At 37.2% G+C, this 144,179-nt stretch overlaps 1 protein-coding gene across 1 annotated transcript; it reads left to right on the top strand.

Moving 5' to 3' along the window:
• Positions 1-31,895: 31,895 nt before the first annotated feature.
• Positions 31,896-93,567, top strand: HFM1 (helicase for meiosis 1; the record flags this gene model as incomplete). The annotated part of the gene is made up of 38 exons (XM_084242955.1): positions 31,896-31,966; positions 36,942-37,054; positions 38,231-38,540; positions 42,232-42,488; positions 42,754-42,801; positions 46,410-46,480; positions 46,933-47,065; positions 47,742-47,893; positions 48,449-48,526; positions 48,742-48,900; positions 49,983-50,183; positions 50,268-50,356; positions 51,542-51,585; positions 51,695-51,796; positions 52,195-52,340; positions 53,531-53,625; positions 56,796-56,929; positions 57,966-58,013; positions 59,530-59,610; positions 62,963-63,054; positions 64,442-64,548; positions 64,640-64,687; positions 65,989-66,086; positions 66,168-66,299; positions 69,070-69,155; positions 69,511-69,594; positions 69,720-69,877; positions 71,289-71,392; positions 71,824-71,970; positions 79,419-79,499; positions 80,019-80,134; positions 82,368-82,447; positions 83,448-83,554; positions 86,715-86,825; positions 87,770-87,860; positions 92,140-92,251; positions 92,342-92,496; positions 93,498-93,567. The coding sequence occupies 38 exons, from the start codon at positions 31,896-31,898 to the stop codon at positions 93,565-93,567; spliced, it is 4,311 nt and encodes a 1,436-aa protein (XP_084099081.1).
• Positions 93,568-144,179: the final 50,612 nt, after the last annotated feature.

Here is a 144,179-nt window from a genome sequence, read left to right as displayed (position 1 = left end):
AAGCCTCACAATGCCTGTCCTACACAGGGAACTGCCCCAGTTCTTCCCTGTGTGAGCTGCAGTGATTCTAGCAGGTGCTTTCTGTGAGCCAAACTCGAGGTCTAGCCAGGGTAGATGAGACTGGGTAGACTCTGAATGTGCCAGAGTCAACTGTATTTGGGCTAAGTCATTTCTGAGATGACTTGTAATAAACCTGCCCCAAAGGCACGTTTCATATGGTACTTAGTCCTCTATAGGGGGAGGATAAGAGTGTTAGAGGAACAAAGATATTTGTATTCAGCTTGCTATTATAAGAAATAGCACATTCTTCACATTTACTGGCATAGGAGGAATACCAGATCCTCCTATGGATGGTTGGTAAAGCAACTCCCTATGCTATGCCAGATTCCAGCCTTTTTGCAAATAATCACTATTACTAAAGGAAGTTTGTGCATGTCTTATACTAAATCAAGCAGTTTTGTATTTTTTTTAACAAATGTTTCATAGGCTTTAGGCATCTTCCCAAGACCTTAGAGACATTTCAAATGGAAAGCACATGGGTATCTCCAGGCAGGATCAATTGGCTACCTTTCAAGAGGCCCCACAGGATGGATTATCTTGGTGAATTTACCACAGCCCATGATTTGGCTCCCAGCCCTGTAGACTCAGAAACTGGATTTTATCAACACTTACAACACAGATCTATTTGTCATTAGTGGTTCACATTAATCAGCCTGCAAAGACTGATAGAAAAAGCCAGAACCTCTCTATATTAGTAATTGGCCCAGGACTGGAATACTTGCTTGGAATATGAATTCTGAGCAAAGATTAGAGTAAGAAGAACTCCATGTGTCTTCTATCTGTGAGGGGGAAATGGATGGAGTTGGTGTTAGTGCCAGTAACTTCACATAACCTGCAGCTGATATTATCACTAGGGCAGCAGACAGTGAATGACCATCTGTCGAGGGAGGGTGCTTGTCACTGATGGGATGGGCCTCCTTCAGTTCAGTGCTTGGTAACAGATGATCTGTAAGGGAAACCAATCTGTCCCAGGGACTAGGATGCTTACATCTGTGTCCCAGTGCACTCTCTCTACTGAAAGATGACAATGGTAAATCATTTCTAAGAAGTTGATGGATTAACTGGATGTGACTAGTACTTATCCCGAGGGATAAGTACTAGTCAAGGATATCCCAGGTGTCTGATTTGAGTAACTGGATGAAAAATGGAACCACCTACTCAAATAAGGAATGCCAGATTATGAGTTCATACTGAATGATTTGGGGATGCCTATGAGACATCCAAATTGAACTATATGTGTTCCACATTCTGATGTATTATTCAGAAGCATGATCAGTACCAGAGACATAAATTTAGGATTTTTCAGTATGTATAGGAATGAAGTCATGGGAATTGATGTTTTCTCCTGGAAAAGTAAAGAGCAAAGAGGAGAGGGCCTAGGACAGAAATCTGAAAACAACATTAAATTGTTGGGTAGAGCGTGAGACCAAGAAAGAATAGCCCAAAAATGTAGACAGAAAATTAGCAGTATGTTAGCATGGAAACCCAAAGCAGAAACTGTTTAAAATAAAGACACGTAGGTGCTTCCTGAATGGTGATTTAAGTTGCAAGTATAAAATGACTTGGCATTGCACAGAATTAAGTGTCTCAGATTTAGCAAGCTTTCACCTGGTGCAAACACAGTCATTGGCAGCAGTGTGTCCTGTTAGGGGCTTGGAGTGGTCTTGGAAGACCCTCAGCATCATGCTGCATCTACCCTGCCATAGAGGGGTCTTCTTTTGGACTCAATTTCTGTACACTCTGCTACATAAATAAAGGGATGAGGAACTTTATTGGATTAAAGAATAGCAGCAACTACAACAGCAAAATTAATAGAGATCTTGGCATTAGGCAACATAGAGGGGTTTTTTTTGGGTTGAATTTTTTTGGGTGAAGTTTCAGCATAGCCATGGGTTTGGGATAAGGAGTGTGGGCTGATAACTTGAAGCTTGCTGGGGGTGTGGGTGGGGAGAGAAGATGAAAGACAAATAAGTTACTTAACATGAGGGGAAGAACTGGATCAGAGTCCTGCAAAATACCTTCAAAAAAGTGACTGTATGCTCAGCTTTAGAATTTTCACTTCAGCCTGTTAGTTTAGTCTTTCTTTTCAGGAACCATCTGTGATGGCTTTAAAACTTTAAGTCGGGAAATCTGGGCTGTTTCTGGGAATATTTGATGCCCAAGGGTATGTTGAAACACAAACACCAGAGGAATGCTGGTGTTGCTGCTTAAAATCGAGTAGCTGCACATGGCCTGTACAGATTACATGAAAGTCAAAGTTGAAAACAGAGAAATACTAAACACGCACTTAAGATGACATCTAGCAACCTCAGTCTGCAGGATAAAACTGTAATAAAATTAAGGGACCACGTGCTACCCTCAGACACATGCCCAACTCCCACTGCTAACTAGAAGCATCATTCTTGGCTTAAACCAGAAAACAGGCCTATAAAAGCATAGCATTCCTTTGCACTCCCGTTGGGAGCAAATTAACTTTGAAAAATTCCCAGAGATGTCTGATTCACGCAGAACCAGATAAAGAGGAAAATCCAGATGCCTCCATGAGCAGAAAGGTAGTAGATATTTTCTCCTCTTGAGGTGAAGAGGGCCAGGAAGGGTCCCTTTATTTCTCCCTCAACAGTCATCCCCACATCCTCAAAAGTAGCTCTCTAGTCTTTCACATTTTCCTTCACCTAAACCTCATAATTAAGCACAGCTGTTTTTATTCTGGGTAGTATTTATATTTAATTCTTTTGGACTGGTTTTTTCTATGAGATGGGAGCCATGGTTGCTGTCAGCTTATGAACCCAGACAGAATAGGTTGTTTCTCCTTAATTCTGATTTTTTAAATCAGGGAAAAGGATATTAATTGGTGCAGTGGAAGTCACCTGCTCACTGGGAGCGGAAGACATGCTCACTGGCAACCTAATTAAAGCTTTTTTTGATGAAGAGTAGGGTAAGCAGTTTCCCCAAAGAAGAGGGGGCTCTTCCTAGCAAAAGAGGGGAGGGCTGGACAGAAAAGTCCAGATGGCTCTCAACATCGTGTATAGGCCTTTGTTTTCTCACCTGTGAAAGAGGGAGTGTCTGAGTTCATCTCTGAGACTGTTCAGCCCAATATTTGATTCCTTTTGGTCCTGGTTCTGTTTCTGGTACTGGTTCTATTTCCTCCTGCTAAATTCTGTTCTAGCACTGTAGTTGCTAAGTGGAAAAACATACAATTGGGGACAGACTCTGTCAAGGAAGGATTAATGGGGGAGAGCTTTACACCGAGGAGTTCTATACGGAGATAGGAGGGAAGAGATTTTAAGGGTTGTAATCTGGTGGGGACATGACGTTAAGTATCAGTGTTTAAAGGCTTTTCTTTCTTAAAGCACATGCCATTGTAAGAGCTACCATGTTATGTTAACTCATCGATATTTTCCCTGAATTAACTTTTTGAGAACAGCAAGCTGGTCATCCACAAGGACCTGAGGAAATAAGAAATCGGACAGGTAAGTTGTGATGATCAAAATGGGTCCTTAGCACATGCCTCTCCAGGTTGTATGAATTAGGCAGATGACTCTGGGGTCTATGCTTTTCATATGTGCTGGATGGAGGAGTTTTGCTCCAATAGCGGGAGAGTAACTCAGGGATACAGGAAAGGAAATGTCCACATTTCATGGCACTCAAATGGCATGGGGTTCTTACACACTATTGACCCTAAACCCTCCGTATGAATCAATAAGTACAATAACTTCTCAGCACCTGTCTGTTCCCCTTGCAATTCTTCTGGCACCCCCCCCCCTTGTGGCTTTCTGCAAGGATATTACTGAAGCTCATTTTAATTGTCTTCAGACCCCTTTCTATATAGCGAACAGTGAGGTTTGACCTCATTCTTCAAGGATGGGCCTCATTCTGAAAATAGAGCCGTCTGTCCTAAAGGCCATCTGCCGGGCACCGCCATGGGGGAGCCCTGGGCGCGCCTAAAAGGAATCACCTCTGTGAGTCCACACTGATGGCTCTGTCAGGTTGAAGGTCACCAATGTGGACGAGGGTCTTGTCTTGAGAAGGAGTCACAGGGTTTGCTAGAAATGAAGACAATTCCTTATTCACTTTTCAGCTTCAGAAACAGCAAGAGAAGTCCCACTGTAAAGTAGGTGTGAAACTGGCTCCTGCAGAGAGACACTCTGAGGCATGCAAAGCAAGAGGGAGACCTGGCTCAATAGATGGACTGACTCCCCTACTCTGTGGGCAGGATACGAGCTGCCCCAACTCTGCTTCCCAACTGCACTTCTTCTCATTTCTTTGGGTAATACTGCCAACACTGTTGTTTTTAACTAACTTTGCAAAGGACAAGTGTTCAGTGTACCAGGATGCAGTAGCTACTGCAGCAGATTCACTTGTTTATTGAGCATCTAGTAATGTGCCAGACATTGTGTTAAATTCATCATCCATCTCCATAATCCAGCATCAGCAATGACAACAACAATAATAATAGTAATAGAAATAATAACCCTGCAAGGCAATTGCTATTATATCCGTTGTATGTATTTGTGGCTGAAAATATTTCATTGAGTCTGAACTTTATTTTGTGAGAACAGCCAGGGTTGCCATAGATTTCAGTATTGTTTTTATAAAGTAATGCAAGTACATGAATATATGATAGAATGGAAATTTATAGAAACATGTCCGTTGCTTGTATACATGAGGTGCCACTTTTCTGGGCTCACAAAATGGAATGATTATGGAGAGCAACAAAGGTCAGGCAGTTCTAACAATGCTAACAAATACAAAAGGAGGGAAATTCCAAGAACCTGGAAAGAGCGCTTATATTTCTGCTTTTTAAAGCAAGACTTGTCTCATCTTTGCAATGCCTGTGGGGCTTGGTACAGAAAGCAGTATCTGACATATCTCATCTTTAATTCTTTTCTATTTCCTCTCTAAATAAAGGACATGAGTTATAGCAGCACCAATTTATATTCCAGGAGTATATTTCAAAAAGAACAGAGCTTTTGTTTTCTTTGTCCACCCTGTGGCCTAGGTACTAATGAGCTGGGAAATAACCTAAAGGCAAAATGCACTTAAGAGGGGGACAGGGATTTGAGGGCTACAAATCTGCTACAAAATGAATGCTCAGGCCCCAAATAATTGCAAGTTCTCTGACTATAAAGGGAAAGAAAATTATATCTAAAGTATTTATGAAAGAACTTTAATGCTTTATGAATTCCAGAGGATTTTTCTGGAAGTAAATTGGTCTTTTCTTTTTAAGCCATGATGCTTACTTTTTCTTTTCTAATGAAACTCTTCAAAGACATTGACTATCTTTCTGATGATGAAACTATAATTATGTGGTTTGGAAAGATGCGTAATAATGGGAATTAGACAGATTATTTCTAATCATTACCATCCATAGCAAGAGATGCTGAGCCTTTAAAAAAGGCAATAAGAAAAAAATAGCACATACCACATGGGAAAGAGATAAGATGGAGAGACATTAATTAAAATACATTAGAAGTAGGAATAATCTTTTTTTGAATACCAAGAAAAGTCAATTAAAGTCTTTTTATTACAATGAAAATATTTCAGTCCTGACAATGAATTTAGTTCCTTTTACTTACAGGAAAATTAATGCCAGGATCTCCAATATGAAATTTGTCTTATTCATTTCTTGAGAGGATCAGGCCATCTAGTGGTAAGTAAACTTGTTTATCTCATAAGGCTGTATAAATTCATTATGGATTACCTTTGATGCTAAAGGAAGTTGGGGGTTATTTTGAATGGGTCACTTATATTTTTCATAAAAGGAATTGTCACACGATATCACATTAGCCCCAGATAATATTTAATAAAAGCATATTATTTATTCCAGTGTAGAAAAAGGGAGAAATTTGTCACAAATACTGAAGAGCAACACAAAAGAAATATTCAATTTGACAGTAAGAAAAAATTTTTAAATAATTACTTTTATATTCAAGAATCAGTTTCATATGGTTAAGTTTCTTTGATCAAACTAAATGTTGGAGATCTAGGCTACTTCCTAATGGCTAAGATTTAGTTCAGATAGATATTTATTTGAATCGCTTACTCATATTATCTAAAAATTACAATTCAAAATGATCAAGATGTATTCATTGATTACTTTAGTAAATAGTTCTTATGTGCTGGGGACTCTGCTGGGGTTTGAAATGCAATCTCTTTAGCAGTTTGAACTTTCATTGGGGAAACAAACATGAAGTGTTTTATTTTCCAATCACTACTCTCTCAACAGAAACATAGGCAAATGTACAACTTTTCTCGTACCTTCAGTTACTACACAATCAACCTGGTGAGTTTAAAACTCTAATCTCCTTTCTTTCCCTGCAGCCCCAGCTTGGTTGTGGTTTAAGGGAAAAAGACAGGGGGACGAGAGCTGCTTTTTCACTGTACTTCCTTCACTCACCCTTTTCCAGGTCACTTTGGCTTGAAGGAGACATAGTAGGGGGGAGCGATAAAGGGAAAGGAAACTAGTTCTTTTTATTTAGTGGAGCCCATGACTAAAATTACTTTGTATCACTGCTTTTTTTGGTTAGTGTTAACTGAACACTTATGCCCTCTCTGTGTGGCAAGTGTCTAACTGCTGGTTCTGGGCAATAGTGGGAGTCTTCAAAAGACCCACTTCCTTGGCACCCTCAAGTATGGTGTACCTCGCTGCCTTTGTTGTTGGGATCACTTCAATAAGTAGGATTCCCATATGGCTTGGGCACCAGCAAGATGGCTAAAGTCCTCCTACTCTCTTGATATTTGAACCATGGAGAACTCACACATTTTTGCCATGATTATTCCCAACAATCCTTTCTCGCCACCCCCTACCAATTGCCCTTTCCCTGTATATGGGAATATCAAAAAGAGCACTAGTAGGAAGGTGTTCACCTGGACAATAAGATTCCAAGCTCCCTTTATCATGAGTAACTCATTCTTTCTAAGTTATAGAATTAAGTTAACAATTCTATCAGGTTTTTGTTTTTGTTTTAGTGCTTCATTCATGCCTTGGTGGTAGGGTATGCTCTGAGAAAGTGTCCAGGTCACAGCCTAGGAAGGGTAAACCCAGATGGAATCTGGAAGGATCTTTGAGTTGAGGAGATAGAGCTCTGGAAGACCAAGGCAGGTAGAGGTCATAGGAAAGGCTATCAGAAGAGGTACAGAGAAAGAATTCTAAACATCAGCAGAGTATCCTCTCAAGTATCCAGCTGAGTACAACTAAGTACAACTATGAAAGAATCTTACCTTTGGCCAGGAAATTTGTATCTTTAACTGAGAAAGAGCTATTCTTCAAAGAGATTAGAAGTAAAGGGGGTGGAATAATACCCATTTTCCACCAGTGAGACAGGAAAGCCTCATCATTTTAGGGTTACTATGGAGAGTATCTAATAGATACTTGCCTCAATAGTAGGGAATATTCGGCTCTAGACTGAGCTCCATTTCTGTCTAATAATCCTACAAGCAAGAAACAAAAGTATTAAATCATTTCTAAGTAACTTAACTGCATCCCAGAAAAATGCCCAATAATGTTTATAGAAAGACAAAAATATTTAGGACTTGATAAATTAAAATATACAGTTCACTAAAATTAAAGCTAAACAGAAAATCAGGAAAATATGACCTATGATGTGGTGAAAATTAATCAATTAAAACTCACCCAAAACTGAACCAGAGTTAAAACAGGCAAGGACATTAAAACAAGTTATAATTGTATTCCATATCATCAAAAAGTGAGATAGAAACATCGACGATATTATAAAAGATCCAAATTTAACGTCTAGAAATGTGAGATAAAACATGTGAGATAAAAATATAACAGATAGAATTAACAGAAGATTAAGTATACATAAGGAAACAAAATCAGTGAACTAAAAGATATTAATAACAATCTAAAATGAAACAAGTTGAGAATTTTTAAAAATAGAGAGACAGTCAAGCAGTCTAATACACATGTAACTGGAATCCCTGGGGGATAGGGAAAAGATGAATATTTGAAGAAATAATAGGAAATGTTTTCCAAATTTGCTGAAAAGTAGAAACCCACTGAAACAAAGAGCTCTACAAAGTCACAGCAAAAGAAACAATAGAAAAAGAAAAATATTTGAACCATAGCAAAAGAAAAAGCAGCAAAGAAATATCCATCCTTCATAATAACCTCAAAAGAAAGTAATTAAAATAAGTTTATTGTGTACCTACTATGTATAGACCTTGGGAAACACTACTGCAAGTAACAGCTTTTCTACAATACAACTTGGCTGCTTAACTTAAATTTGTAAGAAGCCAAAATCTATGAACTTTTCAGTCACAAAGATTATGGATTTTAAAAGATCTTCTTTTGTACTGTGTAGGTTAAAAGTAAGCTATAATAAGGTTTCTGCTTGTTTTTCATTCACTTCCAATAAGAAAAAAAAAGGTTGAGGATTTATAAGAAAATTATTTTAAACCCCAAGATAGAACAAAGAAGCACATTCAGAGAAAATCTTGCTTTACCCCTAAATCCAACAGCTTGTCAGAAGTGTACAGAAATCTCAGCAGGCAAATGTGAAATGTTTTTGCCATACCCAACAGACCATACACTGAAATCCTGAGAAATAAAGCAACTCATCAAAGCAGGAATCATCTAGAGAGAGGAAAATAACCAGTACATCACTTAAGGCATTGGATTTAAAATATTAAAGATGAGGCAATACTTTAGAAAGGATTCTGTGTCTATTGTTAAAGTAGAATTTGCTCAGGGACTGTGGTTTAGTGTTCCAAAGTAACTAGGTCCCTGAAGCTGTTTTAGTCTATTCCTACTCTTCTCCTGTTCTAGAAATGCTATGATTAAAGAACTACAGAATCACAGAAAACTTTGGACCCTATTTATTTCTTCTACCCTTGAAGTTCTATTTCCACTGAGCATCATAGTATACTGTGATCAGGCAAAGAAAAATAACAGAAGAGCTTTTTCAGTATTAATGATGCCAGTATTGGTGGTTTTTAATTTTAAATTGCATAAACTGAATAAGTGGTATCATAATTTTCGGTCTTGCAAAATAATGGTAGTGATCTACCAATACATTGCTTTGAAACATGTGCTTGATTTGTGAAATCAAACAAACTTTTTTTCTATCATATTTGGCATGGAAATTGTGTTTATCCTTTTTTCCTAATGACAATCAGATTTCATATTATGGGATTATAAAAATGACAAAGATAAAATGCACTTTTCTTTTTTTTTTTGAGAAAATGCACTTTTCATTCTTTATTTCCTATTCTTTAGTAGTTCACACTGAAGAGGTCCTTGTTCCACCAGGAATTAATAAACACATTTTTAGATAGTATTGTGTACTTGCCTCCATTATTAATAACAAGTGTTCTTGTAGTTCTGAGTCTTGTCAGAAGTAGCAGGCTGTTCAGAACAAAGTGTTCAGTTTCATCTTTAAGATCATCCCAGAGACAAAGCTTAAGACAGTAGTGATAGCTGATTGTGAGTGGCTGAAAATGTGGAGTGACTGAGAATATAGGGTCCTAAGAATAGTCAATCACTTTTTAAAAGTGAGAAAAGAGAGAGATATCTTGCAAAAAATGTTGAAAGTTAAGATGTCCTGTATTTTGGTCCTCTTTTTAAAAGCAGGACTAAAAAGTTTAAGCACATTTTTATTCAGAACCTAACCAAATACTGTTACAATTGAACAATGCTTCCCAATAGGGGTGGGAGTGAGGAGAGATTCATTATCTGCATCAGGAATTCTACCTATCATGGCTGTTAATTCACCTATCATGGGAAAAGCTACCTAATTTAACTTGATATTTACCAAAATGAAGGTACTATACATATTGGCTGCAAGAGATGACCATTTCCTTCCATTAGGAAACAAATATTTGCTATCCTGTCAAATAGATATGAAGAGCATCACTAACCAAAGCAGCAAGCTGTTAACAATATAAATGTGACATTTAAATGAGTCTTCTTGGAACCTATAAAACTCAAAAGAATCCTTATTTCTGAATAAACCACACGAGCATGGGAAGGGAGATTCTGAGAAATCCAAGGGCCTGGGTGGCTGGAGTCCTGGGCTTGCAATTACTTCTGCCTTAGCTCTTAGGTAAAGCCACTCTGCCTCCTGCTTGATTCACACTTTGGGCTTTTATACAAGATTTTTTTCAAAGCAGATTAGTATCATTAAAAAAATAAAGCTTGGCAGCTATTGATCTTAAAAGTTCATCACTATATGATATTAAAAACCTTCCACCGTGTGCTGAAGAAGGACAAAATGGGAGAAATCTGGTCCTTTGCCCTGATTCCCTTTCAGGAGTGAAGTTTATTTGAAGTTGCAATTGCAACTCATGCCTTATTCAGTCTCCCTGCCTCCCATTCTAAATCTACACCATATTCCATCTTCTTTCTAACATATCAATAATACATATTGTTTTTGAAATCATTATATACTAATTTCTTTTCAAAAATTTTCAATAACATTTCTACCAATGCTTAGAGTCCTTAGGATGCTCTCTCACTGTTGTCTCAAATAGAATTTTTGAACTTAGCTTATTTTTAGAAATAATACATTTGTATTATGTATTAAGTGTTGTGTTGGGTATTAAGTGTTGTGTTGTATTAAGTGTTGTGTTGTATTAAGTGTTGTGTTGGGTCCTGTCATTGCCCACTTTACCCACCTGTTAGCAGTATAAGATTGTTCAATTCATTTTTTTGATGCTTTCCTCATACTTCTTTTATGCATTCTTATTGATAAAAGAAAATATGGGTATTATTTGAAGTATTAAACAGGTCATATTAATTTTCCAGTCTTTTATCAACTCAAGATATTGTTTGCTTCTTGTTCAAAACAAATTCAGCATTCTATCTGTGATAAGATTGTTTTGATTTCTTCTGGCTTTTTTTGCTAAAATTTTGAATATTATTTGCTATTTTGTCAATTTTTACCAGTTTCAGGATTCTGCATGAATCCTCACAAGGCATATCACCTATAAAAAATATTGAAATTTAAATTGTTGCATTTCACCTGTGATGTGATTGCTTTGGCTACATTTGAGTTCCTTTGCATCCTTTGCATATCATGTTTACTTTTCTAGCCTTAGGGTGTTTTACTATTCTTCTAACTCATTGATATACTGTTCTGTGTTAGGTTATAGGTTCAGCACCTAGACTGAGACCAAACAACAATCACTTAGTCAAGGTGGGCATTTATTTCATTTCTTCTTGTGAAACAATCTACTGGTGGGGGGTTCGGGGCAAGAAGGGTAATTTTGCTGCAAGAAAAGAATCCAGGTTTCTATCTTGTTGTCATAAGGTCTTGTCATGCATATATTGCCTAAAATTATTCAGCATGAGTTCTGCATTCCAGTTAGTGCAAGAGGGGAAAACATCAGTGGAAGTCATGCCCTTCCCTTTTAAGATTGACCAAGAAATGCATCCCTCACTTCTCTCAAATTTCCATGGGTCAGAAGTAAAAAATGTAACTATCCTTATTTGCAAGGCAGGTAAGGAAATGTAGCTTTTATTCTGGCTAGCTAAAATTCAGAGTTTTCATTATTAAATGAAGAAGGGAGAATTGTAGATAACAAATGGCAGCTTCATCACATAGCCTTAATTTTGTGTTTCTAGAAATTAGTAACCAAAATATTTCCACTTCCTATCAATGATGTTATTCTGAGTACTTTCTAAGCAACTCATGCTTGTGGTGACTGTACATCTAATTTGGAGCTCTCAGCTGTGTTTAGGGAAAAAGGGAAAAGAATTTGGCTATTGTCCATCTTTCAGCCATAGCCAGATTTCTAAGAGGCATGAAATCTGGGCATGGTGATAGCACTAAGGAAATTCAAGGGGCCATTGGAGCATACCCAGACATTCTGCTGTTGCCATCTGCTCAAATCTTGATGAGATTAGGGAAATGTTTTAATAAGAAACCAATTGTTTTCTAGATTCCCCTAAGGGGCTTTTCCTTCTCTTTCCCCTCTTCCTCCCATTCCTCTCTTTTTTCTTTTTCCTCTTCTTTTGGTTTTCACTAGAGATATTGTGTTATTGTGCCCCAAAGATCTTTTTTTTTAAGATTTATTTATTTATGCATACAAGAACTGGGGTACAGGCCAGAGGTGTTGGGGTGAGAGGACTTACCAGAGAAAGAGTGGGGAGCAGAACAGATGGACTGACTGAAATACACTGCTGAGGGGAGCAGTGGGCGAGCCAGGAGAGGTCTCCTGCACCATATGGATATCTCCCTGGCCAGCAGGGGATCAAACTTGTGCTGCAAAGGCTGCAGATGGCTTCACAGTGCTGTGCTTAACCCCTTGCACCACCAGGGAGTCCCCCTGAGGATCTTAAACAAAGGCTCAACAGCACTGATTAAGTTGACTTACACATAGTTGATTTAGTACAGATATGAACAGGGCCAGTATCAAATTTAAATGAAAGACTTTCTATCTAAAGCTGTAGAGATGGTGGTGGCAGGGGAAGTTTAGTACATATGACAGTTAGATGTTCAGCTAATGAGAACAAGGTCTGTTTCTTTAGAAAGATAAGCTGCTCTCAAAGATTTAAGGGTCAAATTTTCTTCTTAAAATTAAAGCAGGGTCAGGAGGTCAGATGTTTTAATAGTGAAAGACTATTTAAATGAATTTGCATTTGAATATGTCTTATGTAACTCTCTTAACCTATGATCATGTTTGGGAAGGAAAAGTGCTTTTCCATAAGAAACTTTGGAAAGTTGCCATATTAACAATAACTATAACTTCTGAAACATATATATACATATCATTACCCAAAATACAAAAGTGTATGTTCAACAGAATTAGATTTTATTCTCTAGAAATTTAATTATCAAAGTTGATATTATTGACAGCAAACATAGGAAGTATAACTGACACTTAATAGGAAAAAACATAAAATAAAGTTTGCATAAGTCTGAGTCTCTGTGGTCTGGAAATAAGCCATTATTTTCTGACTCCCAATCTGAAGTTAAGGATTCTAGAGTATTCTTTCACAAAGAATTAGCTAGCATTTTAAAGATTGTAATGTTTTAAAAGTTCTTAAAAGTTTAGCTATATTTACCTCTAGGCTTTCAGTGTGTTTTACACGAGAAAGCGGTAGCAAGCAGAACATCTCCCTTTTTCCTAATGAATTCCTGAAAAGAACCCATTAAAAAGTGGAAAAAGACATAGTTTTTGGGAGCTGACCTTGATTTTAAAAAATACAAGTCTATTATTTATGAAAAATATGAACAATTTGTGAACATATTTCTAATATGAGAATAGATAAAAGGCAAGTATCTTTATAAAAGACACAATCATAATCACACTGATTAAATTTATAAATCAAGGTGATTAAGTAAGCTATATAATTCTAATCAAATTTTGTTGAAATGAAAGAGAAGACAGTGTTCTAAATGAAAAGAAATTGAAACACACGTACTCACTTAGTAACAACCATGCAGACTTTCAATTAATTGAAGTTTGGGGCTTTCGTTCTTAAGCTTAAATGATTCTTAACTGTAGAAATGGAAAGCATGGTTCTTACTTGAAACTAAAAAAGTAATGGAATTAAAAATATTGGCTGAAATCTTACAAATAATTTGGCTCTGCTACAAGATGTCTAAAATACATTTTAGAATAAAGCAGATTTGTTTCAATTCAACTGTGGTCAGAAACTGTTTTGTGAAGTCCAAGCCTGTTTTGAAAAGAATGGTCAAAGCATGCTTATTTGTTCTCCTTTCCTTGTATCTCTTCCATCTCCCCTCCTTTTTCCACAAGCTTCCTTTCCTGTTTTTTCTTTTACAAACTCTTGCTGGGTGTTTTTGCAAGGCCAGCAGAGCCTGATCAGTAGAAATCACTTGAACCAGGGTCTAACAGGTCATTGAGTTCTGTGCTAGGGCACAAATGAAACCCCCGGAGAAGCAACAGGGTGTAACCTCATGAAATCTAACCCTCCAAATCTCCAGGGAGCACACACTAAGCCTCCCTCCAACCCTAAATAAACACGTGACCCATGAAGGGGCATGAAGGGCCACTATACTTACACACTGGGTACTTCTCTCCTCCCTTCTGCTTGACTAATCCAGACACTTCTGTGCCTCCCACTCACCCTTTAATATCTCTAGCTCTGGGAGGGGCAGGGAGACAGATTTGAGCCAGCACCTGTCTCCATACCTGACTGTCACATAATAAAGCTTTTTCCTGGGCCTCCCTGATGGTGCAAGGAGTTAAGCACCGCACTATGAAGCAATCCGCAGCCTCTGCAGCACGAGTTCAATCCCCAGCTGGCCAGGGAGAAACCCATATGGTGAGGCAGACCTCTCCTGACTGACCCGCTGCTCCCCTCAGCAGTGTATTTCAGTCCATCTGCCTGTTCTGTTCCCCACTCTGTCTCTGGTGGATCCTCTCACCCCCTGCATCTCCAGCCTGTACCCCAGCCCTTGTATGCATAAATAAATAAATCTTAAAAAAAAAAAAAAGCTTTTGCCTGCCCTGAAACCATTGTCACAGAGTTTGAGCATTGAGCAACCCACCTCGGTTAGGTCCACTTACACTGTCAAAAAGGAATGTGCTTGCATGAATATCAAAAGTGGTAAGTACACCCTAGAAAACTTTAGATTTATTAACTAATGATTTGAAAATAGCTTTCTTTTATAAAAATTCTAAATAATATTAATTTCTGTTTCTGTGAAATTGTAGTAAATAATTGATCAATACACCACTGATTATTTACTCCTCTCTATGTTGGAGATTGTACCATATGTGCCGGAACTGTACTGTAAACAGGACACAAAGCTTTCAAAAGAACAAATGTGTAAGTAAAGGATAACAGTGCAAACTAGGGAGACTATAAGCTAGGGTGGAAGTAATGTGAAAAGAAAGGGAAGACACTCCCCCTGAACACACACACACGTACCACCCCAACTCAGAGAGGTGGAATGGAGGAAAGGAAGTTTTCACAGGAACAGTGAAGAGTATTTGGGAGAACAAAATATTGAGGAGAAATTATTTACCAATAAAAAAATGGGGAGAAAAGGGCAACTTGCCAGAGGATTCAATAAATGAAAGTGCTTTAGACCTTAGGTCTCATGGCAAATATGAAGAATAACAAATGATTGGTTGGCTGGGGCTGAGTGGTCAGGTCCCTGTTCTTTCATATCTACATTTATTAAGAGGTCCTCTTGTTTATGCCTGAAAATATCTCTGCAATATGGGTAACATCTCTAATTCTATATCCACTATGCCAGCTCAATCCAAGTTATCATCATTTCTAACCTGGACTATTCAATAGCTTCCATAGCACGAAGCACTTCTGCTGCCACTTTTATTCCCACTACGAATAATCTTTTTCAAAACTTCACATGAGATGACTGCTCACTATGACTCTGTTAAATGTGACTTCCATCTGTCCACTCTTCACATTCTTCTTAGCATTTACCTTAACCTATTAATTCATTTATCTGTTAACTTTTTATTTTCAGTTATCTTCACTAACTTTCTAAGGAAAAACTGTGTTTGTTTATATGCCCAGTATTGAGCACAGACTAGAAATAAAAAATATGGGAAAGAAGAAAAAATGGAAAAGAGATAAAAAGAAAAAAATATGATGACTAAATGTAATGTGGTATCTGAAATAAGAGCCTCAGACAGAGAACAGGTAAAAACTAAGAAAGTCTGACTAAAGAATGGATTTCAGTTAATAGTAATGTACTGGTTGCTAATAACCAATCTACCATTCTGATGTAAATGTTACTGGTAAGAGCAAAGCATATAAGCTGAGTATATGAGAACCCTCTATACTCTCTGAAAGTTTTCTTTAAATCTTAAGATATACTAAAGTTAATAGTTTATTCTAAAAAAGAAGGGAATAGGGAAAAAATGCAATGTAGGCAACATGCAGTTGGGGAGATAAGTGGGGGCCCTTAAGAATTTCCTTGTATGTGTGCTATTAAGTTTGAATGTTTTCTGAAATAGGGAACTGAAGTGATTAGATTTGTATTTCCTGTTTTTTTTAAGGGTAGAATTAATATTTTGTTGCTTATAAAAAATGGCAGCTAGGTATAGTCATCATACTTGATCTTTTGTTTTACTAAAAAAATAAATTACAATTTTAAACAGCTGATGAGTGGTTATGTTTCCAGCAAATATAATTAGATCATTTCCTTAGTGGTAGCTTCAAGTTTTTCATGATTAGCACCAGAAAATTCACCTACCTTTTGTCCATTTGAAAGGGACAAAAACCTGTCCTGGAAGGTTGGCATGCACATGTCACACCCTGAAGCAACATCCTGACGGTTTTCCATGTCTAGTTGAAGGAACAACACCTTGGAATGCTTGTCAGAGAGGAAATGAAAAAAAAAACCTTTATCATTTTGCAAGCCCATGCCACATGACTAAGAAATCTACTACTACAAGTTTCTCTCCTGCACAGTTTGAGGTTTCATGAAAAGCACATTTGCTCTCCATCTTTCCCTTCATTATTTGGCTTCTGGAGTCTGACAAGTGACCATAAGAACCAATGGACGTAGATCCAAAAGTGCCAGAATGAGCTTTAGATTTGTATCTTAGAAAAGATGACTCTAAAGCAAGGGTTGGCAAACTTTGTCTTGAAGACTCAGAGAGTCAATATTTTAGAATTAGATACTGTATTAATTTCCTGAATACTGTAAAAAAAATTATCACACCTCAATATGGTAAAATATGGTTAAAATGGCAGAAATTTATCCTCTCATAATTCTGGAGAGCTGCAGTTCAAAATCAAGATGCTGGTGGGGGTGTGCTCACTCCAGGGGCTCTAAGAAAGGATTCTGCTCCATGCCTCTTCCAGCTTCTGGTGGCTCCCGGCATTCCCTGCTTTCCTTGGCTTATGGCTCCATTGTTTTGTCTTTGCCTTTAGTCTCATGTCACCTTCTCCATGTGTGTATTCTCTGTGTGTCTCTGTTAAGGGCATTTATTATTGAATTTAGGGCTTAGCTGGGTAATTCAGGATGAGCTCATCTCAAGAGCCTCAATTTCATGACATCTCAAAGTTCCTTTTCCAAATAAGGTAACATGCACATGTTCCAAAGATTTGGAGGTGACATATCTTTTTGGGGTCCAGCCTTCAACCTACTTATACAGGCCATTATGGTCTCTGTTGAAACTACTCAGTACTGAAGTTGTAGCACCACAGAAGCCATTGACAGCATGTAAATGAATGAGAGTGAGCTGACTTTGACCCATGAGACATAATTTACTGATCCCGGACAACAATGTGGAGGAGAAGTTGGAAGGCAGCCTATGAAAGCAGTTAAACAAGTCAGGAGGGGATTAAATGATCAACATTAAGGATAAGAAAGATTTGAGTAAGATAAAACCAGCAGAGGTGGAGGGAGAGAAGGAACTGAGAGTTGGTCAATAGGTTTGGTGACAGACTGCAGGGAAGAAATCATTTACTTCATTACAGAGGCAGATATCATAATTTCACCTAATAGGTTAATATTTCTATGTATTAAAAAGAACAATTTGAGGGCCTCCCTGGTGGCGCAAGGGGTTAAGCACAGCACTGTAAAGTTATGCGCAGCCTCTGTAGCAGAATTTGATCCCTGGCTAGCCAGAGAGCAACCCACATGGTGCAGCAGATCTCTCCTGTCTCTCCCGCTGCTCCCCTTAGCAGTGTATTTCAGTAGATCTGCCTGTTCTGCTCACCACTCCGTCTCTGGTGAATTCTCTCATTACCCCACACCTCTAGCCGGAACCCCAGTTCTTCTATGCATAAATAAATAAATCTTTTAAAAAAAATCAAAAGAACAATTTGAGACCTTTTTACTAGTATCACTTGAAAACTATTCTGCCAACTAAGGGAAGTTTGTGTAACCCATGTAGACAAGTAATAAAAAATGCAAAGATTTAAAAGTGTCAGATTTTACTTTCCATCAGAACTACAGTGTATGGGGCATTTTGATGTCAGCGAAAACAATTTTTAGAAGGAATAAAATAGTACTAAGGAGCATTTCTTTTCCCATTAAATACCAACACTTGTAAATAGTCCCATCTATTTCAAAAAGAATGAGGTGATTGAGGTTATCAATTTTAATTAATGTTTATACATCCATTTACAGTTTACAAAGTTCTGGCCTGATGTAACATGCCATTTAATCCTCACATTACTGACGGGAGGGCAGATATTATTATATCTAGAGAAAAGAAAAATTAAGCAGTGTCTTCAAGATCACAAAAACAGCAAATTCTGATTTTCTGGTTCCAAATTTTCTAAATCCTGGGCTATTTCTTTTTCACCATCTCTGAAGTTGGACTGGAGAGCTGTGATAGTGTGTGGCCACTATAGTCAGGGTGGTCAGCATGACCAGAAAGATAAAGATGAGATTAATGAGGTTTTTGACTAGGCAGCTAGGGTGGCCTTCCAGCTGGCCTTGGAGGGCAGATGACCAGAGAGAAAAATGCAGCCTTGAGAGCAAAAACCACACACAACATGATCAGGGATGAGGAGAGAAGCTGGCCATGGAGCAATGTTACACATTTATGGAGTGCAAAGAGATAAAGCAGCAATGTCAGAAATATGATCCAAGGGAATGGGAGCCAAATTCACCAGTGTAACAGTTATTACAAAGTTTGTTTGCAATGTAGCTTCCAGAGTTCCAATTTAAGAGTTTTCTGATTCAGCTAGTCAGGGGTAGGGGCCATGAACAACCCTCTCCCTTGGGAAATCTTGTAATGAATCCACCAGATAATCTGTAGGATAAAAGCAGCAGAAAACATCTGTAGAGATTTTTGATGTTAGGGTAGCAAAGCATAACTTCTATTTTTAAAAGACAGCAGAGGGAATGTAGGCCTCTTTTAGAAAATACTTTAATAGTGTTTTGAAGTTAGCCTTGTACATTTTACTAGATCAGGCACTAGAGATGGAGAAGTGAATAAGAAATTAAGATAGAACTTGGTCCTTGTCCTTATGAATCTTATATTCTAAATGGAAAACTGACATCAAATAATTATATAGTACTGTATAATGCCTATTAATTTTACATAATAGTATCAAAGTGTGTGCTAATAAAAAGGACAGGGTGTCACAAGAGAGGACAAAAAACAAGAGAGCTTTGCCCAGTCTGGGAGATCAGACAGTATTCCCCTGGGAAATGGTGTGTGATTTCATATCTGTAAGATAGCTTGCACTGACCAAAAAAAGGGGAAGAAGAGAACAAAAAGGTATCTCAGTAGAACATTAATTAATATATTCAAAAAAGATTTGTTGACAACCTAAAATTTGCCAGGTATTCTTCTAATTTCTGGGATGCAACAACAACCAGAATGGGTAAGGTTCCTGTTCTCATGAAACTTACATTCCAGTTTATAAGACTAAGAAAAAAAATTTTTTAATTACTAAGAAATTGCCTGATAATAACAATTTGGTAACATTTCAATTCTCACCATGTCAATTTATTGATTCAATTCAATACCAATCAAACTCCCAGAAAGACTTTTTGGTAAAACCTGTCAAACTAACTTATATTGCCAAATATCAAGAGTTAATCTAAAATGATAATTAAGTCTTCCCAGGTTGCTGGCAAAGATGGCGGAGGGGCAGGTCTTAGAGCTCGATGACCAAGGCTATCTTGTAGACTACTTGGCCGTCATTGTAGTCAAGCAAGTGCTTTGGGGCAAGAAGGTGGTGGTCTAGCACTGTGAGGGCATCAACATTTCTAGCAATTTCTACAGAAACAAGTTGTAGTGCCTGGTCTTCCTCTGTAGACTGAGGAATATCAACCAATCCTATGGTCCCTGTCACTTCTGGGCTCCCCCATTTTGGGCCCCCACCACCTCCCTTGGTTTACCATGGGATGCATTTTGCCCCGCAACAAGAAGCAAGGCTAGGCCACCCTGTACCACCACGAAGTGTTTAATGGGAACCAGAGCTATGTAACAAGGAAAAGCGGGTGGTGTGTCCTGCTGCCCTCAAGGTTGTGCATCTGAGGCCTAAAGGAAAGCTTGCTTATCTGTAATGCTTGGCTCATGATATTGGCTAAAAGTAGGAGGCAATAATAGCCACCCTGGAAAAGAGGAAGTTGGAAGCCTAAATCCATTACCAAAGGGAAAAAGCTCTTGAAGCTGTGGAACCAGGCCAAAAAGAATGTGGAGAAGAAAATTAACAAGTTTACAGAGATTGTGAAGACTCATGAACCTCTGGTCTGAGCCCATAAAATTGACTGTTAATTCCTCATGGCTTGACCTGTTCTGCCCTTCCTCCATAGTTTCCTTGGGATGTGGGGGATCTCCAGGACAGGCAGCCTGGGCCGTAGAAGGCTGGGAACACAGAAATGACTTTAGTCATTGTTGTTAAAGAAAGGCCTTTGAGAAGTTTAAACAGCTCTTGAAATGGTGCAGTCATGCTTTGCCTATCACCTACTTGTTGATGAGAGTTTTAGGAAACCAACAGTTGAAACAACCAGTTCAGTTGCAGTGTTTGCAAAATGAGCTTGAAGGCACAACATAGCTGCAAAATGCATTGCTTACACTTTCCAAACGGTCAGAGGCTATAACTCTGCTACTGTTAAAATGAGGGAAGGCTTGTAGGCATGGTTTATCAATTCCTGGACTAGCACGTAAAACGCAGGAACCACAGGCATTGCCCTCTCACCTTCTGAATATGAGTAAATTATACCAAAAAATGAAAGAAAAAAGATGACTAAGACTGCACAGTATAATTGCAGGATGGACAAATGGAGCAGTGCAACAGAACAGAGTTTAGAGGTAAACTCACACTTGGTATATTGCAGAGGTGTAAATGTCATGCAGTGTGGGAAAAGGAAACTTTTTTTAATAAATAAAAACAATTGAATATCCATATAGGAAATTCATAGCAAAAAAATATAATAAAATAAGTCAGTTCTTGTGCCAACCAAAGGAATAACATTCCTGGATTTAACATAGAAAAATATAATTTGTGAACTGAAGTAGATCAAGATTTCTTAAACAAGGTACTAATCAAAAGGGGAAACATTAATAACATCAGTAAAATTCTGTTTATCCAGAGATGCCAATAAGAGACACTTGCCTTTTGGAAAGGCAAGTCAGAGAATGGGAGAAAATACATGCAATATATGTATCTGAGAGGAGACTCATTTGTGGAATATATGAAGAATGCCTACAAATCAGTATGAAAGGGGAGTAAAAAACTGGGATAAGCATTTCACATGTGTACAAACACACACACATTATCTAAGTGGCCAATAAATGTTTCAAAAGGTGCTCAATTTCCTTAGTAATGAGAGAAATACAAATCAAGAACATAGCAGGATGATAATAGTTCACATCTATCAGAATGGTTGACATTAAAATTTTTAACAATACCAAGAATTAACTAGGATAAGGAGCAATTAGCAGAGGTGTAAATTGGTACAAATTTATTTTTTTTTAAGATTTATGATTACAAGAACTGGGGTACAGGGCAGAGATGTGAGGATTCACCAGAGACAGAGTGGGGAACAGAACAGGCAAATAGACTAAACTACACTGTTGAGGGGAGCAGCGGGCAAGTCAGGAGAGGTCTGCTGCGCCATGTGGGTAGCTCCCTGGCTGGGTATCGAACTCACAATGCAGAGACTGCAGGCAGCTTCACAGTGCTGAGCTCAACCCCTTGCGCCACTAAGGAGGCCCCAAATTGGTACAACTTTAAAGGGCATGGTAGTTACTGCTAAAACTGAATATGTGCATATTGATGACCCAGAGATTCAACACCTAGTTTTATGCCTAACAGAGATATATTGATAAGGGCACCAAGAGAACATGTATATAAATGAGAAAAAATGTGAACTATCCTGATCTCTTTCTTTCCTTAGTGAGAAGATATTAGTGGTTATAACAGGAACAGGAAACTATTAAGAAAAACTAGTAGTAGAAATTATTAAAGTTAAGTGTCTCATAAAAAGTGTTAAAGTTTATCTTTTGTGTGATAATTTATTTTAACACAATTAGTATGATTTTAAAATCACAATTAAGAATATTCAGGCATAACTGAGGAAAAATTACTTGGTGTGTTACGATAGGCTAAATTTTGATCCAGTAACAAGGTTTCTCCCTTCTGTCCCTACCTCCCCAATCTCTAGATTGCCCAATTGCGTAGCATAAAACAACAAATGTATATTTCTTGCTCTCATCTGTCCAATTAGATGTTTGGCAGGTGGCCTGCTCCATGACATTTTCTGACAATGGAACCGAGGTTTCTTTTGTCTACTGGCTCTGCTTTCCTGTAGGATCTTGAGTTTTTCCTGGACTCTCCCCATCTGGCCAGTCAAATAGCACAAAGTGAAGTATGTGGAGAAGGCTTACTTTCTTTTAACTGCCTTAGCTCCAACTGCCTTAGCTCCAAGGTGACCCCTCCCTTCTAATCACATAATGAGAATGAATCACCTAGAGAATACAATAGGGCTTGAAAATGCAGGAAGCTCTGTGCTAAGGAAACGCATTTAGCTAAGTGCAATCATCTCAGACACATCTGGAGCCCAGCTAGACACTGTCCTAAAGTCCCTGGAAGTGCTCAGAAAGGAGCTGCTGGGGAAAGGGACTGCACAGAAGAACTACAAATGGCATCTCAATCAGGAATCCATTTGCATACAAAGATAAAACTGAAATTGGAAAAGGAGAGATCCTTTCAGGATGTGAGAGAAAGTGACAATTGCAAGGGAGAGATTAATCAGGAGAAAAATTGAAATGGAGACATTATTGCCTTGGAGGAAGGCATGTATCTTGGTTGCCGACTAAGGGAAGCCAGTCAATTCATGAGAGATTGTGCAGCTAGGGGGACTTTAACGAAAGACAGACAAAACAAGGATACAAAGCAGGCAAGACTAAGGAATTATTTTGCATTCTTTTGCTCTCAAGATTAAGGAAAGCCAAGAACATGGCATAAATTTAATCAAGAAGAGTTACCTTCTCATATGAAAACAGAACTTACAACAACATCCTAATACCCCTGGTATTAATGGTAATAGCATTATAATAGTGAAAAGCACTTGTAGGAAACAGTAATTAGACTCTGATGGGAGTGGTTTCTTTAGGAGTTGTTCAAAACGGTGTTCCATTAGGGCCTCCCTGGTGGTACAGGTGTTAAAGACACAGCACTATCAAGTTGTGGGCAGCCACTGCAGTACAAGCTCAATCCCCTGCCAGGAAGCTAACTCACATGGCACAGCTGACCTCTCCTGTCTCACCTGCTGCTCCCCTCAGGAGTGTTTTTCAGTAGACCTGCCTGTTCTGCTCCCCATTCCATCTCTGTGAATCCTCTCAATCCCCCACCCCCACACCTCTGGCTTACACCCCAGTTCTTGTATGCATAAATAAATAAATCTTTAAAACAAAAATTGGCATTCTGTTAGCTTCACTTGAGCAAAATCTGGGATGAAGTTGGGTAGGTTTTTGCCAGAGACAGAAAAATGAGGTCAGGAAGGGAAGATTGAGTTATTTTAAGAACATTAATTTTAGATCTCTCACTGAAGAAAGTTTCTGGGAATGAAGCTTATCTATTTTTTCTTATGTTGACTTTGGTTAAGTTACTGTAGATAATAACTTCTATCTGTATTGTTCCACTGAACAATCTATTGACGCAGTCCCAGGAAGGAGTCCTATACTTGGAATGACTGATGCTTTTTCTTCTCATGCGCATGTGGGGAAGAACAACTGTAGAATCTGCTGCTTGGATTATTTTCCCTGCCTGTTCTATCACCTAGAAGAGTTGAGAGCAAACCCAGGATGGATTATTGTAAGGCTAACCTGCTGAAACAGATACCTAATATCAATTCAGTATCTTAAAGTAGGTAAAATTTTATTCTTCTGGGCCTTCCTGGTGGCCTAGGAGTTGAGGCTCACCTCTATCACCTCCAAGTCCCACCAAGAGGGCTGGGTTCAATCCCCGGCCAGGGAGCTAACCCACATGGTGCAGCAGACCTCTCCTGCCTCACCTGCTGCTCCCCTCAGCAGTGTATTTCAGTAAATCTGCCTTTTCTGCTCCCCACTGTCTCTGGTGAATCCTCTCACCCCTCCTCCCACCCCCCACACCTCTAGCCTACACCCCAGTTCTTCTACGCAAAAATATTTTTTTTTGAAGTTAATTCTTCTGCCATGTAGGAGTCCACTGTGAATGTTGGCAGACAGCTCTTCTTGTGCTCAAATAGGGACCAGTTTCCATTCACTGGGTTGCTCTGTCATTCTGGGGCATCATTGCCACTTACATGGTAAAAACTACAGGCTCTGGCTAGTGGGAAAGACAGTGCATCTCAAGGGCTGAGTCAGAAGTGATACACTTCACCTGCATCACATTCATTTCATTTATTTGCAGTAACTCAGTTATGTGGCTACATTTTACTCCAAGAGGGAGTCACAAATGTTGTTTCTAGCTAGCTAGACCTGTTATAACTTTATATAGAAGAGAGGAAAAATGGATTTTGGTGGACATTTAGCATATCCACCCAGGGAGAATAGAAGGAGTAAAACAGAACAATAAAATTATTATTATAATATATATATAAACATCTCTAAAATTGTAGTGCACTTTGGTAGTTTAAAAAAAAACTGAATTTAGAATTTGAGAATATTTTACACCAAACGGTATACATAACTCTCATATGAACAAACTTCACCTGTATCTTGTTTTAATTTTATATATATATATATATTATATATATATATAATTGGTGTAAAATATTCTGAAATACACTGCTGAGCGGAGCAGCAGAAGAGATAGGAGAGGTCTGCTGCTCCATATGCGGGTGAGCTCCTTGGCTGGGGATTTGAACTCATGCCCATGCCACAAGTGACTGAGCAATAGCTTGATAGCTTGATAGCGGTGAGACTGTAATCCCTGTGCCACCAGGGAAGCCCCTCTTCATGGTCTTTCTTATTTGTTATTCTGTCCATATCACAATCTGTCCAGTTTCTTAACTGGTTACTAGTTTCACTGCAAATCTTTTATTAACTACAAAGTTATATAAGCTCTAGAAACTATCTTATTTCTATTCAACAAATATAAATAATATTAATTAATCTATCATAGTACTTAAAGATTATGCCAACAATGGCTGTTTTTAGAGAAAAACAAAATAAAGAGTACTTGTTCTTAAAATCTCTTTCATACTCTCCTTACATTTACATATTTTTCAAATGTTTGTCAGTGATTTTTTTTTTAAAGATTCATTTATTTATTTTTATACAAGAACCGGGGTACAGGCCAGATGTGCGGGAGGGTGAGAGGATTCACCAGAGACAGAGTGGGGCACAGAACAGGCAGACTGACAAAATACACTGCTGAGGGAGCAGTGGGCATGACAGAAGAGGTCTGCTGCACCATGTGGGACCCTCCCGGCTGGCTGGGATGGAACCGGCACTGCAGAGGCTGCAGACAGCTTCACAGTGCAGCACTCAACCGCCTGTGCCACCAGGGGAGGTCCTGTCAGTGACTTTAAAAGTTTCTTCTAATTCTTTTTGTAGACATAATGTATCCTATGTTTCTCTAAGATGACATTATATAAGATAGATTATTTAATATTCTGGATGCCAGAATCTTGATTACAATAGACAGGTAAAGTCTACCATATGTGGATAGTAACCATTTGAAAGAATGTGTTAATAATACCAATATACCCAGAGACTTTATAATAATGGTAGAAGAACTTGTTAAGAATGATTAAACAATACAATCATCAAGAAAGTTTATGCACACTTTATTACACAAATCTAAATACAACTGATCATAGTTGTATTTAAATACAACTATACAAATCTAAATACAACTAATCATGGTTGGTTACCAGACTCTACTTTCTTCTCCTGAAGGAAACTGGTGTTAATTAGGAAATAATTCTCTTCAGTGAGGAATACTGCTCTTTGTCCTAAAGTTTTTGTGCAGGGACGTTTGCTTCATACTTCAGGGCTTGTGTTACCATGTTTTAGACTCAACTTATACAATCACACAAAGAACAACCATTGAATGCAGAATCTTTTATAAACTTTTATGGAAGTCTTATATTCCTTGCACTAATACTCTGGGAATTGGAGCACCCTCTCTGGCAGTCCCACTACAATCTACACCATGGCTTTGAAGATCATAAGACGTTAAAATTTTTTCGTTGTTGTTGAAGGTGTCAATTTTTGCCTGAAGAAAAAAGCAGAAAAACACATCCCAAAATACGGGTACTAGGGTCTGGTGCCTCACCACCAAACACTCTCCTTAATAGTTGGGATTGGAGGAACTACTTTCTAATCAATACATGCCTATTTTCTTGGTCACATAGAGACTTAACAAATCTTTCTCTAAAGAACAATAAACTTTGATTTGATTGCTTTCTAAGCACCTATGAAATACATAAATAGCACTGAAGTTTTCCACACAGTTGTGCATTACTCTCTAAGTTTTTCTTTCCTTCTAAGAGCCCTATTATATCAGATTACCTTTCTTTCTCTTTTTTTTCTTTCTTGTCTCAGCCATTAATTCTTCAATTTTCAGATTCTTCTAAGAAATCTCTTTACTTTTTCTTTTCCAAATCTGACAATAGCACTTTTCTGAGTGATTATTTCACTCAAATAATCCTGAAACTTCAATGTTTCTTAGCTTCTATTTCTCTATAGACACCAACACTAATTTTTTTTTATATCAATTCTGTCATGGTATCATTACTAAGGTTAAAAACTAAGCCCCTACTCCTTACCCAGCAGGCAACCTGGAAGTCTTGAATGAATAAGGTAAATGGATGGGACTTCCATGGGAACTCTGCCATCACGTTCATAAACCTGTTTATGAGTCAGGACACGAGCAGATGTCCTAGCCAAACACTAATGCCTGGAGTAAAAAGAGCCGTGGGACCCTCTCTCAGTCCAGACCATCTCTCCCACCTCCTTTGCTGCTCCTCTCAGCAGTATATTTCAGTACATTCCCCTTTTCTTTTATCCACTCTGTCTCTGCTGAATTCTTTCCCCCCTGCATCTCTGGTCTACACCCTGATTCTTCCCCACAATAAATTCCTCTTAATCAGAGTTTAAAAAGAGTGGTGGTTATGAAGTAGAGAAAATTTTGGGTATATTGAATTTATGAGCCAGAACCCATATATTTTTCAAGTTCTTCTGATTTTTCTAGAAATTATATCTAACCCTCCTCTTATCTGAAAAAGGACCCCTTCATAATCTCTAGTCCTTACGGATAAATTTTATTAATCCATTATAAACCAAAAATCGATCAAAGACCTAACCTTCAAAGCTAAATCTATAAAACTCTTAGAATAAAACACTGGAGAAGAACATGGTATCAAATTTAGATAGAAAACTAAAAGCACTAGACAGCAAAAGAAAAAAAAAAGATAAATTGGACTGCAAAAGAACTTTTGTGTATCAAAGGCTACTATCAAGAAAACAGACTACCTAGTAAATGGAAAAATATATTTTTATGCAAACATGTCAGAAATCACATGCCTGATAAGAGATTCATGTCCAGAATATACTTTTTTAAATTCAATATATTTTTTTAAAACTCCTACAAGCCAATAATGAAAAGATAACACAAAAATCTGGCAAAGGACATGAACGGACATTTCTCCAAAGACGATTCAAATGATCATTAAATACGTGAAAAGTCATTAGGAAAATGCTAGTCATAACCATTACTAGAATGACTCTAACATTAAAAAAAAAGGCAATTGTTGGTGAGCATGTAGAGAAATTGGACCCTCCTACATTATTAGTGCGGGTTCAAAATGGTACCACAGATGTGGCATCTGGTGATCTTTTTTTAAAGACTAAACTTAAGAGTTAGCACACGACCCAGAAATTCCACTCCTAAGTATATATCTAAAGAATTGAAAACATGAACTCCAACAGAAGATATGAGTATTACACACACAACATTCAAAAGGTGGAAACAAAACAAATCTTCATTCATGGATGAATGGATAAACAAAATGTCGACTATTGATTAAATGGAATATTCACCCGTAAAAAAGAATACTATTTGATTTCATGCTGCAACATACATGAACTTTGAAAACAATTCACTACATGACGTAAACCAGCCACATAAAGACAAAATAGTGTCCTTCTACTTAGATGAGACACCCAGAACAGGCAAATTCACAGAAAGGGAAGGTAGAACAGAGGTCACCAGGAGCTGGGGGAAGGATAAAGAGTTTTATTTAATGAAAAGAGCCCAGAGTCTCTTGCGAAATATTCAAACCTAATTACAAAATGTTCGTGGAAAAACAGGAGAGGCGGGAAGGGAGAGCTCGGGGACCCTGCCGATCCATTGCTTGGAGCTCGGCTTAGCCGGCTGGGGGCGCGGCGGGGCGAGCGAATAGGCGCTCGGCTGGGTGGGCGTGAGTCGCGGGAAGGTGAGAAGTGGGAGGTGCGACGACGCCCTGCGGGCCGGTGGGGACCAGGGCTGTGGCCTCCCAAGGGAAGTTGGGGACGCGACCCCCCGGACCCCTTATGGAAGTCGGAGCCGTGGTCGACGTTTCGAGCCCGGTCCAGGGGGACAGCGACGGGCCGGGGGCGGCATGGGGCGGCGCTCCTCGCGGCCTTTCCTGTTAGAAATGGGGCGAGGCCTGCGGCCCGCCGGGAGCCGGCGTGTGGGGTCGGCGGCGCCCCACTGAGCCAACGGAACTGTGTTTTGTTTGGGGCGCTCCAGGATCCCCTAGTGTGTTTTCAGTGGGGTTTGGCCTCCCTGAGGGGGCGCTGCTGGGGCCCGTGCATGTGCTGCAGCCACCTGGTTCCACAGTGGGGAGTAAGATTCCAGGATCGAGTCTTGGGTCATTCCTGGCGCTGAAGGCTTCGGCCTTGCGGCTGCGACTCAGTGGGCGCTGTTAGACGTGGGTTGTTTACTAGGAGGCCCGCCTGGATTTTTTTTTTTTTTTTTAAAGCCAGAGCTGTGGGGGTGGTGAGAGGACTCACCAGAGACAGAGTGGGGAGCAGAACAGGCAGACTGAGGAAATACACTGCTGAGGGGAGCAGCGGGCGAGATAGGAGAGGTCTGCCGCGCCGTGTGGGTATCTCGCCTGCCGGTTGGGATCAAACCCGCGCTGCAAAGGCTGTGGACAGCTTCAAAGTGCTGCGCTCAACTGCCTGTGCCACCAGGGAGGCCCCCTGGAGACTTTTTTTTTTTTTTAAAGATTTATTTTTATTTATTTCTGCATACCAGAGCTGAGGTACAGGCCAGAGGTGTGGGGGGGGGGGGGTGAGAAGATTCATCAGAGACAGAGTGGGGAACAGAACAGGCAGACTGACTGAAATACACTGCTGAGGGGAGCAGCAGGCGAGTCAGGAGAGGTCTGCTTTGCCATGTGGGTAGCTCCCTGGCCGGCTGGGCATCGAACTTGTGCTGCAGGGGCTGTTGATTGCTTCATAGTACGGTGCTTAACCCCCTTGTGCCACCAGGGAGGACCCCACCTGGATAGTTTTGCTTCAGACCCTAATTTGTTTTCTTCCTGGAACCTTCAGGCCCAGCTGGCACTCCGGGGAAGGTGTGCTCTGGAGCCCAGACTGTGGCTTGCTGACCACGCTTCCTGGCCGGGACTGGGAGACTCCTGGTCCTTCGTTTCCATGTTCATTTTCTTACCTTGTCACATTTCCTGCAGTCACTTGTGATAGTTGGCTATTCCAGTGACTGTTGGTTTTGGCTTCTTCACGACTACTGATTCTGACAAAATCATTTATATCAGTTTCTTCTTCACTTTGGAAATAAGGAATGTTTCTGAGAGTAAAATTTGTGAGGATCACTAGTGGATCTGAGATTTTTAACAATAAATAAGGATTATAGAAGGTAACAAAAATACTTGTCGCTCAGATAAATAGATAGTGACATTTCAACAGACAGTAAATTCTGTAGCCACAGAAATAGTTTAAGTGTTTTAATAGTTAAAGCAGAAGAAAACAGTTGAAAAATAAGTTTTTGCAGTGTTATTGTTCACTAATGCTGAAACTAAGACTTGTAATAAGTAATCTAACCTGAAAACTTACTCAGAAAAATCTAAATTTAAAACTAATTCAAATCTGTCATCTGTACTCGCAAACTCACTGAAAACATAGCAAAATCCATTTTAGAGTCTGTATTTAAAAAAAAATTACAAAAGTGACAAATTCAGGGTCTTACAGAACTTTTATGATTTGATTACATGTGTCTGAACTAGAAAAAAATGCATTTATAAATTGGTTCAAAATTGTTTTTAAAAAATTTAAAGGCTTGAAGGGTAAAATTTTAAGTTTCTGAGTTAACAGAAAATTATTTTTATAATCTGATAAATGCTAATGTATTTCTACAATGAATTCTTATGGACTTGGAGTCCATTAGTGAGAGAAAAGTACCTGCTCGCTCTAGAGAGAGATAATAAACAAGTAAACATATAATATACTGCCAGTTGTCTAATTAGTGCTGTGAAGAAAAAAAATGCAGAATAAAGGGACAGAGAATTATAGATAAGGGGTGTTTTTTTTTTTCAGGTGGGCGCACCAGTACTAAAATACATACACAATATTTTTATTTTGAACTGAACAAGTTATATTCTCTCTTATGCCAGAACTAAAAATCAAATAAACAGTTCATTTGAAAGTATTTGCTATTTATATAGGAGTTTTGTGATTAGTTTATGAAATAATTTTTTGAAACAAATATTTAAAATTTATATTTATGTGGCTTTGTTTGTGGTTTCTTTTAGAATAAAGAATTCAAGTACGTGCAGGTTAACCTCAAAGTTTTCTACTTAAATTGTGAGGTAGCAGAACCATGGAAAAGTGGCCTGATGAGATTTAATTTTGAAGACTTTTATTTTCCAAATACTAGAACAGGGACATTTTAATTGCTACTTTTTGGATAATGTAGAAACATGATTAATATTTTTTATTTATACTTTATAAGGTAATTGTTTTCAAGATTTGAAATTGCTGATTGACTCATTTCTGCCTCCTGCCCCAACATCATCGGTTCCTGTTGTTCATATGAATCAAATTATTTTAGACATTTATAAAACCATGCAGATTTGTTTCATTTTTGTTGTTTCTTCGGGTGATTTGTTCTTATTATTTCATTTGAGAAAAATGAAGAGGGCAATGCAATTAGATGGAAATGGGGGGAAAATGCAATAACTAAAACATTGAAAGACTCCACAACATTTTGGATAAGTAAGGACAACCCCAAAGTACTACACAAATTTAGCTGTCTTAGCTAGCACACACACACTTTCCCATTTATACTTATTCCCACTTTATGGAGGACTCGAAATTCAAGAGACCAGATCTCACTTGGTAATACAGATTTCTCCACGAGATGGCACTCATCCAGTTTCAGTTTCTATCATAAGATTTGCAGTATATTGGCAATCACAAAATAAATAGAAATGTGATTTATATTTTATTATTGTGCATCTTATTTCATGTTTTGTCATACAGAATTTCCTATTGTGTTTCTCTACTTAGGGAAAAAATAGGATGTAGTGTTGATGTACAGGGGATGAACTGCAGTGTGAATTGTGTCTGTAGAAATGGTTCCGCTCTCCCTATCAGATTTATTCTGCCCTAGATTTTTCATTATAATCTAGGTTGTCATTGCTCAGTGTTTTCACTCTTTACATTAGGTAACATCTCTGAATGTAAAAATTATCTTTTTAAAAAGGAATGTAAACATTTATGATATGTTCTATAATGTGAATGAAAATATATGCATGAGGGAGTAAACAACAAAGAATAATGTATTTGAATATTGAAGTACTTTGAAGGAAGTTGCAGAAGCTGCAACTCTAAAGGTAGCCTCTGGTTATTCTGGAAAGTTAGTGATTATAATTTATATATTCAGGAATATTTTCTACATCTTTGCAAATACAATATGAACTACTTTGTCTATACAGATTTGACAACTCCAGTTTTTAACAATGCTGAAATCAAATGACTCCTTGTTTTCTTTGGATAATTTGTTTTCTGAACAACCAACTGAAGCTGAAAAGTAAGTCTGCCTTAAAGAATATTAACTGTATTTTTTAGTATTTTTTATTTTTAAGGAGCTTTAATTTTCTCTCTGGTAAATAGACAAATGAAAAAAAATGAAAGTCGGGCCTCCCATGGTGGAGCAGCGGTTGAGCCCTGGGCTGCGAGGCTGCCCGCAGCCTCTGCAGAGCAGGTTAGTTCCCTGGCCGCCGGCGAGGGTCCCACAAAAAAAAAAAAAAAAAAAAAAAGAGGATAGTAGAATGACATTTTAGTTATATATTTGGTAAATATGGGATTCAGATATAAGGGAGTTATGAAGTTTAACATATTAAGTCTTCCAATTTTAAAAATGGAATAGATTCTTGCCTATTTGGCTTCTATTTAAATCTCAAAGGTAACAGCTGGCAGTATGGTCAAAGAGAAATGGTTGTCTTTTGGAAAAGAATGGGCAATGTGCCAATAGCCAGGAGTGATAGGCAAATTTAGTGTAGGAATGAAGTAAGGGTAGAAATAAAGATATGGTAAAAAAAAAAAAAAGATATGGCAAACGGAAATAAGCATAAAGAATAGGTAATATATTAAATACTGGCTTTTAAACATTTTCATATGAATCTTTCTCAATTCTAAGTTTTTTAATGTATTTGTTCTATTTGTATTATCCTATTTTAATGAGGCATTGAGTGAATTATATTTATTGCTTCATTCCTTCATTCATTCTGTGTTAGTTCAAAGAGATTCCTCCCCTCCTTCTGTTATCTATTATAGACATACCAACAGACACACACAAGGGGGACTGTGATATTTATTATAGGTTCAAGTGATATATATTATAGGTTCAAGTACAAATTGGAAGGGAGAAAATCTCAGGGAATCCGGGGGAATTTCATAAGATACAATTTGAATTGAATTTTGAATGAACACAAGCTAGTACCTAAAACAGTGCCTGGCACATAGTACTGAATCATTGTTTTATTAGTGGATTAATGAATGAATAAAAACAGTAGCATTTCTTTAGGTGTACATGGGGGTAGGGAGGGTTTTAGGGCTGAGTAAAGGAAATAGTTTTGAACAAAAAGAAGGGACAGATTGTATTATCTACTTGTTATACAGCAAATATTTCACTTTGGCCCATGCTGTAAGGTGAGTGTAGGATAGTTCAAACTATAAGGAGGTCTAAAGTCACTAAGAAATTTGGCCTTAATTGGAAGCCACCAAAGTATCTTTGAGCAGAGTAATATAATGGAAAACAACTCCAAATTAATGTGATAGGAGCGTGTAAAATATCTTAGAGAAATTCTGAAGGCATTGAGGCCAATAAAGAGTCTTGGTTAGCATAGTAATAGTGGAAATATAAAGGAAATTAACAAATTCATGAAACATTATAAGGCAGATTCAATTAAGACCTGGTATATATCCAGATATAGTGGGTTAAAAAGATTATTCTAAGATTTGGATCTTGGATAAAATGGACAATGATGATAGCTGGAGGCTGGGGGTGGCGGTGCAAAATAGAGAAGCCACAAGGAAGATTTGATTTCTGGGTTGCCTAAAGAGTAGAGCTAGATGTATACTTTTTATATCTTATTAGCATATTTCTTGGATGTTCTGGAATAGTCCCTGTGCATAAAAGAGTTAACATAATAATCCTAAATGGCTGTCCCTGAAAAGGACTGCTTGCAATGTTGGCTTTGGCTAGAGTCTGAGAACCTAGATTTTAGGAAGGTTGCTACCATTAACAGATAATAGTGCCTCACTGAATAAACTATATTGTAATTTATGCTCAACACTTATTTTCTTTCATGCATCTGCATTTTAGGTGTGTGCCAGTCAGGGAATGCCTATGTGATTTAGCCACCAATAAAAATCCTGGGCATCAAGTCTCGAATATTTCTTCATTGGCAATGTTTTGTGTAGTCACAACTCACTGCCAGGGGAATTAAGTATGTCCACTGGGAGAGGACCTTTCGGAGCTTGTGCTTGGTTCTTCCCGGTCTTCACCCCATAGTCATGAATAGAACTATATGCTCAGTCCTGTGAGTCATCTTTTTTTTTTTTTTTATAAATTTTATTGTTATATTCCCCATACAATTGCAGCCCCCCATTCTGACCCCAATCCCTCCCCTCCCGCCCCCGCCCCCCTAAAAGTGTCTCTGGTTCATAGTTTTTTGTTGATTTTGATTTTCACTTTCTTATAGTTATTCATTTTCCTGGTCCCTTATTTAAGTTTTCTAGATTCCTGCTATGAGTGAGACCATCCGGTATTTTTCTTTTTCTTTTTGGCTTATTTCGCTGAGCATGATCCCTTCCAGCGCCATCCATGTTGCAGCAAATTGCATGTGTTTATCTTTTTTGAATGCTGAGTAATATTCCATGGTATATATGTACCACATCTTCTTGATCCAGTCATCTATTTTTGGGCATTTGGGTTGTTTCCAAAGCTTAGCTATTGTAAACAGTGCTGCTATAAACATAGGGGTGCAGGTGTTCTTTGGAATTGATGTTTCTGTGTCCTTTGGGTAAATACCTAGGAGTGGAATTGCTGGGTCATATGGAAGCTCTATGTTTAGTAGGTCCAGAAATCTCCACACAGCTTTCCACAGTGGTTGGACCAGTTTGCACTCCCACCAACAGTGCAGAAGAGTTCCTTTTTCTCCACACCCTCGCCAACATTTGTTGTTGCTAGTTTTTTTAATATGTGCCATTCTCACTGGTGTAAGATGGTATCTCATGGTAGTTTTGATTTGCATTTCCCTGATGACAAGTGATGTTGAACATTTTTTCATATGCCTGTTGGCCATTTGCATTTCCTCTTCAGAGAAGTTTCTTTTTAGCTCTTCTGCCCATTTTTTGACTGGATTATTTTCTTTGTTGTTGTTGAGTCTCATCAGCTCTTTGCAGATTTTTGTGATCAGTCCTTTATCATTAGTGTTGGGTGCAAAAATGTTCTCCCAGTTGGTGGGGTTTCTCTTTGTTTTTGTTATTGTCTCTTTTGCTGTGCAAAAGCTCTTTAATTTGATATAGTCCCAGCTGTTTATCTTTGCCTTCACTATCACTGCTTTGGGTGATGTGTCTGTAAAGATGTCTTTGATGTGCAAATCACGTAGTGTTTTGCCTATATTTCCTTCTATATATTTTATGGTTTCAGGTCTTATGTCTAGTTCTTTAATCCATTTTGAGTTGATTTTTGTGTATGGTGTGAGGTGGTGGTCAAGCTTCATTCTTTTGCATGTAGCGACCCAGTTTTCCCAGCACCATTTATTGAACAAACTTTCTTTGCTCCAATGCATAGTCTTTGCTCCTTTGTCAAAGATTAGTTGACCATAAATCTGTGGGTTTATTTCTGGATTTTCTATTCGATTCCATTGGTCTGTATGTCTGTTCTTGTTCCAATACCATGCAGTTTTGATGATTATGGCTTTGTAGTATAGTTTGAAGTCTGGGAGTCTGATGCCTCCATTCCCTTCTTTTTTTTTCAGGAGAGCTTTGGCTATTCGGGGTTTTTTGTGATTCCATATGAATTTCATCAATAATTGTTCTATTTCTTTGAAGAATGACATTGAAATTTTGATTGGAATAGCATTGAATCTGTATATTGCTTTTGGAAGGATGGCCATTTTAATAATGTTTATTCTTCCAATCCATGAGCAGGGGATGTCTCTCCATTTCTTTGTGTCTTCTTCTATTTCTTTTAACAGTGTTTTATAGTTTTCTTTGTATAGGTCCTTTACCTCTTTTGTTAGATTTATTCCCAAATATTTGATTTTTTTTGTTTCAATAACAAAAGGGATGGTCTTTTTGATTTCTTCTTCTTCAAATTTATTGTTTGTGTATAGGAAGGCTACTGACTTTTGCGTGTTGATTTTGTATCCTGCCACTTTACTGAACTGATTGATGAGTTGAATTAGCTTTTCTGTGGAGTTTTTGGGGTTCTCTATGTATAATATCATATCGTCTGCAAATAGTGATAGTTTGACTTCTTCTTTTCCTATTTGGATTCCTTGGATGTCTTTCTCTTGTCTTATTGCCCTGGCTAAGTCCTGTGAGTCATCTTAAGGAATCATTGACCCAGGGGTTGATAACTGGGAATCTTCAGACAAATACTAAATTTTAAGTACTTTGACCCATTGTCAGTCTGTCAGATATCATTAGATAGGTACTCTGTTGTAGATTTTTATTTGGAAAATGTAGCCATAGTGGCTATATATTAGATGTTATGAGAGGCAGAAGTAAAAGACCAGTTCTCACTTCCATGAGCTTCAGAACTAATTCATAAAATCCTTGGGACTTGGCATCAGTGGTGCTCTTGTCAACTTTATTTCTTGTCCTGTAGCACCTATCATTTTGTTCTAATGAAGAGCAAGTCAGCATTGATAGGAAAGGAAACATTAAAGCAGGATCAGAGCTAAAAAATGAGAGGTAGTTAATAATGCTAAGAGGATGGCAAAAATTTCATAATTAGTTTAGGTTTACAAAATGATTGTCAGTTTAAACTGGTTTGTTGATTTTCTGCACTTTGTAGATGGTTATGGAATAATATCTGAGTTAGGATATTAATATATAATGATGCTCTGAGTGTGCTCTAGAGTACCAGAATTGGTGTCATTTACACACTGAGAGCCCATCACTAGTTGCAAGATATGTCATAACTAGTTTTTTGTGATAGCTAAGATGCTAAATTTTGAGAATAATTTATTCCTTTTTTATTTTATACAAGAGAAAATTTAAGATTCATGTCACGAGCATTTGAATTAGAGAGAGGAGATGAAGTTATAGCCTTTATTTGGGTAGCACATATCACATGACAGCATCATTAATCCTATGACATACAAGGAAAAAAAAGATTGAGAACACTGTTGTATAGGGATAAATAAAAGTGGTGACAGAATGTTAATTTATACATTAAGAGTCTATTTGAATAATGTTTAATTTATAAATACATAGTTTTTGATGTTGTATCTTTATTAACATATCCACATTTTTGCATATTTATATAGCTATCCAGAAAATGAAAAATCACTGGATTTGTTTCTCCAGCCTGCTCCATTGATTTCAGAAATTCCAGACACTCAGGCATTAGAAGAAGAAATAGAAAGTTGTAAACTTTTAGGTAAATTATCACATATTTGTTGTGAAGCTAAACCCTTGTAGTTCATATTCATGTAAAAAAACTAAACACAATCAAATATTAATTATTTTAATGGATTATATGAAAGCCAGGACTATTCGAAATATGCTCACTAAATTTACAAACATTTTTCTTTCCATGCAAACACATACATACATGTGCATACATATGCATACTTATATGCACACAACACAAAGCCACCTGTTCTATTCTGTAAATTTTTTCCCCTCTTATCTTTAAAACTATCACTTTTATTTAGTTTTTTCCTTTGTCTTGGTAGAATCCCTTGGCTTTGGAAACCAGATCCTGAAATAGATTTAGCAAAAAAAACAGGATTCAGATTATAAATTGATACTATTTTTATAAAGCTAAAAAAAGTATATTCAATTAATATATATGATCTAATGTGATATTGTTGGTAAAATTTTGAGTTTTATATAGATGGCAGATTCATATATGTACATTTTATTAAGTTTCATAACATTTTACACATAATATATATTATTATACTTTCATGTGTATCAAATAACATATAGCACATATGAGATAGATACATGTATCATATTATGTCTAAATAGTAAAACAAACTAAGCCCAAATAAGGCTTCCAAACTTATTCCAAACCTCTCACAATTGCTGGTAAAGTCTTTGTAAGGAAACCTTTAAAATTCTGCCACCCTCATGTAAACATTCCTTTACTTTGATATTAGAAGCAAGACTACAAAATTAAAAGCACTGTACCATATATTTTAGTACTGAATCATATCAATAACATTTTATATGATTAATCATATTTCTGTATATAAATTAAATTTTCATAATTATATAATTATATTTCTTGTAGATAAAATAATTATTGCAATTATGGTTATTTCTGTGGGTCATGAATTAAATCTTTTATAATGTGGGGTTTTTTTATTTATAGGCTTAATTTCAGTAATTCTTAATTTTTGTATGCCCTTCACTGATATAATATAGCCTAAGAATAACAACCATATATGGCAGTACAGATTTTCTTCTTATTGTACTAATACTTTTCTTTTGACTTCAATACTTAACTAGTAAACTCTTTTGAAAATTTTAAAATTTAAAAATTTTCCACAATCATTTTGAAAACTTGTTTTTATGGTGAATATGTACTAATATTCCATTTTTGTAGCTCAGAAAAGGAGACCAAAAATGTTAACATCAAATTTGAAGATAACTCATGAAGACACAAATTCTGTTTCACCAATACAAAAGTTCCAGTTTGCCTCTCCTTCTAGAAAATATAAGGAAGATGATCTAAATTTAGGAGGAGAAGCTAATAATGATTTACCACATGTTCCTCTGAAGCTGACATATGGTTCTTCCCAGAACAGAAATAACATTGGCACTGGGATAGCACCTGAGAAAAATATTTCTGATGATGTAAAATTAGTTAATTTTATAGAGGATGAAGGAGCAAGCACATCAACCTTTCGAAAAAGGTAATTAATTAAATGAAATAAATAACACTGTGAATAAAGTTGAATATGTGTATGTCAAAAACATGAAGTATGGTAGAATTGTAATAAGAAAGGCTTCAACAACAAATAGAGGTCTACTACGTACCAGACACTGTTAATTCTGAGATTCTAACCACAAGTTGTTATTAAGCGTCTACAATGTAAAGAGAGAAAAAAAGAAAGTAAATCTCTAGAAATAATTGATTAAATATAATTTTATATAACAATTATTTTGGTAAGTATATGGTTAGAGCAGAAATTCTTAAATATTTTGTTCCTAAACACTTTTACACTTAAAATGTTTTGAGGAGTCCCAAAAAGATTTTTTATTTATGGGGATTATATCTATTAATAATTAACCATATTAGAAATTAAAACCGAAAAATTAATATTTACTAATTTATTTAAATATTACTTTCAGTTGTTAACGTAAACAATGTATTTTTGTTGAAACAACTTTTCTGGGGCCTCCCTGGTGGCCAGTGTGTTAGGTCTCAGTACTATGAAACTATCTGCAGCCACTACAGCATGAGTTTGATCCCTGGCCAGGGGGGTAACCCAAATGGCACAGTAGACCTCTCCTGTCTCGCCTGCTGCTCCCCTCAGCAGCATAGTTCAGTGGATTTGCTTGTTCTCTCCCCACCTGTGGCCTGTACCCCAGCTCTTGTATGCATAAATAAATCAATCTTTAAAAAAAAAAAACACATAACTTTGCTAAAAAAAAAATTTAGTGAGAAGAGTGGTATTGTTTTACATTTTCATAAATGTCTTTAATGTGTAGCTGAAGAGAAAATGGTGGGATTCTCATATTTGCTTTTGCATTCAGTTCATTATGATATTACATGACTTGGAGCATCTAGAAAACTCTATGTGGTCTGGTGAGAGAATAAGAGCTAAGGTAAACAATTCTCTAATTGTATTATGAAAATAGTTTTGATTTTAGGAACTCCCTGAGAGAGTCTCAACCATCCTTGAGAACTACTATTAAGACATGTAACATGGGGACCTAATATGTTATGGAGAGTCAGGGAAAACTTCTCTGAAGTTTTCTGAAAACTTTCTGAGATTCTGAAAAGTGGTTAAACTCAATGCAAGTAAGAATGAGAGTGTTCCAGACAGGAGAAATAGTATGTATGAGACACCTAAAAATGCATAGCTTGACCTATTCTTAGAAAAGTTTCTTTAGTTTAGTAAGAGAGAATGCTGAGACGGTGAAGGGTCTAGTCATTTAGAATTTTGTAGACTTGGTAAATATTTTATACTTAAATTATGGACCTACTGCATCACACTCACCTGGAGAGGTTATTAAAAATTTGGATTTCTGGATCCTACTGTGGACCTATTGAATTGCAGTTTACATAAAAGTGGGGTTGAGATCCAAGAATTCATTTTTAACAAATTTCCTAAATGATTTTTATGCACATTAATGTTTGAGAACCATTGTCTTAAGGTCTTGGGTTTTAATCAGAGAAGTAAAATTAAATTTTCTTTTTAAAACTCCATTTTGACCCCCAATATGATGAATTAGCAGGGAGTTACAATACACTGTGAAAACCCACTTCAAAAGTTTATTAGTCTAAAAAAAAAAAAGTTTATTAGTCTAGATGACAGATTGGTAACCTTATCTACAACCTTGGTAACAAAAATGGAAACAGGTCATAATTATTTATGAGCTAGATCCCATAATACTTAGGTGATTATTGGATATGAGCTCTAACTGAGTTTTCTGGCTTGAGGCAAAATGATGAATAGTAGAATGCCTTTCAGGGTACAGAAAGCTATAAAAGAAGAACAGGCTTTGGGGAAGGTGATGAACACAGATAGGAACATGTTAATTTTATGTACTTATGACTTGTTCAAGTAGATAATTGGATATGTGGGTATAGGATTCAGAAGAGAACTAGTGCTAGTTTTTATTTATTTTCTTTATGAATTGAGACGAGGTCATCAATGGAGTTCGAGGAGGAATGTAGGAATATTGAGCAAGTATGTAAAGAGTGGAAAGAAATTATAGGGAATGAGAAAGCTATCTAATTAGACTAATGGTAGTATTGTTGGACACTGTAAAAGGGCCAGTTAAGGTTGATATCTGAATTTTTTTAAATATTTATTTATTTATACAAGCACTGGGTACAGTCAGAAGCACGGGAGGGTGAGAGAGAATTCACCAGAGCCAGAGCAGGGAGCAGAGCAGGCAGAAGGACCGAAGTACACTGCTGAGGGGAGCAGCGGGCAGCAGGAGAGGTCTGCGCCGTTGGGACCCTCCTCTGGTGGCCGGGGAGCAGCCGGGGATCAAACCGGTGCTGCAGAGGCTGAGGGCAGCTTCACAACCCAGTGCTCAACCGCTGCGCCACCGGGGAGGCCCTGAATTTTTTTTTTTAACATTTTAAAAGGACATGTTTATTAGGACGAGGAGAAAAAGAGAGAGGTACCTGTATAGTCACAGGCAGTCAGGAGAGCTGCCTCTCATGTCTGAATTTTTTATAGCAGTTTGTAGTAGTATAATTCATACACTATAAAATTCATATACTATAAAATTCACTTTTTTGAAGTGTACAATTCACTGGTTTTTAGAATATTTACAGAATTGTGCAGCCATCACTACTATATAATTTTAAAACATTTTCATTACTCCCAAAGAAACTCTATATACATTAACAGTCACTGCCTTTTCCTCCCTCTCTCATAGTCCCTGGCAACCTCTAATTTACCTTCTGTTTCTATGGATTTTCCTTTCTGGACATTTCATATAAGTAGACTCATACAATATTTAGCCTTTGGTGTCTGGTTTCTTTCACTTAGCACAATGTTTTCAAGGTTTATCTGTGTTATGTCATATATTAGTACTTTATTCTTTTTTTATAGCCAAATAGTATTTCATTGAGTGGATATACTACATTTTGTTTGTCCATGTCCAGTTGATGAACATCTGAGTTGATTCTATTTTTATAAATAATGTTATGAATATTTGTGCACAAGTTTTTACCATCCTCATTACTTGCCTTTTGTGAGTGTTACATTAGAAACCTTAATGTTCACTTCACTTCACCCCTGAGGGCTCTTATGAAAAAATTATTTTGATTGTCTTTTTAACAGTCATATATAGTTACATTGCAATCATAAAGATGGTCTTTCTGGGTTTTCCAGAACTTTGCAAAGAATTATTTCTTATAGTAATATGATTTTTGGACAGTGTTGTGGGAAATATTTGTTGACAGGACACCTCATTACATGGGCCTCTTTCTAGAATTCCTTGAGTTTTCTCATGATATGAAGCCTAACTCCCTTTAGAGTGAGTGATCCAAGAGACCATGTAGGAACCACAGTGTCTTATGATGGAGCCATGAAAGTCACATTCATACTTCTGCAGCATTCACTAGTCACATATACTAGTCCTGATTTGTAGGAGACTACAAAAGGATGTGAATACTAGAAGGAGAGCTCTGGGGCCATCTTATAGGCTGGCTACCAGAGATAAATATATCTGAATTTTAGGAAAGTGTAAAGATAAAATTCAGTGGTAAATTTGAGTCATGTTTTAGGAGAATGATCAACTTTTGTGTTTGAATAAACCATAATCTATGGGTATTTTTAAAGAAGTGAGTTATTTGCTAGTTTTTCACGTTGTAAGCAGTTGTTACAAGTGCAAACCATGGTTTCTTTTGTTTTTCAGATTATTTAAAACATCTGACAGTACATATGGGAGTGCTTTTTCTAATGACAGTGCAAACTTGGACTCTCATATTGGCTCAGTGAAAACTGTCCAAACAGAAATGAACAAAGGGAGCTCATGGAAATATAGCAATAGCAAGCAGAAACCTCAGTATCCAAGCATTAACATGTTTACAGCAAGTGATGCTTTTTCTACTTCTGAACTCGGAGGAAGCATATTCAAAGCACCATCTTTTCCAGCTGTATCCCCACCTCAAGGTAATTTCTTGCTTTTTCAGTTGGTTTTATACAAGTACAAATGTACTCCTTAGCATAGGGAAAATTAAAAAACTAAAGTAAATTTGAGGTTATCTCTGTGCAGCTAATACATTTCTATATTATGTTGCATGTTGCATCTTTTAAAATTATGCTCTCATATTTCTTAACTGTGCTCTTAATAAAAGGTTATACAAGTTTAATTGAAGCATTTTGTTATGGAAAAGGTTCAAAAATACCCATTTAAGTATGTACAATTTTTTTTCAGGGGTAACAGAAAATTGTTCAGGTTCCTTGAAGGCTATCACAGAAATCCGTATCCTTTAAATTATTTTCTTAACTGTTTTATATTTGAAATCATAATTCTTTTAATTTTTATAGCATTTTTTAAAAAATCATTGCATTCCTGTTTATTTTGATTGACAGAGGGAAAATTGAATCTTTTGAGTCATGTAAACATGTAGTTTGTGGTGGTTAGGACTACTCAATACTCAAAGTGTGATCTGCAAACTGATGCCAGTTTATGAACTACTTGTTATTACTTTCTGTCAAGATAATTACACAAGTGACATTTGCATTGTTCACTGAACTCTGAGTATATTTACTCATAAATTCATATAGATAATTTTTTTACATTTTGGGTAAGGACAGCTGTATTGGGATAAATATGGGTGGGGTGGATGAATGAGAATTAGACATTCTCTTTTTTTTTTTTAAAGATTTTATTTATTTATACAAGAACTGGGTTACAGGTCAGAGGTGTGGAAGGGTGAGAGAATTCACCAGAGACAGAGCGGGGAGCAGAACAGGCAGATTGACTGAAATACACTGCTGAGGGGAGCAGCAGGCGAGGCAGGAGAGGTCTGCTGCTCCATGTGGGTTTCTCCCTGGCCAGCCGGGAATCCGTGCTGCAGAGGCTGTGGACAGCTTCACAGTGCAGCGCTCAAGCCGCTGCCTGAGAATTAGACATTGTCTGGATTGGGGAGATTTTTACAAATCTAATGTTTTTTGAAAAACTCTAATTTGCAGTTTATAAATATTATCCACTTTATATGTCTTTGCATTTCTTGTGTAAGTATTTTGAGGACGTATATGTGTTCTAGAGATAACATCTTTTCTTCTACTTTGGTGCGCTTTGTATTTATAGCAGTGTACTTACTCAATTTTATTATAATCCATCAGCTGTTTTTGTGACTATTTTCCTATGACCTATAAACTCCTTGAAGGCAAGGACCATGCCTTATTAATCTTACTTCCAAATGCATTGAAAGGCAGATGAAGTAAGAAGTTGTTCTGGCAAGAGTAACCATGAGCAGGAGTGAGGGTAAAAAATGTGCAAAATAAGTTTTCCAGTTTGGTTAATAGAAAAGACATGATTAAAGGAGTAGCAGGAAATAATATTAGGTAGCTGTTCTGGAATTTGATTATTTAATGCCATTAATACCAAATTCTAGAATTTTTGTTTTTACTTCTAATATGTATCATAAGCAATGAGGAAAAATTACCTAATATTTTTGAGCAAGTCAAGTTACATCATGAAAACTGTGCTTTAGGAATATGAAATTGGTGACTGAAAAGCTGGGAAAGACTCTCGAATTCCAGATATTGGGCAGTTGAGCTAGAGAAATTTAGGGGACAAAGATTCTCAGCCTAGATACTTTGCAGGCTATTCTGATAATTCTGAAGCGTGGTTAGAAAATACTTGTCTGACTACTCATGAAAAATTGCCTCCCATGCAGAGTGATGGAGAAGATAGTAAGAGAGTTAATCACAATAATGTAACTACTTCAGACATAGCCAGCCTTTTGTGCTTCTGTTGAGCATTGTGTCTCAATCCTGCTGCACTTCCTTCTCAAAATAAGCTGGGAATATAGGAAATAGGGGAGTATTTAAGTTGGTTTCATTATCAATATGATGGGAAATTATTCTTATCTCCTACTGAAACTTGCTATAATATAGCACAATCTTTTAAGAGTTGTAAAGATTTTCATGCTGTTATCACAGCTGAGGTAATTGTTTAGGTTTCTTTGTTGAGTGCATTGATACATTGTCCAAAAAGTTCAGTTGCTGTCAAACTCAATTTTAACTGCTGCCTTTCATTATTTACAAGTATATAATTAAAGTAGAGGACTGAATGCTATTCAAGTGATTATTTGAGAGTTTGGAGATTACTTGGACACACTTATTTTCTGATTCTTTTCCAATGTTCTAGTATTTGAATCCTCAGGATAATAGAGGTTTGGTCAAATTTATCCTACCATAGTGTTCTTGTCATTTTCAGCTCTGCAGACACTTCCCTCCCCGTTAGGACATATATTGCACTGACACTGCTGAGATCTTGTTGAATGAAAGGAAAAACTTAGTATCAAGTGTTTTTAGTGATAAATGTTAGTAGTTGAGTTTCCTCAATTACTAAATCAGAGATTCCTTCTTATAAATGTAAATTGATACAGAACTACCTAATGAGAGAAAAACCAGCATGATGGACCATTTGTGGACTTGTTACAAATAAATATTTTATTGGAAAAGACATATTTTGAAGGAAAAATGAGAATCCTTCAGAAATTGATGGAGTGCTAGACTCAAAATTACATTTTTGTTTTGCACAAATATTATGACAGTCTTCACAAGTAAAAAGAAAATGAAGATTTATAAATTATCTGCCTGTTTAATAAATGCAGGGCTGTATTAGTTGAATACTTACTGTGTTCTGGGCACTGTTTTGGGTTTTGGTATGTCAGTCAAGAAAACAACCTTTGCTCTGGAGAAGTTAACATTTTTGGAATGGGACATGGGAAGTGAATAATCGAACAATTATAACAGTGTATCAAGGAGCCCTATAGTATTTTAGAAGGCGATGAGTACTGTGCAAAATAAGAAAGTGGAACAGAATAAAGGAGATGAAATTGGGAATACTGTGCTTGGGGATCCAGATTAGAAATAAGTAAAAGGAGATTAAATAAGGGGAAAGAAGAGTCTAAGCATTCTGATTATAAATATGAGCATCACTGCTTTCTTTTGATTTCCATTTGCCTGGAATACCTTTCTCCATCCCTTCACCGTGAGCCTATTTGTGTCCTTAGATGAAATTTTTCTCTTGTAAAGAGCAAATAGTTGAGATGTGTTTTTTTACTCCATTCAGTCACTTTATAGCTCTTGATTGGAGAATTTAGCTCATTTGCATATGAAAATTATTGATTGATATAAACTATTGACATTTTATTGTTTTCTGACTTTATATTTCCTTTGCTCCTTTCTTCTTCTATTGTTCTTTTTCTTTTGTGATGTGATGATTTTCTGTAGTGATATGGTTTGATTCCTCTTTTGTTTATCTATTGTAGGGTTTTGCTTTGTACTTATGTGGAGCTTGTTTGCAAACATAACTGTCTTTTACTGATAACTTTGGATGAAAAAGCAAGCTCTACAATTTTACACTCCCTGCTCCATGTTTTATTTTTTGATGTCACAATTTTTATATGTCTATCCATCAACTAATTGTTATATACCTATTTTTAAGACTTTGGCCTTTTAACTTTTATACTAACTAGAGATATAACTAATTAACCAACACCACTATAGTATTAGGGTATCCTGAATTTATGTATTTGTCTGTTTGCCTGTTACTAATTAGCATCCTTTCATTTCAGCTTGAAGAGCTCCAGTTAGCATTTCTTATAAGGCCTGTCTAGTTATAAGTAACTCCTTCAGTTTTTGTTTGTGTAGAAAATTCTTTATCTTGTCTTCAATTCTGAAGGGAAACTTTACCAGGAAGAGTATCTTATGATGTTTGATGTTAAAATACAAAGTATAAAAGTCTGATCATTAAGTGTTGTCAAAGTAAATATTAATTTAACTTAAATTTTAAGTTAATTTTAAACCTATTTTTAAATTATGAAATATTTGACTCCTTAATGTTATTCTAAGCAACAAAATTTAGAAGTATTTTCAAAGAATTCCCATATTTCAACTATATACAGTCCAAAGCCTTTGATGATGTAAGTATTTTATTATAATTATTTATCTGCTTCTTCTTACTATTATAGATTGTCTGCTCTCTAAGGACAGGGACAGGATCAGATTCATCTTTATGTCCCCAGTATCATACTGGTACATAGCTGTAGGGACTAAAAAAATGTTTGTTAAATTAATGAATGTGATTTTTTTCATGGGTGGTTGATTTGTATTTGTTAGATTTATAAACATTTTTCTGGAAGAAATTAAATTATTTTCTTCTAGGTCTAGCATATCACTGACAAACAGAATTGGCAAATTATTAATAGTGTTATTTTTTGAGTGTAGAGAATCTAGAATAAGGTTATAATTTTAGAGGTAAAAGTGTCTGAACTTGTGGTATTCCACAGATTCTCCCTAAGACATTCTTTCTAACAAATTGAGAATGTGTGTGAGAAACTATATATTCCATAGTTAATTAAATGTTATTTTTTAGCTTCTTTACACAGATAAGAATTTTGTGATTTGTGCTCCAACTGGTTCTGGGAAAACGGTACTGTTTGAATTAGCTATAACAAGATTGTTAATGGAAGTACCATTGCCATGGTCAAATATTAAAATTGTTTACAGTAAGTATTTATATATTGTGTGATAATTATAATAAGTAAAAATCATTGAGGTGAATGTAAAAAAATAAAGTTTAAGCCATTGGAATTATTACCTGATTTTCCACATTTTTTTAAAATAAAGATAAATCACTTTTGATCTCATCTGTTACATTAAATTCAGAACACACTTTACCAGAGTTATAAAGTAATAATTGAATGAGAATTTTGTCTTTACATTTTTATTTTTTAAAGGACAGGCAAGATGAACAAATAAAATCAAACATTTATTAAACATTATTATTATTAAAAATCAAACATTATAGGAACCTCTCCTTTCTTAGGTGTGTATTTTTTAAAAAAAATTTTAATGAAATTATTTATGCATGTGTCTTTTAAAAAATCACTTTGTAAGTGATTACAAAAAACTTACAATGAAAAACATTAATTTTCTTGCCTTGCTTCTCTTCATTATTAGTTGCAATTCCTGAGTAATCACTTTTCCTCCCTAACTTTAAGTCTATTTGGTGATTATCATCTCCACATCTCTAAGTAAAATGTTTATGCTGTTAATTTTAATTTTTATTAGCATTAGATAGCATTTGGAGATGTATAATTATCCTAACTTTATTAACTGGTATTTGTGGAAAAAATTTTAAATTGTACTGACATTGACAATAAATACCTCATATTGTTATAGTGGCACCAATAAAAGCCCTGTGTAGTCAGCGTTTTGATGACTGGAAAGGAAAATTTGGACCAATAGGATTGAATTGCAAAGAACTCACTGGAGATACAGTAATGGATGATCTATTTGAGATTCAGCATGCCCATATTATTATGACAACTCCAGTAGGTGTTATTTATACTTTATTATTTCCTTGGTTTACTAGAAAATATCTGTTTCTCTTCACCAAGAAAAAAGTTAAAATACAAAGTAGAAGTGTATATTTGCAAGGTAAGTGAACAAACAGAAATAAGAGTACTAGTATTTAGGGTATATAAAAAATACTTACAAATAAAGACAAACAACAGGAAAACAGACAAAAGATTTAAATAGGTAAATTGTTATTGTGGATAATTTGCACATACTTATTGCTTGTACTCTTTTACCCAAGAATTATATATTAAAGAGGGGGACCTGGAAGAACTTTAAAAGAACTGATTAGACTATAATTTTAAATACTTTTGGCATAACTTAAAACAGATTGAGGATCCATTTTTTAAACACTGTAAAACTGTCAAAATCTTTTAAATCTTTTTCATCTTTAAATATTTTTCAGGATACTCTTCAAATACTTCTAAACTATTGCTAATCTATAATTTGTCTTGTTAAAATTTTATTGACATCTTAATAATATTTTATAATTCATTATAATGTTAAACCACTTGTACTTTTTTCTGTAGGAAAAATGGGATAGCATGACTAGGAAATGGAGAGACAATTCCTTGGTCCAGTTGGTTCGACTGTTTCTCATTGATGAGGTACTAAGTACATTTTTCATTTCAGAGATAAACATAAAAAGATGATTAGAATGGATAGAAAGAAACAAGCGTTTTCAACATTATTTTCTTTTATTCCTTCAAAGGTAACATGTTCATGTTCTCAAGGAAGTGTTAATATTATTACACATTTTAATTGGTGAAATAGCTTTTTATTTTTATAGCTAATGATTCTTTCTTGATTTTTTTTTCCTTAGGTACATATTATAAAAGATGAAAATCGTGGCCCAACTCTAGAAGTTGTAGTCAGCAGAATGAAAACTGTACAGTCTTTATCTCATACTTTAGAAAATACCAGCATTATTATTCCAATGAGATTTGTAGCTGTATCTGCAACAATTCCAAATGCAGAGGATGTGAGTTAGAATTTTAGCTTATCATATTTTTTTGTAACTAGTGAAATGTATAGTTATTTTAATCTTAGGGAAAAGTGATGTTTTTTAATCATTTAACCAATTTAATATGAAAATATGTATCGAGAGTTATGGTTTAGATATCACAGATATGGCAGTGTGAAGGCCATAAAATTAGGTTAATCTGGTTTAATATAATATTTTGGTTCATGTCTATTGTTTGCTGGTATCTAAAAGTATTAGTTCTGTGGGTTTTAGCCACTTCATAATAACCTGAGTAATATATAATATATTATGATTGTTGTAACCCACTGATTCTAGTTCTATAGCAAAGTAGGGTGGATAATAAAAATAATTGCTTAGATGATTATCACCTGCCTCCTCCAACTCTGTGTGCCTGGCACTGTGTCAAGCACTAATGGTAGATGCAAAATAAAAACTCACATTCCTGCTTTTGAGGAGGATCATGAGATACATGTGGTACAAAACATATAAAGAAATAATTTTAGGTAGTATCATGCTTTATGTAATAAATAAATGTCCTTTTCCCACAAACTTCTTAAAAATAGTAAAATTTCATTATACTTTCTCATTCCTATTTACTTCCCATCCTACTATAATGTGACTTTTCCCCAACTACTATTAGAAATTCTTTTCACAAATAAATGCTATATTTCTATTCCAGAGGGAAATTTTATTTTTATTTTTAATGTGGCACAATTAAATCATTTTCTTGAGCTGAAAAAAACTTGTTGAAAAGTAGCAAAGATGTTGCAGTGAGGGTAAGAAATTCAATTTTTCTGCCAAAATCAATTTTAATTTTACTTTGGATGATGAAAGGAAAATAAAACAAAATAACAATAAAAAATTAGAAACTTACTGTGGTGAAAAATGGGTATGTTCTTGAAATGCTGCTGTAAATAGTATCAATGTATTAATAAAATCATGTTTGTGGGCTATGTAATGTTAAAAAAAATACTACTTAATTAAAAATTTTTATACCTTGATTAAAGTGCTTTATACTTCGTCTATTATTAGCCATAAAGCTTTACTAGAAAAATTTTTAATGTTTCTTTTATTTAAAGATTGCAGAGTGGCTTTCAGATGGTGAAAGACCTGCTGTATGTTTGAAAATGGATGAAAGCCATAGACCTGTGAAACTTCGGAAAGTGGTCCTTGGATTTCCCTGCAGTAGTAACCACACTGAATTTAAGTTTGATTTAACCCTGAACTACAAAATCGCCAGTATTATACAAACATATTCTGATCAGAAACCCACACTTGTGGTATGGATTGTTGGTTGCTTATTTTTTTAGTGTAATGTTCCATTTTTAATGTGATTAATATACAAATTATTCACTCATTTTCAGTTTTGTGCAACAAGAAAAGGTGTGCAACAGGCTTCTTTAGTTCTTGTGAAAGATGCTAAATTTATTATGACTGTGGAACAAAAGCAAAGGTATTTTTTAAATTTTTTCTTGAAGGTCGAAAGACTTTTAGGGATCATTTAGATGTGATGAGAAATTGGATTTATTCCTTAATCCTTTCAAGTTCTTTCACCTTCAAGTGTCACTTTTGTCATTTGTAAAATAAGCATTAACAGTAATTGGAGGAGTGAGTAAGATAATGAATCTTAGTGCAATTGTGATCTATCTTCTTTATTTCATAACCTAATTTCTTGAAGGAATGTTATTATTATTGTCTTTATTCTTTACCCACCTTGAATCCCAAATTTGTTGTTAATCTTTCAGGAAGCCTGAGCTTGATAATTGATTTCTCAGCGCCTCTAAAATATTTGACCACTCCTACCTTCTTTAAAGCTCTGGATGCTGTGCTTCCATGATCATTCTCTACCAAGTTTCTTCCAACTTCACTGCTTGCTCTTTCTCAGTCCCCTTTTCACTCTTCTACCCAACTCTTAAATGTTAAGATCCTAGGGGCTTTATCCAAGGTTTATTTCTGTGCCCCTGGGTGTTTACATATATCATATGGGTTCAAAGAATATATGTACACATATTTATATATGTTTGTGAATACCCAAATTTATTGCTCCAAACCACACTTCTGTGCACCAGATCTGTAGTACATCTGCCTAATTGACATCTCCAACATCTCTTAGTTGCTCTTGGCAGAAACCTATTATTAACATTTCCGTCAACAGTCCTCCCTATAGGCAATCAATTACAAATCCTGTTTATTTTCACTTCTAAGTGTATCTCAAATATATCATTTTGTCCTCATCACCACTGCTAGGACTCTAATTCCAGTCACCATTAATCTCTTGCTTTTTATCTGATCCCTACACACACTCTTATCCCACTTTATTACCTACATAGCAGAGTGATTATTTAAAATTGGGGATCTAAATATGTCAGGTTTTAGCCTAAAATTCTTTAATAGTTTCTTATTGTCAATATGATAACATCCTGTGTCCTTAATATGGCCTATAATAATCTATATAAAATGATATTTAATTGTCCATACTCATAATGAAAATTATAGATATTCTATATGGCCTAAAGATGGTTTTCAAATAGTGATATTATGAAAAATAATTTATTTTAATAGCCCCAAGGTAATGAGCTATTAAGAGATTTTGATATTAAGGGAAGTAACTCAATAATTTTGTGGTACTTTTGAACAGATTACAAAAGTGTGCAAATTCCATAAGAGATACAAAACTGAGAGGTAGGTTTACAGTTAATTTTTGAATCACATATTGAATGAAATTTTGGTATAGACATAGTTATTGATGAAATTTTAATAATACATAACAGAGGATGTATTTCTGTTATAGATATCTTAATACATGGTGTTGCTTTTCATCATGCTGGTATGGAGTTATCAGATAGAAAACTAGTTGAAGAAGCTTTTACTGTTGGAGATCTACCAGTTCTTTGTAAGTAAAACATATTCTTGTGTATTAAAGATATTTTGGAAAACAATCTTTTTAGAAAAAGAAAAAGCTCATTTCCTGACTTATTTTTGCTTTTCTTGCAAAAATCTAAAAAATTATGTAATTACCAGTACATATATGTGGTACAGTAATTCTGGCAGTTTTAGTTCTTTATCATGTTACTGAATGTAGTGTAATTAGAAAAGTAAGAATTTAATAGAATTTTGATTTTAGGATGTTTTGTTTTATATTCTGACATTCTTTTTTCTTCCTTTAAAAAAAATGCCTATATGGGAGTTATTATTTCATTTATTAAAATATAGCTTTTATAAGAAAATGTTGATGGTGACTTGAAAGTAAAGTTGTATGACTTGAAAGTAATATTTCTTAATCTGGTGCAGTTACTACCAGTACTTTGGCTATGGGAGTAAATTTGCCTGCTCATCTAGTAGTTATAAAATCTACAATGCATTATGCTGGAGGAATGTTTGAAGAGTACAGTGAAACAGATATTCTGCAGATGATTGGTAGAGCTGGTCGACCTCAAGTAAGTGATATTTTACTTTTTGTAATTTTACTTTCTATAATTTTATTTTTTTAAGATTTATTTTATTTATTTATGCATACAAGAGCTGGGGTATAGGTCAGAGGTACAGAAGCTGAAAGGATTCACCAGAGACAGATTGGGGAGCAGAAAAGGTGGATCTTCTGAAATACACTGCTGAGGGGAACAGCAGGCAAGACAAGAGAGGTCTGCTGTGCCATGTGGATCAGCTCCCTGAACAGGAATCGAACTCTGCAGTGGCTGCCGATAGCTTCATAGTGCTGAGATTTAACCCCTTGCACCACCAGAGAGGCCCAGCTTTCTATAATTTTAAAGACATGGTAAAAACCAGGAAACCCTTTGTGTGTATATTTTGATCCCTTTATTAACATTAGTATTTTATTAATTATTATTTGATATTTAGATTAGGTTTAAAAATGAATGTAACTGAGAAAAATCTATTTTAATGGAGGAATAAAACAAGTCTTACAAAAAAGATAGACTCCCCTACCCCTCTAGGTTGATGAATGGTAGGGTTTTTGAAGGTGTATTATATTAAAGGTTTTTCTCGTTTTAAGCTTTTTATTTTTGTTTTGTTTTTTATTCTGAATTGGGATGCTGTTAGCATTTTGTATGGGACAGTGTTTCATTGTATTGGATTGTCATGCAATGCAGAACTTGTAGTATTCCTGAGTTCTAGCACAAAATGCCAATAGGGGTCTATAGGTATTGTGACAATTAAACATCACTTAACATGTTAACAAAGCATGCCCTACTCTGACAAATACTTGAAAGCAAGTCATTCATTAGTACTAAGGGAAACTTTAGGAGGACATCATTTCAAAAAATGTCAGAATACTGTTATACAAATCTATATTTTTATTTGGTAAATTAGATTATATGTAAACTACACTAAATCTTACATTTTTTTATCCGATTAAGTTTTGACTTTGCCACTGCCAAAATTATGTTACACTGAAACCAAATATTGATGTGTGTACTCGCGAAAGATTTTTAAATTAAATTTTCAGTTAGCATTTCATTTCAGAAGCATTAAACTGCATTTTTGACCTGTTACTTAAGACAAGGGAACTGTTTAATATAAAATATAAGTCTTGAGTTAGTGAAGAGGACTGGTATCAACAGGTATTCTTCTGTACTAAATATCTCTGTATCCATGTGTGTATTTCCAGTTTGACACTACAGCTACTGCAGTTATTATGACTCGATTAAGTACAAGAGAGAAGTACATTCAGATGTTAGCTTGCAGTGACACTGTAGAAAGCAGGTAATTACATATTATAAAATGATAATGTTAATATAGCCTATATATTTCCTTTTGATATATTAAAAGGTACATGGCTAGGGACTGTCTGAGACCATTTTCTTGAAATTTTCAATAATTTAACTAGAAAGTTTGTGTCCTTTTAAGAAATTTAAGAGTTAAAAAAAGATAGCATAGTCATTTTATTCTGCAGTGTTTCTTAGCATGTATTCGTATTCTAAAAAGTCATATTAGTAAAGAGGTATATGATTTTCACATCTCTTTACATTTAAAAATTTGTTTGGTAACAGTTAGGCAATCTGGGATCTTTTAGTGAAGTATTTGATTATATTACTCTTAGAAAAATAGGATATAATTCACTGCCTACCCTTTTTTTGTTTCATTTATGTATATATATTTGTATGCATATATGCATATACAGATAAATATTTATTTTTATTTGTTTCCCCCACCTCATTTATTTGTATCTGCTCGTTTTTATAGGTATTTTGCTTTGTTGAATCATTTGTTATGTAAATAGCCAGTATCTGTCTTTTTCATTCTGACCTGCTTTACTACACATAATCACCTGAACTCATTCCATTTTGTTGTGACAACATTTCATCTATGGCTAGATATTTTCCATTGTGTGGATATTCCAGATCTTCTTGATCCACTCCTCTCTCATTGAGCACTTAAGATTATTTCTGTGTCCTAACTATAGTAAATAATGCTGCAGGAAACATTTAGAGCATATGATTTTTTTTAGTTGTTGGTTTTGTGTTCTTTGGGTAGGTACCCAAGAATGGGATTACTGGGTCATACGGTATTTCCATTTTTAAGATTTTAAGGTAAATTCATATCATTTTACAAAATGGCTACACCAGTTTACATTCACACCAACAGTGTAATAGAATTCTTTGTTCATATCCTCTCTACTTTTTGTTGGTTGGGTATCTTTTAAATCTGTGCCACTCTCATGGGTGTGTGATATGTCATCGTGGTTTTGAATTTCCAAGGAAAAATGTTCATCATCATTTTTAATAAGGGAGATGTGGGTCAAAATAATAATGAGGTATCATTTTTATCTTCCTTATTAAAAGCAATGATGAATTTTTTCCCCATGTGTCTACTGGTCTGGTTATCCTCTCTGGTGAATTGTTTCCTCAGATCTGCTATTTATTTATTAACAGGCTTATTTTTTTAATGTTAAATTGGCTACCTTTTTTAGATATCTTGTATATTAACCCCTTGTATAATGTGTAAATATGTTCTCCCATTTAGTAGGATGTCTTTTTAATCTATTTATATTTTCTTTTCCTCTGTTAAAATTTTTTAATTTGAGGTAATCCAGAAAAATTGTTTACTTTTGCTTTTATTTCCCTCGACATAATGGTCAAATCTCCAAAAACATCTTTGTCATTTATGTCATGAAATATATTGCCAATATTTTTCCCATATATTTGTTGTTGTAGGTCTTGTATCTGTCTTTAATCATTTAGAATTTATTTTTGTGCATGGATTTATAGTCATCCAACTTCACTCTTTAACATGAGGCTGCTCTGTTTTCCCGGCAGCATTTGTTAGAGACTCTCCTTTCCCATGGTGTGGTCATGGCTCCTTTATCATAAATTATTGATATAGATATAGATTTATTTCTGGACTTTCCATTCTGTTCCCTTGTGTGTCTATTTTATGCCAATACCATATTGTTTTAATTACTATAACTTTATAGTATAAAAGCAGTTAATATGATGTTTCTGTGCCTCTGCTTTTTTCTCAGTATTGATTTTGGTATTTGAGGTCTTTTATGGTTCCATATAAACTTTAATATTTTTTGTTTAATTTCTATGAGGAATACAGTTAGTATTTTGATAGGGGTTACATTTAATATATATATACATATCACTTTTGGTGGAACCATCATTTTCAATATATTGATTCTCCCCATCTATGATAATGGAATATCTTTCAACCTCCTTACTTGATGATCTAAGTCCGTTAATAAAGTTTTGTAGTTTATATTGTATGAGTCCTTCACCTTCTTGGTTAAGCTAATTCTTAAATATTTTATTCTTTTATGAGGCAATTATATATGAAATTATTTTCTTAATTTCTTATTCATTGTTTATAAAAATGCAATAGATTTTTGTGGGTTGATTTTGCCTCTTTGCTGTATTCACTTACCATTTTTAATAGTTTTATTGGTGGAATCTTTCTGGTTTTCTCCATACAGTTTTATATCATCTGTGAGTAAGCATAGTTTCACTTATTTTTTCAAGCTGGATTCCTTTTATTTACTGTTATTGTCTGATTGCACCATAAAACTTTTAATACTAAATTAAACAGAAGTGGTGGCAGTGGACATTTTTATTTTGTCCCTGGCACCTTAAAGGGAAAGCCTTCAATTTTTCACTATTATTATGTTGGCTGTACATTTGTACTTTATAGCCTTTGTTATATTTAGTAGGTTCCATCTGTTTCTGAAGCTAACACATATCTAGTCCCATGTTGTTTAGAGATTTTTGTCATAAGTGGGTGCTGAGTTTTATCTAGTGCTTTCTCTGCATCTGTTGCTATTACATGACTTTTATCTTTACTCTTGTTGATACATGTTGCATTAATTGACTTATATATATATTAAACCATCCATTCTTCCCTGGGATAAATCCTACTTGATCATGTTGTATAATCCCTGTAATGTGTCCATGATTTAACAACAGCAGAGGATCTCTGTACCGCATCCTTCTGGTGGTTTGCACTGCCCTACAAACAGTTTAGTTATTCCTACCTTCTTTTGCTGCACCATTGTTCTGGATGTATGTCATCCATTTATCTCTCAGGTGTTATTGACTTTGTTTTGCTGTAATTTCGTTGTGCACTTGTGGAAGAGGTGAATTTGGAATCTTTACTCTGCTGCTATTTTGCTGAACTCTCTCACTTCCTACCCACTTTTAAAATAATAGTCTGTCTTCTGGAGCTATGAAGTAGAGAGAAATCTGTAATCTTTTAAAAGCTGAACTGATTGCCTAGGGTTTTGTCTTATGTATTTGAAAATTAAGTTATATTTCTTGAATTATTAAAGTAGCAATGAATATATTATTTCATTATTGAATTATTTAATATATTATTGAAGCTAAAAAAACTTACAGCATTGAAATACATATAACTAATGCAAAGATTTTTTTCATTAGTTTGCACAGACATCTTATTGAACATTTAAATGCAGAGATAGTGTTGCACACCATCACAGATGTGAATGTTGCTTTGGAATGGATACGGTCAACCTTGCTTTATATCAGAGCCTTGAAAAATCCATCTCATTATGGTAAAAGTAATTTTTTCAAGCCTGTTGGATCTATATACTCATAAATCAAAGAACAGATTATAGAAACTAATAGGTTACAAGCAAAAAGTAATAATAGTTCACAAATACATTTAGAGGCAAGAATAGATAAATGTGAGCAATTTTTATTTTACTACTAGTTTCTCAATAAGGTTTGAAATCAACACTATTAAAAGTAGATATTTTAGAAAAATTTTAACTCAAAAAATAACAAAACTGCCAAAATTATTTAAAATAAGTTAAAGTTTTTAAAAAGTATTGAATTTTATCTAATCTGGCATTCAAATCAAAGTATATATTCTATTATTGCTGCTGGAATTTTTATACTGTTTCTGAAGCTAACATGTATCTGGCCATGTTGCTTCTATAGGGGTCTTTTATGTGATATAGGTTATAAAATAAAAACACTTGGAATTATTGACTATCAAATTGAAACCTAACTCATTCAGTATCATTCTAATGCATATAGATTCAAAGAGTTTAAATCTCCAAAAGGAAAATAATACATCTTTTCCTGGTCACTGTTGTTACGCAATAAAATAAGCAAAAGACAGTCATTTGATATTGTAACTTTATTTTCTATAGATTATTTTTGCTATTAAGATATACTTTTATTATAATTATCATGCATTATACTTGTCAAATACTTCAAACAGAGATAGTATTAGTAGCCTAGAACACAAACTTCCTGTTCCTTTACTTATGACAGTTTTTTTTTAATTTAAATATTTTATTTTCTATAATTCTTACATCTTTTTTCATCTTTGCACAATGGATGCATTTTCATTTTGGTTATATTCCCCATACAATTGCACCTCCCCTATGTTTAAGCCTCCCTCTAGCTCACCAATCTATTGTTTTTCCCACCTTAGATTTAGTAAAATTTTTCACAATTAAAATTTAAACTTTTTCTAGTTACCAGATATAAACTGTTATACCTCGAAGTATGAACTGAGCCTATAAAGATGAATTCAGTCCATTCAATTCAATTTTTCTTATAAATTTTTATAACATACAGGTTTTGTATCTGGATTGAACAAAGATGGAATTGAAGCCAAATTACAAGGTTAGATGTATTCCTTTATAAAAAAAAATGTATTCCATAAATTTTAATGAAAAATATTAATGTGAAAGTAAGAAGACTTGTAAATTTTCTTAAATATCTTTGTGATTTAAAGGAAAAAATATGAACTCTTTTTCACGTGCAAATAAAGCTTAGTACATGTACTTTTTCCTTAATACATTTATTCTATCAGAATATCTTCCTTTGTATAATGTGTTATTTTGGTTTGTTTTTATTTTTAAAATGACACTGGTCTTTAAAAATGTTTATTTTTCTTTTCTCTCTTAATTTTAATTAAAATATAATTTTTCCCTGATTATGGACTTTGTCAGTATGCAAAGGAAATCATCTCTTAACCCTCTGGGTTCTCTTTGGTTGACAAGTAATCAAAACAGCATCATTTGGGATAGCAAAGGAAAATTAGTTCAATAATATATGGAGAATTTACATGACTGTAAATATTAAAGAATAATGGAGTGAACCAGAGATATTTATCCAGCATTTTGGGACCTGGGATGTCAAGGAGAGAACTGGGAGGCTTAGCAAATGATAGATACCAAGTTGGGTTACCACTTCCTTGCTCTGAGAGAAAAATAGGATTCTTAGATAGAGGGAGGACATGGTCACTGATAAATTTATTACTGAATAAGATGCCTCAACTACATTCTTCTAGCTCATAAAGGGGGGGGAGGGGCAGTAACTACTTCTCTGATTAGGAAAAAGGACAGAACTTAGGATAAGAAGATCTCTTCTTTGATCAGGAAGAGCTAAGGATTTAGGCAAAAAAAGAAGCCTCTTCTAACCTTCAGGGCCCTCATTGCTCTTAGCTCATTCTTTTAAGTAATAGCCTTCCTAGGCTCACAGGGCCTCAGTTGATCTCTTGTTCCCCATATCAAGGTGACAATTACTAGAAGAAACCTACCATGGGCATGTTGAGAAAGGCTATCTGGCCCTTTTAGGAAGACTAAGTCCACAGCTTCTTATCCTAATCTGTGCTAATGATGTAGCCCTATAATACCGCAGCTTTATTTTTCAGTTAATCACTCAATATTTCATTACCAGTCTTTAAAAGTATTAAATGTTGTTAAGCATTTGTTTTAATTAGAGCTATTTCTTCATTGTATTGAGACAGTTACAGTAAAAGAAAAAGGTTTGTTAACCATATATGTGTATGTAATAAATTTTGAGTGTTCCCAGAGCCAACAAATAACCTACCAAATCATACCCAACAGGAACACTCTACTTTCAGAAAGTAAGGAAAACCTATTTAAATAGTTGCATACACACACATCATTTTAAAGCTCCAAATAATACATGTATTTTACCACTGATTTAATGTTAATTATTTGTATTATTTTTACTATTAGAAAATCCTTTTTTGCCATCTTACTTTGCCTCTTAAGTAGGGACAATAGTTCTCAGAACAATTATATAATAATACAACTGGAGCATATTTAATTAGCTCCATTTGGTGTTATTTTCCTTATTTTACTAAAATATGTTTTCTATAATTGAACAGAATTATGTTTGAAGAATCTGAATGATTTATCATCTCTTGATTTAATAAAGATGGATGAAGATGTTAATTTCAAACCAACCGGTAATTTTTTTTATCATTATTAGTAAAGGAAGAATTGCTTACTTAAGACTAAATAAGAAAATATGTTCTGCAAAAATTTAGAAGTGGAAAAATTAAATTGTGAGCTCGGTTCTTAACAAGGTACCATCATTATTAGAATGATAAATTTAGAGCATGATATAGTCCTGTTTATATAGAACTGATGTATATAGAATGAGGTAGAACTTTTTGATAGGCACAGAATTTGTCTTCACTGAGCAATCCTTGGGTTGTTTCAAAACTGTCATAACTCTTGTAGCTAGTCTTTTGCCAGTTTTTAATTATTCAAGCATTGGTTATCTGGATGGTTCCTTGATATTTCATTAATTCATATTCATTCTCTCTCTCTCCCCCTCACCTCCTTCCCCTCTATCTTCTCCCTCCCTCTTCTTCCCCCTATTATATTCTGAATATATGTAAGAGAGAAAAAATATTCTGTAGTTTTTAACACTCATGATTAGAAGTTTTTTGGAGGAAAATATTGATTGATCCTTTTAAGGAAACTTTATAATAGTGAGGAAGTATAGAAAAGTTTTGAAAAATCAGAATCTGACTATTATCATTTGACATTTATATTTTTCAGTTTTTAATGTGTTGTTCTATTTTATACTTATAAACACAATAAAGAAATGTTTGATTTTATATCATGTTTTCAATTTTTTTAAATAAGATTACATTTAAAAAAATAAGTTACTGCACTCTTAACCATAGATACAACATTTTTTTCCTATTCCCCTGGTCCTTATTCTGATAAACCTAATTTTGTTTGTAAGAATTTTCTTCTGTGTATTCTAGGGTGTCTCACTAGAGAGGGAATGAGAATCATTAATGTAATTACCTTTATCCTTAGATACTTCCACTCTGAAGAGTCTTACTCCCACTGTCATTCCTTCCGTTCTTGAATTAATTGATACCATTCTTTTGCCTTTAAACACACTAATATATGATTTATATGGTATTTTCTCTTCTTTGTCCATTTTCAGTGGATAATTTAATTTTCCATTCCTCAATGCTCTACTCCGTTGGTTCTCTAGGCTGCTTTAATCAGTCTCTCTTTTCTGACCTTTTTTCTTTTTCTATGGGCTACTTAAAGTTACAGACCTTGGATCTTTATTCCCAGTTTATGATTATTTCTTTGAAAACATAATTTACCTTCATAGCTTCAGCTGTAGCCAATATGTAAATTAACTCAAAGTTTATTTTTTTATTCTGTTCTCTTATCTTTGCTACAAAATTTGATCCTCAGTTTTCTGTTGAGATTTTATTTACACATGATATAAAACTTGACATCCAGAAACAAGTAACAGTTCATTTGACCTGGAATACTTTGAGGCAAATAGAGTTTGGGTTCCAAAAACCTGGATTTCAGTCACGGTTGTAGCACTTGGTAGCTGTGACCTTATGTTCACTGAGCCTTAGTTTAGTCATCTGTACCTCCTACTTGCCTTATAGGCTATTGCAGCATTCAGTAGGATAATGAATATATAATTGTTTTGTTATTAGTATCAGTTTTTGTATTCTAATGCCCAAGACTAGGAAAATATATCTGCACTTGGTTATTATTCTCAATAGCATAACCATTCTGCCACACCTAATATCATAAAATATTTTGTCTTATGATTTCTCTTTCATTCCATAGTCATTCCATATACAGATAGCATCCAACACCAAAAGATTAACCCATGTTAGACCTGAAAATATTCCTTATCATTTCCTAGGTTAATGTGTCTACTTCCTGTCAAAATCAACAGAGGATGCTCATATGTTAAACATACAACTTTTAGGAGTAAAACCTGGGAATTGGTAATTTTAAGACTGTTCCGAGGTGTTTCTTTTGTAATTTAAAATTGAGAACCAAAAAAAAAAAATTTGAGAACTGCTGCCTTGGGATTGATGTTTCAATAAGTGAAAATCAATTTAGACCTTCATGCCATGGTCCAGCTTATCTCAATGAATGTCCTGAGGGGAGAAAAGATTCCAGAGTAAAATAGTTTAGAGTAAAACTGCATTTTCTATCTTCTGTAAGAGATTCATGGAATACAATAGTATATTAAAGGTACTAGAAAAAAGGTATTAAGAAGAGTCTAAATTGACTAAGGATTTTTACATTCTGGTTTTTATTTATTTATTTATTTTTAATTTTTAAAGATTTATTTATTCAAGCACTGGGTACAGTCAGAAACAAGGAAGGGTGAGAGAATTCACCAGAGCCAGAGCAGGGGGCAGAACAGGCAGACTGACAAAATACACTGCTGAGGGGAGCAGTGGGCATGGCAGGAGAGGTCTGCGTGCCATGTGGGACCCTCGCCAGCAGCCGGGGATCAAACTGGCGCTGCAGAGGCTGCGGGCAGCTTCGTAGCCCAGGGCTCAACCGCTGTGCCACCAGAGGAGGCCCTCTTTTTGTTTTTTACATTCATTAATGGAACATTCGTTAATGTTACAAAGAACACTAATGTTGTAGAACATGATTTGGGAAACATTGTTATATACAAAAATAAATAGTAAATAGATTTAGTATCTAAATATTTTTAAATAAAGCTATTTTAAAATGAAAGAAAATAGAGCTTATTATCTTAATCTCTAGCTGGGAAAGGACTTTCTTAGCAACTTAAAAGTTCTTACAGCATTTCTTTCTTTTAAAAAAATTTACATTGACTAAAACTCACTTTTTTTAGTTTGTACACTACAAAGTGATCCATAGGTCAAATAGTAAATTTCAAGGAAAATTGAAAATATTTTGAACTGTCATTTATAATTGGTGCCTACTCTCATCTTTTATAATCAGGCCTTACAGAATCTTATTAATTTTTTAATCTTGTTAATGAGTCAACTTTTTACTTTGGTGATCCTTTCTATGATAATAGTTACTTCTGTTTCACTCATTCTATTCGACCTCGCTTCTGCTTTCCTTAGTTTTACTATGCTGTTCTTTTATTAACTTCTTAAGATGACTACGTAGCTTTTAATTTTCAGCTCTTCTTCTCTTCTAATACAACCTGATTTTTCATAGCTTATATTTAGTACTATGAATTACCTCATATGCAAATGGCAAATGTGAGATTCATATTTATACAATGAAAAATTTGCACTGATAATACACCATTTTCCCTGGCACTACATGAAATAGCTCTTAATAGATATCAGAGTTTTTCAGAGAAATAGAACCAGTAGAATGTATGTATATGTGTAAAATAGAAATATGTAATTATATTTATACACATATGTATGTGGAGATATATAAATAGATGTTAAAAAAATGTTTGTTAAACTGATGAAAAAGCAAGTCATTTCAACTGATGAGGGTCCATGTTTATTTTTCAATCTTTTACCACAGAGGCAGGAAGATTGATGGCTTGGTATTATATTACATTTGAGACAGTGAAGAAATTTTGTACAATCAATGGAAAAGAAACTTTATCGGATCTGGTAAATTTTCTCTAGAAAACAAATATGTGATGATATAGTTTAAAATAAAATTGGAGAAACAACTAATTTGTATATCTCATGGATTTAAGTGAATAAAAGAGAAAGCATTTCAAATAGTGCTTATATCTCCCCCTTCTCTGCCCTTGCTCCTGAGACATAGGATATTCCTCCTTAGAATAAATTTTCAGATGTATCTTTGTAAGAGAGCTAAAGAATGTAATATATATACCAAAAGTAATATAATCCTAAGTGATAATGCCTATTACTTTGGCAATGGCTACCAAGTGTAATTATTGAGAATGATGCCAAGACCATGTGGCATGTACATTAGGAAAGATTACCATGACTATGGGATAATAAGGGACGTGTATGCCATGTACTTACAATCCCTTCCTAAATCATTTGCATGTGAGTAAAAGTAACAGCAGAAATAGTATTTGGTGATAAGCCTCACCCCCCCACTCCAAGAAAAAAGAACTGATTGTAGAGGAAAAAAATAAGAGTAAAAACAAGTCATGCAAAGATATCTATAATGGGAGGCAATTGCAGCAACAGAAGTAAATAGAACCATAATCATATTGTTGGTACCTAGTAACTGTATTTGTTCTTTCTCCCTTTACTGGAGATATAAATTTGAAATAAGGTATTTATAAAAGAAAATATTTCTTCTCAAATTTAAACCATGACATTAAACAATCTAAGTTGATTATTTTAAGATTAATTAAACTAAAAATTTCACACAAATTGATGAAAAGTAAAAGGTTTGTATTAGCAATAATATTATTACTTAACCAAGTAGAAATCAATAGTAGAAAATCTTTGATGTTGACATTAACTCATCTGATTTTGAGTTCAGTAATTATGTAAGAGAATTAAGACAGGTATTAGTTTCATTTTACAGATGTGAGAAACCAAAGCACAGATCAAAGTCATCTCACAGAAAGTTTCTAGAATATAAATTTCTTAATATTTAAAGCATTCTTTCTGTTATAAAATTAGCCTAAATTGAGATAGAAGGGTGAATAATAATTTGATAGTAATACTATAGTGCCAGGAGCTACCTTTGTTGGGTACTTTCAATGTGTTGGGCACTTGGCTGAATATCTGAAATTTTGTCAATCTTTATTAACTTTATCTTACTGGTGTAGTACCAGTTTTCTAGCACAATGTCAGTCATCTAACAAGTGTTTGTTAACATCTGTTAGTGAATTATTTAATGAATTCTCCTTAAAGAACCAAAAATGTATAAAGCAAATTTTTAACTCTATTATGATAAATGACGAAACTATGATATCCCAAGGCAGTGTGAAAAATAAATCAGAGAAAGATGAGAGGAAAGGAGTAAAGGATGTACTTAATTAAATGGACAAATGCTAAAATTTTATAGGTCACAATGATAGCCAGCTGTAAGGAATTTCTAGATGTACAGTTAAGGACAAATGAAAAGAAAACACTGAATACTTTGAATAAAGATCCAAATCGGATAACTATCAGGTACAGAAATTAAATATATTTTGAATAATTTTTAAAATATTTCATTTAGTTTAAATAATAATAAAACTTTGCCTTATGCTTTTATTTACAGATTTCCAATGGAAGGAAGAATTAAAACAAGAGAAATGAAAGTAAACTGGTAAAAATAATTCTTAAATATTTTAAATACTATTTGTTCGTGATTAATTTTTGAGGGTTTTTATAACATTTAAAATTTTGTTTCCTTAATACAAAAGAACATATTTACATAAAAATATGGAGTCAGAATGCAAATGTGAAATTAATTTCGAGGATATCTCACACTTTAATTAAATTGATGATTTCAATTTTTCTTTATCAATTAACATTTATTGAGAATGTTCTCTTGAAACAAAGTAGATAGTTTAAAAAAACATGCTTTCCATTAGGAGCTTTACATTTAACTTGAGTGAGAAACATGCATATATAAATAATGGGCAGTGTGAACATATCTACTGTCTATTGAATAATAGTGGCATTTTGGGAAGGACAAAGAGTAAAAGCTAAAATGTAAGTGAAGGAATGAATACATGACATTGGGATGACTCTTCTGCCAAGAATGGGATGTTTGTACAGAGGAGTAATAATTGGAAGAGTAAATTCAGGTCACACTGCAACTTGTAGTGACCATTTTATAAATGCTATGATACTCTTTTATGCTAAACCAAGTACTTAATGTTGTCAGAACTTACATCTTGGTGTTAAACCTCTTCTAGATGATGTGATTTTAGGTGAAAGTGACTTTTTTAACATGGCTAAACAAAACTAGCCAAAAAATTTCTTTTTCCTCCTTGACTAGAAGAGAGCATTCTTTCTCTGGAAGACTTCCTAACATTTCATTGAATTTTATCTCACAAATACCTTGTTGTTCATAACAATATATAACAATACAAACTGCTGTTTATAACTCATCTGGCTGATATATATAACCTGATCAACAGAAGTTAGTGTTTCATAGCTACATAATTAAGAAATTCAGATATCCTTAGAAATCTTTCGTGTCACAAGTGAAGTAAGTGATGCCCAGATATGTGGTTACTTACCCAAGGTTATGTTGCTATTCTTAACTGGGGAACTGAACTAGAACTAGAAACTAAATCTCTTAATTCTCTCAATGTTTTTTCCAGTGTGCTTTTTTTTGCATCAGTTGTTATTCAAATTACATGAAGATTCTTTTCCACAAACATCTTGGGAACACTCTGTTAGAAATTTTAGACTTTCCATTAGCCTTGCCTTAAATTGGGTCATACATCATTTTGATTGAGCATGTCAGATTTTAAAATTGATGACTTTATAATTTTTTATTTATAGTAGATTTTATTTCCCATTTCCCATTTCCCACCGTTGTGCATCTATTTGAGGATAGCCAGGAAGAGATAATAAATTTTTTTAAGAAATAATGAAATTTCTTCTTTCCTCCAGTCTTATTCAGGCTCAGCTAGGATGCATCCCTATTCAAGACTTTGCTTTGACACAAGATACCTCTAAGATTTTCAGAAGCGGCTCACGAATTACAAGATGTATGTTACAGTGGTTAATGGATTTCCAGTCTTTTTCCAGAAAAGTAGTATACTACTTAATATTGGAAACTTTTTTTTCAGGGTTATCAGATTTTGTGGCTCCTCAAGAAAAGAAGTTTGCTGTATTACTGAATAGTTTGATTTTAGCTAAATGTTTTAGATGCAGACTTTGGGAAAACTCTTTGCATGTATCCAAACAGCTGGAAAAAATTGGTAAGTACTAAATACAGACAGGCAGTTTGTCAGGGTCTTCAGTTTGTTTTGTATTTAACCATTAGGAAAATTATTCTTTGATAGGTATAGAGCTTTCAGCAAAACAAACAAAAAACATGTTTTTAGGCCTAAAAAATTACTGTCCTTCTCTGGAAATCTGATTTTTATTTTTTTCCTGCTTAAATGATTCTATTTGAAATCAGTTGGGAAACTTAAAAAAATTAATGCTCTATTTTTTCAATTTGTTCTCAGACCATGAGTGAAGTTTTATTTTAGTAATTAGGGAACTGAATGATGATGTTTTGATCTTGATGAGAAGTTATAGAGGTCATAATACTGCCCATTCCTGATTCATTACAGAAAATTATGTCACCTGTTTATATCTTCTGTCTGTCTCTCTCTTTTCACTAACAGTAGAATATTATAATCATAAAGATTATGCAGATAAATGATTGTATCTGATTTTACCTGTCTATTGGTATCTAGCTCAGGATGTGAACTAGAAAACTCTAGAGGGTGTTATTACAAAAACTGGTTATGACTGAAACTCTGGAGTTTTCCAGTTTGGCACTTTTGGCTTTGTAACCCTGCTCCTTCTTAGATAGTTAGAATTCCAAAAAGAGGATTATTATCCCATAACTGACAGCCTTGTTAGTTTTACAATTTTGTATGTGTGTTAGAGGCTTTAAAAAATTATGTAATGGGAATTTAGGGCTTGTCTCATTACTCCTTAGAACAAAGATATCCTGTTTGTTGAGGGCATCATACATTTTATTTCCTTGAACTTTAAGTCACTGTGGTGGCAGAGAGCTAATTAATCTTGCAAGCATGGTGAAGGTGAAAGTAAGATCAAAGTAGAGGAGAGATTCCTGGTTGAAAGGCTCAACTTCCTGCAGAAGTCCTTGCAAACCAATGCCATCCTGAAAGACAAGAGTGTTATATTTGGAAGGAGTTTCCATACAAAACTTAGAAAATAGCAACTTACAGATTTTAAATTACATTAAATATTTTCCCAAAAAAGTTCCATTATACTTAAAAATAGTTTTTCTGACTTTCTGGAATTTTGTTAGTCTGACATCAGTTTTGTTCTATTCCTTTCAAATTGTAGAACACATTTATTAAGTACAACTGACCAGAAAGAAGAAAATATTGCCCAGCAAAATCCATATAATAGAAAAGTAAGAGAATCTAAAAAAAAAAGTAAATCTAAGTTCTTATCAAACATCAGAAAAAACATGGTGAATACAAATGATTTTTTTTTTATTTTTTAAAGATTTATTTATTTATGCATACAAGAACTTGGGTACAGGCCAGAGGTGTGGAGGGTGAGAGAGTTCACCAGAGACAGAGTGGAGAACAGAACAGGCAGACTAATTGAAATACACTGCTGAGGGAAGCAGCGGGTGAGCCAGGAGAGGTCTCCTGCGCCATGTGGGTAGCTCCCTGGCCGGGGATTGAACTCAAGCTGCAGTGGCTGCAGATAGCTTCATAGGTTGTGTCTTAATCCCTTGCGCCACCAGGGAGGCCCCACAAATGAATTTTCAATGGTGTTTATAGACTATTAAATCAGGAAAAAATTTAAGGGAAAATGGAAATGAACATTAAGGAATTATGAATACTAAACGTTTTGTCTTAAGAATGAGTAAGAGAAATTCCCAAGAATGCTGAAAGAATAAAGATATGAGTAAGGACATAGGAGTGTCACACCCTTACAAGTAATATATGTGCCTAGATAAGGTGGTAGTATTTCAAAGCTTTGTACTTCTACCAGTATCTTCTATTTTGGGATTTGTATAAATTCATGCATTCATTAAAGTTTAAGAATTTTAAACTCTAGTTTCTTAAAGCATAAAGAAATAGGAAAAGTTCAAAGATTAAAGTGAACTTGATATAATTAAGGAATAAAATCAAAGGCAATGTGACTAGATAGTACTCAGCAAGAGGAGAATGGTAAAGACTTTAGATGAAAGAGTTAGCCTGTGCTTAAGTTGTTGAGGTAAAGTAGTATAAACACAGTAAGGAAGTTGCCACTTTTTCTAAATGTAATGAAAAGGCACTGGAAATTTTGGGCAGAAAAACAAAATAATCTGATGTATAACCATAAAGATAACTCTACCTGTAAAATAGTACTATTTAGAGAGGCATAACTTCATGAAGCAATATATGCATTCCCGAATCACATTACCTTTTTTTTCAAAGATGAGTGAAACAGTAGGTGTCTCTTTGTACTGGCCCTATGGATGAGATATGGTAAAGTTAGCATTGAGTCATCATGTGAACCAATGATGTTCCTCCATTTTTTATAAAGCAAATGAATATTTTATTTTGGTTTTAAAAAATAAATGAAGCAATTGAATAATATCAATCCAAATAATACAACGAAAACTTCTGTTTAATTTTGTGTAGAAAAACTGGGGGGTAAGCCAGAATTTGAGTGGGGGGTGGAGAGGATTCACCAGAAACAGAGTGGGAAGCAGAACAGGCAAATTTACTGAAATACACTAAAGCGAGCAGCAGGGCTAGACAGGACAGATCTGCTGCCCAAGGGGTTAGCTCCCTGGGGTGGGGTTGGGGGAATCTAACTCAGGCTGCAGCCTTGATCCTTTTAACCCCTAAGCCACCACAAAGACCCACTACAACTTAAAACTTCTAAAAATACTACTAATAAAAACCTTTAAAAATTGTCTTTAATTTTTTCCCAGTTCTTCAATATTTAAGAATAGATTAAGATATATTTTTTAAAAACTGCTATTTGATTACTTCTCCACAGGTATAACATTGTCAAATGCAATGGTAAATGCAGGTTTGACTTCCTTTAAAAAAATAGAAGAAACAGATGCAAGGGAACTTGAACTGGTATTTAATATTCATATATTCTTAATGTTACCTGAATTCTATCTGAATTCTAAACCCTAACACTTTGTATCTTTATTTCTACTAAAAAAATAATTTTTCTTCTCCAAGTCTAAGTATTTTAACTTAGTAAGCTTTTGGGTAGCAGACATTATTAAATTATTGACTCTAAAAATTATTTTGCTAAAACTGTGGGTGGCTTGAGGTGGGTGGCAGATAATGGTGTAGTAGCATACACCTGACAGTGTGATCCTATGTTTACAAATCATGTACAGTGTTGCAAACCAATGTTACCTTAATTTAAAAATGTATAAATAATCTTACTGTGGTAAGAATATAATGATATAAAAATTTTTAGATTTTAAATAGACATCCACCTTTTGGAACTCAGATAAAGGAAACTGTGATGTATCTACCAAAATATGAACTTGAAGTGGAACAGGTACGTATTTTCTGATCTTTAGACATTTTGAGTGCCTTTTCAGTAACAAAATTATCCATGTCTGACTTGAAACTGAACATGAATAGTTGTTTTTTAAAACTTTTTATACCTATCTTTTTTTAAAGATTGCAAGATACAGTGATACCATGGCAGAAATAGTAGTGACTATTATATTAAGAAACTTTGAACAACTGCAAACTAAAAGAACAGCTCCAGATTCTCACTATGTTACCTTAATCATAGGTGATACAGATAACCAACTGGTTTTTAAGCACAAAATTATGTAAGTATAAAATATCTGATATTTGAATTCATGTGTAAGTATATACTATAAAGAGAAAAATTCCACTGAGAAAAAAAGAGATAAAATGACTGTGGAATACATTGTTACTTTTTCCTCCCTCTATAATGGGGTAGTTTCTCTGTCTTATTAGCATTGGATCTTTTGGGTTGGGTTGTTATGTTTAGTACTCAATACAACAAAGTGTACAGTCTATCACTATGATCTGAAATAAGTGAACAGATAACTTTTAGGAGTAGCTGTGGTCCACTGTTGCTGAACTTTCTTATTGTGTTGATTTTGTCCAGTCATTTGTGACTTACTACTTTTCGAGTGCAACCTTCCTCCTACTCCAAAATACAGTTTTTATTTACAAATTAAAATTTAGTAAACTTCCATAACACCATTGTGGGGTCTTGGCAAACATATCCAGTATATAAAAGAGGTACCTTCTCTTATACCTAGTAATTCCCTTGTACCAAGGCTGTCTAATGACAGCTTTGACTATATGAGATTAAAATAAGTTCAGCACAAAATTGGTTGCTGTTCTGTTGATGATGTTGTTAGATACAATTTGTTTCATATCAATTTAAAAGATAATATTGGGGCCTCCCCGGTGGCGCAGCGGTTGAGCGCTGGGTTGCGAAGCTGCCCGCAGCCTCTGCGGCGCCGGTTCGATCCCTGGCTGCTCCCCGGCCACCGGAGGAGGGTCCCACATGGCGCGCAGACCTCTCCTGCCGCCCGCTGCTCCCCTCAGCAGTGTACTTCGGTCCTTCTGCCTGCTCTGCTCCCCACTCTGGCTCTGGTGAATTCTCTCACCCTCCCGCGCTTCTGACTGTACCCAGTGCATGTATAAACAAAACAAACAAACAAATAAATAAATAAATAAATAAATAAAACATGCCTCTATATAAAAAAAAAAAAAAAAAAAAAAAACCTAACTGGGCTGATTTACTTATAAAAAAAAAAATAATAAAAGATAATATTGAAGTTGTTACAAATACATGTAACTCATGGTTAGTGAATTTTTTTTAAAGATTTATTTATTTATGCATAAAAGAGCTGGGGTACAGGCAAGAGATGCAGGAGGTGGGAGGGTGTGAGAGGACTCACCAGAGACAGAGTGGGGAACAGAGCAGGCCGATTGACTGAAATACACTGCTGAGGGGAACAGCAGGCGATACACGAGAGGTCAGTGCAATTTGGAATCAGTTGTTAGGTCATGTAATTAGGAAAGTTATAGCTAAAGTAACTCCATTAACATGCCATTTCTCCCACCTCAAAATTTGGGAAAAGTAACTCACTTCAGTTTACTACCAGAGTGGGCCTAGAATCAATAGGCCCCTGAAGAGTAAGTATATTATTTCATTTAGCATTTGGATCACTATTTCAATAATGCATTACTGTTTTTCAGGGATTCTGTTTTGCTAAAAGCTGGAAACTGGGCTAAAAAGATTGATGTGAAGAGAGCTCTTAAATCTGAAGATCTTAGCATAAATCTAATTAGTTCTGAATATGGTAAGTTAATTGAAGGAATAAAGACATGAGTGTAAAGAGTATGATAGCATTTTAAAGATATTTCCTTTGTGCTGAACCAGAAAAACAGTATAAAATATAAAAAAATTATTCTGTTTAATGTGAATAATTTTAAAGGCAGTTTCATGTATTTAGAAATATAAAAGATAGTATGGACTGGGACAACAAATTAAAATTTTATTTGTTCATTTATAGATATTTTCCAACATAGTTAAATTTCAATTATTGTAGGAATATTTTTATTTTTGTGATAATAGAATAAATAATTCTTACTTTTAAACTTTTTTTATATCTTAATTTCCTAGACTTGGTAGCTATAAAATTATAAGAGATATAAAAACAAATAAATGGTCTCAAGTATAGGTTTGAATGATTTAAGTAAGCAATTGCATACTTTTTTTCCCTTTTTCCAGTTGGACTTGATATTCAGCAAAAATTTACAGTTTATTACTTAGGACCCAAAAGATTTGGAAATCAAATAATTGTGCAAAAAAAAGCAGCAGCAGTGATTTCCTGCTCTAAAGATTCAGATAGGTTTAATACAGCAGGCTCCAATAAAGGTAAATAGCTATATTTATTCCTATTTTGCATTAAACTAAAGATCTGTCTAGGATCACTGTTATCGTACCGCTTCACTCAGATTGTATATAATCTGGAATTAGATATTTAGTTTTTATAATAATTGCATTAATTCTCTCATAGTAAATATTTGGGGTAGTACTTGGAAACCAAATTATTTGATTAGCTTGTCGATGTTCATTTTTGTTTTATCATACTCATTCTATTTTTATGGTCATTGTCAGTGGGAGAGTAAGTAATATACATGCAGATTTGATGTGACAAATCAGGTGACAACAAACTTAAAAAATTGTTTTATTATAGGAATTTGGAAGCATACAAAAAAGTAGAAACAAGTATGATGAACCCTTATGTACCCATCACTTGCCTTAAGCAATTATCCACTCATGGTTAATAGTGTTTCACCTATGCTTTTCTGAAAATCAGATGTCATATTATTTCCTCTGTAAATGTTTCACTAAATATATGTAAATGGTAAGCACCTAAGAAAAAGCATAACTATATAACATAAAACCAATAACTAATAACTAAATCATCCAACATTTAGTCAATATCCAAATTATTATCTCATAAATTTTATTGATACTCATGAATTTTTTATTGATATCTCATAAATTTTATTGATACTTCATCTTCATACCATCTAGATATATCAAATTGGTTCTGGAATCCTTTTGATATGTCTTAGTAGTTTTGACAGTTCCTTGCAGTGTGAGATAATATGATAGTCTAGGCTTACCTTGTATGTTTTTAGCCCAGGTGTAATAAGTCCTTCCTTCAAGATTCCTTGGTTTCTTTTAAACATAAATAGTTTTCTAAGATTACAATCTGTTTGCTGGAGGAGCACGTTAATATTAAGTAATTGTGTGTGTGTGTATATATATATATATATTAGAATTTTTCTTATAGAATTAGAAGATACATGATTTCTTGTTTTAAAAAATAAAATGCATAATTAATTAATACTTAAATGTCCAAATCAAATTCATGGCTACAGGATTTATCTTTAAACTCAGTTATCTGCATCTGCTTTTTACCATGTTGAGAGATTTAGTTCTCAGTGGTCCCTAAAATAATAGAATATCACTAATTTTCCTTATTTCAATGATACATAGAACAATTAGTCACAGAATAAAACCACCAAATTGCAGCTCTTCTTATGATTTTTAAAAATAGTTTTAAGATTTCTTGTGGATATTTTTGTTCTTATAATGTATCTCACTAGGCATACATAATCATAAAACCAGTGCCTGAACACTTTGGAAATGTGTATATATTCAAATACTAGTTAAAAATCATTCTGCTTTTCTCCATACTCTTGGGTGTATACGTGCGTTAAATGCAACATCAGTGTGATTCTACTCTTGATAAATAGCAAAAAGATAATATAATATTTGACAAAAACATTTAAAGGAGACATTGTCATTTAAAAAGTAAAATCATAAAGTACCTTTAAAAAGTAAAATCATAAAGTATATAGATCTCTGATTAGTATAAATCAAGAACTGCAAAAGTAAAGTAATAGTCTTTTAGCAGTGTTATCTCTAGTAGCTTAGCACCAAGTTATTTGAGCTTATAATTCAGTTTGAGGTTAAGTGTGTCAAGATGCCTGTTCTTTTTTTTTTTTTCCCTGGCTTTTGAAAAAGTGACTCCTGGCCCATCAGCCATTGACTCTGTTAAATAATTTTAAATATTTTCTTTAAATTTCTAGTTGGCATGATTAAAACATTTATTTTCCATTAAATGCTTTGAACCAGGAACTTTAAAAGCATGCAGATTAGTATAATATAACAGAACTATGAAAATATGCATTTCAGATTTTAATGGTGATGGAATATAAAATCTGTTAACTTTAAAGCTTACCTAAAAATTTTGCTTTGGTCAGTTTTCTCCAGCTACTCCATTTTTTCAATGATAAATCTCTGAAAGCTTGTTTTTTTATAAGACACATTCAGACAAATCTTAAAATATAGGGAGTGGGAGGTAAATAAAAATAAAATACTCATTTTCTAAGTATCATTTCTAACAGAGATACAGTAAAAATATTTTATTACTTAAGTAATATCCACATGATACTATAATAAATAAACTTGTATACACTTCTCATAACTGACAAAACTTGCCAACTTTGCCTTGATATTTCTGGGGAGTCGCCAGAATTTCTGCAATTAGAATCTAATCCTAATTAGTTTTCACCATTGGTAACAAATGTGTGTAGTCGTTGTGCACCATCTTGTGGTAATATCTAGATATACATCTATTAGAAGTACTTGTATTAAAGAACAAAGCAGTTTCCTTATTTTTTGTCAAACAACTATCTGCAAGGCATTTCCTCCTAATCTTCCCACCCCAAATCAGACCATTCCTAACCTAAATTAATTACATGAATTATTTGGGGGAGAACTGAGGTAGTAACTCAGTAGTAACTAGAGATACAAGGTAGTTGAAAAGCAGCCTCCAAAATTCGACTGCCTGAGTTAAAATCTCAAATTTATACTTAACTTTATGGTCTTGAACCTGTTATTTAACCTCTGTATGGATTAATTTTCTCTCCTGTGAAATGGAGCCATAAATGGACTGTCTTATTAAAGACTAACAGCCAAGAGTGAACAGATATTTGAGGAAAATCTGAAACATAAAAGAAAGCCCCAAATAACGAAACAGAAAATGAATGGAAGAACAACAGGATAATTCAGGAATGGAATAAAATTTAATATGAAATAATTAGCAACCTTAGATAAAGTAAATATTAAATTGTAATCATTAAACAGGATAGGATACCATGAAATACAGAATAATTACAGAACTAAGGTAGCACTGTGGAAAAAGCTAATTTGCTGGAGGATAAGAAGATAAAGTCATTACATGCTATGTGAAACAAAAGAACAAGAAGAAAGGAATATAAATATGAGACAAAGGGGGTAATCTAGGAGTCTGATAGCTGACTAATGCTGTTATAGAAACAGAAAACTAACCAGCAAATATAATTTGAAAAAGTTTTCTAGGCCTAAAATGAGTCCTAAATCAGTACATCAAAAAAGCTTACTTAGTGCTCGGTAGTATGAATGAAAGAACATCTACAAAGGAGGCATAATTGCAACATTACAGAACATCATGGATAAGGAGAAAATCATAAATGCTTCCAAGGAACAAAAATTGAAGTTGCATTGTTTTTTTATTTTAACTAAAAAAACTGGGTCCTACCTAATAGGCAATAGACTTAAAATCCAGAGAGGAAGTGATTTTGAACCCTGTATTCTATATCCAACCAAACTGTTGATTAAATGGCAAAGTATAATAAAGGTATCTTAAAAGGGTCAAGGATACAAAACGTTTGGCAGGCACTTGCTTAAGGATAAACAAATAAAAACAAAGCAGTTAACCAAAAAAGAAAAAGTAAAGAATCCAGGAATAGTGGGTTTAGTCCAGGAGGTAAATGAAAGTATGTTCCAAGATGACAAGTATAGAACAGGTTTCCCTGTATTATTAGGAGAATGGGAGGCTCACTGAAGGAGGTATCTGTGAGAGAAATAAGTAGATGAGGCATTTCAATATATTGTCTTCATTTTTGAAATGCTAAAAGTATTTAAAGAAATTTAAGGTAGATATTGCTAGACTAAAAGGAAAGTAGTAAAACTTCTGGGAAAATCATATGCTTCTCAGGAAAGAAAAGCACAGTGGTTGATTCTGATTTTAAAATATTTTTACCTTCTTTCTGTATTTGTCAAATGAATCCATTCTCTGTGACTTTACTACTACCACCAGTCTGCACTGAGTTACCATTTCTTGCCCAGACTCCTGAAGCAGCCTTTTGATAGTTTTTCTTGCACCTATCCTCCCTCAAATCCATTCTCCACATTGAGAATGTAGTGGTAGAAAGGGTTACACTTTATAGATTGATTTTTTCAAAATGCAATTTTTTTAAAGATTTATTTATGCTTACAAGAACTGGGGTACAGGCCAGAGGTGTAGGGGGTGGAAGGATCCACCAGAGACAGAGTGGGGAACAGAACAGGCAGATTGACTGAAATACACTACTGAGGGGAGCAGTGAGCAAGTCAGGAGAGGTCTGCTGTCCCATGTGGGTAGCTCCCTGGCCAGGGATCGAACTTGTGCTGCAGTGGCTGAGGAATGCTTCATAAGTTGCATCTTAACCCCTTGTGCCACTAGGCAGGCCCTCAAAATGCAATTTTGATTATGAACCTTGTTTTGGTTAAAACAGTTGAGTGGTTCCTCATTGCTCTTAGATTTAAAAAAGTCAAATCATGAACATCTCTTACAAGTTCCCATACTGTCACTCATTCAGTCTGTCCTGAAGCAGCAGTGGGAATGCAGCTTCTCATCTCCATAAAATTGGCTGATAAAGATACAAGAGACCCAAATGCATTTAGATAGTTTATTATTATCCATGCAACAGAACAAGGTCAGCATGGTATCAGCTGCTTGCATCCCTAATCCTACAGGATGGCACTCAACTGCAGGGGCTAGATGATATGAATATAGGTTGTTTTGTTTTTGAGAAGTCTAAGTGGCAGCTAGTTGGTTTTGTAGCCAGCAGCCGCACCTGTAAGGGATGAGGGGAAATGTCCTATGTCTTACTGTAGCCAGAGAGGCAGATCAGAAATTGCCTTATAGCAACCTCATGAAGATAGGGAGCCCCTTGAAGCTGAGACAGGTAAGAAATGGCCTTTAACAGCCTTAACATGTCCCAAGAAAAATCAGGGCATTCTGTAAATAGTTGGGCTTTGCCTATGTGGCCTGTGTGAAAGCATGCAATTGCCAGGTTCTAATGATGGAGCTTTTCCCTGCAAACATAGACCTTTCTCCCTCTACTTTCTCATCATGTGCACTCTCTTACTTGCTGTGTATCACCTACACTGGCCTTACCATTTCTCCAATGTGTCATGCTTTCCCTTGTCCTGTATAGAGGTTTTGCATATGCTATTGTCACTCCCTCAAGCACTGTTACTCCTACTTCTTTGCCTTGTTAACTTCCACTTATTCTTCAGTCCTCAGACCAATCATTACTTCTTTAGGGAAGCCTTCCAAGACATTCCTGACCAAGGTAGTTCCCTACCAATGCTTTTATATAGTACTGTTCCCCTCTCCTTCATAGCACTCAAAACTGTACTAATTATATGACTATTACATAGTTAATAGCTAATTAATGTAATACAGATGACACATATGCTAATGTATTAGTTATCACTTAATTTTAAAATGTTTTCACCTACTTAATTTCATTTTATCTTTTCATCTTGATGAGGTAAACAGAACAGATACTATTTTTAACCTGTTTTTCACAGATTAAGAGCCCATATTTGAACTTGTGTTTTCCTTTTCTTTTTATTTATTTATTTTCATTTTTGCATAGATAATTGGGGTATAGGCCAGAGGTACAGGGGTGATAGAATTCACCAGAGACAGAGTGGGAAGCAGAACAGGTGGGTGTACTGAAATATACTGCTGAGAGGAGCAGCGGGCGAGACAGGAGAGGTCTGCTGCACTATATGTGGGTTAGCTCCCTGGCAGGGATCTACTCAGGCCATAGAGGTGATAGTGCAGAGACTTAACCCCTAGGCCACCAGGGAGTCCTGAACTTGTGTTTTCTTATATTAGTTTAGGGTTCCCTGTATTTCACCACTGTGTTTTTATGTAAATACATTAAATATAAGGCAGCATTCAGAAAGCTAGAGGGACAAAGGAAACTCCTAAGTGCTCTAAGAAGAAAGAAATCACTTCTAGATGGGGTGATCAAGATAGAACTCCATAAAGAGGTGCTATTTGAGTCAACCTTGAAAGTTGATAGCTTCTGATAAGCAAAAAAGTTAGACTTCTATCTAAGACAAGAAATAATATCAAAGGTACAATTATAGAAAAGCTTTGAATATTAGCAAACATGTTTTAATGCATAGAAGGTTAATATGGATGCTAGAAAGGGAGGTTAGAATTACATTGTGGAGGATCTTAAATATGGAATTAATTTTGTTGTAGTAGGAAATAACATTTCTAAGTGCACAAATGATGTGATCAACATTAAACTTTGAAGAATTAATGAATTAAGCTACAGTGTTTAGAATAAATTGTGGCATGGTAGGGCTGGATTCAAGGAAACCAGGTAACTAAAATTGATGACAGCATGAACTGGGGCAAAAGTTCTTAGCCAAGAGGCATGGCACATCTTGCGAAGTATAACATCCAAATTTTTCATACAAAGATCAATGGGAACACACCTGTATTTGAGGAGAATTGCTGCAGCAGAAGAGAGTATAACATTGGCAGAAGTGGGTCATCTTGGGGGGAGGGGGAACTTAAAGGATTTCAACTTGTGCTGGATGCTTCTTAGGGATTTTAAGAAAAACAAAAGTCAATTCTAGATTGCATACTCTCAGCAAGTGGGATATTAGATATTTTGGTGTATCTTACCTTGGAGATGGGAGGAGTTATGAAATAGTAGTCATTTGTGTTAGCCAGAAGAGGGGGATGTTTAGTTATTTTTGTGGTTATTGAGTGCCCTTGTCTCTAGATTCAGAAATAATCACATAAATAATCTTATCTCTATATTCTACTGTAGTCACATAGTAGCCTTCTTTGAATATTCTGTAGTTTTCTGCCAAAGTTGTTTATGTCCATTGGGAACACCATAATTCATCTGTCAGCTTCCAGCTGCTAGGAATGTTATATTACTTAGTATCCAATACATTGATCTGCATAGGCCTCAAGGTGTCTAGCCAGTGGCCTAATATCTAGATGAGCCATGCCTTGGAAATTTTGATTCATCAGTGGCACTGAAAATATAGAGTAAAGGACCACGAAATGTTAGGACAATTTTCAAAGCTCTTCACTATTTCCAAAATTTCTAGCTCACTTGAAATCTATGCTTCAGCAAAAATAAGTTTATTTTTCATTTATATAATTTATATGATTTATATAATTTATATGATATATAATATATTTATATAATTTATATGATATAATTTATATCATTTATATAATTTGTGGTTTGCCAGAAAATCTTCCCTCTGGTCTCCTTCTCATGTTCAAATTCTGTTTGTCCTTCAAGGACCAGTTCAAATGTCTTTCTCTTTCCCATGTAACTAGTGAAAGCTAACATCAAGAAAAATCCTACTTAAAATAAATAGAAAATTAATTATATGTTTGGGTATATTATACCTTAGGGAAGTCAAACTAGAAGCAGTCTCTTTTCTACAAATTCAGACAACAAATATCTCATATCCCTAAAGCATTTATTTCTAGCATGTATTAAGTGTGTATGGTATTCTATTTAGTAACAGCTGTCAGTGATGCTAGCAGAATGCCATATTCTTTTTGTATTGTCTGAAAGGAGAGAGTTGGATATTAATTATATTAAATTCATAATAATGGGCATCATAAAAAAAATAGGTTTGTTGTTCTTATATTACTTTAGGAATGACAGCTTGCAAAAAACCTGGGAACCGAGAATGCAACCATCACTGCAAAAATAAACATACTTGTGGACATGACTGCTGTGAGTTTTAAAAGTATTTCAGGTTTTAAAAAGTACTATTCTTTGATGAATCGTAATGACATCCTAATTGTCTATGTATGATGATACTTATAAAGCTTATAACTAATAATTTTGTTTGTTTTGTGGACAACATGAAAAAAGTAAATATTAGATTTTAAATTTTGAAGAAATTTGTGTTTTTTAAAAAGATTTATTTATTTATGCATGCAAGAGCTGGGGTACAGGCCAGAGGTGCAGAGGTGTGAGAGGATTCACCAGAGACAGAGTGGGGAATAGAACAGTCAGATTGACTGAGATACACTGCTGAGGAGAGCAGCAGGTGAGTCAGGTGAGGTCTGCTGTGCCATATGGGTAGCTCCCTGGCTGAGGATTGAACTCGTGCTACAGTGGCTGTGAATAGTTTCATAGGTTGTGCCTTAACCCCTTGAGCCACCATGGAGGCCCAGTTTTGAAGATATTTGGCTTTAGATTAATGATATCTAAAGTTTAACCTAAAGAGTCTATGATTTCTTTTCATAGGTAAAATTGGAGTTGCACAGAAGTCAGAAATGAAAGAGTCAACAATTTCTTCATACTTATCTGATTTAAGAAACAGAAATGCTTTTTCATCTCTTCCTCCAGTTAAACGTCTCAAGGTTGGTTTTAGTAACATTTGTCCCTTGTTCTGTAATTAAATATATATAGATATTCCTCTTGTCTGTCGATCAGTTAGATATGTAACCATGGTATAGTTTAGAGTTTTTTGTGGGCTTGCTGGGGAATATGACCATGACTTATAATATTGTTTCCAAAGGAAAAGGTTTTGTAGTTCTTAATAATCCATCTATAAATCCATTTTTGGGACATAGTTATATAGCTCCTACCTTTATTAACCTTTTTTTTTTTTTTAAGCCCGAGAAGAAGAAAATGGAGAGAAAGATGTAACTTGACTTAGTTCAGCAGTTGAAACTAGACACTCTTCCCCTCTCCTGACACTGCTGGACTGGGCTAGAAAGTCTGAAGTTGATTTTGATTTGTGCACCCAGATGAGTATTTAGCTCAAAGAGTTTCCTTTCCAAGTAAAGAAGGAATGGTAATTCCTGCTGGTTGATAGGCTAATCACCTGCAGACTTGTAAATCATCCTATCCAGGGCAAAATAATTAATTGGGTCATAGAACAGAGTCAAGAAAATGGCAGAATATGTTTCTTTAGGAATAGATTCTAAATTATGAGGTTAAAATGAGAATATTGAGAAACAGGAGGTATACTACCTTATTTGAGATAGTTTTTTAGTAATACAAATTTTTTCTTCCCTCTTCCTTCCTTTTCTTTCATATGTGTTCCATGTTCTTCTTTCTTTTCTTCCATATTCATTGAATACAAGAATGTTCCAAGTAGTATGATAATTGGTAAGATACAGTGATGAGTAAGACAGTTTTTTTTTTTAAAGATTTATTTATTTATTTATACAAGCACTGGGCACAGTCAGAAGAGCGGGAGGGTGAGAGAATTCACCAGAGCAAGAGCAGGGAGCAGAGCAGGCAGAAGGACCGAAGTACACTGCTGAGGGGAGCAGCGGGCGGCAGGAGAGGTCTGCGCGCCATGTGGGACCCTCCTCTGGTGGCCTGGGAGCTGCTGGGGATAGAACCAGCGCTGCAGAGGCTGCAGGCAGCCCCGCAACCCAGCGCTCAACCGCTGCGCCACGGGGGAGGCCCCGAGTAAGACAGTTTTAATCCTAATCCTCATAGAATTTATAGTTTTAGGGAATCATACCTGCTTTATAAGTAAATAGGCTTTTTCAACATAGTGTGATGACTGATTCAGTGACATAGTGTAAAATAACTTGGGTTTACTTAGAAAGTGTAGTCATTCCACACTTTATGGGCCAGGAAAGAATGCCTGAAAAAAACATTATTGAGGCCTGAAGGATATAAAAGCAGAAAGTCAAGTATGGAGAGGTGAATACCGAAGAGATAGTGGAGAGGGGTAGAAAAGTATTTCAGAAGCAGAAAACATACAGAGGTATAGAGGTGAGAAAAAGATAGAGATAATTTTTTTAAAACTGAAGTAATACAGTATATTGGCAGTCATTTACTATGGGAGAGTAGAGAGAAAAGAGGCTGAAGCATTTTTATGCTATTTTAAGGATTTGGACTTTATCCTGAAAGTGTTGGGAAGCCATGAAAGAGCTTTAATCAGTAGTATGATCAGGATTACATTTTATAAAGTATACTGTGGATACAGTATGGAGAACAGATTAGAGGATGATAGAAAAGGAACACAAGGACTCATTAGGTAAGCAAAATAATTGCCTTGACTAGTGCAATGGCAGCAAGGGAGAGAAGTGAATGGGTTTAAAGTATTTTCTCAGAGATGGAATCAGCTATCTTAATTGGCATTTAATTGGTGAGGAGCTTTCTGACTTGAGCAACTGGAGAATAAGTGGGGCCTTACTAGAACTGTAAAGGAAATGCAAGTTTGGAGGAATAGAGGCGCAGTAAGTTCAATCCTGGAATTACTGAATTTAGAGGTGACAAAATATCTAGTTAAAGATTTTTACAGAAAGTTGGCTGTAACTGTGGGAAAACCAGGAGAGAATTGAGCTAGAAATATGATTTGAGGGTTATTTCCATATAGATGGTAATTCAAGCCATGGGAGTAAATGAAATCATTGAGAATATAAAGAGTCAGAAGGGAAGAAGGCATAGCAAAGAACCATGAAGAATATCAACTCTTTGGAAGGACATTTGAGTTGAGAAGCTGAGTTTCTCCTAATTCACTGGCTTTTGAACTTTTGTGTAACAGTAGGAATTTTACTGTTTGACTCATTTATTAAAATATTTTCATGTGAAATGGATAGTTGAACTTGTGTTTTCTTTCATTAATAGATGCAGATAAATAAATCTCAAAGTGTGAACCTTAAAGAATTTGGTTTTACTCCAAAACCTTCTCTTCCCAGTATATCAAGGTACAACTATACTGTTACTATCTAATATAAAAGAGTCATCTTAAACTCTCTTCCTCCGAGTAATCACTTATTCAGTAAAAGGTGGTCACTGGCTACCTTCAAATCACTTAGTGATTTTCTAGTTCCATAGTGAAGTAATGGCATCATAAGACTTTCATTATGTTTCCTATCCTAAATTTGTTTGAAATTACATAGTTATAGAATATCTTAACATTCATTAAATTATCTCTTTCCTGGTAAACTAGCCATCTTATATGTCATGTCCTCAGACTCTCTGCCTTCGAAACTTAACAGGTGATGAGAGTATTCTTTAAAAAGAGAAATCACATTGTAATACAAAATCTAATCTTTTCCATTTAGCGCCCTACTCTATTTTAACCCCTCATATTTATAAAATATTTTGTAATTTAAAAACTGTACTTTTGTGCATTATATCTTTGACCGTAATAGCAACCTGGCTCATAAAATGATATTATTAATCCCATTTTATAGATGAAATAACGAAAGCTTATATTTCTAGTTAATAAGTAGAAGGCCCTAGATGATAACTGAGCATTATTTCCTAAATCTTGATGTGTAGAAGACAATATTATGTAATTTCCCCTCCAAAAAGGGGCATTCTATATGCAGAGATAACAATTAATATGCTTAAAAACCAGTACAGAATAGACCCTAATCAATCAGAACAGATGCCAACACTACTTTAAGACATTCTAGCTTTTGTTATCTAACTGAAAATAGCTTTAGTAATAGATTTTTAAGACTAAACACAGAAAGATACCTACATAGTGGGGACATATAAAAATAACTAAGTAACTGCCACTTCCATTAAACATCTATTTTTTACCTTTTATTATTCAATCTGGTACAGTTTATCATAGAAGTGTTGGGTGGATAAGCCATATTTTTTTTTTCATTTATATGAATAAGTAGTTTTCAAAGTTAGATTACTTTTAATATTTTCTTTAATATTTTGATGGCTGGGTTTATCCTTATAAAGGTCAGAATATTTAAACATGCCTGAATTGCCTATAATGGAGCAGAGGGATCAGCATGAAGTCCATGCAAAAGTTCAACAACAAGAACCATCTGAATATCAAGACAAAGGTAAATTACCGTTGATATTGACTTGAAAAAATATGTGATTTATCATTACTTCGGATTGACAAGTAATATTATTGAAAAACCACCATATGAAGTTATTACAATTATTAACTTGGCAACATTTTTCTCTTGGGTTTTTTGAATCAATTTAAATTCTTAAGTCTGTTATTTCAGAAGGTCTTGCTATGTCTGTCATAGTTGTTTGAAAAATCTCTTCCCTACATAGTGTTCACTATTTTAATTTATTTTTTTACAGATTTATTTATTTATGCATACAAGTTCTGGGGTACAGGCCAGAGGCGTGGGCGGTGAGAGGATTCACCAGAGACAGAGTGGGGAACAGAACAGGCAGATTAACCAAAGTACACTGCTGTGGGGAGCAGTGAGCGAGCCAGGAGAGGTCTGCTGCACCATGTGGGTTGCTCCCTGGCTGGCCAGAAATTGAACTCATGCTGCAGTGGCTGTGGACAGCTTCATAGGCTGTGTCCTAACCCTTGTGCCACCAGGGAGGCCCGACTATTTTAATTTAAAGATAATATGAGGAAAAGCGGAGAACATAAGCAAGCTTTGGATATACAGATTTTAATACAAGGTATTGAAATGAGGAATTATTACATGTATTTAGAATTATTTTAACTAATTTATAAAACTGATCCAATTTTGTAAATAACCTGTGTAACCTTGGGAAATTATTTAACCTCTTTGGGCCTTAGTTTTATCTTTAAAATTAAGAGATTAAATTTGGAGAGCTTTAATAGCTTCCCACTTCTCAAACCAATTATTCTTATATAATTTCCATAATATGAGAATATAACCTAATTTGTGTAATAGAGCTGGTATAAATCTATCTTAGCTTTTTATGTCTGTCTGTCATTAAATTAATGAGATAATGCAGATAAATTCTTCAGCCCTCTTATTATACCTGGTTCATCATTATGGACCCTGCTATTAGTGGTATCATTTCCCTGGATCATGCTATTTATAGACATTCTGTTAAAATGTGTGAGAAATAATCCTAGTCATAGAGTTGAAGACTATATTTAAATTAAAGAAACTTAAAGGTATGTTGGTGCAAGCTTGTACTGGCTTGTGAAAGATTTTTTAATTAGAGGTTATCTTTCAGGCATTATCAGAAGTTTAATTTATGTGAATATTTAAGTAAATTATATTAAAAATAAAATCACAAATATTCAAAACTAGTCTCACTTCCTAATTGTTCTAGTAGATTTTACTATTATCTTTGTTTTATATTTGTAGCTATATGGTGGAAATACCATATATTAGGGTGCTGCTATGCATTTAGTCTCAACTTTGCTTTCAGTAATGTCACTTTGGTAGCTTGAAGTCATTCACAATGGGAGTATTTATGTCATGGAAATCAGGAAACACTGCAAATCAGGGCTTGATTTACTGTTTAAAGTGATGGAGAAGAGGTTAATAGTGCAGATTAAATTTAACTGTGTGTTGTGTCTGTTTTCATTACACTGTGAGTTACATGAGAAATTGAGGGAATGTTCTTCTAGTATTTGAAAACTATTACCAAATTCATGAAGTTGCTTATGTTAGTGGATGAATGAGTGACATCTCAACATATGTCTTTGTTATTTTACTTTCATGCTTTACCTGTTAAAGTCTACAAAAATACCAAACAACATTCAGGTAAGGACTGCATTCATTTGTCAGCTGCAATCATAGATTGACTACAGATATGAGAGCCTGACAAAAACCAATGAAAATCAGTTAGATAATTAGAATTTACACTTAAGCACATTGTATGGTATTATTTGTAAATTGTGTTCTGTGTATCTTTTACATATAATAAATACATATGATACATATAACAATTTCATGTACATATGTATATCTGTACATTCAGTTTCTAGAGAAGCAGCTATTAAGTATTTATTATCATAACTATAGGAAAAGTGCATAAGTAAGGGCATTACTCATCTTATGAGATAGCTACTATTATAATTCTCATTTTTCAGAGGAGAAAACTAGGCTCAGAGAGTTGAAATTATTTGGTAAGATCATACAACTAGTAAATGAGCAGAGGTGGAATTTTCATCCAGGTCATGTCTCTAAGCCCAGCAAAAAGAATGGATAATACCCAAGGCTCTTTTAGCTAGAGAAAAATTAAAATCTATTTTGGACAAATGTATTTTATAACAAATACTTCCAACAAACTGGAGGGAGGAAGACCATTTTAGAAATTATTATATCTAATCTTGGAGTATTGTTATTCTCATATAAGAATTAAGAGGAGGAATTAGCTCTAAAAGAATCCACTGAAAATTAAAGTTAGTTCAACTATCAGTCTGTGTAAGTAACACAGTAAATAGAATACATTATACAAATAAAACACAGCATTCAGAAATGCTAGATTTGTTACAGGGCAGGGAGAAGGACACCCCAGAAGCCCCAAACCTGCCTGTTCTAAATAGATTCTGCCATCTTCCTCATCAAGACAAAACATACTGTAGTGCACAAGACCTTTAATGGAAAGAAACTTTAATTCAGTGAGTGTGCAACAAATATATAAATATATAAATCAAGCACCCTAAGCACATTCTAGTGGAGACCCATAGAAAAGGGTTAGACAGCCAGACAAGTCTGGGAGGAAAAGAGCAAAATCAAAATCAAGATAAAAGCTGCAATTGTTAATCTCCTCAAGGGTCTCTCACCCACATCTGTTTCACCCAGTCCAGGACCAAAAAGTAAGTGTAGCTTCTTCACGTATCTCTCTGCTCCATGCACCTCCTCCAGTCTCCTTCCTGCTCTCTATCCTTCTTCCTTCCTTCTCCAGTCTCCTCCAGCTTTTTCTCCCTGCTCAGCTCCACCCTTCCTTGGGTGGGGCAGGGAACCTGGAAACACTTCTTTCCCTGGGGACCACCTTTTTATAGGTTCAGTACTTTGGAAACTATTCAGGACCCCTGTTTAGTAGTTGAAAGGCATAGTTGATGTATCAATAGATAGTAATGCTTATGGTTTAAAAATTACCTGTACACTTATATATATATACACATGACAGGTTTATCTAGATGGAACTATTCTACAATGTCAAATGAGAAAGCCCCCCAAGCAGTGCTCTTCAACAGAAATCTTAATGTGTCTGGAAACCAGAATTTGACAGATGTGGATAAAAGCAAGTCTCCATTTTCAGAAGTTTTGAATGTGAACTTTGAACTGGGAAATGAAGTTTGGGAAGATTTTGATGATGAAAACTTAATAGAAGTTACTAACTTTTCAGCTGATACTCAGATAAAATCATCAGGTAAAATTACATTTTAACATGAAACAATTTCATAAATTCTTTTCTTTCAGTTCAGCTTCAGGGACTAGTTTTCTTTGCCTTCTTTGTGTTTTTGCTTAATTAGTCTTGGTTTGTTAACATTATGAGTTTCAATAAAGCTGAAAATGTGACCTTCATAAATGATATTTCCTTCCCCTAAGGGCAAAGGTCGGGGTTATTCCATGATGATGCTATATAACAAATTAGCTTTTTCTGTTCTATTGCTCCCCTATCTTCTTAAAGACTCTATTCAAATTCAGATTGTTTATTGAATTATCCCTTACCCTTATAAAACAGACTATCAATAGCTCTCCATTCTAAGATCACAATGGTCTGCTAATAATTGTGAAGGACAAAAATATTCCATCTTTAAAAAAAATTATCTGTTGGCTAAGAAAATAAAACTTATTTCTAGTATAGAAATACTGACTTTTCAGATATAAATAAATAAATAGTTCCTATCTTAGGTTAAAAGTCATTTTGTACTACAAGTTAAGAGGCAATTTGTACTGATTTTTTCAGGTAGCTTAGAATCTTATGAAGCCATAGCTTTGGACTGAGAAAATCAATCTCAATAAATGCCATTTTCCAGGGATAGAGAACTTTAAATGAACTTAATTACATGCAGGCTATTGAAAATATTGAATGAAGTTAGGATTGATCATTTACATAAATTAAAGATAAATAATCGTGGTATGGAGACCTTTTAATACAGTAACTTGTAAACTAACCAACATGTTTTGTAGTTTTACTCTTAGTTTTGCTCCTTTTGTTCTCTATGCAAATTGAATTTGATTATTGTAAAGAATTATCTATTCCTTCCTTAACCAGATCATATCTGTTTAAAAGAGCCCTTGTAGAACTTGTGAAAAGCTCCATTTAGCTGTTTCCTGGCATTTTATTTCAAATGTGATCTCTTTATACAGGATTTGGAGACATGTTGAGTTCCAGTATGAGGGAAAGTAAGCTAGCCTTCCAACAGTCAAAAAGCAAATTCCAGAGAGAAATGTCAAACAGGCAAGTTTTAGAACTTTGATTTGGGAAACTTACACCTTTATACCTGCCTGACATGTATTGGAGATGTGGATCAAGTCATTAGCTGTCAGAGAAGCTGTTGGGTATTAACCAGTCTAAACCCTCTTAATCTTAAAACTGTGTTTCTCAAAGTGCTGTTGTCAGACCACCAGCATCAAAATCATGTAGGGGTGCATATTAAAAATGCACATTTCTGGGCTTAACACTAGACTCACTGAATTATGGTCACTGGAGCTAAAGCCTAGGAATCTTCCATTTTTCTCAGAACTTGAACACTAAATAGGAGTTTGACAAGTAGAAAAGAGGAGAATGAGGCATTCCAGGTAGAAAGTTGCATGTTCAAAGGAATAAAGCTAGAAAAGGCATACCATGCTTAAGTGCGTTCAATGTGGCCACACTATTAAGGCTGAAATTGCTGAGGTCTGATTGTGAAAGGCCTTGAATTCCATAATAGACACCTGTGTTGTATCAGGGGCTACAAACTCAAATTGCCTTCAGGATTTGGTGTGCCAAGATCAACTACAGTGTGTCTCATAGAAAGGGAGCAGTGACTACTCAGTTGCAACTAGTTGTTGTATAGGAAATATATAGTGTCAGATATTCTGATTTTCCAAATAAAGTTAAAAATCTAAAATTTTATGACATCACCTGATGTAGGGGCAGGAATGGACACAGTGCAGGTTTCCTGATCCAGCAGACTGGGTAAAGGAGGAGTCAGAGTCCTTAGTGGCTTTTTGCAGGTCTTTTTATTGGATTTACCCGGTACACGGCAGGTAGGGGTGCTGGGGGGCCGGGAGGCTGGCAGGCCTCCCAGCCCCCAGCAAGTCTTCACTCTATCTGGGCTCTCCGGCATTCTCTGCTTCTCTCTTGGCTTCTGCTACTTCTTTTTCGGCTTCTTGGCTTCTGCTGGCGTCCCCGTGATGCCGACCTTAAAAGCCCAGTCTTAGCCCAGGTGAATCCCATCTACCTCTGCCCACACCCTACTCCAGGTGCCTGCCATCAGGCATGCATTCAGGACCGCAAGGATCCATCATCTGTCCTGATGGCAGGAGGGCAGAAAAGCCTCACATTTTTCCTTACCCTACACCTGACTTTGAAATTTTGACAACAAATTTTTATCCTTAAGTATTTAGGAGATTTTTTTTTTCTTTTTGTTGACATAACATTAGTTTACAATAGGTTTCAGATATATGTAGTTACTTGTCTTAGTGTGGTATTTTTCATACCATACCTCCAACAAAATTGTAGTTATCAACCACCATCACTCTCTTCCCAATTCCCTTCTTCCCTTCAGGTAACTACCATTTTGTTGTCAGAGTCTAGGAATTTGTTTTGTTTTTGTCGTGTTCAATTAGTTGCTTTTGCTTTTCTTTATATCCCACAAATGAATGAAATCACACAATCTTTTTGTTGTTGCCTTATTATACTTAGCTTAATTACCTCAACGCCAATCCATGTTATCAAAAATGGCTTAGTAGTATTTCATTGTGTGTATATACCACTTCTTAATCCATATATCTATTGTTGGGCACTTAGGTTGTTTCTGTATCTTGAATTGTAAATAGTGCTGCAATGAAAATAGGGCATGCATACCTTTTCAGATTAGCATTGTCATGGTCTTTGGGTAAATACTTAGAAGTGGGATTACTGGATTATATGATAGTTCTATTTTTAAATTTTGGAGGAATTTCCATAGTCTTTTCCAAAGTGGCTGTTTATATATATATATATATATATATGTGTGTGTGTGTGTGTGTATATATATATATATATATATATATATAGGTCTAGTCATATGATGAATAGGAAAGGTAGGCTATGATGCAGTCTGAAGTAGGACAAACATGTTAGAAACAAAGAAGCAGATTTGGATATTTCAAACACTTCATAAATAACATGGAAGATTTACATTAGATTTAACAATTGACAATATATGGTAATTAAGAAAGGAAAGAATAAGTGGTAAATGGGTAGATGGAGGTGTTATTTAAAAGTAAAGGAAATATACAACATTTGAAGAGAAAACAATACGAGTTTTAAAAATGCTCAACTTGGAGTATCTTTGCAAAAATGCAGAATACATTTAGATATTGATCTTGAATCAAAGTCAAGAGAGAAAAATTATAGTCACAACCAAAACTTTTCCAAAGAGAATGCTAACAACTTTTTATTCAGGGTCTAATTTTCTACTTAAGGATTATTTATTTCTCCTCTTTAAAAAATACTAAATTTGTGGTGTTTTGGTATTTTTACTATTATTTAGTCATTTTATACACTATTAAATATCATTATCACAGAATCAGGTTTCAGAGAATTCCAGGGCTGAAGCAAACTTCATTTAAGTTTCATTTAGTCTTCCCACAATTGGATCCTTAAATTACCTCCTACCATCATTGGCAAATAGTTACACGACTTCTGCCAAGACAATTCTGTGACCAAGAGCTCATTCATTCCAAAATGCTTTTTTTGTTAGAATCTCTTAAACCATTCAATCTCTTTTAAAAATATTTGCCTAAGATTTGCCATTGTAATTTCCATATATTGGTTCTAACTGTGAGTCACACTGAATAAGCAATCAAAGTGGAATAGAGGGTTGTAGCGAAAATAGGTAAATCACAAGCAGGAAGATAAGACAATGAACAATTTAGTGTACCACACATTTAGAAAACTACAGATAATTATGGGAGTGAAGTGACCAACGGGAGTGGTCACTTTTAGAAGTGACCAACAGACAGTAGGGTGGTATAAAAAATGAATTCTTTCAAAGAGCCTCTGAGAAACAGTGGCTGGAAGTTTCCACTGAGAAGATCTGTGGGTGTGAGGGTCTAGATTGGAAAGGTGACTTACTTTTTTGATTATACCCTTTTTACTATGTTAATTCCTTGCCATTAATAAAAGACAAAATGATTCAATCCTATCAATATATGTGATTCTCCTCTGCTTCTGTCCCATGCACTGATTGTTCCTTGTATGGTTGTCACATTATAACCTCTAAGCATCAGCTTATATTGTCAGAGATGCTCTCATGACCATCTTTTTTAAAGTGCATTTATGCCTTGACAGTGTTTTTCCTATAATATTACCATTAATTTCCTCCATATCACTTCATGATCTGTAGTTAAGTATGTACTTATTTATTCATTATCTTCTCCTCTACCAGATGATAACTTCCTGAGCATTTGTTTGTCACTTTTTATACCCAACTCCTGTACAGTGTCTGGCATATAGTAGTGAATAATATTTAAATGTTTTTTAATAAATGAATTTAATACAGAAGATTAAAGGTGAGTTCTGGTATAAGAAGTTAACTAGCGGATGTCCTTCTGCAGTGAGACCAGAATGGAAAAAGTAGATAAAAAGTTAAGGAAAGGGCCTCCCCGGTAGTGCAGTAGTTGAGCGCTGGGTTGCGAAGCTGCCCGCAGCTTCTGCAGCGCTGGGTCAATCCCCAGGCCCCCCTGCCCCCCCCCCACGGGCGAGGGTCCCACATGGCACACAGACCTCTCCTGCTGCCCACTGCTCCCCTCAGCAGTGTAGTTCGCCAGTCTGCTGCTCTGCTCCCTGCTCTGGCTCTGGTGAATTCTCTCACCCTCCTGTGCTTCTGACTATCCAATGCTTGTATAAATAAATAAATAAATCTTTAAAAAAAAAAAAAAGTTAAGGAAGGACCTCCCTGGTGGCGCACTATGAAACTATTGCCAGCCACTGTGGCCCGCCAGCCCACCAAGTTCAATCCTTGGCCAGGGAACTGACCCACTTGGCGCAGAAGACCTCTCCTGTCTCTCCTGCTGCTCCCTTCAGCAGTGTATTTCAGTAGATCCACCTGTTCTGCTCCCCAATCTGTCTCTTGTGAATCCTCTCACCCCCTGCACCTCTAGCCTCCACCCCAGCTCTTATATGCATAAATAAATAAAATAAATCTTAAAAAAAGTTAAGGAAGTGGTATTTAGAAAAGATTTACAGACTGCAAGGTGACAGACAACTAAGCATAAGATTCAATTTTAAAATAAATTGTTGAATGACTTTTTGTAGGCCTTTAAAAGTAGTATTCTTATCTAATTTAGAATACATAAGTTGTTCTTTGATGTAAAGGAAAGGAGACATACCTACCAAGTTCTCCATGAGTCTAAGAAACAGTATCAGTTATTTTGGAGATAAATGTAATAAACTTTCATCATAGTCCTCAAAGAATCACTATTGATCTAAATTAGAATCGTTTCTTTTATTTTTCATATTTTACAAATAATTAATTTTCATTTTTCAGTTTTGTTTCTTCACATGAGGAACCAGATACTTATTTATCAACTTCTGCTATGTCCAAGTTTGATACATCCTCCATGATGAAATCACCTCAACCAAGTGGAAATGCAAATATTGTAAGAAAAAGTACTTCTTTGTTTTTCTTTTAAATTCTGCCCAGATCGCTAAACTTTCTATGACTGTTATTTTTTAACCACAAAATGTAGGTCCATTTCCAAGAAAGAAAACAACAAAGTCTGTCACCAGAGATTGAGAAGTTATGCTTTACTGGTTCTGTAAAAAAAACAAATTCATCAAAATTTGTTAAGAATGTGGATTTCTTTATTAGAAGCAGTGACTATAAAGAGGAAATTGATTTTAGGTAAGTTCTTTTTAAAGTATTTAAAGATTTTACCAATAAAAACTTTTTACAAAGACATTCAACATTCCTTTTATCTTGCTTCATGGTAAAGATTAGAACCTAAATATTTTATTTACTAAAAACATTGACATTTCTGAACCCTAGTATACTAAGTGCCTTCACATAATTCACAATATCAAATATATGTTTAATGCTATTAAATTAAAACACTGTGTTGATAGTTTTTTTCACTTATTTGCATACAATATGTTGATAATAAGAAGTATCAGATCAGTTGAGAAATCCAAATGAGATCAGTTAAATTTTCAAAATTTCAAGTTGTTCAATTCTTCAAGTACAATGAAAAAGTAAGGTTAGGTCTAATCAGTGCCCCTATTGCTGGTAATTTTTATGAGTAACTGTACCAATTTCCTTCTTCCTCTTGAAGTCAAAGTTCATAGGTCTGTTCACACATCCTTTAAATTACATTACTTTCTGGGGATTCCGTGGTGATGCAATGGGTTAAGTCTTAGCACTGTGAAGCTATCTGCAGCTATTGCAGCCTAAGTTAGATTCAGGGTCAGGGAGCTACCCACATGGCACAGCAGACCTCGCCTGCCTCACCCTGCTCCCCTCAGCAGTGTATTTCAGTCAGTCTGCCTATTCTGCTCCCCACTCTGTCTCTGGTGAATCCTCTTATTGCCTCACCTCTGACCTATACCCCAGTTCTTGTATGCATACATAAATAAATCTTTAAAAATAAATAAATAAATTACATTACTTTCTAATACATTTAAAGAAATTTCCAACAGATGTTTTCCCCCCAATACTTTCATTGAGCTTACATATATATATATATATATATATATATATATATACTTATATACTTATCCTAATTTGATATTGATCTCTCAGCAATCTTTAAGTTCACCCATTTTGTATATATTATTACATCATTTCTTGTGCATTTTAAAATAAATTGTTATACAATAGTTATTTTGATATTTGATTTTTCTCTCCAGTAGGTATCATCCTGACAATGAAGCTGATGAAATAAAGTCTTTTCTAGGAATATTTGATGGTATTTTCTAAAACAAATCCCCCAGAAATGCCTCCTATATCAATAAGACAAAGCATAAAGAGACTTGGTTACAAAACATGATTTTATTTTTAAAAAATAATTTATAATTGTTTAGATTTCTCATGAATTTGATCAGTTTTGTCAACTTTTCCCATTATGTTGTAATTTTGTGAAAAGCACATTTAACAGTGCTTTGTTTCAGTAAGATGATAACTTACACTTGAAAATAATTATTTGGTTATTAATTAGATTTTGAGAGGAACCAATTTAAAATTGCATTCATATATTTTCTTAAGAAGAAAGGTATTCTGTGAAAGCAAAATAATGCTAGATCAGTGAATCCATGTATTGTATGAATTATGCACAAATATTTTTCTTTTACTAAAGATTTTTAAAAATCCAGTGCTGTCTGAACCTGTTATATAAGTTAAACGATAATAAATGAAATGTTAATATATATCATTGTTTTCCTTTAGCTTGTTTTTCAGTGTGGTGAATTCTAAAATTTTGTTATGTGTACTATAACAGAAGCTACTTTACATTATTTTCCAATGAAATATATCTCAAATATGTTTATTGATAAGTAGTTTATAGGTACTCTAAGCAATGTATGTTTAATTTATTTATATATACAGTGTGAAGCTCAGTTAAGAAATTTTGGGAAATAAGTTTTTTTTTTAATAAAAACCTTAAAAATGAGAAGTAAAGAAGAGAAACTTTTGGAGATTGTTATTGTTATTATTAGTAAACATTTATGAGGTATGTTATTTATTATACTTAGAAGAAAAAGCTTAAAACAAAGCTAAGAGACTTTTTGTTTGTGTTGAAAAATAAGCACAACCTCTTCCTTTATATTAGTCATCTTTACAATTGGTTTGTTTCTGCATCTGAATCAATCATGCTACAACCTTTAAAGGTTATTAAGCTCTATTAAAATGAAAAATTGGTGCACTACGATCTGCTTATCTTGCATACATAGACTTTGACAGTAAAGAAAAAGCAATTTAATTCAACAAGACTTATTGTGATATGCTAAGTGAAAAGCACTGTACTTGGTGCTGCAAAGGATGTAAATGATGAAAACATTGTTTTTGATCTCATGGAACTTTCTTTACATTCTGGTACAGAAATTAAGACAAATAATAAAGCAGTAATGTAGAATACTTTAGAGAAGTGGTTCTCAAGCTTCAGAGGGCATCGGAATCATTGAGAGAGCTTGTTTGAAAACAAATTAGTGGGCACCATACCCAGTGTGTTGACTCAGGTTTGGAGTGGAGCCTGAGAATTTGCATTTCTTAACAAGTTCCCAAGTTTTGCTGCTGCTGCTGTGGCCTCTAGCCACATTTTGAGCATAATTAAGTAGAGGTTTAAAGAGTTATGTGAAGGGTCCTCCCTGGTGATGCATGGGTTAACATCTCAGTGCTTGTCGCTAGCCACACCAGCCACTGAGGCATGGGTTCTATCCCTGGCCAGGGAGCTACCCCACATTGTGCAGCAGACCTCTCCTGTTTCTCCTACTGCTGCCCTCAGCAGTGTTTTTCAGTCAGTCTGCCTGTTCTGCTCCCCACTCTGTCTCTCGTGAATCCTCTTGTCGCCTCACCTCTGACCTATACCCCCATTCTTATATGCATAAATAAATAAAAATAAATCTAAAAAAAAGTAAAGAGTTATGGGGATACATAGGAAAGAATATAATCTTGGTCATGAGTTCAGGGAAGCCTTTAGGGAAGTTAAAATTTGATTTCAGTCTTGACTTGATATATGAATAGGATTTTGATGAACAAATATATGAAAGAAGGACATTTTAGGTAGAGGGGATAACTTGAACTCCAACGGAGGGAAGTATCTATTTGGAGAATAATGAATAGATAATTTTAAACACAGATAATTGTGGGATGTGTTTGAAATGTACATTAAGACAAGACAGTATAGAACTTTACATGCTAAGATAAGAAACCTGAGGTTTACACAGTAGAGTAACATTCCCCAAACTAGCCAGATCATAAGAATCATCTGGATAATATGTTAAATATGCAGATTCCGAGAATTCATCTAAGATCAACTTGTTCAGAATCTCCTTTGGAGGAAACTGGAGCCTCTACAGTTTTAAGAAGCAATATAGATCATTTGTTATGATCAATCCAGTTTTGGAAATACTTGGGTAGAGAAAGGTTCACTTCCTTAGCAATAAAAATGAGTGGCATCTTGACAGTGTTATAAAGATGACTTACTTTGTGTAAGTATTTACCTGGATAATTATGTGTACATTAAACCTGTTACAGATACTATTAGTAGTATCCAGTCACTGAGTGTTTTTTCCATGAAGTAACTAATAACCCTAAAGTTTCCTATTTTGTAAATTAAGTTTTAAATATATTGGGTTTATTTATTTATATAGACTGAGCCATACGGTTGAGTTTTTCAAAAAAAAATCTCTGTTGGCTTAAGTTTTTCAGAAGTTTTTCAATTGAAAAGGTCCTTCATCAGCTGCATTTTTGTTACTTGTAACATTGGCATAATGATCCTGGCTCATAGGTGTGGAGTGAGAATTTAATAACTAACTACATAGAAAACTCTTAGTTTAGGGACATGCATAAGTAAGTACTCCGTAAATGGTAGCTGTTTGTACTTTCTAAAGGGTCCTTAGCAGCACTTAAATAACCTGTTGGGAGGAATGAAATAATACAATTATTTTATTTGTATTATCTGAGTTGCATTAAGTGGAATAGAATTTGATAAATGAACTTTTTTGACTTTGTATAGATGGATCATCCATTAAAAATATTTTATTGTATAGACCTCCCTCCAAATTATACTTCCTCATGCTTTCAAAGAAATCTCCTCTAACCCCAGGCCCTTTTTACTAACACTCTTAGTTGGTTTATGGTTACAGCATACAAATCTATTTTAATGTTACCTTATAAAATGTAATTATAAAATAAATCTTCTGCAAAAGTCAACTTAGTAGAGTTATACAAAGGGTCTTAACCATAACCCCATTTCTAGGAAATACCCTCATAAGGTGCAGTAGAGGATAACTCTTTGAGGACACTTAGCTTAGGAGTTACATGGATAGCATTTACATATGACATTCTTGATAATAACAGGTATTTGTAAAGGCATGCCTTATTTTACTGCAGTTCTCTTTAGTGTGCTTTGCAGATACTGCATTTTTTATAATTTGAAGGTTTTGTGGCAACCCTGAATTGAGAAATCTATTGGTGTCATTTTTCCAATAGCATGTGTTCACATAATGTGTCTGTCACATTTTGGTAATGCTTGCAATATTTCAAACTTTTTCATTATGGTTATGTCTGTTTTGATTATCTATGATCAGTAACCTTTGAAATTGTTATTGTTATTAGTTTGGCACACCACAAATCATGCCCATATGAGAAAGTAAATTTAATTGATAAATATGTGTTCAGACTCCTCTTCGAATGGGCTGCTCTCCCATCTCCTTCACCTCTAGTCAGGCCTCCATATTCTTTGAAAAGCAACAATGTTGAAATTAGGTCAATTAGTAACCTACAATGGCTTCTAAGTGTTCAAGTGAAAGGAAAAGTCACACATTTCTTTTTAAATCAAAGGATAGAAATAAGTTTAGTGAGGAAGGCATGTTGAAAGCCAAGACAGGCTGAAAGCTATGCCTCTTGTGCCAAAAAGTTGTGAATGTAAAGGAAAAGTTCTTGAAGGAAATTTGAAGTACTACTTCAGTGAATACACAAATGATAAGAACGTGAAATAATCTTATTGCTGATAATGGTTTCAGTGGTCTGGATGAAGATCAAGTCAGCCACAACATTCCCTGAAACTAAAGCCTAATCCAGCACAAAACCTAACTCTTCAATTCAGTGAAGGCTGCAAGAAGTGAGGGAGCTGCAGAAGAAAAAGGTTGACGCTTGCAGAGTTTGGTTCTTAAAGTTTAAGAAGCTATCTCTGTAACATCAAAGTGCAAAGTGAAATAGCAAGTGCTAGCAACAGTAAGTTATCTGGAAGACCCGGCTAAGTAAGATATGGTGGAACTCAACAAATTTTCAGTGTAGATGGAATAGCCTTATATTGAAAGAGCATGCCCTCTAGGACTTTCATAGCTAGAGAGAAGTCAGTGCTTGACTTCAAAACTTCAAAGGACAGGCTGACTCTCTTGTTAGGAATAATGCTTCTCATGACTAAGTTGAAACCATTACTCCTTGACCATTATGAAATAGCTTAGGACCCTTAAAAAGTATGCTAAACCTCATTTGCTTTTGCTTTATAAGTAGAATAACAAAACCTGGGACAGTACACCTATCTACAGTATGTTTTAATTACAATTTTACTTATTTATTTATTTATTTTAGATTTATTTTTATTTATTTATACAAGCACTGGGTACAGTCAGAAGCGCGGGAGGGTGAGAGAATTCACCAGAGCCAGAGCGGGGAGCAGAGCAGGCAGAAGGACCGAAGTACACTGCTGAGGGGAGCAGCGGGCGGCAGGAGAGGTCTGCGCGCCATGTGGGACCCTCCTCTGGTGGCCGGGGAGCAGCTGGGGCTCGAACTGGCACTGCAGAGGCTGCGGGCAGCTTCGCAACCCAGTGCTCAACCGCTGCGCCACCAGGGAGGCCCTTTAAATACAATTTTAACCCATATGATGAGACTTACTGCTAAGGAGGAAAAATTCCTTTCAAAATACTAATTTTCAGTAACTGCACCTAGTACCCAATAGTTCTGGTGGAGATATACAAGGAGATTGATGTTGCTTTCATGCCTACTAAAACAACCACTCATGAGTCAAGAAATGATTTTGACTTTTAAGTTTAATGATTTGAAGATACATATGCTACAAGACTTTAACTGTCATATTTTGCCCCGAAAAATCTGGGCAAAATAGAAAACCTACAAAGGATTCATCATTCTAGATGCCATGAAGAATATTCATGATTCATAGAAGGAGGTTAAAATAACAACATTAACAGGTGTTTGAAAGAAGTTGAATTCATCCTAAATTTTGAATGACTTTGAGGGATTCAAATCTTCAGTGGAAGAAGTAACTGCAGATGTGGTAGATATAGTAAGGTGGAGACTTGAAGGGGTGACAGAATTGCTGCTATCATGATAAAACTTGAATGCATGAGGAGTTGCTTCTTATGGGTGAGCAAAGAGATTAGCTTCTTAAAATGGAAACCACCCTTCATAAAGATGCTGTGAACACTGCTGAAATGACAACAAAGGATTTAGAACATTACATAAACATATTTGATAAAGCAGTATCAGACTTTGAGGGGATTGACTCCAATTTTGAGTGCTCTACTGGGAGTAAAATACTATCAGTGTTGCATACTACAGAGAAATCTTTGTGAAAGAAAGAGTCAGCATGGCAAACTCCCTTGCTGTCTTATTTTAAGAAATTGCCACAACCACCCCAGCCTTCAGCAACCACCATGCTAGTCAGTCAATAGCCAGCAAAATTGAGGCAAGACCTAAGAGCAAAAAGTTTACAACTCTCAAAAGGCTCAGATGATGCTTAACAGTTTTTAGCATTTAGGTACTTTTAAATTAAGGTATGGGGCCTCCCTAGTGGCACAGCGGTTGAGCGCTGGGCTGTGAAGCTGCCTGCAGCCTCTGCAGCGCCGGTTCGATCCCTGGCTGCCGTAGAGGGTCCCACATGGCACACAGATCTCTCCTGCCACCCGCTGCTCCCGTCAGCAGAGTATTTCGTCAGTCTGTCTGTTCTGCTCCCCTCTCTGGCTCTGGTGAATTCTCTCACCCTCCCGTGCTTCTGACTGTACCCAGTGCTTGTATACATAGATAAATAAATCTTTAAATTAATTAATTAAGGTGTGTACATTTTTTCTTAGATATGATGCATTTGCACACAATAGACTATGATATACTATACCAATAGCTTTTATATACACTAAAAACCACAAAACATTTGTGTGACTTCATTAGAGTATTTGCTTTATTGTAGTCTGGAATAAAACCCACGATATCTCTGAGGCATCCCTGTATTTAAGAACTTACCTTTGTGGGAATACAGAAGGGACTGATGAGGAGCAAGTCAGGGCAAACAGGAGTAAGCTGAACTGAGCTTAGAACTAAGGTATGTAAATGAACTAGGAATTTCATGTGGTTTTTGTGGAACAAAAAGAGAAAACCTCACTTTTCTTTTGGAATGTCAACTCCTCTCTGCCATTAGCTAAAGACCTTGCATCTCAAAGTCTGATCCAAATATGTGAGAAACACCTAGTAGCTAGTTTAAATGTCTCAGGCCTTACTTCATCCATTCTGAGTGAGAATCTGCATTTTAACAAGATCCCTAGATGATTTTGTGCACATTAAGGTGTGAGACACAGTTGTTTAAAGCAGAAAGGAAAGGAAGCAATACCAGAAATTTAAGAGAATCCGTTCCAGAAGACAAGTATAAGAGTAATGATGATTGCTTAGTTTTCTTCACATATATTTTCTGCTTTTAAATGTAACATGGTGATATAGCTCTTGTTTAATTGCCTTTCAGGTTAGGTGGTTTTTTTCACTGACTGTGTAAATTATCTTTATAATTCTCATTCATCAACTGGATTCTTTTTTATGTAGCTTGAGAGGCACTTAGATGCTCTGTAGAGTTTTGTTTTAATTAACATAATAAAAGCAGATAATTCAAAAGCGAGATTTTTGTCTTTTTCCCATTTCAATACAAAAACCTCTCCCTAAACAAGCATATGCCTTAAAAATCCCTATATACTTCAACAAAACAAACCCCTAGTATTCTGAAAGATTTAGGGAAATATGCGTAAGCCTGCACTTGTATATTATATGTTGTAGCTATAAATGTTTAATTAAAAATTAAATTAAAATTCAGCTGACATTAGCATTTTGCCTGAAGTGTGCCCCCTTATGACCAGAGATGGCTCCAATCCCTTGGAAACTATACACATGATAAAGTGATCAGTTTTTTAGGTATTTTTCCCCCATAGTGATCAGTTTGGAAACCTAAACCTTTTACCACTTACAAATTAGAACAAAATCTGAAAGACTTATACTACAGCATTTTTTTTCTTGTGTCAAGTTTATTAAGAATTTAGCAGTACAAAATATTCAAGTTACAGATTATCAAAAGATCAACTGGGGCCTCCCTGGTGGCGCAAGGGGTTAAGACACAACCTATGAAGCTATCCAAAGCCTCTGCAGCACAAGTTTGATCCCTGGCCAGGAAGTTACCCACCTGGCGCAGCAGACCTCTCCTGACTCGCCCGCTGCTCCCTCAGCAGTCTATTTCAATCAATCTGCCTGTTCTGGTACCCCCTCTGTCCCTGGTGAATCCTCTCATACTCCCCCCCGCCCACACACACCTCTGGCCTGTACCTGAGCTCTTATATGCATAAATAATAAATCTTTTAAAAAAGATCAACTAAATGAAGATTATATTTTTAAAAAGGGCAATCTATAAACAATGAGAAGAGAAAAACAACAAAAAAGAGATTCATCAGCAAATACCTAAAATTTGAGTTAAAATGCAAATAAGAAGTTTATACAATTCACTCAACCACTTTTGTCTTCACTTGTTCCAGGGCTTGATTCATGATCAAATTTTGTATTTTTGTCATGTATGTGGTCATTTTCTTGACCCTTGATTTTTGCTTTTCTTTTCCACTGAGGACCCAGACTTCTCATGCTCTTTACTTTTCAACATTGTCCTGACTACTTTGATTTATTTTTGAGTGAACTTTGATCTCCATCAGTCTTTCCCCCTTGTTTTAATTTGAGTTATTATGATCATGATTTTTACAGATCATTATTTTTTCACCCTCAGAATTTTCTGTGTGAACTATTACTTCCTTGATTTCTTTATTTTTCTTCATTTCTCCTCTTACTTCTTTTTTCTTTGAGCTCCATAATCTCTCCTCCTTCCCCCTCTGTCTTTATTTGATCTTCTTGATGTTACTTCCTTGATTTCTTTATTTTTCTTCATTTCTCCTCTTACTTCTTTTTTCTTTGAGCTCCATAATCTCTCCTCCTTCCCCCTCTGTCTTTATTTGATCTTCTTGATGTTGCTTTTCTCCATTGGTTTCATGACCTTTCAATTCTGCTGTACTCTTATTCTCTGTATATACCCCTTCCTTCTGCTGTGAGCTTGATCATGGCTTCTAGATCACACTTTCCTGCTCCTGTGTCTATTTCTGCTTTGTGCCCTGGTGCTATGGTAACTGCCTTTAACTATATCACATTCTCTACTGAGAAAATGTGTATGTTTTTCTTATCCTTACTTTTATTATGATCAGCCTTACTACTTTTTTGGTTTTGTTTTTTTTTTTTAAGATTTATTTATGCATACAAAGAGCTGGGGTACAGGCCAGGGGTGTTGTGGGGAAGGGTGAGAGGATTCACCAGAGACAGAGTGGCAAACTGAACAGGCAGATTGACTGAAATACACTGCTGAGGAGAGCAGAGGGCAAGTCAGGAGAGGTCTGCTGCGCCATGTGGGTTATCTCCCTAGCCAGGGATGGAACTTGTGCTGCAGTGACTGCAGATAGGTTCACAGTGCTGAGTCTTAACCTCTGCCACCAGGAAGGCCCCTATTACTTTTTGTTTCTAATATTCAATTTTCTTTTTACTTCTCCTTTCCTGATAGTTTCCTTTCTAATCAAATTTTTCTTTTTTCTCTAATAGTCTCGTGATTCCTTTCTTTACTCTTGACTTCATCCTCATTTCTTCATATCTATTATACTTTGTGTATCTTTCCTTAATCTTTGATTTCTCTTTTCTCTTATTCTTACTTTTAAATTTGGCCCCTTTCTTCACTTTGCTTTTGTGATAGTTGTCATTACTGTTTGAAAACAGCCAAAAATCGTATTGTACTTTTATTTAACATAGTAGTAGAACAGCTGCTATATGTTATGCATTGTGCCAGGGACTAGACCTAGAAAGATGATAAAACCTAGGTCATGTTTCAGAAAGTTTATAGATGGTTCATGTAATAGTGATCAAAATGCAATAAAACTATATGGTCCTTTAGAGTTATCAATATTTGTAAAAATTAATATCACCATCAAATTGTATTGCCAGTGTCTCTGATCTCCAGTTTTCTCTAGATTCTACATAAGGTTTATAATGTCTGGACTTCTGAAGTTAACATGCAAACATAGTCAAATTTTACAAAAAGGAAAGGTACACATTCTTTTAGATAGTAGGTTATAAAAAGAGTGAAGTTAGAGGATGGAGAGTAACAAGAGATCTTGTGAGATTAGACTGACAGATGATGGAAGGAGAAAGAGAAGCAAGAAAAGGGACTGTACTAGAACAAATTGTGAAATCTTTGATTTTTTTAAATTTCAAAGTCAAGACCCAGTCTTGAGACAAAAGAATTAGAATAATATTTGATCTGTCAAAACCTGTTTTCCCTGTCCTCAAGACTGAAAATCCTCGGGCCTCCCAGGTGGCGCAGCGGTTGAGCCCTGGGTTGCGAAGCTGCCCACAGCCTCTGCAGCGCCTATTCGATCCCCGGCTGCTCCCCAGCCACCGAAAGAGGGTCCCACATGGCGCGCAGACCTCTCCTGCCGCCCGCTGCTCCCCTCAGCAGTGTACTTCGGTCCTTCTGCCTGCTCTGCTCCCCGCTCTGGCTCTGGTGAATTCTCTCACCCTCCCGCGCTTCTGACTGTACCCAGTGCGTGTATAAATAAATAAATAAATAAATCTTTAGGTAAATAAATAAATAAAAATAAAAACTGGGCTTTTGTTTAAAAAAAAAAAGACTGAAAATCCTCTATTCTTATGGAAAGGAGAAAAGTCAGAGGAGAAACAAAAGAAGTTAGATGCTGATGAAAAGGGACCTGTGTGCAGCTTTCTCCTGGATTTATTCTGAAGAGGCTGTGGTAATGTTTAGGGAATAAAATGCTCTTCTTTGCATAATTTTGGAGCTCTGAGATCAGGAAGAATGTCAGTTTTCCTATTGAACTCGGGAAGATTTCAAGACCCTAGAGTTTTCCTTCCCTTGTGTTAATGGCACACAAGCAGTAGAGCAGAAAAGTTAGTTTACTCTAACTGCTATGTTAGAGTAAAAAAGGGGAATGAGATAGTGACATGGAGTCACTTTGTGCTACAGAATGTCAGGGGAGCAGTGGAAACATTTTCCATGAGCCAGAGGCTAGTGGAGGGATAAAGTAGGGCATTTTAGTGCCCCCATTCCTCATTCACTATTCTAAAAGTCACAGAAGCTAAAGTCCTACAAAGAGGCTATAGCTGTAAACTTTGTGGATGACAATCAGAACCAGCAGGTATATCTCAGCAGACATTAGGATGGAAAGATGACACCTGATAGCCACTTGGAACATATGTGCAATCCCAGTAGACAGGGAGGGAAAATTCTGAGTTGCCTGGGATTTTTTTCCCCCCTAACATCTAGTGGAATGAGAGCTTGAGGTAGAAATTAAGTTAACATTTCTTGCTTACTTGAGCTATATGAACTGAGACGTACCCATTGTATATTAGTAGCAATTGATTTGTACAATATTTTAAGAAATTCTTCTGCAGACTCAATATAATTAATCAAAAACATTACAACACACTAATCTCGATTGTTTTGAAAATTTAGATTTGAGTTTCAAACAGATGGGTCAAATGGTAACCATAACTCCTTTTTTCCAAACTTACTGCCAAAAACTACTACCAACACTAGCAAACACTACTGAATATGTACTATATGCTGGACTTTTTCCTAAATCCTTTAGATGGTGTTTTTTTTTATTTTTCTCCCCAGGGAGAAACCCACATGGCACGGCAGACCTCTCCTGTCTCGCCTGCTGCTGCCTCAGCGGTGTCTTCCATCTGCCTGTTCCATTCCCTGCTCTGTCTCTGGTGAATCCTCTCACCCTCCTGCCCCTCTGACTGTACCCCAGTTCTTGTATAAATAAATAAATCTTTAAAAAAAACAACAAAAACAGTTACCTACAAATGGCCAAATAAGTCATATTCAAATTAGAAGGGCCCTTTGGTGCCTTTCAAAACATTTAAGAGTACTGCCCTAAAAAAAATGAGCACTATAATAGGTCTTAGAAGTAGGAACTTAATCTATTGCCTTTCTCCCTTACTCAAGCCCCTTCAAAGTCATCAAAGCAATGTTCTTCAAGTGTGAATGTCTTACAAGTAGCTTCTAATGGATTCACCCTTCACTCTGTTCCTCACTAATCAGAAGTAAGCTGACTTTTATATCTTAATTATGCCTCTTTCAAAAAGCATTAAGGCTATTGGTTTTATTTTTGTTTGGGGGGTTTTATTTTTTGAGGTAATATGGGTTTACAACATGATTGTGTTTTAGAGGTGCAGAATCTTGCCCTTTAAGTGTTGTTACTACACCACACCCACCACCAGAGCCCCCATGTCCACCATCATAGTCCATTGTACTCACTCCCACTTCGTTTTCACCCCAATCCCCACCCCTCTGGATGCCTCAGTTCTCCAGTCAGATTTCTAAGATTTGCTATTAGTTTGGCTTATCTGACTCTTTGTTTTGTTTCTCTGTATTCCACATCGGGTATTTGTCTTTCTTCTTTTTATTTATTTCATTGAGTATAGTCTCCTCCAGCTTCATCCATGTTGTCTCAAATGCCAAGACTTTATCTTTTCTAACAGCCAGGCAGTATTCCATTGTTTTATACCACATCTTCCTGATCTACTCATCTATTTTGGAGCACTTAGTTTCTATATCTTGGCTGTAGTATGCATAGGAATGCACATTTCCCTTGAAATTCATGTTTTTGTATTATTTGGATAGATACCTAGGAGGGGAATTCTTGGATCATATGGTAGATTCAGTTTTAGTATGTTGAGAAATCACCATACTGTTTTCCAAAGGGGCTAGATGATGTATTTAATTTATCCTTTCAATATTCGTATGATGTGAATTCTCTTATTAAGTGTATGTTCTATAGCTGAGGAAGCTAAATGAATTGCTGAGGTTTGCAAAGTTTGAATGTGGTGTGATTCAATAATCCTCTGCATGACCATGATGCCTTTCTACCTGCAAATGAATGAAAATACTAAATCCTTAAAGTTAACCAATTCTGCAAAATCCATTTTATTCCTAATCTTTAAATTTTGTCAGTTGGAAAATCTAAGTCAAATACAAGAGAGATTGTAGCCCAGGTACATCCTGTAGTCTCAATCACAATTCTACTAGGTTCCAGAGAAGCACAGTAGCTCTGACCTTCTCCCTAGATTACCTGGTCATTGTGCTAGGCTTTTCCTCAACATTAGACATCTCTTCTTCCATTTGGCTCAAATCCTCAGATAACCATTTTGTTTTTTTGTTTTTACAATGAAGCTGTTACACTTTAATCTGCTGTTGTGATCTGCCTCTGGATCCCTGAAGACTTATCAACCTTTCTTATGTCAGTGAATTCATTTTGAAACCCAATATAACAGAGAGAGAAAGAACATGCTCCTAATAAAGGCAACTTGGTTTTGTATGCCAATATTGTTTTATAAGATTTTCTGCTACTATTAATGAAAGCTAGCCTAAATAAGAATAAGAGAAGCACAGTTCTTTGTCACTTTTTCTTGTTCTAGTATACTAGTAATAGCTGCTTGAAATATAACTCTCATCTTGCCATTTTCCCCCAAGACATATAGTTATTTTATTTTTTCATTCCTTTTATCTAGAAAGATATTGTTTTGAAGAAAAGATTGTAAATTCAACAAGTAGCTTTTCTCAGAGCATTTGATATCCATAAATTTTATAAAAATATGACTGAATAAAGTTACTCTTGAAGTTCTATTATTATCTTTAAATTAAAGTTTAAAGAAAGGGAAGGGATTAGCAGTTATTATTAGATTTTTATGTTAAAAATTATGAACTTTCAATATATAAATTTCAAGTTTTCCCAGTAGACTTCATTACTTCTTCTGATTGTCTTTTCATTTTCCTGTGCTGTCCATCAACTGTTTCCTATTCTTTGGGGATTTTCTTCACTTGCTATTTGCATTACAATGCCATACTTCTTTTATTTTAAATGATTTTAATTTCATTTTTAATATATAGTGAGAACACACTGTAATAAGTTTATTTCACTTTCAAAATAACTTTTGTCTTTTGAAATTTTTATCTCCTAAATAAGTCAAACATTTTAGAGTCTTCTTGAAAAGAAATACTCTTTTCTTTTTGAATGAAGAGTTCCATGTATCCAAACATTTTTCTAAAGTAAAAGTATTTAGAAAAATAGAATCTCCGATGTAATAATATTTCATTATTTGGATATTTCCACTGACAAAATTGTGCAAACTAATTCATTACTTTACAATCTTAGGATAGAAAACAGATTGTTTTCTTTCTTTTTTTCTTCACAATAAAATAAGTTATGTTGTATTTTTTCTGATTATGGAAGTAGAACATGCTTATTTATAATATCTATACTATAAAAATAATGCAGGAGTTATATACAATAACTAAGTATATGCATAGCAACATAAATCTAAAAAACATAATATTAGAAATGTAAGAAGTAAGGTGTGATACTACATAAGAAAATTTAGGGCCTACCCGGTGGCACAGGGTTGAGCGCTGGGCTGCAAAGGTGCCCACAGCCTCTGCAACGCCGGTTCGATCCCCAGCCGCTGTGGAGGGTCCCACATGGCGCAACAGACCTCTCCTGCCGCCCGCTGCTCTCCTCAGCAGTGTACTTCGTCTGTCTGCCTGTTCTGTTCCCTGCTCTGCCTCTGGTGAATTCTCTCACCCTCCCGCGCTTCTGACTGTACCCAGTGCTTGTATAAATAAATAAATAAATAAATAAATAAATAAATAAATAAATAAATAAATAAATCTTTAAAAAAGAAAAGAAAATTTAAAATACCTGTTATATATCTATATCTATATCTATATATCTACATACGTTTGTGTGTGTGTGTATTAAGAATACATACTAACTAAAAGGTCTACATCAAATGAATCAGAATAGTTGTCAATGTGTATATATTTGGTGGAGTGATCTCTAAGTGGTAAATGAAGATAAAAGAGAACGAAAGAAGAAAATAGAAATTTCAGATAATACAGAAAAGTACAAAGGACTGAAAATCACCCTCAATGCCACTATTTGGTTATAATGGCAGCTTATTTTGGAATATACCCATCTAGATACACACACACACACACACACACACGAAGTGGTGTTACAATCCTTTTTTTTAATGACATTTATTGATGCATACAAGAACTGGGGTACAGGCCAGAAGTGTGGGGAGTAGAGGATTCACCAGAGACAGAGTGAGGAACAGAACACGCAGACTGAAATACACTGTTGCGGGGAGCGGCAGGCGAGTCAGGAGAGGTCTGCTGCACCATGTGAGTCAGTTCCCAGGCCGGAATGAACTCATGCTGCAGAGGTGCAGAGGCTGCTGATAGCTTCACAGTGCTGTACTTAACCCCTTGTGCTGCCCAGGAGACTCCTACAATCCATTTTTTAATCTTTATTTTCTTTCAACAATGCAACATAAATGACTGACACACATAATCATTTTTCATGTAGTGTGCATGGATGTGTATAGTTATATTGTTATATAATATATTGTAGTATATACAATATATTACTAATAAATATTGTAGTGATCATTCTTATACATACATCTTTCTTTATCTATTCGCCATCCACTGGAATCATACTTTTAAATTATGGAAACAAATTGTCAAAAAACCCTCCAGAAATATATTTTTACATTCCCAGTATGAAAAATTTGGATTTTTCTAAGGTTCTGAAACTTAAAAACATTCATAAATAAAATCAGCAGACATAAAATTATCTCATATTTTAGACTATCTAAATGTCTGGATCTCAACAATAAATTTACTCATAGAATTCCTGTTCAGAGAAAGATCAAAGACTATAAGACATGTTAATGTCAGTACACAACTGACAATTTAGCACTGCCTCACCTGATCTAAATGTCAAAGACTGAGTGAACTGTAGCACAAAGAAAATGGAAGGATGCATTTAGACCTGCTCACATTCCATTTATCTGTATTACTTAAGTAGTACATTGATCTTTTTCGTACTTGCATATGCATCAAAATCCTGACTTTAAAAAAAAAAAGTGAAATGTCATTTTCAAACATAGCATTTTCTTCAAATTATAGGACAAACTATAGTAATCAAAACAATGTGGTAGTAGAAGAAAAACAGACTCACAAATCAATGGAAGATAATCAAAAGCCCAGAAATAAACCTCACATGTATAATAATTTATTTGTAGCAAAGGAATTAAGAACACATTATGGAGGGCCTCCCCAGTGGCGCCGCAGTTGAGCGCTGGGTTGCGAAGCTGCACGCAGCCTCTGCAGCGACAATTTGATCCCCGGCTGCTCCCCGGCCACCGGAGGAGGGTCCCACATGGCGCGCAGACCTCTCCTGCCGCCCGCTGCTCCCCTCAGCAGTGTGCTTCGGTCCTTCTGCCTGCTCTGCTCCCCGCTCTGGCTCTGGTGAATTCTCTCACCCTCCTGCGCTTCTGACTGTACCCAGTGCTTGTGTAAATAAATAAACAAACAAACAAACAAACAAATAAATAAACAAACAAACAAATCTTTAAAAAAAAAAAAGAACACATAATGGAGAAAGGAAAGTCTCTTTAATAAATGGCATTAGGAAAACTGGAGAGCCATATGCCAAAAAAAAAGAAAAGAAAAGAAACTTGACTGCTATCTTACACCATGCACAAAACACACACCATACATAAAAATTAATTCAAAATATATTAAAGACTTGAATATAAGACCTGAAATGAGAAGAAACATCAAAGAAAACACAGGAAATAAACTCTTCCACATAAGCCTTAACATTGTCATTATGTGTTCATCTCCAATGGCAAGGGAAGTAAAAGCAAAAATTAATAAATGGTACTATATCAAACTAGCTACATGAAAAAATATTCCACTTACTCATTAGGGAAATGCAAGTTAAAACCACAGAGGTATCTTCTCATACCAGTTGGAATGACTATTATCAAAAAGATAAGAAACAAGTGTTGGAGAAGAGTGGAGAGAAGGAAACACTTGTACAATATTAGTGGGATGGAAATTGATGCAGGCACTGTGAAGAAGAATACAGAGATTTCTTAAAAAAATGTGTAGAGGGGCTCCCTGGTGGTGCAAGGGGTTAAGACATAGCACTATGATGCTATCCACAGCCACTGCAGCACGAGTTCTATCCCTGGCCAGGGACTTACCCATGTGGCACAGCAGCCTTCTCCTGACTTGCCCACTGCTCCCTTCAGCAGTGTATTTCAAAGGATCTGCCTGTTCTGTTCCCTACTCTGTCTTTGGTGAATCCTCTCACCCCCCCCCACACCTCTAGCCTGTACCCCAGTTCTTATATGCATAAATAAATAAATCTTTTTAAAAATTTAAGAATAGAAATAACATGACGTATGATTTAGGTATTCCACTTCTGGGTATTTATCAAATATGAAAACACTAATTCAAAAAGACATGCTCTGCTCTGATCATTGCAGCATTATTTACAATAGCCAAGATATGGAACCAACACACCCATATCTATAGGACATCTTGCCCTTTGCTACAACATGATGAACCTTGAGGGAATTATGCTAAATGAAATAAGTCAGACAGACTTATTAAGGAAAGACAAATGCTGCATGCTTTCACTCGTGTGGAAGATAAACAAAGTGATTGAACAAACCAAACAAAATAATAAAATTCAGACCTTGGATTCTGACATCAGAATAGTGGATATCAGAGGTGGTTACCATAGGGGACAGGGATGGGGGGGGCAAAATGGGTAATGGGGAGTCAACTGTATGTTGGTGGATAGAAACCAGATTTTTGGTGGTTATCATAATGTACTATTTAGAGACGTCAAAGTATAAAACTGTATACCTGAAACTTATACTATATTATAAGCCGATATTACCTCATTAAAAAAAAAATTAGCAGTTCCAGTATGCTCACAGGAGCAGTCTCGTGAGGTGGGCAGAACATAACTGGGAGGCCAGTCAGACCCCAGGATTTGCCCAGACTCGAACACTGCAGGGCTAGTCATTGAACTGTTGTGTCATTTTCCTCAACACAGAGATAGGATAACCACTTGGCTATACCTTCTGTATCTAGAGCAAATATTTCAACAAATACTTGTTAGTGGGTTGACTCAAGGTAACAGGAATAATGAATATAAAATATCTGGAACTTACAAAACACAAATATTATCATTGTTAAGATAATATATGGGGATGTTGTTGAAGGAGAGATGCAGAAAGCAAAAAACTTTGGATAGTCCTCATGACTGGGGAGCCCAAGTTTCTGCGCTAGGCCAGTGTGAGTCAAAACATGTGGAAGTTAATACTGACAGGTTAGGAGAAGAGATGAAGTTGCTCTGAATTAGCTCACATTCAGGGTTACCAACAACCTCTCTGAATGGAAAATATCCGTGTGACTTTTAACAATGTGTGGATATGAATAATAAACTCATCAAGGTAAAGTTAATAAGCTTCTTCTACCCGATATCATTGCTATAGCCAAAGCCACACTGAAGAAAAAAATTGTTAAATGCATGGTTTTTTAATGCCACTATGTGGGAGGAATTTAAGGTGATAATCTCTTTTCAAGGCACATCTTTATTAAAAGGGAATTATTCAAAGCCATCTGAATGGTAATTACTATATAAAGGCTAATTGTCCTAATTAATCTAATATGGGTCAATGACTCTACAGTACCTAAAGAAGAGCATTTTCAAATGAGAGGGGGAAAAAAAGAAACCCCAAAAGGAATTTCTTTAAGTGAACATCCTTAAATTTAGTGTTTCTGATTTATTTCTTGCACATGGATATTATATTGCTGCATATTATATTGCTGGAGTGGCTGAGCTGGGATAAAAAGAGATAGAGAGACTAATTCTCTGAGGATACTGAAGAATATTCTGTTCATGACTCAGGGGAAGGCACTATATAAATTACATTATAACAATACTGTCTCTTTCTGATAACATAGTACTGAAAGAAGAATTCAATATGACAAGAAGTCAAATTTACTATCATACTGTTTGATTCTCTTGGTGATGTGATATAAAGTGCATGCTGATACCTGCTTTTTATTTGATTAACTTCAGTTTCTCTGAATGCCAACTTGTCCCATTTGAAGTACTGGCTGCACAACATAAACTGAGACTGATAATATCTGAGCCCTATGACTAAGAAAAGAATGTATAATCCACACCTGGTTAGGCAAAATAAAACCCCCAAAATGTCCACATTTTTATCCCCCAAGTTTGTGAATAGTTACATTATATGGCAAGAGTGACTTAGCAGCCATGAAATATCTTAAGATGAGATTATCCTGGATTATGTGGCCAGCCCCAATGTACTCACATGTGTTCTCATGAATGGAGGAAGGAGGTAGGAAGTCAGACTCAGAGAAGGAGGTGAGCATGGAAACGAAGGTCAGAGGAGAAAGGAAGATGGATTTGACAGTGCTACACAGCTGGTGTTGAAGATAGAGAAAGGAGCCACAAGTCAAGAAATGCTGGCAACCTCTTGAACTGGAAAAGGTAAGACAATGGAGTCTCCCTTAGAGCCTCCAGAGGGCCCTGAGTTTTAAAGCAATCTTGACTTTTGCCCAGGAAGAATGATTTTTGGATTTCTGGCTTCTAGAAAATACATTTGTATTATTTCAAGTCATTAGGTTTATGATTGTTGCTACAGCAGCAGTAGAAATTAACACACCAATTTTAGGCTCATGGCACAAAGCTATATTGATGTCATTTCAGTTGGAATGAAATAAGTTTCCCAAAGTGTGCCTATAATCCAAGACAGAGCTATGACCATACCAGGAGGCACTTCAATAGAAGCTTTTGCTCTTATTTTTTTTTCTCATCACTAGCTCACTTTGATCTTATTCATTTTGAGAAATTACGTGTTAGTAGGGGTTCCAAAGTATGGGGGAAAAAATAGTCCCTTCATGAGTTAATTTCACTCTCTCAGAGCTTTAAAGCCCAATGCCATTTCCTAATGTCTAATTACAACTATAAACAATGTCTTTTTATATAAATGTGACCCCTGTTCTGTACCAAAATTATAAACAAGATTGAACCACTTAGAGGAAAAGAAGATATCCATAAAGTTTTCATATAGTGGGTGAGCATTTCACCAGGAATTCAGATATGTCCTTAGGCTAATAGAGTGGTCTGGGCAGAAGTTCTGGACAGCTGAACAAAATCTCACACAAGCCCAAAAAGCTGAATTATAATAATTTTAGGGGCCTCCCTGGTGGCACAAGGGGTTAAGCACAGCACTATGAAGCAATCCATAGCCTCTGCAGCACAAGTTCGATTCCCAGGCTGGCCAGGGAGATACCCACATAGCGCAGCAGACCTCTCCTGTCTCGCCCGTTGCTCCCCTCAGCAGTGTATTTCAGTCAATCTGCCTGTTCTGTTCCCCACTCTGTCTCTGGTGAATCTTCTCACTCTCACCGCCCGCCCCCCGCACCTCTGGCCTGTACCCCAGCTCTTGTATGCATGAATAAATAAATCTTTAAATAATAATAATAATTTTAACAGTCACTATGCTAAGGAGCACTTATGTCACATTAAGGAACATATTCTTACTGTCCCTATTTTGAACTGAGGAAATTAAAGCTTAAGAAATGGCACCATCCTTCCTGTTACCTACAGCAGACTCATAGATTCAACTCCAGACAGATCTACTCTGTGTTCCTCAAGACTGCTCTATGTCCCTTCTCCACATCAGAAGCTCTCTGGTTGACAACTTGGCAAGTTTTCTATATGGCAAAATCATGAGAGAGTTATTGTTTTCTTGATGTTTAAATTGTGCTACCCCAGCAAATTCCTGAGGCTGCGGGAGAGATTTGTTAGAGCAAACATATATCACACACAACACCAAACAAAGTCCTGTTGCCAAATGCAGTGAGAGAACGGGCTGGAGTGTAGTGTAAGCTTGGCTTTCTCTGAAGCAGCACTTCTTACTGGCCCAATTGAGAGCTTGCTAACAGATGTCATGATAGTGACTCCATTAGAAGACAAACAATGAAAATGAATAAGTGCACATTTTGATACTTGTAATTGCAATGATCCCACTGAGGAAGAAAAGCTGGAGGAATCCAATGAGACCAATTAGGCTGGATTGAAGCTCTCCGGTATGTGTGGATGGAAGGTCAACAAGATGGTACACACCCAAGGTCTTAGGGTAACTCAAGTCTTAGAGGAAAATTAATGCTCATAATTAGGTAAAAATGCTTAAGAAAATAAGAAATCCATAGTGGAAGTAGTTTTGGACTGGAAAGGTCCTGGGCTTGAAAATAATGATGCTAGGTTGACATGTAACTGCAGCAAGGAAGCAGAACTTCCCTGCTCCTGTTGTACTACTGCTTTTTTTCTGGGTAAAAAGACTGCTCATCAGAATTGACTGGAAAGGCTGGAATACATGTTGATAATTAATAATTTCCGAAGGGAGGGGAATATATAGATTGAAAAAACAACTGTGGAGTCAGATAGACCTGGCGTCTATTTTGTTCTTCTGGTAAGTCACTTAACAGCTCTAAATTTCTATTTCTTCATTTGTAAAATTGGGATCATAGTATATACCTCTTATGGCTGCGGGGAAAATTGCACATAAGACACTTTAACACTGTGCATGGTACATAATACATACTGGATGCATGGGAATGATTCATTTTATCATTATTTTTATGAACTAAATAGGTGACATGATATCAGAAATATTTAAGAAGTTGTGAAGGAAGAACATTGTAATTTAGTAGGTCTAGAATGGGTCAGAGCTCCTGAATTTCTGAACTCTCAGCTGATGGCGATCATGATGATGACAACCTAAAAATCACACTTTGAAAAGGAAAAGCTTTTCAAAGATTAATTGAAGACTTAAAATTGCAATGAAATGGATTTAGGTAACTAGTGGTTCACCACACTGACTGTTCACCAGAATCACCTGGGGAACTTTAAAAATACTGACATCTGGGCCTGACCAAGACTAACTGAATTAGAATCTCTGAGGAGGAAGCTTGAGCACCTGCATGTTTTTAGTTTTTCAATGATTCTTATCCTCTATATTAAGACTGAGTGATATATTGAAGAAATATATATATATAAAATGAAGAAACTTTATAAATTATATATACACATAAATAAATTATATTACTTTCTTAGGTGTCAGGTATATATATGAGTTATATATATTTGCATATCATATGATATAAATGATCATTATATATAATTAGACATATAAATAACTTACAGAGGGCAAATTTCCATTTATATATATGCACATATGTAATATGATATAATACAGGTGTCAGAGAAGCTCCTATAACACTCTATTGTAAATGTGATTATAAATTACTATCTAACCTATGGTTAAAAATGAAATCATTCCAATGAAAACCTTCATAACATTAGGCAAAGATTCTTGTACATCACTGTTAAAAAGTAAATCAATGTATACCACTTCACGCTCATTAGGATAACTACTATCAAAAAAAATAAAAAGCAGAAAATAAGTGTTGGTGAGACTGGGAAAATTTGAAAACTCTGTGCTGCTGGTGGTAATGCAAAATGGTATGGCTGCTCTGGAAAACGGTAAGGTATTTCCTCAAAGAATTAAAAAAATAGAATAAATAGAATTACCATATGATCAAGCAATTCCACCTCTGGGCATTTACCACAAAGAATTTAAAGCAGAATCTCAGAGACATTGGTAGAGCCATGTGCACAGAAGTGGGTGGAAGTCAAAAGGTAGAAGCAACCAAACTGCCTGTCAATGGATGAGTGGATAAAGAAAATGTGATATACACGTACAATGGAATAATACTCAGCCTTAAAAAAGAAGGAAATTCTGGGCCTCCCCTGGTGGCCCAGCAGTTCAGCGCTGGGCTGCGGGGCTGCCCGCAGCCTCTGCAACGCTGGTTGGTGCTGGTTGGTTCCCCGGCCACTGGCTAGGGTCCCACAAAAAAAAAAAAGAAGAAGAAGAAGGAAATTCTGACATATTACCACATGGATTAATGTTGAGGATTTATGCTAAGTGAAATAAGCCAGTCACAAAAAGACAAACAGAGTGATTCCATTTATATGGATATAAAGAATAATTAGATTCGTAAAGACAGAATGGTGGTTGGTAAGGACTGGGGGAGGAGAGAATAGAGAGTTATTGATAATGGATACAGAATTTCAGTTTTGCCAGATGAGAGCTTTCTGGAGATGAACTCTGGTAATGTTGCACAACAGTGTGAATACTCCAAAATGGTTAGATGGTCACTTTTATGTTATGTGGATTTTACCATGATTTTTTAGAAAAGTAAACCAACATAAAATCTGAAGTTACCAAGAGCAATTTTATACACGAAGAGGAAATCTATTCTTATTAGACACTTTGTATTTTGTACCTTTTGAAATTTTGATACTGATAATAATCTGAGCGACAGAACAGATATTAATCTCCCTTTCAGAATTAAAGAAAATGAGGCTTAGAGATGAGACCCTTTTCTCACAGGACCAGAGACCGCTCCCCTCCGCTCTTTCTGGCCACACTTGATCCTAGTGGCTGGATTTTGAAATGTGTGTGTGTGTGTGTGTGTGTGTGTGTGATCTCAGCTATCTGCATTAAGATTGTGCTTGGATATTTTTGCAATTATAAATATCTCTGATAGGTTGATGTGGTAGGGATATTTGTTACTTTGCCAAGCTGGTGACAATTTAATGATAGTATTGTCAACCGGTGTCTTCAATGATTATGCACATTTATCAGACAAGATAATTGTCTCCACTATGCCAGTTGCTCACACACCAGAAATGAAGCTCCAGAAACAGTCTATTACTCTGACAAGGATAATAGGTCATTATTACCAAATCAGCAGCACAGTGCTTTAAAAATAAACGACCCTGCTTCCCATCATTATTTATTTTTCATAAGTGCCTCAGGTTTGCCATAGCATCTAACAGCAGGAGACAATTATCCCATAATATTCCTTAGTTTTTTTTTTTTTACTATAACTTAAATGATCCTAAGAGGTAAATAGAAAGCTTGTGTTGACCCCAAAGTAATTTGGTGGTTTTCTAGAGGCAGTAATAGAAAGTGGATAGAATTCATGCCATATACCTACCCGAGGCATATAATCTTTTCTTTTTATTCAATTTTGTTGAAAAAAAAAAAATGACCAACTAGGAAGATGGGGATGAGAGGGGTAAGGAGAAATTCTGTGTACTTGCACATGAATTAAGGTGAATTTTTTAAATCCTGTTAATGTTCTTTGATTATATAGAGAGTATACGCAGATCCCAAACACCGTCCCTTCTCCTCTATGGAGTGTTTTAAGAGGGAAACCCACAACTCAAAGGGAAAAAGTCTTCTCCACTTGTCCAGAAGTCCCCTCCACTTCCTTCCTCAGGCAGCACTGCCTGAGGGGACCTAGGGGGGCTTCCTGGAGCTGGACAGCTGGTATTATCATCAGGCAAGAGATTCCGCCCAAGTCGCTGTCCTCCTGTAGTGGAGTCAGGACTGAATCACAAGGCCAGAGGCTGCACCACCTGCGGCTGAGGCTGTGGCGGGCAGGCGTGTTCGTTTCCTAAGGCAGGAAGGAGGAGAGCAGGCTGGGTGAGGCCCCCCGCTTCTTTGGTAACTGAGAACTGTCCTGTTAGAGGTGGCCGCTCACTTTCAAAACAAAAAGAAGCTTGCAACTGTAAAAGGCTAGGAAGGGTTTCCTCTCCCCCCCCAACCCCCCCATTTAGAGGCAAAACCTATTTATGAGGCTTTATTAAGTGCAAATAAGTCCCTGGGCTTCAACGGAAAAGCAGCAGCTGCTGAAGATGTGGTCATTTGCATATAAATGACATGATTTCAGCTCAGAGAGAAATATTGAAAAATATACATGTCGACAATGGAATCCTGATAGATTCACACATATTAAGGTCAGATATTGTAATTTTTAAGGCTGCTGCATGCTGATGACTGTATCATATCACACATTCAATTCTGTTTGGGTTATATGAGTTTTATCTTCTATGAAATGGAGGATTTTTATTGTGAATTAATTAAACTACTTTTTTCCCCCTAAACATGAGAACATTTAGGTCAATAAGCTAAATGCTCTACAAATGCATAGGCTCCATGACAGTCAGTTACCAACTACAAACTTGGTTTTCTGCGCAGCAGACAAAGAGGGTTTTGTGCCCAGGGGTCTCCTGGGGAAGAGAGAGCACGACTTTCTTGATTTCAATCTGTCTGCTGCAAGGTCGGCCTTTTCTGAAGGGCCCAAAGGAAGCCCCAGTTTCCATATTCCTTTTTTTTTAATTGTATTTATTTTTGAGATAATGTTGGTATACAACACCATACATGAGTCAGAGGTAGCCTGACTAAAAGATTAAAAGAGAAATTAGCTGTAGTCTAGAAATTCCCACAAATGTACCAAGTGCCCACAATTGTTTCCTTGCCCCATAGCTTGATGTTCACAGTTGGCCAGAGACAGATTCTGGAATCAGCTGTGTGGCTTCCAGGTATGTGTCCCCCAAGCTGCCTGGAGGAAGGAGATGGACACTTCTGTATTCTGCACCCAACTTGCCCTTGCTTCGGTCAGGATGCTCACTGGCTCCTTCACCAACCGCAAAATAGAGCTTGTATAGAAACTGTTCTGGAAAGGCCATAGAGACATATAATACTACTTTCACCCTGCCAGTCAGTCCACAGCTGCCTCAGGGAGGACATTTTCCTGTAAATGATGATCAAGTAAATGATAACTTTAGATTTTCTGGTAGAAAAATAATATCCTATGTTCCTTTAACTAACAGATTCTATTGATGTAAATTCAATTTTTGATCAATGCATTAATTATTTATCAAATAAGTCAGGTAACTAATTCTCAACATATTTTTACACCCTGTACATTAACATTTACTAGATGAATAAAGTCCATGGTATGGTACACTTTTTAAAAGAGATAATTAAAGATAATAGGTAAATAATTAAATAGCTAGCAGGGAAAAGGGAACATTTATAAACTCACCATAAATTTGTGTTTCATACAGGGCCTCCCTGGTGGTGCAAGGGGTTAAGCACCGCACTATGGAGCAATCTGCAGCCTCTGCAGCACGAGTTTGATCCCCGGCTGGCCAAAGAGAAACCCACACCGCGCAGCAGACCTCTCCTGTCTCATCCACTGCTCCCCTCAGCAGTGTATTTCAGTCAGTCTGTCTGTTCTGCTCCCCACTCTGTCTCTGGTGAATCCTCTCACCCCCTGCATCGCTGACCTGTGCCCCAGCTGCATAAATAAATAAATTTTAAAAAATATTGTGTTTCAGATGGAATTAGATATTTCAGTCATGCTATTTTGAAAAAAGAATCTCAATGTCAATTTGTTGGTGTATTCAATGCATTCTCCTCAAATGATCTGTGGAGACACCTGTTATACTCTAGACTTAATGAAGATTCTAAAACTACATGTTCTAAAATGTTTAGTCCTGGTAATTGATCATATTATACATGAAGATGATTTTATTATCCAAAGTTTGGTGTATCAGAAACAGAGAACAGTGACTCAGTCACCCAGGGGTGGACATAAGTATTAGGAAGTCTGAAGTATATAGAATTTGGAGGGCTCTTTTTAAGAAAAAGAACATAAAGTTACTGATACAAAATGAGTGCAAAAATTAATATTTATTTAAGTTGAGAAAAAAAATCACAACAAATTGTAAATTAAAAAAAACAAATCACAAACCTTACAAAAGTCACCAAAATAATGTAACATCTGTTAATTGATCAACTGGCTACACACCTTCTGTAATACTCCCCCTACGCTACCTCTGTGGCTGTTGCTTATAAATTAGTTATCTATTATTGATAGTTTCAAAAAGTATTTCATCTCCACAACTTACTACAATTATATATAGTTTTAGGATGTTGTCAAATCTGGGAAAACCTCTATTTCTTTCATAAGAATACTGTAAAATTTCAGGGAATTTCAAATTTTCTTGTGTAGTGGCTAATGCTAAAGACTTCCATATTTCCCAAGTACCTGGGACCATCGACAGGATGGTTTTTATTGCAATGTGCTTCTAAGCCCTGCACTTCTTGAACCCTGCATGAGCTCCTGCAAACAATGTTTATAGCTAGTGTGTTCGCTGTCTCCCTCATTATGTCTCTCTCTCTCTCAATCTCTCTCTCTTTTGCTCTCTCTCTCTCTCTCTCTCTCTCTCTCTTGCTCTCTGTCCTGTTAACAACATGTTTATTATATGCAGATATGACTGGGAAACATATAATTAAATGTATTCCAAACTCAACTTTGGCTTAAGTGAAAACGAATCTTTCTTATGAGAATGAACTCTGCTGAAAAATTCTGGCCCTCTGTGCCTTTGCACAGTCTGGTGGTTCTTACATACCAGGTGATTGTTGATTTCAAGGTGCAGTGTCTGTGATGAGAGAAAGCGCCCTTGTGAAAGCAGCAGAAAACAGTTGAGTAGCTTCCTCTGGCAGCTCAAACCCCTGCAAGTTAAGAAAAAAAAAAAAAGCAGCTCTTTTCTCACTTCATGGAAACAATAGCCTCCACACTCCCCTTGCGCCCCACAGTTCAGTGCAGCCAGAGTAAAACTAAAACCAGAAAATGCCACAAGAAATAGAGATAAGAGCCCCAAGTGGATGGTGGTCTCTCTGGGGTATGATTGACTGAACACAGCCAATTCTCTAGTGGATCCACTACCATCGTCACCTGGAGGAGCTTTACTAAAAGCAGCGCATCCCGGAGCTGCCAGATATGAAATGGACACTCTGTTCCGTCCTAGCAAGAAGATGAAACTGGCAGTTTAGATTGCTGAAAAACAGTTTGAGATAAGCTTGTAGTTCCATAGACATTAATCCGTGCCTCTAGATAGCAAGTAAGCCTATTGGAAAGCTTCTTCAATTCAAGCAGTTAATAATATATCAAGTCTTGTAGCTTAAGGGATACAATTTTCAAAATTATTGTACTGAGGGAATCATAAATTCCACCAAGAGGAAGGTTGTAGTCCAGATATTTTATTTTAGATTTCCATCTAGGGTGCATTATGACACTCCACATGAAAGTCAAATCGTCCATGTAAAATGGTTTCCAGGTGATAAGTTTACCCCAAGGGGTCCAGTAAAGTAATACATTCAGAGTTATATCTGACTTTCACAATCTATAAAGACTAGTTATCAATTTTTTGAAAGATTTGATAAGCAGGAACAAAAAAATAGCTTATGGATGCTGACATTTGTCTCATTAATGGGAGCAGCATAAGAAGTACAAGCTCCTTCTGGATTTGGCTGTAAATACACCGCTGACATACATTTTGGAAGGTTGCTGTTTTGTGCTGATGGGAATGTATTTGTCTAACCTTGCACTGACTATAATAGACATAAGGAAGCAGTGATATTACTGTCAGCCACATTCAGCTTTTTAAAACAGGGGCACTCACTCTGCCAATATCTGTCAGGTTCCAGGCCACTGCATATTAAAAATTATGTTCCATCAACACTGGCTGGCCTAGTGGAAGTTTTATTAGGAAATAATTCTCCGGTTGTGTTTGGGGAAGGGAAGGAAAAAACCCCACTTCACCCAATAGGGTTCAAAGAAATAATTAATGTTTCTTCCATCCTCAGAATAAGAATGCTGTGGACTTCTCCAGTGTTTCACGTGGAGTACCCCAGCCCCACCTTGCAAGGGCAGAGCTAATGGACGTGTTAGAAACAGGGAGGAGGCCCAAATACTAATTAATTGTCACTTTGCAGGTGGACTATCACGGCAGCATTTTGTGTATCAGTAAGGCATATTATTTTCATGACCTATTCCCTTGTTACCAGGGGAAAAGAAGTAGAATCTTCTTTTTCCTGGAACATTGGTAAGTTTATTTGGAGATGCTTATTTAAACAATAAGAATGACAACAAAATGCTTACATTTGCTTGGCTTGGGTTAGACTTTTTAGTTGTTTTTTTTTTTTAAGATTTATTTATGCATATAAGAACTGGGGTACAGGTCAGAGGTGTGGGGGGTGAGAGGAGTCACCAGAGACAGAGTGGGAAACAGAAGAGTCAGATTCACCGAAATACACTGCTGAGGGGAGCAGCAGGCGAGACAGGAGAGGTCTGCTGTGCCGTGTGGGTTTCTTCCTGGCCAGCTAGGGGATCAAACTCATGCTGCAGTGGCTGCGGACAGCTTCATAGGTTGCGTCTTAACCCTGTGCGCCACCAGGGAGGCCCTAGACTTTTTAGTTGAAACTGCATTCCTGGGAGGATGCTGAGTGTCCAAACTGCACCTCTTGAGTTCATGAAGTAAAGCACAAGAAGTGGCTGCATTATTCACTGTCCAGAATTTAACATGAACCCATTCTTCAAAAAATTCACCATGCACTTGAGCAAAAGTAGATTGTGGTAGTTCTACATTTATTGGATGAGACATACCACACTTATCTTATGGTGGTTGACATCATCAGTAAATGGGTTGCTTATCATATAAGTAAATATTCCAAATAATTATATTTTAATTTTAAACCATTTGGTATCTGCATGTTACATTTTAGCATTTCTAAAATAATTGTATAACTCCTTCCCTTTTTATACTTCAGTGAACATAGACTAATTTTTTCTTTGTGAAATGAATTTATTGTTACAAGTTACCCCTCAGTAAGGACTGCCAAGGCCACTGAGCTACACGTGGCTGTTGGGCTGTGGCCTGCAGGCTTCCCCTTAGCATCAGCGTTTGCTTTTTCCTCCCACTGTGTGCTTACCTGGAACTTCCTCTCACATTCTGGGGTAAGGTCCAGCTCCACCATTTACTACCTATGTGAACCTAATATTAAATTTCCTCAGCTTCCTTATTTGTAAAATGGAGAAGAAATACACACCTTAAGTTTATGATGAGTTGAATTGATATTAGCACAGAAATTACTGCAGAGACTTCTGGGGCTAAGGTGCAGTTGTTCAGCCTTCTTTAGAGTAACTGGAAAGTAAGTCAGTTCTAAGATGTGTCTAAGGGTTTTGGGACACCCCCTCTGACTATTTAGGGGCCTTCTTTACTTGTTTGTGTGTTTGTTGCTGGGTATTGGAGAGCTGACCTCGCCAGCACCTCACCCCCTAGAACAGACCCCTGCTGAGCCTTGTGGTTCATTTTTTAATTTTTTAAATTTTTTTAAAAAAGATTTATTTATTTATGCATACAAGAGCTGGGGTACAGGCCAGAGGTGTGGGGGGTAAGAGGATTCACCAGAGACAGAGTAGGGAAAAGAACAGGCAGATCGACTGAAGCACACTGCTGAGGGGAGCAGCGGGCGAGTCAGGAGAGGTCTGCTGCACCATGTGGGTAGCTCCCTGGTTGCTGGCCCGGGATGGAACTCATGCTGCAGATGGCTATGGACAGCTTCGCAGGTTGCGTCTTAAGCCCTTGCGCCACCAGGGAGGCCTGAGCCTGGTGGTTTAAAGCAGTATCACCCAGTGTCCTCACAGCGTCATGTTTTTATCTATCTATATAAATAAGATTGTTTCTTAGAAATTTAAATAAATAAATAAAATAAATAAGATTGTTTCTTCTATAATTATTTTTCCATTACATGGAAATGATTCAGTCCATTTCACCTGGTTTGGAGGCCTGACTTTGCACAGAAGCTATTTGGAATGCCCAGTGTTAACTTTAGGGAGACCTGGGGGTCCCCAGATCCATGGGTCTGAATTGTGCCTCTGCTTCCCCTGAGGGCTTGCTAAACACACATTCCTGACCCCGCTCTGAGTCTGAGTCAGTAGGTCTCAAGTGGGATTCAAAATTTTACATGTTGAACAAGTTCCCAGGTGAAGGTGATGCTGGTGTTGCTGAGAACCACTGCTTTAGGGAACGCAAAGCGGAATGGGTGTTGTGGGTTAGCAATCGGCATTCTGCTCACGCCTTACTCCATCGGCCAATGATTATATAGAAGTAGGCTGGGAGGTCAGCTAGTTCTACGAAAGTCAAGCCTGCTCTTAGAGGTAAGTGGTTATTTATAACTTGATTTCTAAAACACGTATGACCAAGGTGAGGTGTAAAGCAGCTTTTCAGTAGCTTTAATTCCTTCCCACCCCATTGCCTAGTAAGTTCAAAGAGCTGGAGCCCCTCCTCCAGGGCCTGTCCCACTCTTGTTTCCTCTCCTGTCAGGCTCCCCTAAGGCAGACAATTTAGGATTTGCATGGGGCTTGTGGTCTGAATTATTAGCTCTTGGATAAGGCGAGACCCACTTAAATTGTTGCTCCTAATCTCCCACCACTCACTTGGTTGAGAAGGAAACAATTTAGTAACTGTTTGCAAGCTGGGAAATTTTCAAAGGGTTTAATTGAGATAACCCCAAACCATGTTTGGAAAATTCAAATCACACATAGTTCTTTGAAATGGGAAACAGCTTTCTGAGGCCTAGCCTCAATGCCCAGACTTTGGCGTGAAAGTGTCCCAGGAAACTCTCTGCCAGACACAAAGAGGAGAGTGCTTCAATAAAAGGAGTTGGGAAAACTGGACAGCTGCATGCAAAAGAATGAAACTAGACAAGTCTCACACCATACACCAAGATCAGCTCAAAATGGATCACAGACTTGGATGTAAACCTGAAACTATAAAATACATAGAAGAGGGCCTCCCTGGTGGCGTAAGGGGTTAAGCACTGCACTATGAAGCAATCTGCAGCCTCTACAGCACAAGTTCGATCCCTGGGCAGCCAGGGAGAACCCCACATGGCACAGCAGATCTCTCCTGTCTCGCCCACTGCTCCCCTCAGCAGTGTACTTCGGTCAATCTGCCTGTTCTGTTCCCCACTCTGTCTCTGGTGAATCCTCTCCCCCCCCCCCCGCCCACATCTCTGGCCTGTACCCCAGTTCTTGTATGCATAAATAAATAAATCTTTAAAAAATAATAAAATAAATTAATAAAACAAAAACTAAAGAGGAGAGCTACAGCTGTGGGCCAGGCTATCCTACCTGTGTCTGTGTGGCCTGAGGTGAAAAGTGGAGCTGGGAGAAATCCTGGGACATAAGGAGTAAAGAGGGTCTAGGAATAAGAGACAAGTCATTCTTAAAGTGTTTGAAGTCTTGTATTATTTCATTACCTCTGATTTTAGGATGAGCCTGCTGCATGTACTACATTGTATTACTGGGGTTGATAGGGGTTTTGGGCTCCCCAGGATGAGAGAGGAGAAAAGCCCAAGATGTTTCTGACACAGGTGAGATGGAGAAACAGCAGTCCCCAGAAGGCAGTGAGAGGGGTCACTCCGAGAGTGCTAGGCCCAGGGATTTACTGTGCTGCTTGGAGAGGTCACTAGGCTCCCCTTAGCATTTGACCTGCCAAACTTGAGGTGTTCATTTAAATAGTAAAGAAAAAGGTGACAGTCTTAAGGGTAGCCTGAGGTTCTAGAAGGGGTCTCTGGTCAGGGAGCCCCGCCTAGAGTCTGGGATTAGCTAAGTTATAAAAAGTTGTTCCTGTTTCCTCTGTGACAGTGTGAAAGAGGTCACTGCCACATCTGGGCAAAGTAAGTTTGCTTTTCCTAGAGCATATCTTTTGTAGAATATTTTCCTTTCTTGTAGCATCTACTAGATATAAAGCAACTTCAAAACAAAGCTATAGACATAGATGTAGATATAATTACGTATAATATATAATATGTATTATTATAAATAATTACTAACTATATAATATATATAGTTAAATGTTATATTATAAATATGTATATAGCTATAGATAGCTAGAGAGGAATATATAGATATAGATGAAAGTATAGGTTATAAATATAATATATGATATATAATTAACTATAAATTATATATATGACTATTCTTTTTTTTTTTAAGATTTATTTATTTATTTATACAAGCACTGGGTACAGTCAGAAGCACGGGAGGGTGAGAGAATTCACCAGAGCCAGAGCAGGAGCAGAGCAGGCAGAAGGACCGAAGTGCACTGCTGAGGGGAGCAGCGGGCGGCAGGAGAGGTCTGCACGCCGTGTGGGACCCTCCTCTGGTGGCCGGGGAGCAGCTGGGGATCGAACCGGCACTGCAGAGGCTGCAGGCAGCTTCTCAACCCAGCGCTCAACTGCTGTGCCACCGGGGAGGGCCTATATGACTGTATTCTATGCATATATATATATATATATATCTCCTTACTCCTTTATTGTCTTCAGTAATATAATTTAATGTGGAAATACTCCTGGCTTCGGATACTCTATGTAAATACATGCTATATCTACTTAGGATTCTGTACCTACATCTATAACTGCACGCATAAACCTGTATCTATAGCTACATGTTCCTCTCTCATAAGGCATTTGCATCCTTTCCTGCTGAGCCTTGCTGACAACCAGTTTGCCTTTATGCACTAGGTCCAGAGAGGATACTATCCAGAGCCTATTGTTCTTGGGCCAGGGCAAGACAGGGTGGAAGCCAGGCTACCTGTCTGTTCTAGGTACCTTGTCAAGATTCCTGCCACTTAACAACTTTGGGCAGCAGCCCCAAGTCTTATCCTCGTCCAAAAGCAAAGAGGTAAAATATATGCCAGGATCCTGCAATTTGCCCTACGATTGGGCATCTTTCCCTGAAAGGAATCACCAGTGCAATTAAAAATCAAACAAAAGAGAGGCCAGGCACACACACACACACACACATCCCTACCTCAAGGCTCTGTAAAAGGGATCCCAGGGGGAAAATAAAATTTAGGAGGTTTGTTGAACCCACTGTAGAGCTGATCCAGAATTTAAATTGATTCCATAATTTATTGCATTTTAATTAACAATCACAAGAGACCAAGTATTGTTTACTCTCTTGTTAGGAGCTCTAGTTGGAAACAAATACCAGGGAGTCTTAATAAGGATGAGTTATATTTACTGTTTTCCATTTTACTGTCTTGTTATAATCATCACAAGAAGAGATTCATTTAGTGCTCATCTGTTCTTCGTATGACATTTGTTGACCACTAGGGTAACATAAAATCAGAATATACCCCATAAGCCTAGAAAGAACCCCTCCAGCCCCCCACCCCCACCCATGCTTACTCTTTCATTGTTTTCAATAATATAATTTAATGTGGAAATACTTCTGGCTTACGTTAGGAGACGAGTTCCCATGTGCCATCGTCACCCAAAATGCATTTAAATGACTGCTGTTGGTTATTTATTTGGAGCAGAATAACACTATAAACAGAAGACAGCTGTATTTATACGTGCCACTGCAATATGGAAGCATCAGCCACGATGGACAGACTGCTGTAGTCAGCACCCATCAGCTTATCAGGCCACCCAGCTGATGGTTACCATGCTGGATTTGTTTTATTCTGCATTTTTGTTTTGGGGGTTAATAGAATATTAGTTCTTTGTAATGACATTTCCCCAGGGCTAAAGCTTTTGGAGTTTCCAAATGCTCTTGCTATCATTGCTCAAGCAGGAAAAACCCTGAACTTCCACTTGGGGATGGGGCTTTCTGGCACAAGGCATTTCTCTGGGAGCAGTCTGGATCCCTGTTCCTCACTGGGAGCATTATTAAGTACTTTGTAAATGCCGCTGTGCATTATCTCAGTGATTCCCGCTGGTCCTCATGGCTCTGTCACTTGGATTGGGCACCTCCGGGTAATCGAGCTCATTATCTGATGTCGAACGGCTATTTCATTAAATGAAGTAGGAGGACTTGATTTTTTGAGGCCATCCTCAAAAAAAGGAATGTTGTATGTAAATTGAATACCCATACTCCACTTAGACTTTTCATTCAAATTGGACTTTTTTCCCCTAAAAGCAAGTGAAGTGAATGCCATTGTCTATTTGTCTATTTACACCTGTTTTTTTTTTTTTTCTTTTTTAACCCAGTTTTCCACCTAGCCATAGAGGCACCAATCCTATGCTTGGGTTTTAATTAAACCAGGCTCCCTGTTAAAAAGCTCCTATTGTTCTTTTCATTTAAATAGGATCCTTCTTAGATCTTTAACAAGACCACAGAGGAGTAATAAATCTAAGTAATTGTCCTTATTAAGAGGAGATTATTCTCACAAGACTATAACAGTCACCAAAGTAACTAAAGCCATTTGTAGGTAGCAGTTAGAGTAGCCTCCTCTTACCCAAATACAGAAATGCCTCATTAGTCACTTTCTCTGCAACTCAAATTAAATTAGATGGCATTCTGTTTATTTTTCATAACTTTTGCTAACAGAAGGGGATTTTCCCTTTGAAGATATTAATCAGGAAACTTCAAGTCCAACTGCCCTGGGCTTGTGGGATGGAGATGACCTCTCTCTCGCTCCCTTTTTCCTTCCCTTCACAACTGATACCAAATTTCTGTTCTGCCAGGCACTCTGCTATAGTCCTTTGGATGGCATATATACCATGTAGCTATCCCATATATAACATAGATATCCATTCATCTAATTTTTTTAAAGATTTATTTATTTATGCATGTAAGAGCTGGGGTGCAGGCCAGTGATGCAGGGAGTGAGAAAATTCACCAGAGACAGAGTGGGGAGCAGAACAGGCAGACTGACTGAAATACACTGCTGAGGGGAGTAACGGGCAAGTCAGGAGAGGTCTGCTGCGCCATGTGGGTAGCTCTCTGGCTGGGGATTGAACTTGTGATGCAGTGGCTGTGGACAGCTTCATAGTGCTTCGTCTTAACCCCTTGTGCCACCAAGGAGACCCCCATTCATCTAATTTTTAATAAATTTCTTCAATGTACAACACACTGTATTAGGAGCTGACTTTTCAGAATGAAAAAGGGCAGACACACTCCTTCCCTTGTTGGAACTTAAAATGTTGTATGAATATATATTAACCCAATAATTACTGTAACCATGGCAAAAAGTTAGAGAAGCAAGGACAGGGTGCCATGTGAGCATGTTTCAGAGAGTGAGAAGCAGTCCACTCAGAATGATTCATTTCTTGGTTTGTTCTATTACAATCAGACATCTGCCTTCCAATCCTACAAAGCTGCCAATGAAACTTTCTTGTTGGCCAAGTTCTCATGTGGGCTGAAACTTCTGATAGTTTCAATTTCTGTTTAAAACCCAGTTTTAAATTTTTATTTATTTATTTTTTAAGATTTATTTATTTATACAAGCACTGGGGTATAGGCCAGAGGCGCAGGAGGGTGAGAGAATTCACCAGAGACAGAGCAGGGAGCAGAGCAGGCAGAAGGACGGAAATACACTGCTGAAGGGAGCAGCGGGTGAGGTAGGAGAGGTCTGCTGTGCCATGTGGGAATCTCCCTGGCTGGCTGGGAATCGAACCTGCACTGCAGAGGCTACAGACAGCTTCACAGCACTGCACTCAACCCACTGCGCCACTGGGGAAGCCCCTGTTTAAAACCCAGTTTTTTAACACCAAGCTCCCTGGGGTAGAAAAAAATAACCTGTCTCCTATAGAGTTGTCAAAGTAAAAAATTGCAGCAGACCCAAGTAGCAGCCAAAGGTTGATTTCAGAAAACTGCACAGGTGTGTGCACGCATGCATGGGCCTCTCCCGAGAACAGGAATTTGGGGAGTGGGCTTTACACCAAAAAAGACAAAGTTTTGTTTGTCACCATTATTGGTCCCAGTCTTTGTTCTCAAGATCTTGCAGACACAGCTGACATCAGCCTAGCTCTTATGGACACTTGATGTTGAGTGTACTGATTTCTTGTCTGGGGAACTGCCCATTAGCACTGGTACGTTTCTTGCCTCCCAAATTGCCAGTAACGGAAATTGTGGGTGCTACTTGCAAAATTCATTCTTAGTGTACAAAAGAGAAGCAACTAGAGCTGAGAATTGAAAGCTTGTCATTTGAAATGGAAACTAGTCGTCAACTAACAATAGCATTTTCTTGAAGAACAAAATTTAGCAGTCCACCTGCCGGGAGGCCTTTGCTGTGGCTTCGCTACCTCTGTGGATTGTCCACTGGCTGGTCTCTGGACTTCAACCTTGCGGACTCAGAACTTGAACAACCAACCTAAAGCAGGTTTTTTTTTTTTTTAAGGGATTGGAGAAGAGGTAGAGATGCATTAGACAAATAGTGAAACTGGAGGGTAAAAGCAAGGTATTAATAAGCCAAGGTATTAATTAGCAATGAAAAGTAACTGTCATAAGAAGCAAAATGCTCAAAAGTTTACCTAATGTATTCATTTGTTTTTAAAAAAATATTTATTTATTATGCATACAAAAAAATGGGGTACAGGCCAGAGGCGTGGGGGGTTAGAGGACTCACCAGAGACAGAGCGGGGAACAGAACAGGCAGACTGACTGAAATACACTGCTGAGGGGAGCAGCAGGCGAGACAGGAGAGGTCTGCTGTGCCATGTGGGTAGCTCCCTGGCTGAGATCAAACTCGTGTTGCAGTGGCTGCGGATAGCTTCACAGTGCTATGCTTAACCACGACCCTTGCACCACTAGGGAGGCCATGACCTGTTCATTCTTGTCCTGAAGAAAGATTCTAAGCTGTGATCCAAAGATTGCTTGGAAAATTGAGGGAGGATTGCAGAATCAGGATAAGAGGAATTTGATGATGTGATTATTTAATGAAATCAAACTAATAGAGGTTGATGCTTCCATCTGGTGAATGGAGCTAGAACTTTTGAGGGTTGCAAGATTAGATTCAATTGGACTCACTTCTCTGCAGTCGTCCTTACTTAATTTATGAATGCCTTTGCCAAAGGAACCCAGGGACTTAATTTGCTGACTGAGACGCCTTTAACCTAGGAGAATCTTCCCCAGACATCACTTTGCTATGCATAATAAAGTAATTGAGAGACCAACCTCATGAGAGTCTTTTTGAGAACTTAAATATATGGCTACTTTCTCTTATCAAGGGATACTATTTTAGGGAAAAATATATTTGAGTATAGATAATAAATACTTACAATTAAGAATCAATAATTAAGTATGGACCAGAACCAGAACCTCCAAAGGGTACCATTCCTTTTCGCGGCATTGCATTGCCTCTGAAACAAGACAGTCTAGAATGGACTATCTGGAGGAAGAAGAGGAAAAGAGCTACTGAAATAGGTGAAAGGGGAGAAAAGAAAAGGCACTGAAAATAAATAAATGCTCCTCCTTTGTCACTTTGGGGTCCAACCCCAATTCCTTCGCCCTGACATTCAAAGTTTTTTGCTTTTGTCATAACTACAAGCCCTTGATTCTTTCTTTCTTTTAGGCCTCCAGGGCTGACGAGTGGCTTTTCAAATGGACATATTCTCCCTTGACACCAGTTCCACCACCCCAGCATTGCTAGTGAGGCTTAAGAGACCCACGAGCCATTTTTTTTCTTTTCAAGCAACTTTACTTTTCTTTGATGTTTGGCTATCAAAGGGCAATCATGTTTCCTGGTTCTTGGGGGAGTAACAGGGTAGGAAATACCACATCAAAGCCCCAAGTACACAAATACAGACACCCTGGTCACAGAATACTTCAGCTACCCAGGTGAGCAGGTACCAGAATGCCGATGTGTGAAAACACCCGCTCACTTCCTCTGCTGTAACCTCCCAGGAGAAATTTGTTTTGAATGGAGATGTGATTTCCCAAAGTAACAAAGGGGGAAATTTGCATTTTTCTAGGCAATAGATTTCATTATTGCAACTTTTCCTGAAATAACTTATTCTTGTATTTTAGATCCACTTCTTTTTTTATATTTATTTATTTATGCATACAAGAACTGGGGTGTAGTTCAGAGGTTTGGGGGTCGGTGAGAGGATTCACCAGAAACAGAGTGGGGAGCAGAACAGGCAGACTGACTGAAATACACTGCTGAGGGGAGCAGCAATTGAGACAGGAGAGGTCTGCTGCGCCATGTGGGTAGTTCCCTGGCTTCCAGGGATCAAACCCATGTTGTGGGGGCTGGGAATAGCTTGATAGTACTGCATCTTTCACCCCTGCGCTACCAGGGAGGCCCTAGAACTACTTGACAAACAAAAAGCTGTTCCCAGTCACCCCTATCCTAACACAAGGCTTTCCTGTGGCTCTGGCCAAAGATGAGCAATTCAGAACACCTTTGTCCACAGCTTTCTCTTAGGCATTTTCCTAGTACACAGCCAAAGACCCCAAGAAATTTTCAAATATCCATGTGGGAAAGGGAAGTCCATCTCAGATCCCAGCAGATGTGAATGGAGCTGATAGTTCCATTCCCAGCATTCTCTGGAGTTTAGCTTGAGAAAATAATAAGAATCCTATAGGATCAGTGATCTCACTCATTTGGACTACAGTAAATCTCTTCTATATTACGGCTCAGCCTCTGAGAATATTATATTGGGTCTCATTTTATTAAAGAATGTCGTGCATACCCAGAAGTCACTATTTAATTTTTAGCTGCAAGATACAATTTTGAAAAACCATTATCTAGAAAGTGCAATAATCAAACAATGTAATCATGAATGTTAAACCTCCTTGGAATATTATTGTAAATGCTTGCCAGCAGGAAGCAAGAGTTGACAAAGAAGTGTCTGACTTGGTTGGCTTTTTAATTTGTCAAAGCATCTTCACTTTCCAACAAGATATATTTGTTAAAATGTTTTTTCTCTGCATGATTGTTGTGAAACTATCAAAGAATGCAAAATCCTTAAACAAGGAAGACAGATTTGCATTTTCTATTTGTTCCAGCCTAAGATTCAGGATTAAATCACTTTAAGAGACACAATTGAATCTCTTCTCAGAGGAGCCAGGCTGTCCACATACATCACCAATTGCCTCTGAGCTTTCTGGCTGTTCTGTGAGATTAGACTCGTAAATTTTCTGACATATGGAAAATATCAGAAAACTACAGCCTGCATTTTAAGAGGGCCCAGAAAGTGAGACTCACACTGGCATGAAACATCCCTGGTAATTCACCTAGTCTTCCCTTCATCCACTCCCCTCCCAGAGGGCCCAGGGGGCTGGGGGTAAAAGAACAGCTCCCCAGAAGGATGTCCTCTGTGCTTAGGCGCATGCAACTCCTCCAATCTACACGGCCCTTCTGTCCTGGTGAATACCCCATTTTGCTCCCACATACTTCCTACCTCCCCCTCATGAGTTTCATTGTCTTCCCTGTGAGCACTGAACTTACAGAGGCCCTATTTTCCTGTAGGCCCTGAACTTATGAGGAACTTGAACAGAAGAATGGATGAATGTACCCATTGGGGAATCTGGGGATGGAGCAGGGATTGAACTTAGCTCCTGGCTTTTCTTATTCACCTGGGATGGCTTCATGGCCCTAGGCAAGATAGTGAACCACTCTGGCACTCCGTTTCCTTTTTTTTTTTTTTTTTACTTTTTTAAGATTTATGTATATATGCATGCAAGAACTGGGGTACAGACCAGAGGTGGGGGGGGGGGTGAGAGGATTCACCAGAGGTAGGGTGGGGAGCAGAACAGGCAGATTGACTGAAATACACTGCTGAGGGGAGCAGCTGGCAAGACAGGAGAGGTCTGCCATGCCATGTGGGTTGCTCCCTGGCCAGCTGGGAGATTGAACTCATGCTGCAGTGGCTGCGGACAGCTTCATAGTGCTGTGCTTAACCCCTTGCACCACCAGGGAGGCCCAGTTACCTTTTTTATAAAGTGGGAATGACACCTTCTAAGAAGTCTTGAACATTGCATGCTTTATCCACACACTAAAAACCCTATCTTGTGCTCATAAGAACTCAACAAACCTTAGCTAACGAAGTGTGCCCTGAGACACTGTGAGCAGGCCATTCTACTCACATGTTGTTCCCAAGGCCCAACCCCACTGACCTCTCTGTAACAGCCGGGGTTACCACAGGAATAAGTGGAAGTGACTAGACTCACCCAGACAAATGGTTTGCTGGGGCCCCCACAGACTCTGATGAAGAGGTGGAAGGGGGGGGTTCTTTTTCTGGAAGGGACTTTCCTGAGCTGCCTGAATGAGTAGTAAGGCTTAATCAACATCTGCTCTGTGAAAGGAAAACTGCAAACATGACCTTCACACTTCTCTCCTCCCCAGCTTTATCCCTAGGGGGTCCTCAGATGGACCCGAGAAAGGGTAATGAAGTCCAGACCTGACCTTGGCCTGCACTTCAGGCTCCAATGTTCCTAAAGCCCACGAACCAAGAAGTGCTCTGAAGGGAAGCGGGGATGGAGGGTCATGAAGCAGCGAGCCCACCCTGTGGGATGCTGGGGAGAAGCCCTGGCCACCAGCTGGGTTAGTTTTGACCTCAGAAGCAGAAGCAATCAACCTTCAAATATCTGGGCAAAAGGAAAGAGGGTGTGGGGCCTCCCTGGTGGTGCAAGGCGTCAAGTCTCAGCACTATCAAGCTATGGGCAGCCACTGCAGCACTGGCCAGGGAGCCACCCACATGGCGCAGCAGACCTCTCCTGACTTGCCGGCTGCTCACCTCAGCAGTGGACTTCAGTTAATCTGCCTGTTTTGCTCCCCGCTGTCACTAGTGAATCTTCTCACCCACTCCCCAGGGCCTTTGGCCTATACCCCAGCTCTTGTATGCACGAATAAATTAATAAAATAAAATAAAATAAAAAAGGAGGGAGGGTGTTTGGAGGAGAGGGACTGGGCACAGGTGGGGTGGACAGAGATGAAAGCTGCCCCAGGCCCAGTTGCAGGGTCCAGTGTACAGATCTGCCTGGCCTTCCAAGCAGGGGCTGTGACCCTGGGAAGCAGCACATCTGGATGTTGTCTGGGGGCGTGGAGGATGGAGGCATAAGAATGAATTACCCTAGAGCTGTTTTCACTGGAGTGCCTCCTGATAACAAGAGGCCATCAGCTGCAGGAGAAGAATTTTGCGGTGTTGGCTCCAGCTGCAGAAATCTAGCTCTGCAGTGGGTGACATTCTCTACCCGCCTGTTTGGGCCTTTGTTGATTAGCAAAAGCTGAGCTGGAGTTGACATGCCTCCCTCATGAGCCATTGTCTTTCTCTAATGAAATAAGACTGTGGTGTGTTCTGAGAACTGATACATGATAGATTAATAGCAGCCATTTTGCTTACAGTCATCAGTATTCATGGAAGATGAGACTCCTGGGTGGGTAGAACTGACCCAGCTTTAGTCTTTGGAGCCAATAGCCTTGGTGGGCATGAAGGGGGAGTCCCATTGGCCTGGATGCCCCTTTCCAAATTGGCCTCTCTCCCCTGCTCTTTCCCCCACATGCCCTATAGGTTGGCAATCAATCCAGGGTACTGGGGACCACGCTGCCTGCATTTTAACTAGTGTCTGTCACTGAGTAAGTACATGGCCTTAGGCACTATCTTTAACCTTTGCAAACCTCTGTTTGCATCATGTATTGCATGATGTATTACACTTAAAACAATGGCCAACAAAATGTCATGGTAATGTTGCTTTAGATGGCACAACTCACTGATGTCCTGCTTTATTTCCCCAAAGATTTATTTATTTATGCATACAAGAACTGGGGTGTAAGCCAGAGATGCAGGGGGTGAGAGGATTCACCAGAGACAGAGTGGGGAGCAGAACAGGCAGATGTACTGAAAGACTTTGCTGAGGGGAGCAGCAGCTGAGGCAGGAAAGGTCTGCTGTGCCATGTGGGTTGCTCCCTGGCTGGCCGGGGATTGAACTCATGCTGCAGTGGCTGCAGACAGCTTGCTAGCACTGTCTTTAACCCCTGCACCACCAGGGAGGCCCTGATGTCCTGCTCTTTTAAGAATGTCAGGACCTTTCTACCTCTGCAGGCCAGCCAGTGTGGGAGGGAAAAAAATTAGAAAATCTGCAAAAATTTAAATGTCTTGGGGTTAGGGTGGGAGCAGACCATGAGTGACTTATATGATTCACGTGAACCCAGTAGCTCCCAAACTGAGGGCTGTCCCCTAGCGATGCAGTTTGGCTTCCCACAGGGGCAAGCTCATGTTGTCTGCCATCTTAGGTCAGTGGGGCCGGCCTTCTGCTTCTCCATTGCTGGCTAGTGAAGAATCATCCACTTTAAGATAAGAAAGGAGGGCCTCCCTGGTGGTGCAAGGAGTTAAGCACAGCACTATGAAGCAATCACCAGCCAGCCAGGGAGCAACCCACATGGTGCAGCAGACCTCTCCTGTCTCACCCACTGCTCCCCTCAGCAGTGTATTTCAGTCAGTTTGCCTGTTCTGCTCCCCAATCTGTCTCTGGTGAATCCTCTCACCACCACCACCCTCACTTCTGGACTGCACCCCAGCTCTTGTATGCATTAATAAATGAATCTTTAAAAAAAAAAATAAGAAAGGACCTCAGGCCAGTGGAAGGGTGGAGTGCCTGAGGAGAAAGATAGTTGACTGAGGAAGTTGTGTCTTGAGAGGAAAAACCACTCTCTGCTTCCCAGGGTCAAATACAGAACAGAAAATGGTGCTGTTAAAGGGAGAATTGGTCAGTTAGTCCAGTCATTCCACAAACACTTGTTGAGCACCTGCTACACGCCTTTCACAGTTTAGTAGAAGGAAGTGCATGGCAAATGGCTGGCCAACAGGGTGTGCTTAGCACCATGTTAGCGTTTTTCATAGGTGCCTGTGAGCTGAGGGCAAAGTCAAAAAGAGTCAGTCTCGAGGCTTCTGCAGAAAGTGCTTTTGAGGAGTTGGTCAGACTTGAGCTAACATTGACTGGAAGGAGGTATAGGAGTAAACTTGGAGAGGAGCGATGGACAGGACCCTCCTCATCAGACTGAAGAGAATGACCAGCTGATCAGTGTGCTGGAGGCTGACGTGCCAGAGACAGTAGAGGCAGATGAGACTGGAAGCAAAGCATACGGGGCCCTCTTAAGGACTTGAGGTTGGAGGATGAGAAACATCATTAGGGCTTTCAGCCGAGTTACTGCACCATCAAGTGTGAAATTTGGAGGAACCGTTCAGGAACTTTCTGGTGCAACATAAATTGGAGCCTGCAGATCTAGAGAAGGTTGTCTGGTTAGCTACCTTGAGGCTTGGTCCTATGCTTTTCCCTGTTTTCCAGATGAACAGTAGGACTTCCAAAGACCTTGGAATTCAGAGTCACACCCACTGCCCTCCCACACTAACTCTTCTTGATCATCCGGGTGTTCACTTCAGCACACCCCATATTCTTCAAAGGAAAACTTGACATAAGTCAAGTTAAGCACAAGGCCTAGGTGCAAGTGAATGCACACAGCTTTATCCCCCTGGTCAGTTTTTGCTTTAAGGATGTGCATGTGATTCAGGACACCGACACTGCCCCACTGAGGGAGAGTTTTACAAGGTGAAATGCGCAGGAAAACAGACTCAAGGTGCTGATAACAGGATGAAACTAGATCAAACCAGACCTGATACACATGTGTCTGTCTCTTCCCAGAATAATACTCTAGTCTTTTCCATTACATTAGCCAAAAAGCGCCCCTTTTTCTTGCAAACTTTTTTCTTGTTCTCAAAATCCCAAAGTTCAGGGGCAATAACCTAGGGCACAGGGGCCAGAATTGAGAAGTTCTAGACATGTTTTTAAAAGTCAGTAGGCTGTTTTCCTGACATCATTTTAGAAAACTTAAAAAATTAAAAAAATAAAAGCCATTTTGCAAAAGTTCTGTTAGATGGGACTTGTTCTCAAATCCTCGTCTCTGGGTGCCCCTAAAGCAGTGGTGTGCTGCCACCTGCTGGTCAGAAGTCAGAACTGCCCTGGAAAGTGGGTGAAGGGTGTAAATGCTTGAAGACCAGTAGGGGAAACAGACAAAGTCTCATTCTCTGCTAATGTGTGTTCCTGAGCTGTTTGAGTGTCATTTTTATAATCAGAAAAAAATGGAGATGGTCACTTTGGGAAATATATCAATAATATTTCCTACCTTGTGATGTTTATTATACTTCCTACTTTGTGATGTTTATTTATTATACTTACTGTTCTCTCCAATCTGCCATTACTTGAAAATCTACAACCACATCACGACAAAGACTCATCTCTTCCTTATTCTGTACACATCCGGAAGCACACACTCATGCTCTGCCCCTCACTAACTGCCTGATGCAGCAGCCACTTCTCCTTCACTTTCCCTTCTAGGCCAGCCCAGTTCCCATTTCTTTTTTTTTTTTTTTTAAGATTTATTTATGCATGCAAGAGCTGGAGTGTAGGCCAGAGGTGTAAGGGAGTGAGAGGATTCACCAGAGACAGAGTGGGGAGCAGAACAGGCAGACTGACTGAAATACACTGCTGAGGGGAGAGGTGGGCGAGTCAGGAGAGGTCTGCTGCGCCTTGTGGGTTGCTCCCTGGCCAGGAATCAAACTTGTGCTGCAGTGGCTGCAGATAGCTTCACAGGTTGCATCTTAACCTCTTGCGCTACCAGGGAGGCCCCAGTTCCCATTTCTAACTAACTGGGTCGTCTAGGCAGAAGTCAGAGGCCTGTCCAGCGTGTCTCTTTTCAGGAACACGAACAAGCTCTACGGGTTTTCTCCTTAGAGTTTCCAGTCTAGGCTTAATGCAGAGGCAGCCACAGGCCCCCTCCCTCAGGTCCTGGGAGGGATGGGAACTTTCTAGCAGCTCTAAAAATTGTCTTGTGGGCCTCCCTGGTGGCACAAGGGGTTAAGACACAACCTATGAAGCTATCCGCAGCCTCTGCGGCACAAGTTCAATCCCTGGCCAGGGAGCTACCTACATGGCGCAGCAGACCTCTCCTGACTCCTCGCTGTTCCCTTTGTTACAGGGCAGCCCAATTCAAAACAGGTTGCCTGGCTGTGGGTCCTCACCTGCGCGCTTGAAGGGAATTATCAATACTCTACTGCAGGCACACACAAAAGGTTAATTAATAATAATAAAAGGTTTATTTACAAGGGAAGGGCAAATGAGGAAATGTACAACTCGGGGAGAAAAGTGGGAGATAAAGTCTTAAATGCGTCCTACTCGATCCACCTATCTGGAATCCCAAATGGCACTCTGAGAGCTGACGGTGAGCCACCAGCAGTGAAGCCAGGAGGAAGGAGGGAAAGAGAGAGAGAGAGAGAGAGAGAGAGAGAGAGAGAGAGAGAGAGACCGAGACCCCAAGGCCCACGTGTCTGGTTTTTATACCAAACCTGGCTGCTTAACTCCACCCTCAAGTCCCAATAACCTTCCCTTTGGTGGTGATGGGATCTGTCTTTCCCGATGTCTTGATGGCTTTGGTCTGGAGTGGGGGTGGAGTCCATAAAGCCTGCATGGAATTAGCTCAGGACATCCTTTCCCCCTAACACCCTCAGCAGTGTATTTCAGTCAATCTGCCTGTTCTGTTCCCCGCTCTGTCTCTGGTGAATCCTCTCACCCCCCCACACACACACACACCTCTGGCCCGTACCCCAGTTCTTGTATGCATAAATAATAAATAAATCTTTAAAAAAATTTTTTTCTTGGAAGTCATCTTTGTCTTTTTCTAAGGTTAAGGAATCTGGGTTGTTTGCCCTGTTCCTGAAACTACTTTGAAATTTCCACACAATGGACCCGGCGGGATTCAGTATCTATTGTGTTCATCTCGCAACTGAGAGAGTAACATCAAAAGTGCTGATAGAAATTCCTCTCCCGACTCCATTTAAGGGGAAGGTGACAGACAGGGAGACGAGCAGTAGCCTCATCCCGCCACTGGGTGGCGCGCGATCTGCTGCAGTGCCCAGGTTCCACCTAGGGCTGAGCTTGGAGCCAGTGTCCCTCCCCACTGTCCCCTCTAGGACAGACCCCTTCAGTTTGCCAAGGAATTCCCCTAGGTGTTGCCGGGATTCTCGTCCCTGGGAAGCCCTGGGACTCACAGAGGCCTTGGAACTTACCCAGCCCCAGTTCCTGTTAGCCCTCTCCCTCGGGATTTTTTCCTAGGTTGCCCCAACCCCAAGTCCCTTTGCTCACCCATTGCTCATCTCTGGCCAGCAATGATTTGGCCCATCACTACCCTCGTGAACTCCCACTGCCATGTTCTGCTCTGCACCAGAGCACCTCCCATGCCCACACCCTCCAGTGTGGAGTGAATTTTCCAGGTCCCTTTGGACACACAGCACTCTGGACTGTCTGCCAGCTTCACAGCTCACCCTCTGGTCAAGCTCCTTCTCCCTGCCCCTTTCCCAGCTGGTTCAGGAGTCTCTTCCTGCTCCCCCACCCTGCCCCCAGGCCCCTTGAGACAGAGGCTGCTCAGCCATATCCCCAACACAGGTGCATTTGTATGTAGCCTGGGGCCTGGAAAGTCCCACCTATCTGGGCCCATCCATTATCTCTTTCCTTTCTTTCCCCTTTTCCAGCCTCCCCCACCAACTTCACTGACCTGCCTCTGTTCCTCAGGCAGAATGTTCACCTCGGTGAGAAACCAGGCTCACACTGGCCTCAGGGTCTTTGCCCACCATTCCCTCTGCAATCTGCACTCCAGCTCAGAGCCATCCTAGTTTCTGTCTAGATCTCTGCTCAGATGTCACCTCCTCAGAGAAGCCTTCCTGATTATTCTATCTAGACTTTTAACCACCATCACTCTATGCTTTTTGTTTACTTGAGTAGGATTTAGTCCCATAAGAAATGCTGGTGGCGCAAGGGGTTAAGCACCACACTATGAAGCAATCTGCAGCCTCTGCAGCATGAGTTTGATCCCCGGCTAGCCAGGGAGAAACCCACATGGTGCAGCAGACCCCTCCTGACTCGCCCGCTGCTCCCCTCAGCAGTGTATTTCAGTCAGTCTGCCTGTTCTGCTCCCCACTCTGTCTCTGGTGAATCCTCTCACCCCCCACCCCCCACATCTCTGGCCTGTACCCCAGCTCTTGTATGCATAAATAAATAAATCTTTAAAAAAAGGAAAGAAATGCTACCTAGAATATAAACTCCATGAGGAGAGGACCTTGTCTGTCTTGTCCTGTCGACAGCTGCGTCCCCAACATGTAGGACAGAGCAGGCACGAGTGGGGACTCAGTATGTGTTGAATTAACGAATGAATGAATGAACAAATGAAGTGTTCCCAAGTGACCTGCCTGAGTGTCACATGCCCTGCACCTATGTTCAGTTCTTCTGCATAAAAGGTCTGCATCACCCCTATTCAATGACATCTCTGGTTTCTACCCCATGTGTTTGGGGAAACCTCTAGTTGCTCTTAGAAACCAACTATCAATTTCAAGTATCTGCAATTCTAGCCCACTCAGTGGTTGCCTGCTGGCTGGTACCTAACATTATCTTCTTGTTCCTGTGGGGTGTCTGCTGCTGGGATTGCTGAGGCCCACAGCCCCAGGCGGGTACCTGGGTAATAATACCTGGGTACCTGGGGAATGCTGGGCCTCTCACAGATGTGCCCCCACGTTATGAAGGTCACCCTTCCCTGAGTGACAGTTCTGGACCTTGAGGTTTCTCCTGCCCTGTGTGAACCTGTGTGTCCATTTTGCACAACTCCCACCCTTGAGGAACCAGCTTTGATGACAGTTAAGGTCCCCACATTCCTAACCCCCAGGTGAAGGTTAGCAGGTGGGGTCTGTGGGAGCTAAGTGGACCCTGATAGGAGAGCCTTCATCAGTGGGAGCCCCTAGTAGAGGAGACCCCTCGGAGCACCCCATCCTTCCTGCCATGTGAGGACCCAGCAAGAAATCTGGTACTGGGAAGAGAGCCCTCTCCTGGCCATGCTGACACCCGATCTCAGACTTTCCACCTTCAGAATGGAACCAAAGCATCTCTGCTGTGCATAACCACCCTTCTGTGGAATCAGTACAGCAGCTCGGATGGACTAAGACAAGGGTCTCTGTGACACTGCCCCAGTGCTTGGAAAGGAGAAGCCTGGCACTTGCCTGCCCAGGGCTGCACCGCCTTCCCCTGGACCTGAGCTCCCCTGGCCCAGCCTCCTCAGCACTCCTGCCTCCCCAGCCCCATGCTGGCACCCATTCCAGGCCTCTTGAGCCCTGTGCTGCCAGGCCTGGGGTAAAGTGTACCCAAATTTAAACCTGGCTCCTCCACTCATCATAACTGTGTGACCCAGGACAAGATAGTGCACCTGTCCGAGCCTCTGCCACCAATTCGGTTCAACAGGGTTGAGAAGGGTGTCTGCCCCACAGTGGAGCTGTGGGGCTGAAATGTGGTAGAGCATGCACTTAAAGCACCTACGAAGGGCCTGGCAGAGTTAGCATTCCATAATGGCAGCTATTTTTTTAATTAATTAATTAATTTTCTGACATCTTTGTTATTTTTGGACAGTATTTGATTTTTCCCCTCCGGTGTGGTCCCTGCAGTTCCCCCACCACCATGGCCGCTGAGATCCATGTCCACAGTCCCCTGCTCTCTCCTCCCCTCATAAATGGCAGCTGCTATTAACCACAGAAACCCAGGCCGCTCCCCCACATGGCTCTTATCTCCAGGTGGCAGCTGCATTTGAGGACAGGAACTGGCATTTCCTCAACTCTGTGCTCCCGGCACCTAGGACGGTGCAGGATGCACAGTGAGTGTCAAAGCTTTGTTGAGTTGAAGTATTGGACGGTGCTGAGTTGTCTCTTCGCATTTAGGTTCTATCTTTGTTAAGGATAAAAAATATTGAGTTGGTTTTTTTTACAGCATGACTTTCTTATTGTGATAAAATACACATAATACAGAGTTTACCATTTTAACCGTTTTCAACTGTATCAGTGGCTTTAAGCACTTGCATATCATTGTGCAACCATGTGGGTTTTTGGTTTTTTTTTCCAATCACTGGCAGCCAACATTTGAGGATGAGTTAACAGACTGGGTGGGCACAGAGACACTCGGTGGGCACAGAGACACTCGGTGGGCACAGAGACTAGTTGGGCACAGACAAAGAAACCCCTCTCCCCAGAAGATCAGCTGCATTCAGGTAGAAACAGCCTGCCCGCCAGCTGCAGCATGTCCTTGACCCAGTGGGTGAATGACTGCATAGTGAGCCCCAACCAGCGCTGCAAGCTGGCCAGAATCAGTCCTTCAAGACGCCTTGTTTGAGCCCACAAATTGGTCTGCTTTCTTTTTTCTTTTTTTTTTTTAGTTTTTGATAAGTTGTTTGATAAGAGACAATCTCACACAAATCTATATTGTGGCATGAAATAGTGAAGATGCTAGCGATGCGGGACAGGCCTTTGCCTGGGGACAGGGTATCCACTCCCAGCCAGGACCCTCCCTCGGATTCCCCTGCTCACTGAGGCATCTGCGTGTGAGACCCCAGCCGTAACGGCAGATGAACTGGGCCAAGACCTCCCCTCTTCTCAACTCCATGTCCTTATCGGTAGGATGGGCAAGAGGACAGCATCTTTGGTAGTTTTCTACAAAAAGTATTAGGAGAAAATAGATATAAAGTGTGTGAAAAAACATCCAGTTTGTTATACAAACATTAGCCTTACTACTGGCTTATACAAACATTAGCCTGCTACCTGACAGCCTTCTGTGCTCAAGGATGCACAGATTCACCTGTGCGTCTCCAGGATTCTGTACATCAAACACAGCCGCGTGTGGAAAGCTAGGGCACCATCTGGTGGGAGCATGACAGCTGTCAGTCACCTCAGGACTTCCGCAATGGCCCTACCAGGCTGTGGAGCCATTGAGAGCAAGCCCTCCAGGCACAGGCCCGCTCTCGGTGTCTACCTCCCCACCCCCAAAAACCTGCAAAACTGGGACAGTTCCCCAGCCTCCAACGGACACATCAGTGAGGAAATGAACTGTATTTGCCACAACTTCAAACCAGCTCCCAGGACGGAACTTTGTGTCCCGAAGCACCATCAATTCCCCTTCCTTTTCCTTCAGAGCTGCAGCTTCGTTTCTGTGGTCGCTTTTCAACCTCAAAAGCCAGAAAACGAGGGCTCTTTCCCTTTAAGTCCTTTTTACAAACTGCTTTCTCAAAATTCACCTCGAAACCCAGGTCAACTGTATTTCATTAGTAGCATCTTGGTACTGAAAAAGAATCCGAGGCAGGCAATAAATAGAAAGGTAAGTCAGGTGATTGGCTTTTGAAATAAAAGAAGTGTGCATAGTAACTGGCTCCAGATTGCCTTACAGTCCCTCCTGGCAGGTAGATTTATTCCTGATAGCAAACCAGATGTCACACTTGCTCTTCTAAGACATTTGCTTTTATCTCCAGCAGTTCCTGATGGAATAGATACAAAGAAGAGACTAGAGCCTTGTTTAAGCAGGGAGTAGCATGTTTGCATCCTGACACCAGAGAGGATCTGATCAGACGGGAGCCTCCAATCTAGGTCTTAACAGCTTTAAAAAAAAAAATCAAACATGTTAAAACAAAACAAAACACAGCACAGAGAGGCGGTCACACATTTTGCAACCATTTGTGTAAGGAGATATGACGTGTCAGCAATACCAGAACCACCTACAGCAGGAGATGTGTGGTTTAACTCTTCTAGAAGAAACAAGGCCTCCAGAAATAAGGTACCGGTTTCACAGAAAAAGCAGTTAATTGACAACTTTTCATTGTAACGGTGAACGTGGATACTTCCGTGAGGTTCTTTTTAGCCAGGGAGAGCCAGGCAGCCTTCTCCTGCACCAGAGTTCTGCTCAAGTTCCGGCCCTGAGCTTCTCTGCACCTCCTCTCCTTGGCTTGGCGGGGCTTCTGAGTTAGCAAATGTAAGTGCTCAGGCTCTGTAGCAAGTGGTACGAAAGCACAGCAAATTGGAGCAAGCAAAACAGCACAGCAGCCAGGACCTCAGCAGCAACACCCCACCAGCCTGCTCTCCAGACCTCTGTCACCAATGGAAATCAGCTCCCAACTCCTGGTCTCAGTGTCTCTTAGCTCGAGATCATCATGAAAGGGACAGTGTGCTCCATGTTGGCTCCAGCCAGCTCTGCCCAGACAGGCTCATCCTGAAGTTGGGGGTCTGTGCAATGGAGGGGC

Source organism: Talpa europaea (assembly GCF_964194135.1).
Source record: "Talpa europaea genome assembly, chromosome: 9".
Taxonomy (NCBI): Eukaryota; Metazoa; Chordata; class Mammalia; order Eulipotyphla; family Talpidae; genus Talpa; species Talpa europaea.
This window is presented reverse-complemented; position numbering and strand designations above follow the sequence as displayed.